The sequence below is a fragment of the Cuculus canorus genome, chromosome 20 (genome assembly GCF_017976375.1).
Source record: "Cuculus canorus isolate bCucCan1 chromosome 20, bCucCan1.pri, whole genome shotgun sequence".
Lineage (NCBI taxonomy): Eukaryota > Metazoa > Chordata > Aves > Cuculiformes > Cuculidae > Cuculus > Cuculus canorus.
The window spans coordinates 6,889,893-6,993,685 of record NC_071420.1 but is presented as its reverse complement, the minus strand read 5'-3'; the positions used below and the strand labels follow the sequence as shown (position 1 = coordinate 6,993,685).

The 103,793-nt window shown below is 55.7% G+C and overlaps 7 protein-coding genes across 9 annotated transcripts; 5 read left to right on the top strand and 2 right to left on the bottom strand.

The window, feature by feature from the left end:
* The first annotated feature begins 1,078 nt into the window (after nt 1-1,078).
* RHBDD2 (rhomboid domain containing 2) lies at nt 1,079-6,785 on the top strand. The gene is made up of 4 exons (XM_054085389.1): nt 1,079-1,242; nt 2,142-2,543; nt 2,912-3,062; nt 5,157-6,785. Exons 1-4 carry the CDS (start codon nt 1,107-1,109, stop codon nt 5,590-5,592), a joined length of 1,125 nt encoding a protein of 374 aa, XP_053941364.1. The 5' UTR covers nt 1,079-1,106; the 3' UTR covers nt 5,593-6,785.
* Nucleotides 6,786-8,704: 1,919 nt separating this feature from the next.
* On the top strand, nt 8,705-36,355 carry LOC104058615 (NADPH--cytochrome P450 reductase). 3 transcript variants are annotated; one of them, XM_054084676.1, is made up of 17 exons: nt 8,705-8,793; nt 10,986-11,121; nt 19,981-20,173; nt 26,591-26,639; nt 27,474-27,602; nt 28,226-28,375; nt 28,988-29,112; nt 29,973-30,062; nt 30,370-30,468; nt 31,112-31,228; nt 31,716-31,834; nt 32,972-33,153; nt 33,315-33,464; nt 34,037-34,304; nt 34,686-34,831; nt 35,028-35,113; nt 35,325-36,355. In XM_054084676.1, the coding sequence occupies exons 3-17, from the start codon at nt 19,995-19,997 to the stop codon at nt 35,467-35,469; spliced, it is 2,034 nt and encodes a 677-aa protein (XP_053940651.1). In that variant the 5' UTR covers nt 8,705-8,793; nt 10,986-11,121; nt 19,981-19,994; the 3' UTR covers nt 35,470-36,355. The 3 variants fall into 3 exon arrangements, with proteins under 3 accessions (XP_053940651.1, XP_053940652.1, XP_053940650.1); XM_054084677.1 differs by lacking the exon at nt 10,986-11,121 and having other exon boundaries at nt 8,711-8,793; XM_054084675.1 differs by lacking the exons at nt 8,705-8,793; nt 10,986-11,121 and adding an exon at nt 15,627-15,776.
* A 13-nt stretch (nt 36,356-36,368) lies between these two features.
* TMEM120A (transmembrane protein 120A) lies at nt 36,369-44,324 on the bottom strand. The gene is made up of 12 exons (XM_054084678.1): nt 44,197-44,324; nt 42,257-42,375; nt 41,631-41,747; nt 41,139-41,198; nt 40,372-40,467; nt 40,013-40,102; nt 39,549-39,614; nt 39,123-39,184; nt 38,909-39,001; nt 38,154-38,218; nt 37,461-37,529; nt 36,369-37,374 (listed from the first exon to the last, which is right to left on the bottom strand). The coding sequence occupies exons 1-12, from the start codon at nt 44,263-44,265 to the stop codon at nt 37,261-37,263; spliced, it is 1,020 nt and encodes a 339-aa protein (XP_053940653.1). The 5' UTR covers nt 44,266-44,324; the 3' UTR covers nt 36,369-37,260.
* A 1,668-nt stretch (nt 44,325-45,992) lies between these two features.
* On the bottom strand, nt 45,993-55,833 carry STYXL1 (serine/threonine/tyrosine interacting like 1). The gene is made up of 8 exons (XM_054084680.1): nt 55,596-55,833; nt 54,439-54,500; nt 53,841-53,967; nt 52,218-52,363; nt 50,683-50,828; nt 49,548-49,642; nt 48,448-48,557; nt 45,993-46,375 (listed from the first exon to the last, which is right to left on the bottom strand). The coding sequence occupies exons 1-8, from the start codon at nt 55,696-55,698 to the stop codon at nt 46,244-46,246; spliced, it is 921 nt and encodes a 306-aa protein (XP_053940655.1). The 5' UTR covers nt 55,699-55,833; the 3' UTR covers nt 45,993-46,243.
* A 7-nt stretch (nt 55,834-55,840) lies between these two features.
* MDH2 (malate dehydrogenase 2) lies at nt 55,841-63,370 on the top strand. The gene is made up of 9 exons (XM_054084679.1): nt 55,841-55,996; nt 57,932-58,100; nt 58,880-58,963; nt 59,554-59,663; nt 60,172-60,297; nt 60,967-61,044; nt 61,399-61,498; nt 61,939-62,090; nt 63,068-63,370. The coding sequence occupies exons 1-9, from the start codon at nt 55,940-55,942 to the stop codon at nt 63,197-63,199; spliced, it is 1,008 nt and encodes a 335-aa protein (XP_053940654.1). The 5' UTR covers nt 55,841-55,939; the 3' UTR covers nt 63,200-63,370.
* A 6,282-nt stretch (nt 63,371-69,652) lies between these two features.
* On the top strand, nt 69,653-97,308 carry SRRM3 (serine/arginine repetitive matrix 3). The gene is made up of 15 exons (XM_054085292.1): nt 69,653-69,774; nt 77,287-77,542; nt 80,562-80,663; nt 84,234-84,368; nt 84,527-84,607; nt 84,994-85,023; nt 85,423-85,491; nt 85,780-85,815; nt 86,533-86,583; nt 86,679-86,783; nt 87,479-87,650; nt 93,010-93,338; nt 94,174-94,401; nt 94,637-94,774; nt 96,890-97,308. Exons 2-15 carry the CDS (start codon nt 77,319-77,321, stop codon nt 97,104-97,106), a joined length of 1,917 nt encoding a protein of 638 aa, XP_053941267.1. The 5' UTR covers nt 69,653-69,774; nt 77,287-77,318; the 3' UTR covers nt 97,107-97,308.
* Nucleotides 97,309-100,343: 3,035 nt separating this feature from the next.
* On the top strand, nt 100,344-102,267 carry HSPB1 (heat shock protein family B (small) member 1). Its single transcript, XM_009560237.2, has 3 exons — nt 100,344-100,814; nt 101,563-101,626; nt 101,962-102,267. Exons 1-3 carry the CDS (start codon nt 100,469-100,471, stop codon nt 102,107-102,109), a joined length of 558 nt encoding a protein of 185 aa, XP_009558532.1. The 5' UTR covers nt 100,344-100,468; the 3' UTR covers nt 102,110-102,267.
* Nucleotides 102,268-103,793: the final 1,526 nt, after the last annotated feature.

Genomic DNA, 103,793 nt, shown 5'->3' with positions numbered 1-103,793 from the left:
GGGGGGATGGGGAGGTGGAAGGGATGAGAGGGGGAGGGGAGGTGGAAGGGATGGAGGAGAGAGGAAGGGGAGGTGGAAAGGATGGAGGGATGGAGGGGGAGAAGGGGAGATGGAGAGGATGGAGGAGGGGAAGGGGAGGTGGAAGGGATGGAGGAGGGGAAGGGGAGCTGGAAGGGATGGAGGAGGGGAAGGGGAGCTGGAAGGGATGGTGGAAGGGATGGAGGAGGAGAAGGGGAGGTGGAAGGGATGGGGAAGGGGCGGAGGAAGGGGAAAAAGGGGCGACAGAGGGACGAAGGGGCGATGGAAGGCGGAGAGGAAAGGGAGGGGATGGGGCAGGGGGAAGAAGGAAGGGGGAGGACGCGAGAAGGGGGAATGGAAGCGGGGGAAGGGGGGAGGAAAGGGATGGGGTAGGATGGGGAGAGGAGAGAAGGGGGCAAGAATGGAAGGGGAGCGGGAGGTGCAGGGGCCGAAAAGGAAAGGGAAGAGGAGGGGAAGCGGAAAGGAGCAAATGGGGGGGAGGGGAATGAAAAAGGGAAGGGGAGATGGAAGGGGACGGTTGGGGCCCCGTGGGGCCGCGGTGCCGGTCCCTACCCGAGGCCATGGCGGCGGCGCGGGAGCGACCGGAGCACCCGCAGCTGGCGCGGACTGCGGGGCGCAGCGGCCAATGGGCGCGGGGGGCGGGGCAAAACCAAGAGACCGCCGCGGGGGGAGGGGGCGGGGCTGAACCAAGACAGCGCGGCTTGGGGGGGGGCCGGACTAAGGTGCCGCGGCAATCAGCAAATGAGTTTAATTAATACCCGCGCAAAGCATGTTGGGCGCCAAGAGGGAACGACGGGGTGATGGAGGTTGGAAACGGGCGCCGCGCAGGCGCGTTGGACTGCGCAGCGTGGCCAGGAATCGATTAAAACGTTAAATGAATCTAAATTAACTAAACCGGTTTAATTAATAAACACGAGTGACGTGTTTAGGGCGCCGAGAGGGAATTCAAACCGCCCCCCCTACTGCCGTGCCCCATGCAGACTAGGCCTTCCGGCGGCCGCCGGAAGTAGCCTGTCTTGCATCGGGAAGTGGGGGGCGTGGGGCCGGAAACGGAAGCGCGGGGCAGCATGGTGGCGCGGGGGAGTTTTCCGCCGGCTGCTACGGCCTTGATGCTGGTGCTGTCGCTCGGCGCCTCCGCTCCCGCCGTGCTGCGGGCAGAGCCCCCCGCCTCGCTGCGGCTTGGCGCCCTCCGCGCGGGGCAAGGTGAGCGGGGCCGCCCACCGGGCGTGCGCGGGCCCCGCCTCAGCTTCGGCCGCCGTGTCCGGGCACTTCTCCAGTCTCTCTCTGGTCCCGCCGCCTCTTCGGGCTTCCCAAGGCCGCCCTGTGCCCCCGCTGCCCCTCCCGAGGCCGGCACCTCAGCCCCCCCGGGTGTCCTGCAGCCCCGTCGCTGGTTCCAGGTGCCGGGCAGAGCCGCGCCGTGCTGCTCGGACCGTGGGGGCTCTGCTTCCCTCGATCCCCCTGGTATTCTTGGGATGATTTTTGCCCCTCGATCCCTCTGTTTCTGCTCTCCACCATGCCGTGATTTCTTCCAGTGTGAGCTCATACTGAATCCAGCCATCTCCTTGCAAGTCTCAGGGCAGCTGGGTTGTACTCGGTTGGGCTCTCAGCTGCCTTTTCCTGCTGTGAGACTGAGCTGATGTGAGGGCGGTGGAGGACTGCCACTGTCCTTAATGAGCACCTAGGAGCACTTCTCGGGGCTCTTCCAGGCACTTGTGAGACACATCAGCCAAAGTTTGGCACTTTGCTCTGTTTATATTTGAGCAGAATTGTATTTAACCGTAACAGTTGCTTTTCTGGCTCCTACCTTCTCTTTTAATGAGACTCAAATACACTCAGACGCTACTGCTTTTTTCCAGGCAGCTTCCCAGGAAGTAGCAGGAGTTGATCTGTGTCTGCAATACCCAAGATAGCAATTGGTTTAACTCCATTTGGTTGTTTACGCCTTGTTTTAAGGACCTCAAGTTCCTTCTCTTCTAAACTAAAAGAGAAATTAAAGCTATTAATTAATCCTGTGGGCTCACTCTCCCTCTGCTCAAGCACCTCATCGTAGTGGGTTAAAACATTTCACTTCTGCTGCCCTTGTAACATGCTGGCATGCTCAGTTTTCAGGTTGGTCACCTACATCTTTGTCTACGAAGACATGGTATCCCTGGCCTGTGGTGCTGTGATCATCTGGTACTTTGCTGGCAGCTTTGAGAGGAACGTCGGCACAGTGAAGCACTGCTTCCTCACCATTGCCTTTGCTATCCTCTCCGCCCTCCTGTACCTCTTACTTGGGAGCATTGTCTCAAGGGTTTCAGAGGTGGAAGATGCCAAAGGGTTCATGCCGGTAGCTTTTGCTACATTGGGAGTGTCCACCACACGCTCACGGATGAAGAGGACTCTGGTTTTTGGGGTCAGAGTCCCAGTAGTGCTGGTGCCATGGTTTATGCTCTGTGGAGCGTGGTTTATCCCCCACTCCTCTCTCCTGTGTAACCTGTGTGGGCTCGTAGTTGGGGAAGCCTGTATCCTTTCTGAGTGCAGAGCCCTGAACCGGAGTGGGATTGCTGGCTCAGGAGGGGGAGGACTTGCTGTGGCTCTCGTTGCTGAGAGGCATTGGCTTTACGGTGTTTTCCGGGGTGCTCGCTCTGCATTAAACTCTCCCTGGCCGTGCTGGTCCTTATCACACCCAGTTCTGCATTTGTTTTTCACTTCATGCTTCCATTTCCCCTGTGGCTTTGGAGAACACAGAGCCAGGAAGGACCGTGGTCTGTGGAGATGGCCCTAGGAGAATTCCCCAGGGAACGTGGTTTGGGGTCAGAGGGGATCGCATGTGGCTGTGTTAGAAACGAGTGTGTTTTGTCTGCAGTCCTTAATGTGCTACTGAGCTCAGATGGTCTTGGCTACTGTTTCCACTTGGATTTTCCAGAGTCAGTGGGCTCTAAGCTGGACCAGGTGTTCCCTTTCAGCCTGCTAAAGCGGATTCCAGGGCTGAGATACGTCCCAGGGTCTCTAGCAGAGAGAAGAGCCTTCGAAAGCAGCAAGTAAGTACAGGGGTTCCTGTGAAAGAGCTTCTGCTCTAGGGAAATGTGGAGGCATTAAATAGGCTTTAAAAGCTGTGTTGTGCTTGCGTCTGTGCCCTGGGTGAGGAGGGGAACATGCTGACCCACTGATGCTTCGTGAGTGATGTGGCTGCAACTTACACTTTACCACACATCAACTCAGTCCAGTCTTTCAGAGAAAGCTGAATTCCAGTGAAAGCCCTCTCATTGCTGCAAGGGCAGTGTGTGCACATGCGAGGGTGTTGCAGCCCGACTGCTGTGAGAAGCGACCTGTGTTCTACCCTAACTTTAAGATTTAGAGCATTTGTTCCTGGCTCCCTGGGGTGCGATCTTTATCTTTGCCACACCTCACCTCCCAGGAATGCTGAGAAGTGAGTCCTGTCCAAATCTCTGTGTGAGCAGAGTGTTGTAAAATGAAGATGTCAGTTACAAAATTCATTGCAGCCTTTTTGATGCATGTTTCCAGTGTCAAGGGAGGATTGTGTCACTGAAAAGAAACCCTGAGGCCTGTGGCTAATGTTCAGGAATGGTTCTAAGTTTGTGTATGACGCAAGCCAGGATAACTCACTTGTATTCTAAATGTCTTGGAAATATAGGTCAAGTTTTTCCTGTTCTAAGATACTGTTTCAGTTTCATAGAAGAAAGATGGTTTCCTAGGAGAGGTTAAATTCTATACAGTTTAAACCGTTGGCTTGCTGTGAGGCATTCTTCAAAGCAAAAGCATTCCCAAGGGTTCACATCTACCCTCAGCTTTGGGAAGCCATACAACAGCCCCTTGTTTGCAGTGGGAGCACAGCCCGGATCCATTAGGGCACTCAAAAGCGTGAGTGCTTGCAGGGAAGATCAGCAGCAGTTGTGGTCTGTTCTTTCCTGCAAGTAGTGCTTTTGGGAGGAGGGATCCGCCCCAGCCTGCTGTATCGGTCCGATGCCACTGCTAATAGCTGCAGTGCACAGTGTCTTGGCTCTGTGTCTAAAACCACTTTCTCTAGGTGCGATGACATAAATAGACTGCTCTGGCTCAAAGGTATTCATGTGAACCATTTGACTGTCTATCAGGGCGTGGGAAGGTGTTTCCAGGGTGCTTCCATTCCTGTGGCTAAATTTGCATGTCTCTGTGCATTAGACACTAGTTCTGTATGTGCTTCTGGGGCTTAGTTGTTATTGGTTTGATTCTTATTCTCAAATAAGAGCTCTTGATGGTTTGGGGTTTTTTTGAGTTTTCCTAAGACTTGCCACCAGATGAGACATTTCTAGGAGGGCCAGGGCTTCGATGTCATGTTTGTATCTGCAAACAAATAAAATGCAACCACAAAACTGAAAACCAAACCCGTGCTGCAAATAAAAGAAGTCCAAGCCCAACTCCTGCAGCATGAGGCAGTCTCTAATTCTTGCTGGGAACCTGGTGGTCCTGCTCTTCATGAAGATTGTGTTGGTCCTTAGCACTCACCCTGGTGCTGTGCATGGGCTGGCAGTGGTCCTGAAGCCCCAGAGGCTTTGGCTTCCAGGTGGATTCCCTCTCTCAATGCATTTTGGTGGAGTGAGTCATGCCTTCTGTTGGCAAAGGCTGTTCCTAGACCTTGCTTCTGAATTATAATAACTTTTATTGTGCTTCTCCTCCTTCCCTTTCCATTCTATTCCCTGGGCCTTTCCTTGCACCAAAGCCCTTTATGGCTCTTTGACAAATAACACTTGGCAGCTGTGGCTTCTCCTGGTTAATGACTTCATAGATGTGTAGTTTGGTGGAAGGCAGGGAGGATGCATACGGAAATTGTAAAGCACAGTGCCATTTTGCTTGCGTATTCCTTGCACAAAGAGACTCAGGGCCCAGACTTGTGCTCATTCCATGGATGTGGAATTGGTGTGAGTTGGAAGTGGGAGCCTCTCCCCTGGGAGGCCACTGAACCCACACTGACTCAAGTGTTGTAAGAAGAACTGCTCTGGTCAGTGAATCTCTGACAATTGCAGTGACCTTTCTGAGCACTGGTCAGGAAGAAATCTGCCCCCAGGGCACTTCCAGGCTAATTGGGCAATGCCAGTTCTAAACAGGGTGTAACCTTCTCTTTTCTTCCTGCCCAGGATTAACCCTATGCCAGGCACCTACCCCACCCAAAGCTATGGCTATTCTTCGTCTCCAGTGCTTCCTGCTTTCCAGATGCAGCACCCCAGTGCCCAGAGCCAAGGGTTTCAACACAGCTGCGTTCCGGGACATGGCCACACTCTGGGACACGAGGGATCTCAGCACGGCCACGCTGCAGGACACAGACTCCCTCCTTCTTCCCCCTGCCAAGCCAGAGTTGCCTTCGGAGAGCGTTACATGCAGGCCCACGCTGGAGCCTCGCCAGGACAGTGCTGCCAGCAGGGCACGTTCTCTCTCCCGCAGCACATGTGCCCAGCTGAGCCACAAACACACACAGGTGTGGGGACCCTGGCTGGGGTTCAGCAAGCATCAGGGTATCCTGCAGCCATGGTGGCTCCTGTTTCAGCTGAGATTTCCAGAGTGCAGCTGTACTGATCCTCCAGGAAGCAGGGAAACTCGTGCTGTGGCAGGATCATTGTGTGATGCTCACAGAGCCGTGCGCTGCTGGTGTCTCTGCTGTACCTGGGGTGGGATTGGTGAGTAGCTCCCATGAAGGCCATTCCCCCACTCCCTGGCATTTCCTTTACAATTGGGTTTTTTTTTTACTTTTTTATATTGTTGGGGTGGGGACTGCAGAGCAGGGTGCGTACAGAGCAGGGGACTGTAGCGCTCGGTGCCTGTGGCTGTAATGGAGGAGTTTCGTTGAGTTGATGGGACTCAAAATTTTTTATTTCCAGCTGTGTAGCTGCCTAACTGAGCCATGTCCAGAAGGAACCTTCTGTCTCTGTGTCTGTAAATCAGCTGAGTGTTTTGTTGTGTTCAAAAAAAAAGTTGCTATGTGCCATGACTGCTCTTGGAGATGGTCCTGTGTTCCTAACATGTCCTGAGAAACCATGACAGCCTCAGGGCTCTTCCGTGCTGTCAGTGAGCCAGGGTTGCAGGCAGCATTGTCAGCTGTGTGCTCCAAAGCACCTATGTGCCTCTTCGTTTTCCCCTCCCTGCAGTGTCTGCAGGTGCCTGGTGTTGACGTACAGCCGCTCACTCCTCCGGCAGCGCCTCTGGGATGGCTGCTGCAGTTCAGTGGGGCCTCACCAGGGCGTGCTTGGGGGAGACGAGAGTGAGCGTGGAGGACTTAGACCTCAGGCATATGGGTAAGCAACTCTGAGGCAGGGAATACCCCTGGCCAGGGAATTCTGGAGGAGGATGCAGCTGTTTGGAAACCAGCCTGGAGTTGATGGAATGCCTGGAGTTGGTGGTCTGCTCCATCTCATCTGTGATCATTTCACTCATCTGTGGGATCACAAATGGTCTTTGCTTCATGGTCCTGTTTTCCTGGCCTGCTAATAGCAGTTGCATTGTTATGTGTTTAGTGTGGGATGAGAGCAGGATAACTTGTTTGGAACTTGAAAGAGAGTTTCTGATGCCAAGAATGAAATGTAGAGATAACACTGAAATGTGGATACTCCACTCTCATTAGAGTGCCTTGATTTTCCTCCTTGTGAGGTCCTTGCCTGTAAACCTTGGAATCAACCGCTCTTTTTTCCAGAAATGTGCGGAAGGGTGTTGTAGGCTAGCAGCAATCACAAATGTTGTTTACCTCCCAATTGTAAACTTGAAATACAGTCTGAAAGGCAAACAACTGTGTTTCCTGGTTTGCTTTCAGGTGGGGAGCAGAGCGTGCCACTCCAGGCGGTGGCCATCCACAGTGGTGGGGACTGTGGGGCTGTTTGAGTCTGGCTGCATGGCTGCCACGGCACCTGCCTGTCACTTGCAGCGTGCTGCTTGGCGGGCAACGGCCTGCAGACGGACACTTGCAAAGGTAAAGAGGGTTTTAGAGTGAAGTTTGTTCCCTGCCTTCCCCAAAGGCATTCATTTCACAGGGAAATACTGCCATATAAATCAGCCAAGGACCTTCTGCCTTTCCAGCAGTGGAGTCCAAGCGACTCCCAGGTCCCCAGGACTGGTGGCAAACCCAGAACTCCTCATCCAGGGAAGGGAAATTGCTGGGAGAGAGGGAAAAGGTCGGGATGAGACATTGCAAATGTGTCTGGAAGCTGAAAGGAGGAATTACCTTTGTAAGAGAGGGAAGTAAAAATCCTGAGCTCACTGGGCTTTGGCATTTGCCTACACAAGCTCACAGCAACACTGGTCTCACGCTGCAATACCAGGGTGTTTCCTTGCAGGGGAGACAAAGAACTGAAGTTCCTAACAAAGGGGGTAGGAAAAGGAAAGGAAAAAAGCCAATAAAGCCCCAGTTCGGCTTGGGCTGGCTGGCTGTGGGAGGCAGGCTGTCCATGAGCGTATTGTTTTGTGCTTCTAGTGCGTTCCCAGTAAATCTGCCACTTCTTTCAAGGTTGGGATGTCTTCTCCCCTGGGTGCGTAGGGAGTGGAAGGCCCCACGGGTTGCCCCTTTTTTCCCTGTGGGTCACGGAAGGGTGATGAGATTCTAGGGACAAGTGCTGGGATCCTGGCCATTCCCCTGCGCTCAGGGCAGTGGCCCTGCCATGGGATGGATGCTCCAGGAGAGATGGTGCTTCTTTCCCTCTGCTCTTCCACACCCACTGTAGGGCAAGAGAAAAGCAGAGAAGGTACACGGGGAAGCAGAACTGGGTCTGAGCTAAATCACCTCCCTGGCTGGGAGTGAGCGGGGTCCTTCAACCTGAGGAGGCCTGGCAGGAGACATGGATGTTGGGTGCGTCCTGGCTGCTGCAATCATTGACCTGTAGCTGTTTGCCCTGTTGGAATCACCCTGGGAGCTTCCGTGGGGTTGATCCCTGAGCTGAGGCGGGCAGCAGTGGTGCCTGAGCAGCTCTGTACACTGGAGCCCTCTGCTTGGGTGCCATCATGAAAGGGGTGTCCCTGCAGGCTTTGCTACCCCAGAGAGATGCTTTTGGGTGGGAGCCCACTCCTTGCACCCCTTCTCATGCCCCTACTGACCCTGGAGTCCCTGCTGACTCCCGATGTGGACTTTGCTCCTTCCTGAGGGTTTTATTGACTCAAGTGAGTGCCCACACGGTGCCAGGTGCAGGGCCATGACCTGGGCTGGGCTGGGGTTGCTCAGAGGGGTTGGGACCAGCTCTGTCCCTGGGCTTGGCGGAGCAAGACCTCCGTGGACACAAAAAGGGGAGAGGAGAGCACCAGCCCCTTGGGATCTGGGCTGAGAGACCTCTCCTGCGGGCACTGTTGGGGCTGTTTGAATCATACAATGAATCACAGAACGGTTTGAGTTGGAAGGAACATCAAAGCCCATCCAGTTCCACCCCCTGCTATGGGCAGGGACACCTCCCACTGGATCAGGGGCTTCGAGCCTGTGGATCCTCGGGTCTGGGTTCAGCCCGGAGCGCTCCGCTGCCAGGGCTGTGCCTGCCGGTTCCGGGGTGCCGGTCCCGCCCTTGACCTCTGGCCCCGCCCCTCCGCGCTGCCCCTTTAAGCCCCGCCGGGCCGGGGCCGCACCACTCATTCAGGCGGGGGGTTTCCGCAGCGGGCGCGCTCTCAGTCTATTGGCTGGAGGCGGGGGCGGAGCGTTTCTTCCCACCCCCCCCCCCCCCCCACCCCTCGTCTGCGCCCCAGTGGTGTGGCCCACGCTACGTGCCGGCTGCGCCGGGGCCGCGGGGCCGCAGCGGCGCGGGACGGGCGGTGCGTGCTGGGCGGGGGTCGGTGCGGGGAGTTTGGGGCGTCTGTGCCAGGCCCCTGTGGCTGAGGGGAGGGGTTCGGGCCGAGCCCCTGTGGCTGACGAGGGGGATCCGGGCCGAGCCCCTGTGGCTGAGGGAGGGGGGTCCGGGCCGAGCCCCTGTGGCTGAGGGGAGGGAGGGTCCGGGCCGAGCCCCTGTGGCTGAGGAGGGGTGTCCGGGCCGAGCGCCTGTGGCTGAGGGGAGGGGAAGGCGGGTAAGCCCGGGCGCCCCCAGGCTCTGGGGGAGGGCCAGGGGTCCGCTGTGTTTGAGGGGAGGCGGGATCCGAGGGTCGCCGTGCCTGGATGAGGGCCAAGCTCAGACACCCGCTGCTTCGTGCTGGGTGTGGGGGGAGCGGCTCCCTCTTGATACGGGGGGCTGTGAGGAGTTACCCTCTGTTTGGGGGGGGTCTGGTGTGAGGGGTTCCCCTGTTATCTGGAGGGAGATAGGGCTGGGCTCCCTGTTGTATGGGGGGACTGGGATGGCCGCAGCCTGCTGCTGTTGGGGCTCTGCTGTGACTGGGTCCCTCTTATTTGGGTGGGGGGAGTGTCCCTTCATGCCTGACCGCTCTGACCACTCTGAGCTGTGGGGCAGGGGGCTCGTAGGGGTCCCTGCTGTGGGACTGAGGAGGGGGGAATGAAGGGGGAGCCCTGCCTGCTCCCCAGGCTCCCTGACGAGCTCTCCGTCGGGCCCTGGGCTGTACCTGGGAGCGGGGTGCTGTGGGGTGCTGTCTGCCCACCCGGCCTCCGCAGCGGGTTGAAAGGGTGCGTGTGCTTGCCCTGTTACAGGAGGAAAGCCTTCAATGAACTTCTCTTTCTGGCACTTCCGCAGAAAGCTATTCCTGCCATCCAACCACTGCTGCTCACTTAGCTGGTTTGCTACTCTTCCACCTATTTCTCTTTTGCGGTGTTGGGACACTGTTTATCTCTGTCTTTTCCTGACGGAATTGATTCAGAGTGTGAAGCTATCCTGTTAGGAAATGTGCTTGTTGAATGAAATAGTGGGAAACCCCCTATTTGGGAATATTAAAAGCTGGAGGGGTTGAAGAATCCTGGATTGTGGTGCTGGGAATTAGTCACCAATGTGGAACTGGTTCTTAAGAAGTTTGGAGGAGTAAGCACAGCTGGCGAGCTTGGAGTGTGCTTTGGTCAAGTGGTGCCTGGACCATGGGTTAGTTTCTGGAGTGTGCAAAGGAACATCAGTGCTTGGTGGAATGCACTCAGGGAAGGGCGATCACTGAGGTTTTCTGCCTCCTCTGGATGCATTTGGAAAACTGACATGGGTTTGTGCTCTTACTGCACTTTTTAAACATCAGAAATGTATCGGATTGAGAAGCTGTAAAGGTACAAGGAAGTACTGAGTCCCTATTTATAAATTCTGGGAGTAAAACTGTTGTTGGGGACACCCCTCCTGCCGTGAGGCTTTGTGCATTGTGCGGACCGCAGAGGGGAGTGGTGGGGTCGAGTTGTGGTGGTGTGGTTAGCGCAGAGCTGTGTCTGCTGGGGTGCCCTGCCACACGCAGCCTTTCACTGGGCAAAAGGGAACGTGTGTTCCTACAGGGTTTGTGTAGCTCTTGGAGGAATTGTGATGGGCCGTTGTGCACATGCAAAGGAAACTTGTGGATTAATGTGCTGCGGGTGAGGAAGTCGATGTTTCGTTGGGGAAGGGCTGGTGAGCCAAGCTCCTCCTGAAGAGCCTGAGGTTGTGCCAGTGCAGCTCCTGGTTTTCCTTCAGATGCATCCTGCAATAGTTGATTGCTCCAAAACACAGAGTGTCTGGGTTCAGAGGGTTCTTGGTGTTGCAGAGGGACGGAATGGTGCCTGAGAACTGTGTTGGCAGAATGCTTTCTTATAAACTGGGGAGGAAGCAGGGAGGATACCGGTGCTATGGAAAATCCCTTGCACAACTGAGCACTTTCTTTTGATTGTCTAGTGCAAAAGCCTTGGAGAGCAAGGTGAAGAGTGGGCAGGAAGGAGAAGGCGGTGTCGCACAGTGGGCTCATTAGTCCTGCTCTAATTGTGATAGAATAAAACCTCCCACTTTGTCATCACTTTGCAGTTGCCTCCTGTTCAATCAGTAATCTCTGGGGTGGTGCCTTCTGGGAGCCAAGGTTGAGCAAGTCCATGCCCTCTACAGCTTTTGTTGTTTCTCCCTAAGCAGCTGGAGGAGTTTGACGAGGCCGTCCGACTGAAGCTCCTGATCTTGTCCTGAGAGAGGCTTTCCCTGTGGCTCACTGCTCATCGTGCTGCAGCTCAGAGGCCCCATCAGCGCTTGCTTGCAGAGCAATTAGTGCAAGGTAACCCTTGTCTTTGAGCACTGCAGGTTGTGGAGCATCAATGGATGCAGCTGGGTTCAGGGAGGTGGGCTGGCAGCGGGACTGGACAGGCTGGGAGCAATGGGTTCTTTGCCCAGCTCACCTGCAGCACAAGTGGCACCTGGAACCATGTCTGGACTGAAATCTCATTTGATCTTTTTTCTGTCCTTTGGCTGTTGTGATGCAGACAAGATAACGTGTTTGCTTATTCCAGAAGGACTAGGGAAAAGGTTTCCCTGCTCAGGTCTGCGCTCTTGCCATCCCCTCTCCATCTCTTCCCCCTGGTATAAAAGAAGGCCACTGGGCAGTCACCTCTGCTAACACTGGACTTTGTTCTGTTCCCTGACGTGGGCTCTCCTACCTCTACAACACAATTCGCAGAACTTGCATAAGTTGCTTTCCCAATGTGATTATTTGATCCGAGTGGAGAGATTGCTTTATATGCACTGTTGTTGCGTGAGTCACCTGGCCTGCAGTGGCAGGGGCGGCTCTGCCAAGGTTGGTTTTATAGAGTCTGAAATTTCATATAGCAGAACAAATAATTACAGGCTACTCATAATCTCTTGCTGCTTCTCCCAGAGTAAACATTTGAGTCTGTTGTACTACTGATCGTCCACGGAATCTAGGAAGAGCGTAAGAGGAGTTTTGTGTCTCCAGTGGCTTCTCTAGGGCTGCAAGGCCAAAGAGTGGTTGAATTTAACCTACTGGTTAAATTTGGTGGCAGATTATTGTAACATCCTTGCTTAGTTATCAGCTGCTTCTGGGCCTCTACTTTTCCTTTACAAGGAATAACGTAGGATTATTGACTAACTTTCCTTTCTGTTGTTGCTATATGGAATAGGAGATGGGAAGGTTCAGAGTTAGAGATGGGGTTGGATTTTCTCCCTGGAAAATCTGGCTCTGGCTGTGGGAGTGCAAGTGTGCCAGGAAGGTTTGGTCACCAGTGTGGGGAGCTGGTAGATCTGCGGCACTGGCAAGTGTGCGGGATCTTGCTGCATGATTGCTTGTGAAATGCATCTATTGACTGGCATTCACGGGTCATCAGTAGCACCTCTCGGTTCTAGCTAACTCCAGGCTTTGGAACAGCACGTTGATAAGATGCCTGCAAGGATTGTGCAAGCCCTGGTTGTGTAACAGGGCTGCGTGCATAACTGCTGGAGGTCGGAGGAGTGGCTCGCGTTAGAAACTGAGCGTAAAACCACATGTCAAGTGTCTTCTGTTTGTGTTGACTGCACGGGAGTGGGAGTGCAGAGTAGGAGAGCTAAGTTTGTGCATCTCGGGATCAGCTTTCAACCTGTGACCCCACTTATTCTCTGCTTGCCTTGTGTCCCTTTTTGGCACAGGGATATCTGCTGTGGGTCTGAGTTGATGTTCTGGGGTCTTGTGGTACACGCGGTTGTGTGTGGCTGCAGAGGGCTCGGCTGGGCAGTCTCTGTGTTTCCTCAGTAGTCAACAGGTGACACCCAGCTCGGATTGCCTTGCCTATAGCAAACAGGAGTTCACGGGGCGACAGCACACCCTTCTAATGGGGCAGCTGGAGTGGAAGCGGGGTCTGGGGCCAAGACAGCTCTTGCTGAGTTACTGCGTGCCCTAAGGACTGTGCGGTAACTCCTCCTTCCCATACAGCAGTGCAGGAGGCAGGGATGTAGTGTCTGAAAGGCTCTTGCATCCTAAGAGGAAAACTACTACCTTATCAATACAAAACATCCCTGTTCCATACAAACAGCACTTGTTTTCTTTAAATCTCCAAACATACTGTTCTAGTTGGGGGTCTTTACAATTCTTAAAGCTTTGCAGGGTGTATTTAACCATGTGCCTCTTCCAGCTGTTACTTGCCAAGGAAACCTCTGAACAAGAACAGCATTGGAAAGTTTTGGTGCCTAAACTCTTCCCAGTGGAAGAGGTCAAAAGCAGTGGCTACCAAACTGGTTGACGATGGTTTCTACTGAGCTTCCCCTCGTGGCAGCATTGGGTTCAACGCTTGCAGAAGAGGCTGCTGAAAAAATACCGCATTCCCCTCTTGATCTTAAAAAGCACCTTCAGCAGGACCTGAACCATGCAAAGTACGTGTGTGGAGGGATTGCTGCTGGGATTTTGCAGCACAGCCCTCTGAGCACTTGGTTTGGCTGAGTGGTGCCCACGGTGGTTGGCCAAACTCCTGCAGCCCTATCCCAGCTTCAGGGACAAGGCTGGAGAGTCAAACTGGTTAGCAGGGGCTTCACTTACCTGCTGCTCTTGGCTTTTGTTTATCCTGTAATCCTGAACGCTTGTTTTTCTGTGCTGGCTCACGTTAAATTGTGTAACGGAAGGCGTTCAGGTGCCTGAGCTGGCGAGATGTTTAGAGGTTGAAATCTGGGCTTTTATCTGGTAAAGGAGGTGTGCAAATCCGATAATTCTGGGTTGCTTTCTTTTAAGGTTTGGCAAGTCTGAATTCATTTCTGTGTTGGATAAAGCTTTAAGTCCTTCAGCTCAGTTCACTGGGCTTACTCAAAGCCCCACCTTGGTGTACCCATAGGGCAGAGTTACCTTCTGCCTCAGTGAAACCGTTCCTCTTGTTTTGTGTTCTCTTCTTTGCTTTTACAGCTGATGTGCTGTCCTTGAATGAGACCTATTGGCTAAAGGAAAAATCCAAGTGTGACAGCGAAAGCTCAAACATGCAGTATTTCAAGCTCCACACTGACTGGTGCGCTGCAATTCATGTCTGTTCCAAGCCTAAAATAGAAGTTCTGCCGATGTCTGCGCCCGGGTGTCAAGGTCTGGTTAGCAGAGACCTTGCACAGTGTGACTGATCTGTTTTCTTTCATCAAAAAACAGCTTTCGAGTGGAGTGTGTGTTTCTCACTCCTGCTTGCGGTGCTGCTACAGCCAAGTGTTCTGTTTCAGTTGGGTTTGCCTGAGTTGCTGGAAGTGCTGAGCAGCCCGGGGAAAGTCACTTCCCCAGTATTATGGGATTCGACTGCTTCCCACCCTTCTTTACAGAGCTGTTGGTGGTTACTGGGAAGCTGTGGGATATGCTGGAATTTTTTTAAATGCATGGGAAGAAAGTGGTGCAGTGAAAGCCAGACCTCGTTGTCGCTGGCGCAAGTCCGCCCTGGAGCACCTCTTGTCGCTGTTGCAGAGAGGAGTGCGCGCCCCTAGCTTGCTGTGTACAGTGGCCGCCCTGCTCCACAGCAAGCACCAGCATGGGTGCTCGAGCTGAGCTGATGGGGCAAGAAACTCATAAGGTTTCTCACCGTGTCCTCCTTCCCCAGCGCAGCCCCACTGGAGTTTCCCCATCGGATGAGCCCACTGAGAGCAGGGAGTCTGTGCAGACCAGACCGAGCACAGCCACTCGTGTGACCAGAGCAAAGGGCTTTTATTGAGAGAAACATGATCTAAGCTGAGCCAAGGGCTGTTGAGGGCAATGTTAAATAAGCGGGGTCTGAGCAACAGCTTCAATGGTCTGCTTTTCTTTTGGAAAGGATCACTTTTCTTGCCAGGTCTGCTTTTACTAAAAAGGAAGGGGAAAAGAGCTCATTTGAGACTCGCTGAGGCCGGTAACTGGCACAGGCTGATGTAAACAGAATTTCTTCTTCGGTTGCATTCACACCAGCAGAGGAATAAGAGAAGGTCTGGACCCCCAAGGGTCTCCTGGCCTACTGCCACACACTGGCATGCAGGAAAGATGTCACTGCATCTCTCTGCTGACAATCCTCCTCTTCCTCCTGGGCTTGGGTCTGTGGGGCTCCTCTCCTGATGCACAGAGGTAATGTCTGACTGGTATCTCTAGTGGGTGGGAGAAGAAGACCCATTGCTGGTGCAAGGCTGCATTCCTGTTTGTAAGTAAGCCTCTTCTTTTTCCGCTGCCACGATGTGCAGAGGATTGGGGGCTTGCTGTGGCTTCCTTTCGGTGCTGCTGTCTGCGCAGTCTTGTTGGGCTTTGCAGATCCCATGGGAATAGGGACCTGTGAGGGCTTCTGACTCGTTTTCCTCTTTTCCTCCCAGGTGTTTTAGTTGAGTTTTAAGTTAATTTCTATTTACAGTCTCCCCTCAGTCCTGACACTGTCTTTTGGGGCTGTGCCATGATGGCAGTGGAAATAACCGATCCCTGGTTTATAACTGTGGGATGCTTATTTTTAAGGTTACTTCTGAGGCTGCATGTGTCCCTGTTCTGTGCTGTGCCACGGTCCTGTGCAGGAACGGGCAGCGTGAGAGAAAGGAGGATTCTTGGGGCAGGCCAGGTGCATGGTGGGGAGTCAGTCTGGTCACACACACCCACCTGTGCTTAGGGAGTTCAGGGTGCTCCTTTGCCACCAGAACAGTGGCTCTGGAGGATCTCGCAGTAATGCTGACATCCCCAGCTGCGCATAGCTTCCAGCACTGGCGATCCTGACAGCTGTGCTTCTGCTTTCTTCACCAGTGAAACGCGTGTGCTGAGTCAGGGACACGAGGGTCGCAGTCATGTGGCTGTGAGAGCAAGTGAAGTGCTCTGCCGAGTCAGTGCTGCCAGCACTGCCCCTTTGTCTGCTTCCCTGCTGGCGTCAGAACTGGAGAAAGCCAGCCTGACACAACCAGTGGCCCTGAGCGTGTGCTTCTGTCAGAGGTGGTGGTGATTGTGCATGGGTTCCTGTTCACAAGCAACCAGAAAGCCATCCTTTGGTAAGTGTCCCTGCTGGATGTGAACAGCTTGGTGTGGAGGAGTTGGGCACTCCAGGGCTTGTGCTGGCAGCGTGATGGGTATCACCGCTGCCAGATGTGTGGCAAGCTTGTTCCTGCTGGTCTGGTTTGGCTTCAGCCTGGTGGTGGTGCTGGCAGTTAGCTGGGACAGCCCAGACCTGGCTGCGGCTGGGGAGGTTCATCTGCCTGCGCCCAGCTGGGTTCCCCTTGGAACCTGGCTATGCTGTGAGGGTCGGGTGGATGGTGACAGATGGCATCGCGTGCGTTTATGTCATTCAGTTGCTCCTGTGACTCAGTTGTCACAGATTTTTGCACGCACATATTGCAAAAGAGCTTTCCCCTGCAGCTCCTGTGTTTATCTGTAGGTGTCCAAAGGGCGCTGCTACTGCCTGATTCCTGTTGGGAAAATTGACTGTGTTGATAAGTGCCGGGGTACGGGAGATGGGGTTGCACCCCTGTGCTGCCCCATGCCAGGGCAGGCAGGGTCCGTAGGGCACAGCAGGACTCACACTTATCGCTGCATGGGTGTACAGGCATCGTGGGGAACCCTCTGCTGTGTGGAGCTGAACCTGTGAGGTTCTTGATGCCACAGGCTGCCATCGACTGGAGCCTGGGCTGGCTTATCAGAGCAGGGAGCAGTGAGCAGCCCAGGGCTGTGCATGTCCAGCACTCTTCCTTCTTCTTTCCCCCTCACGTGAGCAGGGCTGACACTGCGGGTCACTGCGTGCTTGTGGTGGCAAGGGGCTTGGTCACTTGTTTGTGGAGCAAGAGTCACAGGCTGCAGTTCTGCTCTGAGAACGGGAAGCCAAGTTGTCCTGAGATACTTGAAACTTGTCACAAGCATTATATAAACAGAAAAGGCTCAAGGAGCCAGCTTCCCACCAACTCAGCTTCAGAGGTGAGGCTTTTTGGTCAGTACGCGATATTACAGTGTGGCTCCCGCATGCCTTTGGCAGCACTAGGAGATGGTGGAGCAGATGACCCCATCAGCCCTGTGTGAGAGAAGGGGAAGAAGAGATCTCTTTGTGTTGCTGACCATTTGGCTTCTAGGACACCCCCTCATTCAGTCTTGTCTGTTGTAATACTATTTTTATTTATATTTGACTACTTTTAATGCTGTGACATTCCCACTTTTAGTCTACACGGGAATCGTGGTGGATTTGAGGATTCCTGGCACTGACAGTGTCTGATCCTTTACTTCAGAGATGTGAGCACAGGGATTAATTTTTCAGTATGAGCAGGGAGTGCATCTGTCTGGCAGCACAGGGACATGTGGAAGGGGTCCCCAGTGATTTGATTGATTGTGAACTGCTGCACTGCAAGCCAGTTTTCAGGTTTAGAAGCTGAACGCAGGGGCTGGAGAGCTGTGCTGAGATACAGCACTGCTTGATTGCAGCCTTTCAAAATGTTGTGATTTCTCTGTGCGGTGCAGGTGCCTCGCATCTCGCCTGGCACTGATTGCATTCCACCAGGTACCATCTATGTAAACAAGGATCCACAAACTGGAGCTATAACTTAAAAAGAAAAACTGGGAAAAGGAACCTTCTTGTTCTGGGTGAGGTGTGTTGAATAGACCTCCTGAGTTATACAGCCCTTTAAAAAGAGAGGCATGAGGTCTGATTCCACATCTTTTGCCTTTCGCTTGCTACATCTGAGGAAGGTTTTTGTTGAGGGTGGGGACGGTGAGGCGGGAACAGAAAGACAGACCTATAGCTGGTCTATAGGGCGTAGTGTGCAGCACCAGATGGAGCCCATCATGAAATACAGCACAGTTCTTGTGTCTCTGGTTCCATCATGAGAGAATGACACTTTCCTTCTGGAGTTAGAGAGCAAGGTAACCTTAATGCTGTGAAGGCCCGTGAATGATGAGGGGAGATCAAACCCAGACCCTGGTCCGTGTGCCAGATCCAAAAACCTCCAGAAATGATGCCCTTCCCTCTGGCTGATGGTATGGAGAGTGAGCAGGTGGTCCGGCTGCAGCTGGAGGGTTCCCCTTTGAAGCGCTGGAGAGCTCAGAATGGTGAAGGCCAGGAGATAGCACATTTTCCTCCCCCATGTCCAAGCTGCATTCCTGAAGCATCCTTACTGAGGATGCCTCTTCTCAAGACATCACTGCGTGGGAGAGCAGACCACTTCTGGAGTCTTGAAAAAGCAAAACCTTGCAGCTGCTGACGTCCCCGCTGCTCTGGAAGGCCAGAAGTGCTGCTACTTTGAGCACGGCAAGTACGTGTGGCTGGAGACATAGCCCTTGCCTGGCTGATCAGCCCAGGAGCTCATTCCTGTGCGAGGGCAGCTGACAAACATCCCCAGCTGTGCTGTCTGGTGCTGGGAAGGGAATTGCTATGGGGACAGGTTTACAACCTGTATGTGTTCCACGCTGCTCACTGAAGACGTCTTGAGCTTGAAAGTCTCCTCCACTTGTGGTTTGTTACAAGGGATGCTCTGTACAGGGAGCCTTTCCTAGGGCTGGGCTACGAGTCCTGGATTTGGTGATTAGTAGGAAAGGGGGTGCAGCTTCTCCCCAGAACCAGCTCGGTGGGGTCTCCGTCAACCTTGGGCTTTTTATGGCTTCCTCTGAGCGAAGGTTTGTCATGGCTTTGTGTGCCATGGGAAGGGGCTTGTGAGGGCAATAAACTGGCTGCATTTTTCCCCTTGTGCATTTCCTTGGTGTCGGTTGCTGGACCCGCTCCTCACTGATTCACTGGAACCCAAAACGGAGGAGGAGAGGGACCCTGCTGGGAGCTGTGCGCTGTTGGCAGCTAAATTCCAGTTGTGGGGGCTGTAACTGCACAGTTTAGTCTACAGTCGTACAGAAATAACACCTAGCCCTTGCTTGGCTCAGAGATGCAGCGATGGAAAGCCTGTCTACAAGAGAGATCAGGGTGACCTGCCCAATCGAGAGGAATGGGCAATTTGCTTGTCTGCAGTTCCACCGCCTGCCTAGTGCCGTCTTTGGGAATCTGATGGGGAGCTTTGCAGTCGTGTTTTTGTGCCCTTTGTAGTACGGTCACTTGCCAAGTTCTCTGCTGAATTAAACTTCTTGTGGGGCTGCAAGCTAGTAGGGCTATAAAAATGCTTGGGAGCTCATTCGCAGCTGTGGCAGGTTAACTCTCCCCTCGCAGCTCAGCCACGGGACATGTCCCTTCTCTCTTGTGGCACCTCATGGCCCTGAGTCACTTCTCTGGGTACAAGGTCAAATGTCCATGGTCTCCTGGACTGGCAGGATGCCCAAGTACAAGAAGATAGTCACTTTGCCCTTACAAATCAAGATTTGAGTTAATTATCTGTTTGCTTGGACAGAGTGTGTCCTTGTGTGTTGGGAAGATAATCTTGCGATCGGGACTAGGGTCGGGGAAGTTCAGAGCTTTGGCAGAGCAATAGGAGGGAGGGAGGAAGTGGCAGGTGATTCTCAGGGCGAGGACAAGGGTCAAAGGGCTGGTCGGGGACGTGAGGGCCAGGTGCTTGTCCTCATACTACTGTGAACTCTGGGTATGGCCAGGGGTGAGGCAGAGGTCACTTAAATTCTGCCTTGTCAAGCCAGAAGGAGCGATTTAAGGAGATGAAAGTTAAACTGGGGAAGAGAGTGGATGGGACTGGGAAGCCAGAGGCCCAGAAGAGGCGGGCGGTAAATCAGGGGTGTTCATCATTTGTGTTGTAACGACCCAATGTGGAGATGCTCACAGGAATACCACGCCACAGTCATGCTCTGTGTCTGTGAGCACAGCAGTCAGTGTGGGGCATTGCATTGGCTTGTGGAAAGGAGGGAGGAAGCCCCATCTCTGTGGGGCAACTGAGAGAGCGGGATCTTCCCACCTGGGCTCTGTGGTGGGCAAAGGCTTCAGTAAAGGCTGTCCATGAGCCTCTGCTGAGTTGTGCTGGGATGTGAGGAAGAGCTAGGTTGGGCTCCCTGGCCGGAATGCGGGGCTATTCTGAAGTTGCTGGTGGGGGTTGGATCAGCATGGGTGTAATGGGAAGGGAAAAGCTTGGTGAGACAGTGATATACCTTGGGATGCAAAAGGAGCTCACAGTATTGTGGGGCAAAGCCTCTCTCTAAAGAACTGTTGGGCTGCCTTGTGTTCCTAGGACAAAAAATAAGTGGAAAACTGTGTTCTGAAGAGCCCTTAATGTTTTCCTGGTCTCCCATGGCACTGTTTGAGTGCTGGTGTGTTTTTTATCTTGCCTACAGTGCCTCTCACCATCATGGGGGATGCCGGCATGGAACCGAATATCTCCCCTCCCGACAGCGCTGCGCAGCAGGACTCTCTCTTCAGCATGACGGATGTGATTCTCATCTCGCTCATCACTGGGCTTTTTACCTACTGGTTCTTCTTCCGGAAGAAAAAGGAGGAAGTCCCAGACCTCCCCAAAATGCCTCCAGTGTAAGTAACCACTCTTAGGTGGCGTGGGCTCAGTGGGGCTTTTTGGGTCCTTGGAGGCTGCGTGAAAACCTCTAGGAGGTCCCCAGACAAGGGGATTTAGTCCCAAAGTGTGTTTCTCTCCTCTTGTGGTTCTTCTCAGCTCCATGCTCACCTCACAATGCAGAAATCCTGGCGAAGGACCCAGGTTGCAGCTCTGCCTCACCTGACCACAACACCCAGTCAGAAATTTCCTTTCCCAAGCAAGGCAAAAAAGCCCCTGGCTGTGCTTCTAAACTCTTAAGGGTTGCTTTGGCTGTTCTTCATGTTTTCTGATAAAAGTATTGTTTAGATAAATCTGGAGGGGGTTGCTCTTCAGCAGGTTTCCTATCAGAAATCTTATCTCCCCTTAGTATGAAGAGAATAAATAGTCCTGGGGAGCTGGGAGATGAGCAGTTCTTGGGCCTGAGCTGCTTGGCAGCTCTTGTGGAACTTGCTTGGCTTTGATGCCAGGTTATCACCACCGCAGGAGGCTGGATTCGGAGTGGGGGAGGGTCCTTGTTCCACTCTGCCTTCTGCAAGGGGCTTAGGGCCAGGAGCAGGCTGCCTTGGTACAGATCTGGATGCGTTTAGTTCCTTGTCCCAGTCACATTCCAAACTTAGCATCAGTTTTCTGCTGGCTTTTTAGCTCGTTCCTTCTGTTTCCTTCTGAAGCATTGGTAAGAGCAGATGGGTAGAGCCTGGGATGCCAGTCTGCTGTGAAATCCCCGGGGAATGGGAAGAGCAGTGCACAGCTCAGAGCAAACCCTCAGGCAGACTGTGTGCACTGGGGTTGCCAGAGGATGGAAGGAGTTTTCTGGCCGAGAGGGGTTTAAAAGAAAGAAGTGTCCCTGGCTGTGCAGAGCTGTGGCAGAGCCGCAGCATGCGAGGCTGGTAGCAACCTGGTCTGTGCCTGCTTGGCCTTATCTTGGGAATGTGCTTTGTTGAATCGGTCAGTGCTTTCCCTCTCATGCCTGCAGGAGAGGGCTGTGTGTATCGGTGTGTCTGGTTGCCTCTGGAGACTGTAAGGAGGATGGCTGCGTTGCGCCGAGAGCTGAGCTGGCTGGAGAAACGGCCCTATCCATCTGAAATTAGATCCTGACATGGCGCATATCAGTTGGGAGAGCTCCCGTGCTCACTGTCCTTGTGACATTTTCCACCACCACCCATCACGTGCAGCTCTCCCAGAGGCTCTTATGACCTTGCAGAGCAGCCACGCCACAGAGGGGCTTGCAGACCCCCCTTGGGTATGTGTTACCCCTTGCCTGCTGCAGGACCTCGGTATGTGGGCTTCCACCCAAGACTGGCTGGGGTTTTGGTGCTGGGCTGACTCATGGGTGTTTTGCCCGTATTTCCAGTGTGGAGTCTCTGCTGCCTTCTCCCTCTGCATGGGAGCTGGCTGGCAGGGCCACTGTGCAATGGCTCCATCCCAGAGCTGCGAGGAGCAGCCGCTCCTGCCACCGATAGCCAGCAGGAGAGGCGAAGGTGCTGCAGACCTCATCTGACACAACTGTGCTTTGGAAATGTGACCTCCAGGCAGGTGAAGAGCGAGCGGAGGCTTGAAAGGAGCTTTTCCCTGTGCATTAAGCCTAACCCTGATATTGCCTGCTGCAGCCCTGCTCGGTCATTGTCATAAGCTGAGCTGAGGGCAGCCTGCACCCATAAGTCAGGCTGTGACTGGTGGCGCATCCATCCTCTGGGATGGAGGCAGCAGCTTCTGCAGCTTTTGCAGCATCATTTTATGGGACTCTTGGAACCGTGAGGGAAATCAGTGGGGAAAACTTATGCAACCTCAGCTTTCCTTCCCTTCTGCCATCTTTGAATTTGGGGTGGAGTTTCCTTTACAATAAACAGGCAAATCGTCAAGTTACAGGGTCATGCTGTCAGCTGCTGCCCGTGGCTGGCTGGGCGGCAGCTCCATGGGCACACAGAGGCCAGCTTGTCTGCAGACAAGGAAGCTGTCCTGGACCCACGGAGGCAGAGAGCCTTCGGTGGAGCTGTCTCTGGCTGAAGTAGAGAGCCTTGACCTTAAGAGGGGTTGCTTTTCTGCAGCACGTTCCCTGCAGCTCTGCCTTGAGTCACCAGACTGTACTGAACTGCTTTAGTATTGGGTGATGTTTCTGTTATGTCACTCTATCCCCTAACTTCAGCTTCAGCCTCAGGTGACTGGAGGGAGTGGTGATTTGGACACTCCATGGTGGCTGCTTTGTTTACAGCGTGGGAGAGTGCAGACAGAGGGCAGCCACTGAACACACTGTGCAACACCATAGTGCCCTCCTGGTAGTTTCTGGGAGCTGACGATGAGCAGCACCTCGATTGAGCCATGTCAGTCCATCAGGATCTTCAGAGGCATTGCTGCTGCTGCAGCTGCCCTGGATTGTGGTAGAACAGATGCATGTTCAGAGTAGCCCGTTCAGGGTGGCATCTGGGCCAGATTCATTCCGTGTGGCTCTGCCAGCTGGCATGGCCAGGGAAGGGTTGTGATCTTGCCCTAGCGAAGCATCCAGGGCTCAGCCACAACTCAGGTGCTGGCTGATCCTGTACCCTCCCAGCCCAGCAGGGCTGTGCTCCTGCCCAAAGCTCCTGGAGAAGGGGCAGAGCTCAGCACAGGCAGAGGCTGGCTGTGTAACACACGTGTGGGACAGGCTGGGATGACGCCGACTGAGGACTGCTTGCATTTTGACCATTTTCAGAGTTAATTGAAACCATCGGAGCAGCCTTCCTTGCAGCCTGCTTCGCAGATGTTGTTAGGGAGAGTGGCTCTTGATCACCACGCAGCCACGGCCACTCTGCTTCCTTGCAGTGGCATTGCTGGGGAATGCACGAATCTAGTTTTATTCTTTGGTTGCACCTCCCCTGTTTCTCAATCGCAGGTTTCTTTCCCTTTCTGGTGTCCCTGCTCAGGAATCGTGCAGGCTGTCACCCCGCAGAGGGCAGGTGAGACATCAATTGGTACACTGGGTGTCACCCCCTCCCTTTTCCCCCCGGATTTAGCATTGTTTGGGGCAGAAATTGGCTTATCTCTGTTCTGCAGCTATAGATAAATCCTTTCCCTAGTGCTTCTAGGGCTTCCTGTGGCAGGAATCGCTCATGCTCCTCAGCCTGATCAGCTCTCTTTGCTCCTTGTGTGAAACGGAGAGAGGGAAACCATCTCTAATTTAATTTAATAGGATCCTGAAGAGAACAAACTCCTTTGAGCTGCCTCCGTAATGGCACTGCCATAGTTACCCGCAGCACAGCTCATGCACTGTCTGGAATCGTTTCATTCAGCTACAGTGTTGACTATTTTTTTTTTTTTTATAAAAAACGAGAATATCTATAAAAGCAGCTGCGATATAAACAGTTTCCACGGTAACAAGGCTGGGGGAGGGTTTTGTGTCCCATCCCCTTGCTCCACACGGATGGGAGAGGGACGTGGTCTGCGGAGGATCCTGGGAGGTTTCATTCTCCACTCCTAATTCCTTTCTGCCACTGCTGCCAGATGTTGCAATTTCTCAGGACTGTGCGGATCCACTCGGTAACTTCCAGAGCCCTGGCACGAGGATCCACGTGGACAGCATCACTCCTGCTATGACATGTGCTGGGACCTTTTGTGCTGGCTCTCTCCTCCTTAACAAAAGGCTGATGCTTGGCTTTAGTGCCCAGGAGGAGCAGAATGGGAAGGCCTGTGTTCGCGTTGCTCCAGAGCTAAGTTAGATCCGTCCCCTGCACCTCCCCTTGCAGACAGGCACGGCTGCCCTGTGACTCTTTGTCTGCTTCTGCCCTGCCCGACCATGGGCTGCATCTACTCAGCCCCGCGCGAAGAGGCGGCCGTGGCAAGGTGAGTTGCTCTGCCGAAGGGGCAGGTGGGATCGCTCAGACTTGGAGGGTCGCTTCTGCCGCCCCAAAGCCGGATGGAGTGGGATGCCTCTCCCTGCTGGGGCAGGAGGAGGAGAAAAGGGAGAGGCTCTGCTCAGAGGCTGATGGCTCCTGAGGAGACCCTGATGTTCGTGCTTGGTTTTTCTGTGGCATCCAGGCTGCATTCACGTTTCTGGAGGTGCATGTGCTGTTAGGAGAATGGCCACAGGTGGGGGAGCTTTCTGAAGGAGGGGGGTTCGGTTGAGACGGAGACCTCGATGTCCTTGCTGAGCTGTCTATAACTTCCTCCCTTCGCCTTTTTCTGTCCTGAAAGCAAAGTAACGGAGCGCCCTGGGAGTCTCTTGCGCTGTGGGCTCCCACCAAGGGCAGGCAAACTGTACAAGCTAGAGATTTGCTTTGACAATGGAGTTAATCCCCTTTCGACCACCCGTCACTTCTTCTTACTTCCCTTAGTCTTTATCCTGAGCTGTGTAAGCCGTAAGAGTGGTCGTTGCTGGAAATACACTTTCTCTTCTGAGTTTTCCTGGCTGAGCGGTGGAAATGAGTTGTCATTTTGGTCTTCAGTGTCAGTACATTTTTGCAGCTCAGATTTTCAAGCCACCCTGATGAAGCAATTTCAGGGAGTTGTGCAGCCTTTTCTCAAAAGCCAGACTCATTATTTCTGCTGTGTCTGAGCCACAGACTATGCTCCACCACAGCGCTTCAGAGCAGAGTTGCCTCCTTTGAAAACGGACGAGCTCCATGTGCTGCACCCTTTTCTTTTCCAAAGGGAGCTGGCTGAAAGGATCTAACCCCTTTTTTTCCCTCCTTTGAAAGCGTTTTGTTTAGCAGTTGACCCAACAGCTATTTTAATTGGATCTCATTTGCGGACGGCAGCAAACCAAAGAGGTTCACCAGGGAGCCAAAAACAAGCGAGAGCTGAGCTTTGTGAGCAGGCTGGGTGCAGTTCTGCCGAGCCCCGGTCCTGGCAGTGGCACGGGCAGGGTTTGGGGCTGCGCTGAGAGACGCTTGGGATACCTCTGTTCCCACCAGGGGACTCGTGAGGATACAAGGAGGCTGTTAACTGCTGAGAGAGCAAAGTGTGGGGTGTGAAGCAGCTCTGTTCTGGGAGCACAGCTGCCTTGGGGGGCTCTTTTGGGTAGGGCTCACTCGTCTTCAGTGTGGGCTGTGCAGGGCTGTGTTGGTGCTGGGAGCTGCTGGCAGCTGCTGGCCTGGTTACGAAGCTGCTTGATACCTTTAGGTAGAAAGGGTTGTTTGCAGGCTTTACTGAATGCCCCCCACCCTGCCGCTCTGTGTGTGTGCGCTCTGCAAATGTCTCTGCACATCCGCAGAGATCCCTCCCTCTGGGCTGCAGAGTTTAGGAAACTGTTAGTGAGCTCTGCACATTCTCACATGGGCTGCAGCCAAAACCATTTGTTTTTTGCCTGGAGGCTTCTCTCTTCCCACAGGAGACCCAGCCTTGCATTCCTCCATTGTGAAAGAGAAACAGGAACGGGTCCCACGTTCCTCCGACTCGCTGCTGGAGCTCCAGCAGGGTGGGCAGTTAGTGAGCTGCTGGCACTTGTCCGCCTACCTTGAAAAGACCCCAGCACTGAATCTGGCTGTAGCCAGAGCCACCTCTGCTCACGGGCCTCCAGGACTGGGCAGCTTTCACCCTCTGACACTGCAAGCCCATGGCAGTGCTTAGGATAGCAGAGCTCTTCTGACTCCCTGCCATAGTGGAGTGAATCCCTGCCTCAGTATCTCCCGTGCTGCTGTGGTTTGTACTTCCAACCTAGAGAGAGCCGCTTCCATGCAATAATGCAAACATGGTCTGTTCTGTTCATCCGTGCTGGGGACAGAAAGCCTGGTGTGGAATGGAGCTATGTGAGACCACAGTGGGCAGTGGTTGCCTTGCTGGTGGGATCTGAGCAGCAGTGTCTTGGCTCCGCGGGGCTCTCTGTCTCAGGGACTGAGGTCTAGCACACTGTTTGAGATTGGAACAGCTGAGTTTTAGCCCTGTCTGACTTCAGGCTTGGGGAAACTCCCCTAAGGGTTATGGCTCAGGTCCCATGACCTGCCTGTCTACTGTGGTGGGAAGAAGTAGAGATATCTCCATTGCCTTCTCTCCCACCATGGCTTGGCCCCTGAGATTTATTTGGAGGCCTACTCTTGCATCATAGCTCTATGAGATCCTTGTAGCCTGCTCAGCTGTGAAACCCCTCAGAGCAGGTGACAGAGTTGAGGGTTTTACAACACCTAGGGCTGGTGCCTGGGCTTTTTCTGTGGGAGGGTTTACGGATGGAGGTAAGGCAGGGCGTCAGCTAATTCCCCTGTGCTCTGTCTGTCCATGATACATGGCTGCCTGCAGGGGAGAAGCCCTGCAGCTGAGTGGTGGGCATCCCTGGGACATGGAATTGACAGTGGCCGATGGGGACTCTTACTGCTTTGGGCAGCCCCTAAGATCTGCTGTGGTTTGAGAGCCACATTTTCCCTATTTGCTTATTCCTGAACTTAAAGAATGAATGTGCCCATCTGAAAGGAGGCTCTCCTTCTGTCTTTCAGAGCAGCTCCGGTGAGAGACAGCAGCTTCATTGAGAAGATGAAGAAGACAGTAAGTTTGCGCTGGCCACGCGGGGTGTTGGGAAGGTGGGGGAGGGGAGCGCGTGGCCTTCCCGTTTCCTCTGGATGCTGCCTCGCTGCCAGCAGCGGGGACTGGTTTGGATACAGACTCATTGGCTGCAGAGAGTGTCCAGAGGAAGGCAGTGTGGCAGGAACAGCATGCTCAATCTACTCCCAGGAGTTGTTCTTGGAGAAAAAAATAAAATTCGGGGCAGAAAAAAAGTGTAATAGGGATTACGATCAGAAGGGAAATGGCAGAGGCTTTAAAATCATTGGCTGGCAGTTGTTCGTCTGTGTGGTTGATTCCCAGACTGGCTCACTCTGGAATGGGAATTGTTGTACCTATAACTGGCAGCTTTTTGACTCTGCTGAACTGGACGCGAGAGGGAGAAGCAAGGGCTGGATATGTTTTCCGTTTTACTTCAGAGTGTCTGGCTTGCGGCAGAGCAGGAGCTCTGGTGCTTGCGCACTTTCCCAAAGCATCAGCCAGTCTGCTTTCTCATCCAGGGAATTCCCTGTTTCCAGGAGTCACACTGCAGCTTTCAGGTTCAGGATACATCTTGAGCGTTTGTTCCTTGCCTCGGGTTTTGGTCTGACCTGAGTTGCCCCTCTGAGATGGACAGGAGTCCTGTGCCTACTAACAGCTTAGCCTTAGCTCTGCTTAGCTCTGCTGCAGACCCTGTGTGGAGTCCCAAACAAGTTAGAACTTGAATGCGTTTAGGTTGCAGCCCAGCACTCCTGATCCCAGGCATTTCCTCTGTCTGTAACAAGCTGTGCATTCCAAACAAGTAATCGCCATTTAACAGGGATTTCTCTTTCTCCCCAGGGGCGAAACATCGTGGTTTTCTATGGTTCTCAGACGGGCACAGCAGAGGAGTTCGCCAATCGCCTCTCCAAAGATGCTCATCGCTATGGCCTCCGGGGCATGGCAGCTGATCCAGAGGAGTATGACTTGGTAATTTAGCTTGGAACAGCCTCGGATAGGCAACGTCCTTGTAGTATCCCCTGAAAACCAGGAAGGACCTCGCCAAGGGACAATGATCCTTTTTAGTAGTGTCAGTTAGAGGAGAAAAGAAAAGTGGATTGGCCTGAGGTGCAGAGATGTGCTTGGTCCTTGCCAGTCTCTGGATTTAGGGTGAACACTGCAGCATGACTGAAAGAGGAAGGTAGGCCGGAGTGTTTGGGAGTGAAGAGTCATCTGTTGGCAGCATGAAACTTGCTCCATATTCCCTGTGTAGCCAGCGTGAAACCCGTACTGCTGCAGTCTGGCACAGAGGCACTGACACTGTGTTGCTCTCCAGAGTGAACAACGATCCTGATCCCTTAAAGCTTTGCATGGAAAATCCCATTGTATTCTTATGGGGAAGAAGCATTGATTTGCAGGCTAGTGAGGGTAGTTGGCTTTACTTCCCCTGATGTTTTGGGTGGGTTTGGCCTTTTCCAAGCCCTTCTGTAATCAGCCATTTGACATTATATGGTGCTGCTCTGCGCACAAGAGGCATCTAACCTGTAGGAACAGGCTTATCTGATAACCATGTTGTGGGATCCTTGAGGGTTTGCTCTTTCCTTTGGTTGTAGTCGGACCTGAGCCGCCTCTCTGAGATCGACAAGTCCTTAGCGGTGTTCTGCATGGCCACTTATGGCGAGGGTGATCCCACGGACAATGCCCAAGACTTCTATGACTGGCTGCAGGAGGCAGACGCTGACCTCTCGGGTCTCCGCTTCGCAGTAAGTGGCTCAGTTCCTGTTTATGGTGCCGTTGGGCAGGAAAGTCAGAGGCCTTCACGGTGCCTGCACGTGGCTTGGGGAAAGGCACACCAGATCTTCTCCTGCAAATTGAATCACTTGGAGGACTGCATAGCTATTTTTGTGTGCTGAGTAATCGGCTGAGATGCAGACGCCTCACCTAAGCCCTGGCCAGATTCCTTAGGCAGAATAATTGTAAATAAGGAGAAAATCCACTGCTTGGAGGTGTTGAGCCGCTCTCTATAAAGCAGTGAGCGAACACTTGCTGCGTGGTTTGTGAGAGGCAAGGGTGAGCAATTGTTTTCCAGGCAGTCCAAGCTCTTGCTAGTCCCTCAAGGAGACAGCACAGGCAGCTCTGGACATCCCTGAAGCCGGGCTTCAGAGAGGTGGTGGTTTCTGCTGACCAAATGCTCTCCAGTGGTGGGTTCTTACTCGGAATGTCCACAAATAGCTAATGGGGAGCTGGGAGAGGCATGGCTGTCTGCCATGCTTTTTCTTCCACATCCTTTGCCAAGTGCTACTGGCCAGAGATGCTGGTCAGACGGGAAGAATCCATCCCCTGCTTCTCCATGCTTAATCAGTGTTCCCTTCCAGGTCTTTGGGCTGGGGAACAAGACTTACGAGCACTTCAATGCCATGGGAAAGTATGTGGACAAGAGACTGGAAGAGCTTGGTGCCCAACGTATCTTTGAACTTGGGCTCGGAGATGACGATGGCAAGTGAGTAGCTTGGCTTGAAGGTTGATCTGAGCTGGCTAAAGCGTCATTGAAGGGGCCTTAGCAGGGAGTTTGGCTCTGCTACAGAGACAGAAGTGAACTCCATAGAACTGGTGGTGGGAGCTGTCTGTCTGTGCTCTCCCACAAGCAGATCCCTGTAACTTAGAGCATCCTAGGGGATCCTATGCCTGATGGAACTCCACACCAGCTTTAAATGACTGTGGTTTTGTACTTGGGGAGGCTTTGCAGCCTCTGCCCTGCTGCAGCTCCATTGCTAACCCAGCCTGGATGGGCTTGCTCATCCCTGGGGAGAAGACAAACTGACTCCTTGTGAACTATTTGTTTTATGGTGGAAGGCAGCAATTTTTCAACTTGGACAATGTTTTTTTTTCTGTGCTCACCTGAGCACCCTGCTAGTGGTGGCTTAGCCTGGGTGTCACATCAGCCTGTGGCTTTGCCTGTAGGGGCTGCAAGATCTGATGAAAGGGGTGTGCCACGTCAGGGAGGCTCTGAGCCCAGGAAAATAAGCATTGCTATGGTGGAACCTGCCTTTAAGAAGGTGACCTTATGCCAGGAACAGGCAAGGGGGAGCCGAGTTGGTTAAAGAGGAAGACTGAATAACAGACCCAGTGAAGGAAGAGGTGGCTGCAGAAGCAGTCCCCTCCTGTCACTCAGTGGTCTGAAGATGCTCTTCTGGTGATCTGTGGGCTTGGGGAGGTACCAACACTGCCTGTGTCCAAGGGCAAATACCTTTTCCTACAGTGAAGGGAGGATGTCCATAAGGGTCTCAAATGGCTCCTCTGGGAATGTGTCTTTGCTCCCTGTCGGGCAGGGTTATTGAATCTCTCTCTTGCCTTGACTAGCCTGGAAGAAGACTTCATCACCTGGAGAGAGCAGTTCTGGCCAGCAGTGTGTGAGCACTTTGGGGTGGAGGCTACAGGAGAAGAGTCCAGGTGGGCATGGGAGCAGGTTCTTCCAGGTGCTGGAGGGACTGGCCAGCTCTGAGTGGTGGCTGGGGTTTGTTTCCTGTGTGGATGGCTTTGCTGGCTTGTGATCCTCCCAGTGAAACTGATGGTTCCTCTTGGTTTGGGCTTTTCGCGTGGTCTGCCTGATCCCTCATGTCTCTAGAGGGGCGAGGGAGTGGAAGTTACATTTGGTTTTGAACTGCAGCAAATCCAGCAAAGCAGGTGGTGGTTCCAGCTGTTCCTCATGATTTCCTGTTTGATTTTTTTCTCTTTTTCTCTCCTCTCTCCTCACCAGCATCCGCCAGTACGAGCTGGTGGTGCACACAGATGTGAACATGAACAAAGTCTACACCGGGGAAATGGGACGGCTCAAGAGCTATGAGAACCAGAAGCCGTAAGTGCCGAACCTCCCTGGGCAAGGGTGTATATAGGTCAGGCTTTGACTGATGGGTCCTTGATGTTTCTAACAACACCCACTACATGGGCAGTGTCGTTGCTGCAGTGCAGCCATGTGGCAGGTCTCTGCCCAAGAGAAATGGGCTCAGATCTCCACTGGGACTCAGATTCCCCAATTAACAAATCATTAGTGGTGGGACTGTGGCTGTGTTCACACGTGCAGTTTGCCTGGTACATTTGCAGCATCTATCCTGAGGGCACCCAGAGCCTTTCCTTGCCTGGAGTAGCTCGCAGCATTGTTGTGGGGAAATCAGCTGTGTAAATTAATTCCAACCTGAAATATCCCTTTGAGACGGGTCACTCCCTCCAATCTGCTTTTGCATCACTTGTTCTTAATGGAACAGAAGCTGTTGACTACTGGGCTGTGCTCAGAAGGAAAATGATACATTTTGTGTGCCAATGTGGGCAGTAGCAGGATGGTGATTTGGTTTGTGTGTGGTGTGCTTTGAAATGTGAACTGGAACAGCCCTATGCTGCAATCACGGGAGCATGCTCTGGAGGTAGAGGAAATGTGCCTGCCTACAGGCAGCATTGTGAGCCTGCCTGAGGGTAACCCAGAGGGTCCGTGTCTTTCCTTCCAGACCATTTGATGCCAAGAACCCCTTCCTGGCCCGGGTTACAGAGAACCGCAAGCTGAATGAGGGCGGAGAGCGACACCTTATGCACCTGGAGCTAGATATCTCCAATTCCAAAATCAGGTAGTTTCCTATGGGAGGCCGGTCCTGTCTTTGGGCAGGAGCAGGCTGCATCAGGAACAAAGAACACAGATATGGCACTGGCCTCATCCAGCACTCCAGAAGGGGGCCTTGTTTCATCATTATTTAACCCTGCCCCCTTGTGTTCTGTACCACGTATCAGGTACCCCACGTCAGCGCTGTCGCCCAGCTCCTGTGCTGTGCTTGGCTATGCCAGCTGGGTGCTCTGGGTCCCTCCGTACCTGTCCTGGCTGGAGGTCCCTTGTAAACGACCTGGTTCTTAAAACCATCATTCGACAAGGGCTCTTTCTGCTCAGACTGCTGGCTCTGCAGGGCTCCTGGTTGTGCAGGCGCTTTGTAGCAGCTCAGATTTCAGCGTTGTCCACTTCCCCTGGCATCAGCCAGCTTGTCTTCTAGCTGAGCAGCTCAGTCTTGGGGTGGACCAAGAGTCAGTGCTGGTTTTCCATCCGCTCTCCTGCTCTCCTGCCAGGTACGAGTCTGGGGACCATGTGGCCGTGTACCCAGCCAACGACTCCTCTCTGGTCAATCAGATCGGCGAGATCCTGGGCACAGACCTGGACATGATCATGTCTCTAAACAATCTGGACGGTGAGTATGGATCACCCTGAAAGTCAGCAGTTCTTCAGCTATGGCCTCTGTCCTTCCACCAGAGCAGGAGCCAGGTCACCTTCAGGTGCCACAGGGCACCTCCAGGCAAGCAGTCTGCCTGTGGCCTCTGTGAATACCGTGCCATTTTAGCAGCATGGCACAGAGCCCGCTTGCCGAGAGCCAGCTGAAGTGGGTCAGTTGAGAAACACGCTTGGTGTGCCCATTCAACAACAAATTATGTAACCGCATGCTCCTAATTATGGAGCATCAGCCCGCCAGAACATCCCTGTGCTGCAGCAGCCCCGAGCTCCACAGGGGCTGTTGCCTCTGAGATGCTGTTGTTCAGTCCTTGGAGGAGGCGCAGGCCTGAGGGCTGAGCTGCCAGGAGGGAGCACTTGTGCTGATACGAAGAGCTGTTCCTGGGCAGCGTTCCCAGCAGAGCCAGCCTCTGGCAGGAGGGAGATGGCGGCTGCTGTCTTGGTCCTCAAGCAGTGCAGCCTGACCTGAGGTGCCAGAGGTGTTGGCCCAGAAGTCCAAGAGCTGCCTCCTAGTTTCAGGTGGCTTTGCTGCAGTGTTGGAGCTGGCAGACCCCCGTGCGGTGTCCTAGGCTCTCTGGCCTCACACTACCGTTCCTGTCCCTCAGTGCTCCTGAATAGCTCTGGCCTAAGCTGCCGGTGCTTACCTTCCCAAGGGGGCTGTGAGCGCAACTGTCCCTGCCTGGTGGAGGCTGAGGACACATGGGAGGCCAGATCTGAGGGAGATGTGGGTATGTGAGGCCAAATGAGCTGTGGAGAGCAGCCCTCCTGTGTGGCTTGGGAGTTTGCCGGGTGTCTCTGTGCATGGATATCTCAGGGCAGAGAGCGTCACTGGGAAGCACAGGGGAGGTTTGCTCATAAGCTGTGAAACACAGAATAGGCTTCTGGGAGTCATAGCAGCCTGGAGAGGGAGCTGCCCTGGGCAGGAGCGGCTTCAGTGTGGAATGGGGGCTCTGGCCAACGGGCTGCTCTCCTCCCTGAATCCCGGCTCTGTCTCCGGCTCTTATATGCTGCATGTAGCTGCTGGCACAAAATCTCTGATGTAACAATACGTGGTTGCTGATTGTTATTTTTTTTTTCCTGTTCCTCTTTTGTCCTCCAGAGGAATCTAATAAGAAACATCCCTTCCCCTGCCCCACGTCCTACCGCACAGCCCTGACCTACTACCTGGATATCACCAACCCACCCCGCACTAATGTCCTCTACGAGCTAGCCCAGTACGCCACAGACGCCGGCGAGCAGGAGCGCCTCCGCAAAATGGCATCGTCTGCTGCTGAGGGGAAGGTGGGAGCTGTGACCTTCCCAGCAAAGCTTCTGAGTTGAACTGGGTGCTGGGGGATCCCCATAAGGGATCTAGGACTGTTGGGCACTGTGTGCAGAGAGCTGAGAGAGGGTTTGCCAGCTGTGTGAGGAAGTCCTCACATTTGTGCCCTCCTTGCCCACAGGCTCTCTACCTCAGCTGGGTGGTGGAGGCCCGGAGGAACATCCTGGCCATCCTGCAGGACATGCCCTCGCTGCGCCCGCCCATTGACCATTTGTGTGAGCTCCTGCCGCGCCTGCAGGCCCGCTACTACTCCATTGCCTCCTCCTCCAAGGTGAGCGTGCTTCCAGCAGGGACTGTGGCTACCGAGAAGCTGCTTCAGCTGCAGCTCAGCTGTGCCACAGTCCCCTTCAGCTGGGATGGCCACAGGGACTTGCCCTGGTGACACTTTCTGTTCAGGAGACAGCTTTAAGTTATCACCGTGCTTGAGACGAGGGGGTTATTCCAGCTTCTACACGGTCTGCAGAGGGTTCCACACTGCAGCGAGCTGTGCCGTGATGCCACTACCCTCTCTGCAGCCCTACTTCTCTTCACTCATACGCCTTGCTTTTGGGGTTTGGAAGCAAGGTGGTGTGTTAGGGGTTGGTCAAGATTTGCTCTTTGCTTTGTGCCTGAAGCTCTGGTATTGCTGGCAATATCAATGGCAGCGCAGCAGGACACGACAAGTTGAGCAAAAGACAGAAGTCCCCTATGGGGCATGTTTGGGAGGGAGGGTCTGCCAGGGAAGGAACAGCTGTCCCAGCATTAACATTAGCATAAACTTCTCCCCGTCCCTAAGCAGGAGGGACTGAGCTGTGGGGTTGCCGGGCTCCCGCTCTGCGGGACGCTGATATCCCTTCCCTGCAGGTTCACCCCAACGCCATCCATATCTGTGCCGTGACAGTGGAGTATGAGACCAAGACAGGGCGCCTGAACAAAGGGGTGGCCACCAACTGGCTCAAGAACAAGGTGCCTAACGAGAATGGGAGCAACTCCCTGGTGCCCATGTACGTCAGGAAGTCACAGTTCCGCCTGCCCTTCAAACCCAGCACACCCGTTATCATGATCGGCCCAGGCACTGGCATAGCCCCCTTCGTCGGCTTCATCCAGGAGCGTGCCTGGCTGAAGCAGCAAGGTGAGGGCACGGTAGCTGCTGCTGCAGGCAATGCTTGGTGAGGCCTGTCACTGCTCACATCGCTGCTCAAAGCGGAGGCGGCAGATCAGGGTGAACAGCAGCCAAGCGTTTTTGTCCAGCGCGAGGATGCTCTGTCCTCCTCTCTTGGTGGCAGAGGATGTTTGAGGGGACAGATAGACCTGAGCCTTCTCTGACCTCTGCCACTGCAGCTGAGTCAGTCAGACTCATTCCTGGGGATCAGACTCTCGTTCTTCCCCTTTTAAACAGAGGTGGTGACACCACTGTGTCCCCTGGGTTGGCAGGACAGGGGTGGGTGGGGAGGGCAGGGTTTGGAGGGCTGAGGCAGTGGGGGCCTGGCTGATGGGTGCCGTGTGACTGCAGGCAAAGAGGTGGGTGAGACGGTGCTTTACTACGGCTGTCGCCATGAGCGTGAGGACTACCTGTACCGCGAGGAGCTGGCCCGCTTCCGGCAGGAGGGAGTCCTCACCCAGCTCAACGTTGCCTTCTCAAGGGACCAGGCCGAGAAGGTACCGCCCTAGTCCCCAGCTGCTTGCTTGTGCTGCCCACCGTTGCTCCCAGCTGTGCCAGTGGGGGAAGAAAAGGCCCCGAGGGCTGAGGACTGGCAGTCCTAGGAGCACCCAGCTCCTCCACCAGCTTGGTTCCCCTACTTGGCTATGTGAGGGCTCTGCCCCTCTCGCCTCACCCCCACCTTGTTTCTACCAGGTGTATGTTCAGCACTTGCTGAAGAAGAATAAGGAAAATGTCTGGAAGCTGCTTAACGAGGGGAACGCTCATATCTATGTGTGCGGGTAAGTCCATGGGCAGAGAAGGGACTTTGGGAATACGTTCCTATTCTTGGGAAAATGAGCATGACTCGGGTTACCCACTTGTGTGTTACAAGTCCTGGGAGGGTTACGCTGCCCGTATTGTGGGGAGGGTGAGCAAACCATCGGTGTGCGAGTGTGCAGGACCACCAGGCTCTGATGCGTTACCACCTCACTCCCCTCCCCTTGTTTCCAGCGATGCTCGCAACATGGCCCGGGATGTGCAGAACACTTTCTACGACATAGTGGCTGAGTTTGGGAACATGAGCCAGACCCAGGCCGTGGACTATGTAAAGAAACTGATGACGAAGGGCCGGTACTCTCTGGACGTCTGGAGCTAAGAGCGGGGCTGGTGGGGCCGGGGAGAGAACGGGTCCCCAGGCATGCGCCCCGGGAGGTGAAAGTGCCTGCTCGCCCACCGCTGCTGTGGGTGACAGCATCATCCCCAGCCCACGGCTACCCCAGTGTCACTCCCAACCCCTCCTGGGCACAGCAGCTGTCTGTAACCTGTGGAGCGGAAGGGATTGAGAGGGGCAGGGGGGTATTAGCCTAGGCTGTTGTCCAGGAGCTGCGGTGCCTCCGGCATCCCAGGGAGCACCTCATGGCACCAGCGTTTTCCGTGAGGTGAGGGACGCAGCTGATGTGGGGCACAAGGGACGGAGGGGCCAGGGGAACTCTGGTGTCCTTCCCTGAACACGCGGCGTTGCCTTATCCCTCGGGGGCTGGAGCTTACCCTGGCCTGCGGCATGGGCAGCCTGGGGACGGCAGAGGAGCACAGTGATCTGTCCTTGCTTCCTACCCCCGTTTGGCCATCATAGGTGGGGGGCTGCCCCACGCCACCAGCACCCCATGGGCACCCCTGTTCCTTGTCCCTTGCTCCTGCGTGCAGTGGGGAAGGAATGGCTCCTCTCCTTGGGAAGAGACCCGGTCTTGTGGGGCTGAGTCCGCAGGGGCCCTGCTCGCTCCTGGGGCCCTGCAGCCCAGCCCCTCCCTTGTGCTGTCATTTTTTAAATACTGTTTTTATTTTAACATCTTTGTGATTTAATCATGGAAAAAAGCTTTCAGGCTGTCCAATGGCTGTAAATTATTTAAATACATTTGCCCTTGGAATAAAAACACTGTTTCTGTCGTGTGCTTCCTGCCCTCCCTCTGCGTGGGAAGAGGCACGAGGAGCAACTGCCACTGACTGTAGAAGCTGGAGCAGCCCCTGCACCGGGAGCTGAGCCCTGGCAGGGCAGGGGTGGCTCCGGGCTGAGGAGTGCGCTTTTGTTCCCAACACTTTAGCGTTTCCAAGCATTTTCTTAGGATTCTCTTCCCACCGAGGTCCCACTGAGCCCCTGCGGCAGCAAAAGCTCTGCCCTCTGCCTGTGGGGCAGCTCGCAGCACTGTTCTGGCCCCGTTGCACCCCAGGCTGCTTTGGGGGCACTGGGACGTGGCTCTTCCTCCCTCCCCTGCCCGCAGCCAGGTGAGCCAGAGCCGCAGAGCATGGAGCATTCTGAGACCGCCCTGGTGACCTGAGGCAGCTCCTTCCCTTTATTGTCACGTTCCCATGCTCCAGAGGCGCCAGAGTGCTGCTCGCACAGCTCCAGCACGGAGCTGGGTACTGGCTGTTGTGCTGCCATCCCTCCTGTGCCACAGCTCTGTCCCCTCGGTGCAATGCACCCTGTGCACCGCCTGCAGTTGACCCTGGAAGCAGAGGGAGCAGCTGGGGCTGCAATTGCTCTGTGCTGGTGAGGTGTGAGGGCCCCTTTACCTCCACCCTGACCACCCGCATGATATGGAGAGGAGCCCTGAGCACGCCAAGAGGCGGCTGGCAGCCCAGGGCACCGTGCAGCGGGGTGGGAACCCAGGCTCAGCCCAGAACCATCCAGGGAATGTGGTGAGGGCAGAGATGGGGAGCACCAGGCTCACTGGGGCAGGGAGGCTGGCGGAATGGGGGCTACAGGGCCCTCCGGACTCCAGGCGAGTGAGTCAGACACGGATCCAGCACCAGGCTCTTGTGAGCAGACCCTGAGCTGTCCCACGCCCAGGCTTCCAAGGAACGAAGTGAGATGCCAGAGTCCGGATGGCATTGAGGAGGTGGGGATGGAGCCAGTGGGAAGAAACAGTCCTGGCCCCAACACTGCGCCCCTTCAATTCCGCTTTGTGTCTGTCTTCTTGTTCTGAAACTTCTGGTGGACAACGCGGAGGGTGGTGAAGAAGTTCCCCAGGAAGAGAATGAAGAAGGGGAGGCCGCACATGAGGACCTGCAGGAGCCACAGAGCGCGAGTCAGTGGGAGAGTCCTGTCTGGGTCCCCCCTGCCTCAGGGCAGCTGCCTGGGGCCCCCCTTACCTGCCACTCCTTGCACTCGGGGTGCTGGATCATGCGGAAGAGGGTGATGGCGTTGTAGAGCTGCCAGAACTGCAGAAGAGAGGAGGTTTAGGGGAACTCCTGCTTTCATAGGTTCCAAGCTGTGCTGTTTCTCCAGCAGCGCCCTCTGGGCACAAACCTCACATGAGGTCAGCCCTGCCCCAGCTCGTGGCGAAACCACAGCGAGGCTTAGGGCCAGAGAAACCCCAGTGGGACGTTCCCCCTTTCTTGCCACCTTCTGGAGCCCAACAGCCACGAGGAGGCCTCAGAGCAGCTTTTGGCCACCAGCTTAAATGCTCCGGCGGAGGAAGAGGAACTGAACCTTCAGCAGCAGCAGCTTGGAGCTGCAGCTCAGAATGGTTTTGGAAGGGTGCTTGAAGCCAGCACCTCGCTGCACTCTGCACCTCTCCGGGGCACCTGGCAGAGCTACCAGCAACCCTCAGGTCCTGCCACCGGGCTGAGATGTGGAGGCGGTGGCTGCTTTGGAGGAGCAGAAAAGTCTCAGTGCTTGTTCAAAGCATTTCCCGGCCCCTGGCATCCGTATCGAGTGGCCACAGCAGCTGCGGGGACCTGTGCGACACCCAGGCTGCTGAGCATCCCTGGGAATATGGCACAATGCACTCCCACCTGGGCCCTGGCCTCCTGCAGCCCCCACACGGATCAGCACACACTCACCTGCCCAAAGAACAGGAAGGGAAGCAGGAACGTGAGGCCTCTCCACATCCAGGACTGGAAGCCCTCTGCAAAGGATGAAGGTTTGCACAGGGTCGCGGGGGATGTGGCAGCAGGGGGGAGGATGGAGCCTGGCTCCCGAGGGCACGGGCAGGGAGATCCAGTGGCCACCCCGTGCCTGGCTCAGAAGGTCCTGCCAAGCGAAGGCAGCTTCGCCAGAGGCACCTGTACTTGCAGGGAGGACCACGGCAGAGATCGCCTGTGCTAAGCTAACGTGGCCTCCAGAGGAACTGCCCTTGCGAGCACTAGGTGGGGCAGAGGCTGGGGAGGTGGCAGCCCACAAGTATGTGGGGTGCTGGGGGGATGTTTCACAGCTGAAGGAGCTTCCTGGGGAAAGCTTGGATGCTGGGAGCCACATCTCTTGCTACCTTGCATCCTGAGGGAGCCGCTGTGGGCTGGTGGCCCCAGAGGAGGAGGAGGATGGGAGCATCCAGTGTAGGGGATGCTGCCACCCCACAGGAGATCTCAGAGCTTTGGCTTTATTTGTAGCTTTTACCCTTTCTGCTACAGATGAACGACAGTCAAACCAACCTTGAAGCAAGACTGTAATCACTGCCTTTAACAGCGGTGCCAGCTTGCAGTGAGCTGAGCGCTAGTCTGGTGCTGGGAGGAGGCTGTAAGCAGCAATGGCCCTGTGGCAGAGGCCACAGCAAGTCCATCTGGACTGGGATGACCAGAGAGGGAGGAGTCGGGCTTACCGACAGTCAGATCCATGTTGTGCCTCTCGCCCAGCGCTCGGAGCCGGTACAGGCACCCGCTCTGATAGTAGTACTGCAGGAACTGCACAAAGCCTGTGAGGAGTGATGGAAAGAGGCTGAGGAAGCCAGGTGAGCAGAGCCATGAGCAGCTACAGCCGGCTCTCCAGCTGGTCCTGGTCCCAGCCCCTGTCCCAGCACGCGCGGCAGTGCTTACTCTGGTACATGGAGAAGGAGAGGAACTGGTTCCTGAACATCTGGTACATGAGCCCGTCCGGCCTGCAGAGAGACGATGCCGGCTGGGGACACAGGGCTGTGAGGGGACGCAGCCAGCCCTGCTGGCCACATGTCTGGGGTGAGGGCACCGCTGTCTCGCCCCCACTCCCACCACAACAGGATTTGGAGCCCTCCCATAGGACTGCAATGCAGGGGATAGCATTGCCCAGCCCAGGGACGCTGCCTGCCTCACAAAGGTGCCAACAGCTGCTTTTGTTTGGGGTGCTTGTGCCAGGAGAGAGACACGTGGCATCAACTGTTAGACCCCAGCACAGGGAGGACCACGGCCATGGGTGAGGGCAGGGAGGGCCCCTTTGTCTGAGCTGGCCAGGGTCTCTAACCAAGAGTCGAGGGGACACGGACTCACCACGTCAGCATGACACCTGAGAGGAAGGTGGAGACGTAGTGATGGAAAACCCACCAGCCTTTGATTCTGGAAGGCAGACACAGACCAGGGGCGTCAGGTCTTGAGTGTGAACAAGACCCAAACAGACCAGGAGAGCAGCGCCCACCCAGCGCAGCCACCAGCCAGCTCCCATGGCAGAGCGAGGAGCAGGGCTGGTTACAAAACGGCTCTGTGTGAAGCAGGACCCAGCACCTCCGGTCCAGGCAGCACCCAGGACCGAGGCCCTTCCAACCCCTGCTCCACCTTCCCGCACCACCTCCGCACAGGGAGTTCCTCCCGCCCAGTGCAGCTCATCACGAGCCACACACCCTGAGTAGGAGGGAGCTGCTCCCCTGGGGAGTGCAAAGCTGCGCTGTGGGTCCCAACTCCCCTGCTGTGCAGAGAAGGATCAGCTCACTGCACGTACCCCTCCCCGAGCAACTCACTTGGATCCATTGTTGATCAAGATGCTCTCCCGGATGGTGAGGGTGCAGTAGTACCACACCAGGAGGAAGTTAAAGACAGCGTCTGTCACCCTGGTGTCAAACACAGCGGGGTGTAAAGGCAGCATCAGGGACACAAGCACCAACACAGCCATCGCTGCAGAATGCCCACCTCTCTGCTTCTCTACCACCCACCACGGCCACAGTGAGGCTGCAGCAGCCACAAAAGCCACTCCACCTGCAGGGCAGTGGTCACGGCCTTTGTCAGGATCTCCTGTTCAACTCTGGACCTTTCAGAAGGGGACAGGAGGACACAGGGGCCCTGGGAGGATATCTCTGCTTGGCATACAAGCCAGACTCACCTGGAGTTGAGGAGGAACCGACAGGAGAAGGACACAATGAGCAAGATGATGGTGAGGTAGAGCTTGAACTTCTCATACTCATCTTTATACGCAAACCTGTAGCAAAGACAAGGACAGGTTTGGAGCAAGGGGGCTGCTGGAAGTCTCTGTCCTCCCATCCCATCTGGCTGGACAAAACTATGCTCTGTTGGGAGCCTGTGGGATGCTCAGGAACAATCCATCCCCTGAGAGCACACCTGGCTGCTTTCACACAGGTGAGACAACTTCAAGTCACCCCCAACCACAGCAGCACAGTGGTTGGCCCAGAGAGCTGGCGTCTGCTCTGCTCTTCAGGGTGAGGCCTGAGGAATGGAGAGAGGGACACGGGCTCCTGGCTGGGCGCCTCTGGCACTAGCGTCCCAGCTCTTGCAGCCAAGCCAGGCCATTTGTGTTGTCCCAGAGGACGAGGAGGGGGCTCACCCGTGGCTGCACAGGCCTGACTCTGCCTCTCTTGGGAGTCCCTGAGGCAGAGGAAACCCCACACAGCTTTGGGGCAGGAGCCTGTTCAGCTCGCCAGGGTTAACAGTCTCAGCCTGCAGGCAGGAGTGAAAAGGGGAGCTGAGGACTCGGCTGATTCTGGGAAAAGAAGAGAATTTGCTCCAGGTGGGCCAAGCCAGCCACGTGTCTGCACGTGCGGCAGCGCAGCCCGGGAGGAGCTTCTGTGTCCTTGTGCCAAGGGGATCCCGCGCCAGATGAAGCACGCGGTTGCAGCGACGTCAGGGCCGTACTTGGCCTGCTTGCTGAGCAGCGTGACGTTCACGTTCCCGAGCACCAGACTCAGATACAACCTGGGGAGAGAGCAGAGCCGTTAGGATGGGAGCTGGCAGTGCCGCAGCAGGGCTGAGGCCAACCCTCCCCTCCCGTGCACCACGGGCTGGGAGCGAGCCCCCAGCTGTTTTCCACTCAAAGCTGCCAGGCAGCGTGACTGGCACAAGCGCTCTGGCATCTCCTCCCAAGGACAGGGGGACAGGCAGCCAGGCACCCCCTCTCGCCAAGGTTCCCGCCCTCGCCAGGGGTCCCCCTGCACGCAGCCATAGGGTGGGTGAAGGCCCCGCGCAGGCCAGGGAGTGAGGGGAGATGGGGGCAGCGCTGCAGGGGCTCCGCGTCCTCCAGGGAGCCTGAGGGGGCAACGTGGCTATAGCAGCGCCGGGAGTCGGGGACGGTGGGTTTGTGTCTTAGAGGGAGAAGACTGTTTCACCCAGCAATGAGGGGCTGCTTACCCATTCTTCTTTGGCAGGTAGGCCTCCATCTCAAAGAAAACATTCTGCCTCTCTTTTATTAGGCTCTGGGTTTCTTGGATGGACGATTCCTGTTCGGGAGTTGCGTGGGCTTTGCATCTGGGGAGGAAACAGAGAGGCTGGCATCAGGACACCCACTGGAACACAACCGGCACGTGCTGGCACTCCAAATGTGACCATCTCAGACAAGGACACCACAAGGACAGGGAGGATGAGCTGAAAGCAAGTCCACGACTCCATCTGCAGGGTGAGTTCCTCTGCGTCCGGCTGGGACGTTGCTCGAGAAACGGAAGCAGGAATGAGAGTGAGGGGAGGCCAGAGGGGTGTCTCCTCGCCATCCATGACGGACTGAGAGAGCTTTGTGCAGGAGGGGAGCAGCTCAAACTGCCTGCAAAGTCCTTGCAGGCTCTGAACTGCAAAGAAGTTCAAACTGGGGAGAGGAGAGGGAAGGTGAAGCAGATCTGCGCGGTGAGCCCAGCCCTCCACAGCACTTTGCTGCCATGAGGCTGCAGTAAGTTTGCATCAAAGGCAGAGCCGGGAGATGAGTTCCACGGTCCCATCTGCTGCTCGCCCCTCCCACCCTGTGCTGTCGCAGGGCCCCAACTCACTTTTTGAGGGACAAGGACAGCTCCTTCAGCCGCTTTTTCTGCCGTGCGATGGAGCTGGAGATCCCATCCTGGAGCTTGGTCAGCTCCTCGAGTTTCTGTTTGTACAGCTTATGATTATCCTGGGAAGGAGAGAGCGGTGTGTGTCACAGGCTGCCCAGCTGGCCTGGGAACTCTGCGGGCACATCTGTCAATGCAGATGCTAGAATGGTCTCCAGCTTCACCTGCGCAGCACGGGCTGAGACAGGTGTGGTGGAAAACACAAGCAGAAGGCGAGGTGTGTTTTGGGGATGGCCTGCAGCCGTCCCAGCTCCCGTGGGGGCAGAAGCAGCCACTGGAGACATGGAGCCCCATCCCAAGGGAGTTCTGTATGAGTGCAGGCACAGCCCCATGACACAGCCTGGTTCTGCCCTTGCACAGGGAAGTGTGAAAGTCCAGCTGGCAACACGGTCTCGCTCTGAGGATGCTCCCATGGTTGGGAAACCATTGACTGCAGCACAGGGACAGGAAAGTCTTGGGCGTAAACCACTGCTGGGGCGAGGGCCACAGCCACCAGGGAGCTGCTGGGGCAGGACAAGTGGCCCGCTTTGCCTGGAATTTCGTGCAGTGCCTGGCACAGGGTAACCCAGTGGCACCTGGGGAAGGCTGGATGCCATTCTCCACTATATTTAGAAAGGAAGGAGAGCGCATGCGGGATCAATGCTGCTCCTGTCCAGGTCAGCTGGAAAGCAGCCTCACCTCGACCAGGGGCAGCCCAGACACCACCTGCGCCAGGGAGCTGAATGCTGCTCGCACCAACCCTTGGACTAGACCTTGATGCACACATTTTAGCTTCCACAGTTCTTATCAAGCACTTAATCAGCAGATCTCAAGCTGTTCCAGAAGGAGAAAGGTGAAACAGAGGTACAGGAGACAAACGGCTTGTTATCCCTCAGGTGACGAGCAGCGTCAGGGTGGGAGCGGATCCCAGACAGCCAAAGCTCCCATGGCAGTGATTTTATAGAATCGCAGAATAGTTTGGGTCGGAAGGGACCTTAAAGATCATCCAGTTCGACCCCCCTGCCATGGGCAGGGACATCCCACTGGATCAGGCTGCCCAAAGCCCATCCAACCTGGCCTGGAACACCTCCAGGGATGGGGCAGCCACAGCTTCCCTGGGCAACCTGTGCCAGTGCCTCATCACTCTCATAGTGGAGAAATTCTTCCTAATGTCCAGTCTAAATCTGCCCCTCTCCAGTTTATACCCATTCCCTCTCATCCTGTCCCCACAAGCCTTTATGAATTGTCCATCTCCAGCTTTCCTGTAGCCCCTTCAGGTACTGGAAGGTCGCTATAAGATCTCCTCTGCGCCTTCTCTTCTCCAGGCTGAACAAGCCCAACTCTCTCAGCCTGTCCTCGTATGGGAGGTGCTCCAGCCCTCCGATCACCTTTGTAGCCTCCCCTGGACCTGTTCCAACAGCTCCATCTCTTTCTTACATTGAGGATTCCAGAACTGGACAGAGTATTCCAGATGAGGTCTCACGAGAGAGGAATAGAGGGGCAGAACCCCCTCCCTCCCTGCTGGCCACGCTGCTTTTCATTCAGCCCAGGACTCGGTTGGTTTCTGGGCTGTGAGTGCACATTGTGGCTCATGTCGAGCTTCCATCGATCAGCACCCCAAGTCCTTCTCTGCAGAGCTGCTCTCAATCACATCATCCCCCATCGTGTACTGATTCATGCCCCGATTCCTCACGGGGCACTCACAGAAGGGCTGGGGTTGGAAGGTCCCTCAGACCCACCCAGTCCCAGCCCCCGGGACCCCTCTCGCCCCAGCCTGGCCTGGAACACCCGCAGGGCCGGGGTAGCCACCGCTCCTACCGACAGAGATTCCCTCCCGCCGCCCCAAACCCGCTCCCTGCCTGGCCGCGGGGCTGCCGGCGGTAACGGCCCGCGGCGGGCGGTACCTGGATGCGCTGGTAGCCGTCCTGCAGCTCGTCCCACTCCCGCAGGCACTCAGCAGCCGACGCCGCCATGACCGCTGCGAGCGGTACCGCCCGCGCGCTTCCGGGGGGCGGGGCTTGATGCGAAAGGAGGTGGGGTTTGAGGCAAAAGGAGGCGGGGCTTAGAGCCCAGTCCCGCCCCCGCCATGGGCAGGGACACCTCCCACTGGATCAGGGGCTCCAAGCCCCATCCAACCTGGCCTGGAACCCCTCCAGGGATGGGGCAGCCACCACTGCTCTGGGCAACCTGGGCCAGGGCCTCACCACCCTCACAGCAAAACATTTCTCCCCAAGATCTCATTTCAATCTCCCCTCTTGAGGCCTACAAGAAAGCTGGGGGCGGACTGTTCACAAAGGCTTGGAGATCATAGGACAAGGGGAAAGGGATATAAACTGCAGAGGGGCAGATTTAGACTAGACGTAAGGAAGAATTTCTTCTCCATGAGAGTGGTGAGGCACTGGAACAAGTTGCCCAGGGAAGTGAGACCTCATCTGGAGTATTGTATCCAGTTCTGGAATCCTCAATGTAAGAAAGAGATGGAGCTGTTGGAACAGGTCCAGGGGAGGCTACAAAGATGATCGGAGGGCTGAAGCACCTCCCATACGAGGACAGGCTGAGAGAGTTGGGCTTGTTCAGCCTGGAGAAGAGAAGGCTCAGAGGAGATATTATAGCGACCTTCCAGTACCTGAAGGGGCTACAGGAAAGCTGGAGATGGACAATTCATAAAGGCTTGTGGTGATAGGATGAGAGGGAATGGGTATAAACTGGAGAGGGGCAGATTTAGACTGGACATTAGGAAGAATTTCTCCACTATGAGAGTGGTGAGACACTGGCACAGGTTGCCCAGGGAAGTTGTGGCTGCCCCATCCCTGGAGGTGTTCCAGGCCAGGTTGGATGGACCTTGAGCAGCCTGAGCCAGTGGGAGGTGTTCCTGCCCATGGCAGGGGGGTCGAACTGGATGATCTTTAAGGTCTCTTCCAACCCAAACTATTCTGTGATTCTTGCAGCTCAAAACTGTTCTCCTCATCCTCTCCCTGCACTCCCTGATCAAAAGCCCCTCCCCAGCTTTTCTGGAGCCCCTTTTCATACTGGAAGCTACTCTAAAATCTCCCTGCAGCCTTCTCTTCTCCAGGCTGAACAACCTCAGCTGTCTCTTTTCCTTATCAATAAGGAGATGGGGAAACCACCACCCCTTCCCAGGCTCTGGGGCCAGCCCGCAGCCAGCTCTGGCACCTCCTGTTGTAAGCGTCCCAGCAAAGTGGTGAAGGCTCCATCCCTGGCCGCACACACCAGGATTACAAACTAGGGGAATCTACAACGAGAATGCCAGGTAAATCCTGAGCACATGAAGGGAAGCCCGGGAACAGTGCTTGCAATGTTTTACTGTGTAAAGAACTCACAGTATAGTAGGTGTGAGTGCTGAGTTCAAGTGTTGCTTTGCAGGATCAGTGGTCCAAAGTCACCAGAGGTTTGGTTGCGGCATTGGAAGGCAGCAAGTGGAGAGCACAGTCTTGCTGGAAAAATCCAGCCAGTAAATCTGTGAAAGGCCACATCCATGTGTGGGCAGCTAAAAAGGCAAATTACAGCACAGAGACTTCTTCAAGGGGGACACTGTGCGGCTGGAATTCTGTGGGCTGAAAGTTGGTGCGGTCGAACTCTAAATGTACCATCCCAGGCCATGGATCGACGGACCTTTCTAGAGATAACCCTGTACCTGGGGTACCACGCATGCCTGATAGCGTGGTTGTAATCCCCTTTGCTTACAAAAGAGACAAGCTCGGCATAATGGGTCACATCCTGCAGGATTTGCTTTCCCCAAGCCGCCACCTTCTACAGCATAGCTGAGGTCACTTTATGGCTCTGAATCCTGTCCCCAGATAACATGGAGCTGAAGACAAAAGCCTTTCCAGTACATCAAGATCTGTTTTCAGAGTTCCAGGAACTTTCTGCTGACAGGGAGGCTCGCAGAGGGATGTGCCTTTCCCTGCTGGGTGCTCTCTGTGCCACTCATCAGTAATTTGGTTCAGAGATGTCTGTGATTGTGGCCCCAAAGATTTGGGTCTCCCAGGCTGAGAGCTGCTTCACAAAGCCCCGGTGTGGTCTCATGTTTGTTTTGCATTTCAGAATATAGTCCCAAGCTCTCTGTAAAGAGAAGGAAAGCAAAGAAGTGTTGGGAATTCAAACTGAATTTGGGGTATCAACACAAAGCAGCTATGGATGACACAGCTTTGTATCTGCTCCCTGCGTCGGACAGCAAGAACCTGCAGTTCAGACTGCTGCCAAAGCAGGGCCAGGCTGGATGCAAGTGTGAACTTCAGAGCAGGCTCTCCCCACCCTACTCTGTTCCCTGGACGTGAGGACAGCTCAGGCTGCTCTCACTGCCTGGCAGGTATCATGTGTTATTTCACACCAACGGAGCAAAACAACCCTGAGTGTTCTGCCCTAAAAAGCTGCTTCTTCCATGGATGATAAGCAAGGCAGTGAAGTAGCAGCTGTTCACAGGTAAGCAGCAAAGGTTATCGTGTTTCTGTATTGGTGTGACCTGATGTGGCAGAGCAGTTATGACACTCTAGTTATCCCACTGCATTAATTACAGCCAGCTTAATTATTTGTTAGTTGCAACTAATCAGCAAGGAACTCTGCTACACACAGGGTAGATCCATCAGCGTTACTGTACTTTACTCCTGGGGTTTCCAGCAGTGCTCATCGCCCCGCTTTTACAACAGACTGCCCCCTGCACTCTGAGGGTTGCTTAAGCGTAATGAGACCAAAGGTTAGCAAAGAGCACTCCATTGGTTTGCTTTCCTAATCTCAGTGATTCCGCAGGCTCCAAGCCTGATCTTCCAGTATTTACTCCCCTGAGTTCACAGTGTGGATGTCTGTAGCTCCCCTGAACTCATCAGGTCTACTCACATATCTATTACTCATAGAATAAGGGGGGTCATGTCCCCCCCCAGATCTGCCTTTCGTTTGCAATATCCACATCTCTGCCTACACTGGGTGAAGGATCACACAGGAACTGTTGCACTGCTGTTGTCTGCAAGAAACAAGCTTGTCTGCCAGGACAGTCCCCCAGGAAAGCAAAGAGCGGGCAAGTGCCACCAGGCCAGCCGCAGCACACCACTGCCCTGCCAATCTTTCCTTCTTCCTGTCTTGGGCACTTAGGAAAATGCTGAGACCGACTCGCTGATACTAACTGAGAGAAATGCAAGGCTCAGCCTTTGACTTTTGCACTGCTGTTGCAAGCACCTTCAGCAATTTAGTGTGCAAGGGCATGGTTATCAGTGTGCCAGAGCAATCCCGCTCAGCATGAGTAGCAGAGATGAAGCAGCGCCTGCAGCCCCGCTGGCTCGCTTCACCTGAAATTACCTGCTGGCACACAGCGATAGTCGGAGATTTCCTCTTAGGTTGCAAATGTTTGCACAAAATCTATTAAGTGATTAGATACAGGCCCAGCTCCAGTGAAGCCTGGATCAATCCTTTCAAGCTCCTAGAGGATGAACCGCTTTCCAAAGAAGGATAAGATTTTAAAGAGATGCCTTCCAGTTCCCATTGGAACCAGCCTGCTCCATGCTAAGCAGGCACCATGAGATGCAAAGGGACCAAGGGCCGGGCACCTAAGAAGAGGCTGCCAGGCTGTTGGACATCCTCTGTCATCACATGGGTCATTCTCTGACATCACTCATTACTTTTCTTACATCATTCAGACCTCTGGAACAGCATGTTCTGCCCATTTAGCCTATACATCCCCCTGGGGCTAGTATTATCCCATTCCAGATCTGATACAGTACCACCTGTGGGACAGGTTTGCTTCTGGAGAAACATAAGGGATTTGGAAGAAGCCAGTGCTGCTGAGCCCAGTGGTGAATCAGAGCCCTGCAAGCACTAGGTGCTGAATTTCCCAGTAACCGTGTAGTATTAAGTAGCTTCCAGATACTCTCTTTCTCAGATCTAGGGGAGCAGAAATACCAAGTTCTGTAACCACAGCTTTATTTTATAGCCCTGCGGTTGAGTAGGGAAATGCAAGAATGTCAGAGGTGCACCTGAGGCACCTCCTTCATGGTACAAAGACACAGTCTGCTATAACCGAATATGTTACATTATCAGGAGGGTAGCATGCAGGAAAGCACAGCTAATGCCTTTCTCATTACTACAGAAAGAGAAATAAACAACAGATCCAGGCAGAGTCTGCAGGAGATCTGACAGTGCTGTACCTTCAGGGAAAACTGGCAGGAATGCATAAGATAGGCCATGGTCACTGTGCTGCTCCGGCTTATCCCCAGGCTGGAGAACACCAGCACCGCTCCACTATCCAGCTGAGCATCTGAGGAAAGAAACGCCAGTCACAAATTAGCAATCTGGGAAATCAAGCTCTAATTCAGGGGCAGCTGGCAGGCCAGCGGCCTGAGCGACGGGGACCCTCATGAACCCTGACAGCAGCAGATGGGCACTGCCAGCTCCTGTTCCTGTAAACATTTGCCTTTCTTAAAAACTCACTGAGTTAAAACGTGGCTTTGAAGACCAGAACCAAACAACGATGACCAGTCAATGCCTCATTACACATCAGCATCACCTTTGCATCAGATACCTGAAGGAAAGTGCCTTCCATGACCTGTGGTCAGCATTGCATCAGCTGCTAAGTGTGATAAAAGATCAGGACACAGCTGGATGCCATTGCAGGATGGAGCTGCAGGAGCTGTGTCTGCTGTGCTCCTGCAGGCACTGAGCTGCAGAGTGAGGTTCTTCTTGCCCTCTCTGATGTAAGTAGCTGAGGCCAGGTTTACACCATCCAACCTGAGAGCCTCCCTTAGCTCTATGGTGGGTCTGCGCTGAAGATCACAACAATCAGCAGCATCATGTGGTAACTTCTCCAGTGTGTGTCCCACTCTCAATCAAATAAAGTTCTGCTGGTTGAAGATTTGTGCTGGTAAGAGTCAGAGGGTCATATTTAAGAAGAAAGGAATAGGAGAGAATCCTATGAAGCCCTGATAGACATCCTAAAGCAAAACCTTCTCAGACCGAGTGGAAAGCTCAATATTATCAGAGTGAGGTGTTCTTTAAAGGCAGTAGGAACATCAGAGTCAGCTGCCCTGTAAAATCTCCTACCTGTCCATCAGGATGGTTACTAAGGCAGTTAGTTAGTTAGTTAGTTAGTCTGGTATCCATTAGGGTGTGGGCTTGCTTGGGAGTATACTGATCCTGAAAGATTAAGACCCTCCTGTTTGAGCTTCCTGTTTGAGTGCATTGCAGTCACTCCCACCTACTGCCCTAGAGTGAGCAAGGTCTCAGGAATTCTAGACCAGGAACAACTCACCTATGAAATCACAAATAGTGGCAAAGGAAGAAAAAAGATCTGCTTCAAGTGAATCTGGGACAGATATATGGAGGAGCTTGCCTTCTTCTGTAAACCTGGAAGAAGAGCACACAGTGTGACATGGACCAGAGGAGCAGCTTTGAAAAAACATGTTTGCTAGAGGCAAGCTGATAATTTTGTTTGCTGTTACACATGTGAGTTTTTCATCATCATCATCATTAACATTATGATAAGGGATTTGTTATGGTAAGACACCAAGGTGCTTGTAATAGAGAACCTGATTTTCCATCCCGCATGGTATTGGCATTGATGTCTTAACAACCTACAGCTTCCTTTGTCTGGGAACTAAATGAAAACAGGTGAAGTGCAAGCAGGAGTGCCTTCACGGCACACTTGTTGGCAGAACGTGAACACAGCCCCACAGTTCACCTCATATGGCTTTTTGTGACAGCATTCTCCTCCTTCCACAGGCTCGGACAACTCAACTCAGATAATGAATGGTGCAAAACATCAGTGAGAAATGTCTGCAACATGGAAGCACCTCACGCAGAGGGCACTGCAAGATTCCCTACCATGTGGAGATGTTTTAGTGTTTTCCTATGGAGCCAAAGGCCTGAGGGGAGTCTACTAGTAGGCAGACACTGGGGTAGGTAACGGGATTTGTTACTTGCTTGGTTTTGGTCACCACCTGGAGAAACACCACTTAGTTTTCCCTGTGTGAAATGGCATTTCCAGCACGGCCTACTGACTGAGCAGGGACAGATGCATGGAAGGAAGACCAACAATGTGAAACACTGGTGATTTAGCTCTTACCCTGATGCACGTGCAAGATTTTGCTCTAAGAGCTACTCAGAGCTATAGGTTCTTCCCAAAGGATGGTGGTGTGTGATAGACTTCAAATGCCAACGGCCTCCTAGTCCTCCCCTCACCCAATCCACCCATGCCATGGTCAACGGCTGCAGGACAGCATTGCTGCTGTGCTAACTCTGGAACAGACACTGGAAAAATGGATTAAATAGCCCTTGAATCTGCAGAGGTTTCCTTGGAAGTCCACAGCTTCTGGTGCCTTGATGCCTCGCTTTTTTCACAGACATGGACACACTGGTGAAGGTAAACCTTGAATTGTTTCACTTACAGCATTGCAGGCTGCTCAGAGACGTTGACTTGTGCTTTGACCTTCAGATCTTTCTGAATTTGTTGGTCACAGGCCTGCTTGAAATTCCCCATGTATAACTTTGCAGGCAGTATTTCTACAGGGTATGGCTGGAAGTTGTCTAGTTCCTGCCAGAGAGAAACCATAGGCTCCATTTAGAGAACGCATTTGCTCCTTTTAGCTTGGTACACTTAAACTGAAGTCATATGAAGCACTAAACATACACTTAGTCAATGGCCCATGACATATTCTAGAGCAAGAATTCATTCCATCACCCGGTCTTTCCGTATTGGAGTCTTTGCTAGATTTACTGAGAATAATTAGCAGCATTGCTGTCATTGTGGCATTACTTGACACAAATCCTAAGTAAACAGGAGGCAGTATATATTCTTTACATTGTCGGGAGGGACTGCAGCATAACAGGTTCATTTGATGTCCTCCCCAGTTCCTGTTTGTGAGGCAAAATGAAACTATCTGCCACGTGTGGAGCTGCAGGTGCCTCACAATGGCACAGCATGAGTCCGCAGCTGTGTCTGGTGTCTGCAGTGGGAAGGCTGAGGACAAAAATACACACGTAGCTGACAGTGCCTCTACACCTCTCACTCATAGTCAGTGAATGCTGAAGCAGAACAAAGCAGTAGCTTAACAATTTTAATGCCACAGAGAACAACAGCTTGAACTGAGAGACAAGGAGACAGTCTGGGTCCGTGGAGTCTGATGGGGAAGCTCAGCAGTTCGCTACCCTTCATAAAGCCACACAGAAGGAACTGGTTTTCTCCCCTGCTCTGTAGCATCACGGTTAGCACCATGTCATGGGCTGTTTCACGTGACCCAGAAGTGAATAGGAACAACAAGAAGAAAAGATACGATGCAATGAGATGCTCTCTGCTGTCCAGTGCCTTCTGAATCTGCCTTGCTTCAAGTCCTGTCCTAAATGTGAAGGGAAATTGTTTTTCATAAGCTAAACAGATCAGTGTTTGTAGGTGAAACCAAACATTTAGGATAGCAGTGTTCCAGTAGGTGGCTATTTTCTTTCTGGGCCTGTTGAAACAGCCCAGCACTTGCTCTGTGGTCCTTTCCCATGGAAACCTTTACAGACATGAAAGACAGAGCTTGATAGGAACTGTACTTCTGTCTGAAAGCCTTTACTTTGCACCATCCCATATAACCAGGTGTGAGAGGGGAACCTGCGGCTTGTCATCATTTGCCACTGTTTGTTCGGTTATCTGTACTTTTCAGTTTCAGGGTTATCAGAGAAATCTTTCCAGGTTGTTTCTATGAGCAATTTCCATGAGCTTTCTTTTGCTCAACAGAAGAGGGGAAAAAAGCAAAGCATGGCTGTAACAGAATTAGTGGCGAGACTCAGGGCAATCACAGTAACTTCAATTACATGTAATTCCTTTGTTTGAAGTTACTCTGATGTCAGGTTTACAACACTGCTTAACTTGAATTCATTACCCATCATCAGCTGAATATGAATGCTAATGTCTTCTACTTGCAAATTACTCTCTTCTCACCTGAGGCATCCACAAGATCTTCTGAGTCCTCAGGAAATGATAGCAAGCTGAAAAACGCTTGTATCCTCCTGTCAGGACGAGCACAGGATGGCGGGTGAACTGCTCGAGGCTTCTGGCATATTGGACAGCAGTTCCTTCCTCAGCATCTAATGAGATCAGAAAGTCATTTGCCAGGATGCGTTTGAAGTGCCTCCACCGGCACTGGGGTTACCTCTGTCATGCTGATGCTGGCATGAACTCCTTTTTATTTTATCTGACAGAAAGCCTTGTTAAAGGCTAGACTCGTTCTCTAACCGCTGCTGCAGGTGATGCTGCTATTCACCTCTTGTCCTGATCCTTTGTCCCAGTTTCTTTTTTTAGGTCTAGATAAACGGTTTTTCCCCTCTCCATTATTCTTTGGAAAATGCTTTTAATAAGTCCCCACAATACGGGAGTATTAATTTACACCTAATAATCTTGTTTTTAAGGAGGTCCTTTCCTTTAGTCTGCATTAGGCAGAGGGGCAGGTATGCTGAATAAATTCTTCACCCGTGTTTTAAACACTCTCCTCAGAGAAGCAAATTATGTGACACAGCTGCTCCCTCTCCTTCTCTGGAGGGATCCATCCTGCTCACCTCTAGCTATGTCTGCATTACAGATGGATCAGCACCACAGAAACCCACTTCTGATTCCTCACGCCCTCTCTTGCCAATACCTCACCACCCACCACTCCGAACACGCTTCCTGTGTTCATTCCCTTTACAGCCCAGACTTTTTTCTTTTAAAAATGATGTAAATCTTTGCTAGAACTCCTTTATAGAGGCAACAGGAGCCAGAAATCAGGCAGAAGTGGTTCTGCACACAGCATCCTTGTCAAAGGATGTGTGAAAGCCAAACATTTCCATGGTTCAAGGGAGACTGAACAATGACATGGAAAAGTTTCCAGCTCCTCACATTTCTCCAGGAACCCCATCAAGTCAGCACTCCCATTCAAGCCAAGTCTTCTTAAATGTGACCATGTGGAAGTCTTTTGAAACCCTCAAAGGAGGAAGTAGTCATTCTGTGAACGTATGGAACTCACGTCAGCGTTTGCAGTCTCTGAAGCAGCACTGCTCCCTAAAAGGCATTCGCTGAACAAGCCCAACCTCAGTGAAATGTGAAAAAAACCAGAACCCATTCCTCATACGCGAGGAGGAACTTTGGGAGGATCAGTCCTGCCAGGAAGCCTTGGAATAACATCTGGATTCTTGAAGCCTAAGAACATATTGGGAAGAAACATTTCCTTGTGAAAGTGGGGAGGCCTGGGCCCAGGTTGCCCAGAGAAGTCGTGGCTGCCCCATCCCTGGAGGTGTTCAAGGCCAGGTTGGATGGGGCTTGGAGCCCCTGATCCAGTGGGAGATGTCCTTGCCCATGGCAGAAGGTTTGAACTGGATGAAGTTTGAGGTCCCTTCCAACTCAAACCAATCCATGATACTATGATGTGCAACACAGAGAAAACCCAGAGGTGGAGCACGGATGTTAGTTTTTCAAATAAAACTGGGTAAATTTGCATCTCTTCCCATTGGAAGAGCTCATAAAATTAAAGGAGGAATGGGAAGATATGTGTCTTGCGCTGAGGTCTAGTCTGATGGGGGTCACAGGTACCTTTTTCTCTCTCCTCTTCCTCATAGTCACAGCAACCCAGGGAGCTGGTCTCGCAGTCATACACCACGCAGTACCTGACACACCTCAGCTCCTCAGAATCCGGTATCAGATAATGCCCAGTAGGACTCTACCAAAATCACAGAGGAATTCAATCAAGAGCAGAACTCCGCGCTTTTGTGACATTGACACTACTGACCCCTTCCAAGTTACGGCTCTGTTGCTATGCTGGGTTTGGGGCTATGTCTGTATGTGACTCTGACAGAGCCAGTCAGAATCCAGAAATTATGCAAATGCCGCCAGATTGCCTCATTGGCCACAGCGGGACAGATGCCAGCACTGTCCTTTGCAAGACAAGGCTACAATCTGCTTGTACTTGTGCAATATCCTTCCTGATGCACAGCTCCTGCGTCAGTCCCTTGGGCTACGGAAGCCACCTTTGCTCTGTGACCAAATACATCCCTCCAGTGGCAGAAGTGGAACACGGCTGGAACATGCAGGGGGGAGGCTGGGACAATTCCCATGGGTTTTAAGCCAATTTTGGCTTATTGCTAATTGCTAAATCCAGGGACAGTTCACACAAACAATCGTCTCCCTTCACCTGTTTGATCCTGCGTGCTGTAATAATGTGGCTCTCGTCATATTCACGCTGAGTACGGGTGTCTGAAAAAAACCAACCAAGATAATTGCCTTATTTGATGCTTTTAAGGTGGAATTCTGTTCCTAAAGCAGGCAGTGGGAATTCAGGCACCAACATCAACCAGATAAAGAGATTTGGTTTCTCAGAAGCTGAGACTTTGTGGTGGCAGTGATGCTGGCAGCTTTAAGCCTGAACCAAGCGTGTTACCGCAGCGCCCACAGTGCCTATGCTCTGTTTCTGCTCTGCCCTGAGGCATAGCCTGGCACCCGCTCGCTGAGCCTGCTTTGCTCTCCTGACACCCAGCACCTCTGCCTCTGTGCTGCCCCAGAGAGGGAGAACAGGGCATCGGAGACACCCCAGTTCCGCTCCCCAGCGGGCTGACTCCCTCACCAAAATATTTAATAACACTGCAACATCAGGCACCCTTTTAGGGGTAATGACATTGTAGACTCATAGAATCATGGAATGGTTTGGGTTGGAAGGAACCTCAAGGCCCATCCAGTCTCAACCCCTGCCATGGTCAGGGACATCTCCCACTGGATCAGGGGCTCCAAGCCCCATCCAACCTGGCCTTGAACCCCTCCAGGGATGGGGCAGCCACTGCTGCTCTGGGCAACCTGGGCCAGGGCCTCCCCAGCAAAACATTTCTCCCCAAGATCTTATCGCAGTCTCCCCTCTTGCAGCTCAAAACTGTTCCCCTCATCCTATCCCTGCGCATCTTGATCCAGAGCCCCTCCCCGGCTTTCCTGGAGCCCCTTTCAGCACTGGAAGTTGCTCTAAGTCTCCCCACAGCCTTCTCTTCTCCAGACTGAACAATCCCCAGCCTGTCCTCCTAGAGGAGGTGCTCCAGCCCTTGGATCATCTCCATGGCCCCCTCTGGACTCGCTCCAACAGATCCACGTCCTCCTCATATTTGGGATGCCAGCACTGGAGCAGAGCAGAGCAGAGCTCTGCTGGTTCCACTCTTGGGACGCAGCCCAGGACACGGTTCTGAGCCGTGAGCGCACACTGCCCACCGCTAAAGCCTCTGGGAGCGGGTGGGTGAGTGCCCCTGGGGCCGATAGCGGCCGGAGCAGCGCGGGCTGCCGGCCCCGCCTCGGGCTGCCCAGGCCGCTCACCCAGCAGGCAGAGGTAGCCGGGCTCCGCCAGCCGCGGGAGCCGCCGCTGCTGGTTGAGGATGTTGTAGAGGTGCCGGGGCTCGCAGAGCTCCACGCCCGCCATGCAGGCCGCGCGGCTGCCAGGGACGGACGCCGCTGGTTGCTAGGGGTGACGTCACCCAAATCTCGCGAGGCTTGGCGGCACGGGGTAAAGGGGGAGCGACGGGAAATCTCGCGAGACTTGGGGATGAGGGGGCGGAGGGAATTCCGCGATATTTGTGGGCGGAAGTCTCGCGAGAGCTGTCGGCGCTGGGGGGGCGCGGCGTGTGGAGGTCGTTGGAGTCACCGGAGCCGCCGAGCACGCCATGCTGTCCCGCCTCGCCCGGCCCGCGCTCAGCCGCGGCATCGCCACCTCCGCCGCGGTACCGCCCGGCCTGGGGAGGAGGGCCTTGGGGTGGGCACGGGGCCGCGGGGGCTGGAGGGGCTCGCGGGGATGTGGGCCTTGCGGGGCCTATGGTTTCGTGGGGGGCTTGTGAGGCGGCCGTGAGGCTTTGAGGGGACAGAGAAGGCTGAGGGGAGGTGGCTTTAGAATCATAGAATCAGGTTGGAAGGGACCCGCTGGATCATCGAGTCCAACTATTCCTAACACTCCCTAAACCATGCCCCTCAGCACCTCATCCACCCATCCCTTAAACATCTCCAGGGAAGGTGACTCAACCACTTCCCTGGGCAGCCTGTTCCAGTGGAGATTGTCCAGCCTGTGGCCTTGTGGAGATTGGGGGGCCCTGTGGGGCCTGTTGGTCTGGGGAGTGATCTGTAGGGTGCAAAGGGGCTGTCGGCCTGTGAGCCTGTGAGGGATGAGGAGGCTGTGGGGGAGGTGAGGGGCTGAGATGGTGCCCTGTCTTTCTTTGGTCTCCTTCTCAGCCAAGAGCCCTTCTCAGTTTGTTCTGGGTGAGCATCTCTTCCCAATTGTAACGGGTGCTTAGGGCTGTTTGCTTCTGCTTTTCTCTGCTAAAATACACCCATGCCCCCAGAGTTGTGGCTGGGGCTGGGCGTGGCAGTGATCCCCCCTGCTGACACCCAGTGCAGGTGATGGTGACAGTGCCAGGAGAGGCTGGTGCTGCTGCAGGGTGGGCAGCGAGAGATCGAGCTCCGCTGTCCAACGGGAAGTTCCCAGTGGGCTGTGATAAAGTGGTTATCTCAGCTGTAAAGATAAGCTTTACAAGAGAAGTTTGCGTAATTATTTTGATAGGAATTGTGCTTACTGACAATAAGATTTTGACCTCGTGGTATCAACTCAGCCACCACCAGTGCAAGGGATAGCAGGGAGTAGTGCTCGACTTTGCTTCCCCGTGGAGAGCTGTGCGCTAAATTACATCAGCTGCAGTAGCAGGAAAACTGAGCAGAGCTTAGGATAATCACGCTTGTGGGTAGGTTATTTCTTGTCATAACATAATTACTAAGCTGTTCAGGCAGGGACTTGGAGCCTTTACAGCTTTATCTACTAAGACAGTGTGATAGAGAATGTCCTTATCAGCGGTAATTGTATTACCACGTTCCATCTTTGCAGTAGCCCCCTGGTTCTCCGTCACTTGGCAGTGTTGCATTTTAAAAATGCTCTGGATATTTAAAGCAGCTTTCCTCTCATCAAGCGACACTTCCCCCACAAAAAGGAGTGCAGGCATTTTCTAGAGAAATCACTGTCTTCCAGAGAGCACGTTAGAGCAAAACTGGAGGGTTCACCAGGGTGACAAAGGAAGCATCTGCTTTTCTTGCTTCTTAGCCACAGTTGATCATTGCTGGAAATTGCAGTTGGTGTTCTCGGAACTTTAATGTTGAAGCAGCTACAGGTGCTGGTTTGAATTTATTTCAGGGATACACATTTTCCTCATATATACAATGGTTATTACAGTTATTGAATTCCATTAAAGGTATTGATTTTCCAGACGGGGAGACGTGTGCGTTTGATATGATGAAAACTAGAGAAACTGTACACCAGATTGTTGTTGGTCAGACCTAGATTCCCAGGGTAGCAGGTATCAGTCTCAGGCAGGCATTTCCATCCGAAGGAGGACAATCCTTTTGGTTCCTTTGCCTCACCTTGCTTCCCTTTTGAGCCTTGGGTTGCAGAAGAACGTTTTCCTCTAACTTGTCCTACCACAAAACCTCAGGGATCTTTGGGAGGCTACAGTGGTGATTGCTTTCCATGAGCTTAGGCAATTGAGTTTGTATTGTACTTGATAAGGAAATTGAGAAACAGAACTAAAAGTAAAGAAAGAGTGGTGAAACCCCCAAGGTCGCTGCTGCGGTAACTACTGAAATGCCTCTTCCATGTGTTTGTCATGTTTTCTCTCCAGCACAATGCCAAGGTAGCAGTGCTGGGTGCCTCAGGGGGCATCGGCCAGCCTCTCTCCCTTCTCCTGAAGAACAGCCCGCTGGTGAGCAGGCTCAGCCTCTACGATATCGCTCACACTCCTGGCGTTGCAGCCGACCTCAGCCACATTGAGACACGAGCAAATGTTAAAGGTACTGTGAGCTGCTGTGAACAATCTGTGTGCTGGAGGGGTTCTCTGGGTGTCTGACACTCGGAGATGTCTGTTACTGTGCTGGAGAAGGAGAGTTTCATATGATCCTGAAGCCTAGGATCAATTTAAGTAGCTCTTTCTCAAGCAGTGCATGAATAATTGAGGTTTAGCTGATTAGATTGATATGTGTGGAGCTGAGAATGGCCAGAGTTGCGCCGTGGAAGGGGAATTCCTAATAATTGGCAGGAAGGGTTTAGTAAAATCGTGTTGGAGAAAAGCCCAAGTGTTGAGTTTAAAAGTTTGACTACAAATAGACTTAAGGCTCTCTGGGAGTCCAGATTTATTCTATATGCTGCTTTTCTGAAGGGACAGCTGTTAAGTTCTGATGAAATCAGGGAAAACTTAACCTGCTGATTTGGATTTTATTTGAAGATGGCTGAAAGGTTACATTTTACTTGCAAGTGTCTTTGTGGGATTCCTTGGGGACATTGACTGTAGTGCCAAGCTGGGATTTTGGGGAGTAAGGATAAATGACAGGAGGAGCTTAGGGTTTTCAAAACAGGTGGATATCAGGTTCCTGCCACTCTCATTCCCTAAGTCTTGAAGAAAGGAAAAAAAACATCAAATAAGGTCCATCTAAAGCTGTATTCCTTTGCCTTTCAGCATAAGTCTGAATCAAAGGCTAAATTAAACAAAGGAATTGGGTGCTTCTAGGCATAATTTTGTACTTCAGTGTTAGATAACAGGCAAAGCATAATGCCCAAATGTCTTCCATTTCAGGCTTCCTGGGACCTGAGCAGCTGCCGGAATGTCTGAAGGGCTGTGATGTTGTAGTGATTCCTGCAGGAGTCCCCAGAAAACCAGGTATGTTCTGTGTTGAAAAACCCTGGGGTTTGTTGAGGTGGGTCTCTGCAGGACTGTTGATCACACAGAGCTGTGTCTGGTGCCTTATGGCAATGTTGGCTCGGGAGGTGAGGGGTCTGGGAATGACAGACCTAGAGCTGGTTGGGTATCGGTGCCTCATTGCCCTGTAAAACAGGCAGGAATGACTCCTAGAATTCTATGCAGGGGTGGGGTCAAAGCCTTCTCATGCAAACAGTCCTGAAGCTCCCACAGTGTATCAGTGTTTTCAGCTGCAGCTGTGGAGGTGCTGCCGGAGGGGAGAGAATTCACCTCAGGAGCAGTTGTACTGCTCTTAAGTGTCATTGGGTTGGGTCAGTGTGGTTGTACCGTTCCTAGGAAAAGCATGTTCTGACAGTGGGGCTGGGCAGGAGTGTTTTCTTAGCAAGAAGAGCTGCCTTTGGAGCCAATTCACTACTGGAGAGTTTTCTTTTGATAGAAGAGCTGAAGTTGACATCTCTCTATCCAGAGCAGGATGGTTTTTGATTGAGCTGCTTGCCTGTGAATTGAGTAGACTGTGGATAACTTAAAATATTGCATTGGGTGTGTTTTAGGTATGACCCGTGATGACCTCTTCAACACCAATGCCAGCATTGTTGCTACTTTGACATCCGCCTGTGCGAAGCACTGTCCTGAAGCCATGATCTGTATCATCTCTAACCCAGTAAGCATTGTCTGGAGACATTGAAAATGCAGAGAGATGATGCAGACCGAGAATCCTAATCTGAGCTCCTGTTAGTTTTGGCCAGTGTCTTTAAGATCTGCAGGGTGCTTACAGAAAAGAACTAAGAGCCTGGTTCTACTCAGCTATTTCTATTGGGCTGTATTTAAGTCAGAAGAAACTAGGATATAAAGGTGCTTAACGTCTCAGCATTGTGTGCCTGCAGTTACAGCACATGCTGGAGCATCAGCTGGAAGAGAATCTTGGTTCCCTAAGGGAGGAGCCTTTGTAATGTGAATGTAAATATTTATTGTCTTAATGGTTATTTAAAATAGAAGATTTTTATTCCAGCCCGACTCTGAATTGCTCTTCAATTTAGGAATTAAAATAATTGGCTGCGGTTGACTTCAGGTTGGACGTATGCTTGAGTTGTTCATTGGCCTGTTCAGCTCATGTGTCGGCTTCATTATTACCCTGGTTTTAATGAATGCTTGCCTATTCCTGTTTATAGGTCAATTCAACCATCCCGATAACTTCAGAGGTCTTCAAGAAGCATGGTGTGTATAATCCCAAGAGGATCTTTGGTGTTACAACGCTGGACATCGTCAGGGCGAATACCTTTGTGGCTGAACTGAAGGTAGGTCAGAGTGACGGGTGCTGGGGAGGGATAATGGTGCATTTTGTTCATTAGGGCTGTCAAAAATGCTTTTAAAATCACTGCCCAAAGCCAAAAGAGCTCAGATTTCTGTGGAGCGAAGAGAGGGAGGCAATGATTCCCTGTTTCCATTTTCTAGAGGAGCCTGGGGATGGGGTTTCTTACAAAATGTTGTTCTAGAGACGCTGACCTTTCCTTTCATAGCTGTCTGCTGTGAGTGAGCTACATGTTCACCTTAATTCTGTTGGCATTTTCACCCATGCTGGTGCAACTGGAGGAGGGGATTGAACTGTGGCGTGTGTGCAAGTTACTGCCGGTGCTGTGTGTTACAGGATATCGTGCAAAGTACCAGGAACTGTAGTGGGTTACTGCTCTTAATAGCCCTGGCAGAGTCCCTGCTTGTGCTGCTGTTGATCTCAGCTTGCATGAGTAATGTCCTGTGGCTGTCCAAAGTTATTGGAGTAGCCTGGAGTTCAGTGCTATAGATCCAGCTTTGTCCTTAGAGTGTTGCTGCCTCCGAAACTTGTGCCCTGTGTAGCGCTGGGTTAGAGATGTGTCCGGGTACCTAGGGCAGAAAATGAAGCATGGTGGTTTTAGATGTTTTTCTTGTCCGTGTGCTTCAGAAGCTGTGAAGTTCTTTGTTTCCCTTAGGGATTAGATCCAGCTCGAGTAAGTGTTCCGGTTATTGGTGGCCATGCTGGGAAGACGATCATCCCTCTGATCTCTCAGGTGAGTTGTAGTTACTGCGGTGTGTGGCGTTCCCATCAGTACGTTAGAGCTGGTGTATGTCAGGGGCCTTGTTCTGCTGTCCAGCTGTGGTTTGCCCGTGAGTGAACGAGGTATGGCAGCGCATCTCCACTGTCTGTGCAGTAACCAGCAGCCTCGGTGAACACTTGCACCTGGTCAGTTTGTCCTTTGAGCTGGTCAGTTTGTCGTGCTATCTGTGAGCTGAGGCATCTGGTTTTCCCCATTGAGAACTGCTGGTAACAACTGTAACGGTACAAGAAGCATCGTGTGGTTGGCCTTGTGCTGGATCTGTAGGGGTCCTGGTATTTGATAGTCACTTCTTTTTTTCCTATCTAGTGCACACCAAAAGTGGACTTCCCTCAGGATCAGCTGGAAAAGCTTACAGGGAGAATTCAAGAAGCTGGCACTGAAGTTGTTAAAGCTAAAGCAGGAGCAGGTTGGTTCTTGACTACAGCTTCCACGTAATCCTTTTTGGCCAGCTGAACGAATGCAGTCATCTTCAGTTTATCTTACGACTGCGGTGCAGAATTAGGAACTGCTGATTGCAAATGTAGCTGCTCTGCCATGTCAGCGACTGCCTGAACCGTGGTACTAGAAGCAGTTTGGTATGTAGGTAAGATTAAACATTATCTGGTCCCATGCCATATATGGCTTTAAAAAGAACGTTCTCTGTCAAATGAAGCTGTTTCTTCCTATACATCTGGTCAGCTAAATAGCACATAGCCAGGCAAAAGCTGCTGCTTTATCCAAGTGGCTGTTAAGGCTGAAGTTGGTATCACAGCAGCTCTGTAAACATATCGACATGGAAGCCTTTGATGCTGAAGAAAGTATCAAATCTTAGTGTGATCTGTTCTAAAAGTGATTTATCTTCTACAGGATCTGCCACCTTGTCCATGGCCTACGCTGGCGCCCGGTTTGTGTTCTCTCTGGTGGATGCCATGAATGGAAAGGAAGGGGTTATTGAATGTGCCTTTGTTCGATCGGAGGAGACAGAGAGTCCATATTTCTCTACACCACTGCTACTGGGAGTATGTGCTTTAAATGATGCAAACAGCAGCTATAGCTTTAGTCTTTTCCAACCTGGTGAATCTATAATTCTATGATTTATTTGGTGATTTCAATTGAGTAATGCTGGGTGTCGCTGCTGTTAACAGCTGAGAGTTCCTGAATATTGGGGTGTGGTACTTGGGTAGGTACGTCCTGCTTGACAGGGAGGCTGCTGAGTGACCAGAGACTCAGACTGGTCATAAGAGGTCATGCTTGCCTTGAGTCGGTGCCTGTTTGCAAAGGGCTTTCACACAATCAACCAGCATCAGCAATCCTGTCTCCGGCTTGATCCGCTGCAAGCAAATCCCTCAGAAATTGAGGCACACGGGGAGCTACAGCACGGATTAGGATTAGCGGATTGCTTTCAGGGCCTCTACTGAGCTCTGAAGGAAGTGTTCCTTTTGTCACTTCCCCTGGGGGTGGAGTGAAAGACAAAGATGCTGCCGCTGGGATGCAAAGGGTGGTGTATGCTGCCTTACGTGCAGGCTGGTGGGGGAACAGAGCTGAGGGATGTTGAGTGGAAAGGGTTTGGACATAGGCATGAGATCTCCGAAACCAAGGATTGCAACTCTGAAGCAGTTTCAGACTGCAAGCTAGTGGCAAGTGGAGGACTTGCACCGAGGAGACAGATTCTCTTGCCAGATGCTGGGTTTGAAGATGGAGAAAGGCATGAAGGAGCAGTTGGTATCAGTCTGCTCTTGAAGGAGCTGGGGGGCTGGCTTCAAGCTTCTCACCACAATGTGGACAGGGAAGGGGAAGTTTGTGAAGGCTGTGGAAGTTGATATGGATGGTGAGAGGCTCCTGAGCCTTGCCAGGAAACACGGGGTTGGTGGAGTACAGATGACAAGAGGTCCTGGGCTAGGTCTCCATCTCAGCTGGATAATACTTAATCAGACCTGTTAAGTTACTCCCTAGGTCATTCGATGAATGGCTAATCCTTAAATCCTCTTTCCCTCAGAAAAATGGAATTGAGAAGAACCTAGGTATTGGCAAGATCTCTCCCTTTGAAGAGAAGATGGTAGCCGAGGCCATGGCTGAGCTGAAGGCTTCCATTAAGAAAGGAGAGGAATTTGCAAAGAACTTCAAGTGAAGAGTTGATGACTGAGAGGAATGACAACTTCCTTAATTTATTAAGGCATCATGTCACTTTATGACTTCTGAGTCCAAGCTCGTGCTTTGGTTGAAGTCAGTCTGTATCAGCTTAATGATTGTTGCCAGTGCAGTCTAATAGTCAATAAAACGGCCTCATTTTTTCAGCGTACCCTCTGAAACTGTCCTGGAGTGCTGCTTTTTGGAGGGTCTCAGAAAGGTGATTGTTTCGTGGGGGATGTGGTCTCTTAGAGTGGGTGAAATGATTGCTCGGCTCTACTGCTGCTCGTGTTTTGGCTTGGGCGCAGCAGCTGGGAATCCAGGCATGATCAAATAAGATCAGGTGGGATGAAGAAGCTTGTGGAAGGGATTACAGAGTGAAGGGATCCAAGCAGCGGATTTTCAGTTCATGTTGCCTCTGTGTGCTACCTTGTGCTGCCGTGATCTCTTACGTAAATTGGTTTTAGAAGAGTCAGTAGAAGCGTGGTGGCTGTAGCGTCAGTCCTGCTCCAAGAAAGTAATTTAAATGCTAAGAGTGACTTCTTCTGAGTTAAGAACAAAAGCCTTGATTTAGCATCTACATAAATTGCTTTTACATTCATCCTCGTGTGGATATAAAAATAAACGTCTGCAGGGAATGGTGGTGACGAGTTCTGTTGCTGCCTTCTTTGAAGGTGAGCTCTAATGAAGGAAGCTATTAATTTCTCTTCCCCCATGCTCTGTGGGCTGCTTACCCTACCCTTTGAATCCCTCTGATCCATGTAGGTTGACTTCGAAGCTGAGCAGGCTTTGCTGAGTTAAAGGGAATGCTGAAGCCCAGTGTGTCGGAGGAACTGAGGGGGGTGTTGGTTGGGGCAAGAGAACCTGGTGTGGAAGCTGCCAGGGAAGACACCCAGTGGTAGGAGGTGCTGTTTGGTCGCTGCCTTTGTTCTCCCTCCTGCTTCTTGCATTCTAACTCTCTCCTGAGCTACCTGAACTGGGGTTTTGTGCTTTAAATAGTTTGTCACTCTGAACTGGATCATGAAGTTGTGACACAGTTAAAGATGCCTTGATAGTAACGTGCTTGGCTCTTCCTCTGCCCTATGTCAGCAGCAGGGACGGCAGGCGTGGTTCTTGTCATTGCTCTGCAAAATCCAGCGTGGGGAAGCTTAGTTCCCTGACAGAAATAGGAACGGAATGGAAGCGTTGGCAGTCATTACTCAGCAGGCTTGGAACAAAGTAATTATTAGGCAGCATTAATAGAATTAAAGATTAGAGAATTAAGGATGGTGTTGGAGGAGGCAGCGGAGGAGGTCGGGGAGGAGGAACGACTGCCCAGGCCTGGTGTGTGTAGCTTGGCTATTGCGTCCCAAATCGGAAAGGGGAGGTGTGTGGCAGCCCCTTCAGTTTGTACCCCAAAACGGGCAGCAGAGGTTATTTAACACCAGGGTGCATGTCCTGCCAGAGCTGCGCTCTGCTCCCCAGCGTGTGTGCCCAGGGCATCGCAGCACGAAGCCGCCAGGCTGTGGCTGTGGGGAAAGCCATCCCTTACAACAGGAGGGAAGCAATACTCCCTTGTTCCAGTCCTGCTATTTTAAATGCAGCAGACAGAGCAGGTCTCTGGGGGCTGGAGATCTTTAGAACTTGGGGCTTATTAGTGTGGCTTAGGTGTTTCTCTCTTGTGTCAGCAATCCAAATTCAGCACAGACTGGGGAGCTCCTAGACGAGCAGAATGCTTTGCTTACACCAGTAGGGATGTGGGGAGAGGGTGGGTAAGTGGAGATGAAGTGGAAAAGGATTATTTCCCAGCACCTGCTGACATGTATTGTTTGGGCTCCCTTTCACATCCCTTTAATGATGGTCATGTCTGTTTCCTTTCGGCACTGTTTGGGTTTGTTCCCCCCAGTCCTGTGTCTTGTGCTTGGAGCTGAAACTGTTTGTTGTGCCTGGAAACCTGCTCTCGTTTTGGGTACAGAAATGCGATGGCCATCTCATGGCTCTCTGTGGTGAAGGACCAGGACGATGTGAGATGAAAGTGAGAAGTGAACTTGTGTAGGTGCCTTCCACTTGGCCAAAGGTGCTGTCTCCCTGTCCCAGTGCTGCTGTAGTGGATGACTTCATTGCTATGAAAACTGAAGGTGGTTTGCAGAAGTGAGTGTGAGACATCCCACCCCTTCCCTTCCCTCTGAACAGTTTCCCAGAGGAGGACAGGAACCGGGCCGTCCCCCTCCTCTGGAGAAGCAGGAATTAGCTGGGTGTACCTTGATAAGCCAATGCTTTGCCCTGGAAGACTTTTCCTGGCGCTATCTCTCTAATGAGACACACGACCTTCATCCTCCATCCTGCAGGCTGCTGCGGCGTGGCTGCCTTGCTGAGTCACGGCGCCAGCTCCGGTGCCGGCAGCATTTGATCCTTACCTGGAGAGTAACCAGGCTGCTGTGACCGGGTCTGAGTGGAGGCGAAAGCCTGCCCTGCTCACCGCTCTTGGTTTTCACCTGCTTGCTGAGCAGGCTTTTGTCTCCATGGTCTTTGAGCACCTGACACCGTTGGTTGCAGCACGATTTGTGCCACCCCCTCGGGCTTCTCGACTCCGTGCTGGAGCCCAGGTGTCAGGGGGCAGAGGAGTGTGTGTGAAGAGCAATAAATAACGATGCTCCAGATGGCTGGATGTCAGGTCACTCCATCCCGCCAGCCGCTCCCCTGCTGCTGGGGCGACGCAGTGACGTGCAGAGAGGAGAAAATGAGGAGAAAAGCAAATGGTGAATATTATGGCTTGGGTCTTCCCTTGTGGTTGGCTTTGGTGTCAGTGGGGGCTACATATGAGAGTGGGATGCAAGCAGGCAGCCACGTGTCCCTCATTCCTGGGAAAATGGTTTTTCCCTTCCCAGGAGTGCGCCAGGCGATGGGAGCTGGCAGCAGTCTCTGAGCGGGGCCGGTAGCCCCGCAGTGGGCACGAGCCCGGGGACCATCACTGGTATTTTGGTGACAGAAGAAGTATGAGCAGGGGAAACAACAGGAAGGCATTTGGTGCATCCACTGCCTTGCTGGAGCTGGCTGCCTTCCTGCTCCAGGAAAGAAGCAAAGCTGGAGGGGCTGGCAGTGCCTCGCAAAGCTGCTGGTGTCCAGCAACCCTCCCTGCTGCTCTGCCTGTGTTCGCTGGGGCTGGTGGATCACAGCAGGCTTTGTGTGGCCAATCCCTATTCGGAGGCTTCGTGTTTTGTTCTGTGGGCACAGTGTGTTCCTCGCCAACTGGCAGAGCCAGCTCCCGCCTGGTTCCATGGGATGGATCCGGCACCCCCTACACGTGGCTGTGCAGGGTCCTTCTGGTGGCTCCTGCTCATGGGCAGGTCAGCCCTGGTGGGGCTGCGAGACCTTCCTGTGGCAAAGAGCCCAGGCTGGGCTCTGTGCACCATGCAGAGCATCCTCTGCCCACGGACAAGGTGGGGGCATGGGGAGAGGAAAGGGAAATGGCACGCCGAGGTGGGGGCGCACAGCCAGGCACGTGGGCATGTCTCCCTGCAGCCGCTCGGCTTCCCCTGTCCCTTGCTGGGCGATGGCAGGAGGTTTTGCTGTGAGCAGGAGGATCAGACGCCATCTGATCTGCAGGATGGACTGTGCAGCGGCCTCTCCTCTCCTGCCTGGCCCCCTTCGCTCTCCACCTTTGCCTTCGCTGCTCGTGATCTACCAAAATGCCCGTGAGCTCTCGCCTCCCTCACAGGTGCCTCAAAGCAGAGCTGGAGCGTGGCGCGAGGGCTTGTTTGCATTTATAGGGAAACCCTTTAATAAAGGAGAGCAGAGGGACTGCTCTTTCCCTGGCGCTGGGAGCAGATGGCGGGGTAGCGCAGCGCGATTAATATGCAGGGACTCCTGCCGGAGAGCGGGGATGCGACTGCCCTCGCGGAGGTCAGTGCACCCGAGCTGAGCGCTGCCACCACTCTGCCCGTGCCTGGCACCCGCGGGGCTCCCTGGGGACACGGCACTGGGCGCTGGGGACACGAGGGAGGAGGTGGGAGCTGGTTCTGGGGAGGGGTGCAGCAGGGTATGCGTGGCTGGCAGCGGGGCTCTGCTCCTCCTGCGAGGGCAGCCCTTTAGGTTTGTCACAGCAAAGGCTGGTGCTGGTGATGACCAACCCCTCCAAGATCCCTTCAGGCTCGTTTTGTCCTTCCATACTCGTTTCTCCTTCGAGTTGGGAGGTGTCAAGGCAGCAATGGCAGGTCCTGAATGATCAGAGGGAAGCAGGTGCCAGGAAAGGGGGGGCTCCTTGCCGCGGCACAGCGAGGATGCAATATGCTTCCCAGGGCTTCAAAGAATGGGAAATGCACAGGGAAGAAAAACCCCTGTGCAGGGCTGGGAGGCTTTGGGAGCCCTGGGGCAGCAGGAGAAGGCCCAGCAACCCCCGAAGCACCAAGTGGGGCCAAACCCAGACTGATGAGAGCCTTGAGCCACGATCGACTGGCCCAACGTCACCGTGGTGCACGCGGGGCTGCACAGATACCTGGTCCCCATTCCACCCTGGGCTCTCGCAGGGTGACGGTGCTCCCTGCCTTTGCATTGCCCCCCCCTTTTGCGTTGCCCCCCCCTCCTTTTGCCGGTGTTTCGTCTTCTTCCCACTCATGCGGGGTTGCTGAGCATCAAGAAGCTCAGCGCTGGTCTTTGATCAGGGGCTCTTGCCTGCGCCGCACTCCCTGCGTGGCAGAGCCCCTCCCGGACGCCCTTTCTTCTGCGTCAGGAGGCGGCTGCGGAGATGTCGAACCTCAGTGAGAATCCTTGCAATTAGGCCTGTTCTGCTGCCTGACTTGTTTGATCTCCTTTAATTATTTATCACTTTTTTTTTTCTTTCCCCTTCCCAAATCCTCCTTCTTTCAAGTCATTATTTCTCCCCTCTCCCCCAGCTGTGCCTGGCTCTGCCTGTTTGCTCACAATTACAGTCCCTCTCCCCACTCTTTCCATCCCTCCCTTTGTTCTCCTCCAGCTCATCCCCTCACACTCTCCCGCTGCCCCCCCAGCCTCTGCCTGCCTGGCAGATTTCTCTTGCAGCTCCTCTCCATTTTTCTCTCCCGCATGGTTGTTGCCGTTCTCCCTCCTTCTCCAGGCACGGTTCTGGCTGTGTTTGCCGCTGGTGCCGGCTCTCCGGCCGGGCTGCTCTCCCAGCACTCCGTGTGGACCCTTTGCGATGACCTGGCTCCCGTGGGACTGATGATCCCCATGGGAGATACTGGGTGGGGTGGGATATAAGATGGGATTGGACACGGGATGGGGTATGGGATGGGTTACAGGGTGGGATACAAAATGGGACATAGGATGAGATATGGGATGATATATAACATGGGATTTTTACCTGAAGGGGCTACAGGAAAGCTGGAGAGGGGCTATTCATAAAGGCTTATGGTAATAGGACGAGGGGCAATGGGTATAAACTGGAGAGGGGCAGATTTAGACTGGACAGTAGGAAGAAATTCTTCACCGTGAGAGTGGTGAGACACTGGCACAGGTTGCCCAGGGAAGGTGTGGCTGCCCCATCCCTGGAGGTGTTCCAGGCCAGGTTGGATGGGCCTTGGAGCCCCTGATCCAGTGGGAGGTGTCCCTGCCCATGGCAGGGGGTTGGAACTGGATGATTTTTAAGGTCCCTTCCAACCCAAACTATTCTATGATTCTATGGGATGGGATACAGGGTGGGGTACAGCTCAGGGGATTTTCTGGCAGTTGCACCCCCAGGCATGAGCCACTTCGCTGGGGCAGGACTCTCTCTGTTGGTGCTGGACCCCACGGTGAAGCTTTGGCATCATGTGAGTGGCTTTTGGGAGGATTGGGGAGCTTGAGGGTGAAGACAGGCTTTGAGGTGTGGGGAGGAAGGTGGGGGTCACGGGGGAGAGTTATGAGGTGCTGGGGAGACAGGGGGCTCTGTGGGACCCCAAGGTCGAGGGATGGGATGCTAGGGAGAGGCAGCTCTGCTGTGTGATGCAGGATGCTGAAGGGGATGCGGGATGCTGGGGAGCGGTACGAGATGCTCGGGGGGGGGGGGTGAGGTCCTGGAAGTACTGGATTCTGTGGGAAAATGCCTGGGTGGGTACCAGATACTGTTTGTGCGTGTGTGATGCTGTGGGTACCGGATGTCGGGACAGTGAGGGATGCTGGGGGTGTCCCGGATGCCAGGAGAGGTGCGGGATTCTGTGTCTCAGATGCAGGGGTAGTTGCGGGATGCTGTGGGTCTCGGATGCGGGGGTAGTTGCGGGATGCTGTGGGTCCCGGATGCGGGGGCGGTGCGGGATGCCGAGGGTAAAGGATGCGGGGGTAGGTGTGGGATGCTGTGGGTCCCGGATGCGGAGGCGGTGCGGGATGCCGGGGGTGCCGGATGCGGGGGTAGGTGCAGGATGCCGGGGGCGGTGCGGGATGCTGTGGGTCCCGGATGCGGGGGCGGTGCGGGATGCCGGGGGTACCGGATGCGGAGGCGCTGCGACACGGCCTCCGCGCGGCAGGGGGCGCTGTGACGGCGGGCGCTGTCGCGGCGGTCGGTACCGCGGAGCTGTCCAGCACTTCAGGAGGGGCCGCGCCGCGCCGGGAGGGGCCGGGCCCGCGGGGTCGGCGGCGCCGGGAGAGGTGAGTGGGGGGGGACCTGAGGGGGGGGGCGCTGCGGGGCGAAGGGGACCCGGGGGGCGGGGTGGGGGGGCAGAGGGGACCCGGGGTCCGGGGCTGTGGGGGAACAGGGACCCCCGAGGGACCGGGATGGAGAGGTGAGGGGTGCAGGGACTGGGGACCCCGGGGGGGGCAGGGGTGGGGGCCCGCGGTGCCCATGGTGGGGGCCGAGAACCCGTCTGGGATGGGGGTGAAGGGGGTGTTGTGCTCCTGGACCCCCGAGAAACGGGAGGAGAGTGGGGGGGGCTGGGATGCTGCCAGGGAATGGGGCACTAGGAACCCCTCCGGGGTGGCGAGGACAGGAGAGGGGGGTGTTCCCTGGGGCCAGGGGGGCTGAGAGCCCCTCCAGGCTGGGGGGGGGGACGACAGAGACAGGGGGGCTGGAGACCCCTCTAGGATGGAGGTGAGGGGCTTGGGGTGCTCCTGGACCCCCCGCTGTCCAGGACGGAGGTTGTGGGACCGGGGTGGGGAAAGAGGGGTGGAGGGACTGAGAACCCCTCCACGAGGGGTGTGAAGGGGTTGTGGTGCTCCTGGGATCCCCAAAGGGATGGGGTGGGCAGGACTGGGGTGTTGTGGCTGGGGTGAGAGGTGGTGGGGGCTCCCCCGGGGTCTGATGCTCCTGGGGGGGGTGAGGAGCCTGCAGGTGAGATGCTTCTTGGGATGCAGGGGGTCCCTCCGGGGATGTGGATGTGTTGGGTGCTCCTCGGTGCCGGGGGGCTCATCACTCTCCCCTGTGCTGTGGGGAGATGGGATGGGATGGGATGAGATAGGATGGGATGGGATAGGATGGGAGCAGTGAGTGACCCCCTGGCTGTGGGGTTTTGGTTCTCACTGCAGGGCTGGAGGTGGCAATGAGCCCCCCACAAATGCTGGTGCCTCGTGGGGTGCAGGTGGAGACAGGGCCAAGATCGTGGCTCCAAAGCCCCTCGCTCTGCCGTGACACACCCCAGGCCGTGCTGGGGAGGGGGTCCTGCAGCTCTGAATTCAGCTGATGGGATTTCAGATTCTGTGTGTGTTGAGTAGGGGAAGGAGAGTAGCAACGCCGGGGGAGCCTGAGCGGTGCCTTGGTTTTGGGGATGGTTTTGTGCTTCTCCTCCCCAGATCTGAGGGTTTGGCCCTGTGGATGCCCGGGCTGTGCTGCATGGGGGGCTGGCGGCGCAGGGGATTTCAGATATATGGGTTCATTGATTCCCTCTGGAGCAGAGGACAATTCCAGCTGTGGGTGTTTCCTGGCTCACCTGGTGTGGGGGGCATCACCTGGGGGCCGCAGCGGCTCGGGGGGTCGGGTTGGTGGCAGATGCCGAGTGTGGTCTACGGGATGCGGGTGCTTGTGCCCCAGCTGCTCTCCCTGGCATGTGGGTTTGGCTCTGGCAGGAGCACGGGGACACCCCCAGCGGGAGGACTCTGGGGACAGGAGCGCATGGTGCTTGTGTCCAAACACACAGCATCCTCGCTGCGTGGCCAGTGTGGCCTCCTGCTATGCTACCCCTTGCATCCCCCCTTGCATCCCCCCTTGCTTCCCCCTTGCTTCCCCCTTGCTTCCTACCTGTCCTACCTGCTTCCTCCCTGTAATTCATCTGCTTCCCCCCTGCATCCCCTCTGCATCCTCCTTGCTTCCCCTTCCATCCTGCTTGCTTCATCTCTGCATCCCTCCTTCCTCCTCGCTGCATTTTGCCTGTCTCCCCCTGCCCACGGATTCATCCCGGCCCCACGTGCGGGGATCTTGGATCGCAGACTTGGTTGGTTTTGTGCTGGTGCCAAGTGGTGTTTCCCCTCCCAGGCAAAGGGTCTTCTGCCCAGGGGGTCCCGATGCGGGTGGGCTCATGGCAGTGGGCGCTGGGGCTGCAGCGGAGAGCAGTGGGTGCCCACCCCACGCTTTTGGGCAGGGGGTGCCTGCGGGGTGCAAGTCACCCTGGGGGTTCAGTCCCAGTTGTTGGGGTTTTCTGGTGGTGGGGGTCCCTAAAGCACTTATTCCTCCTCCTCCCAGCTCCCGTTTTCCTAGCCAGGTGGCCCGTGGCTTATATAATGTGCTCAAACCCCGGAATAGCTCCTCCCGTTACACAACCGCCCAGCAGCCGTGGAGGGGGGGTCCCCTGCGCTGGCCGTGACCCCCCTGGGACCCGCAGCACCCGATGCCAGGGTCACTGTCCAGGATTGTGTCCCCGTTGGGGAAGGTGACCCCATTGTCACCATCATCCCTCCATGTGCTCAATAATTGCTTTTATTATTATAATCCCCTCCCCCTCCAAAAAAAAAGTGATGATGGGCCACAGGGTGGCCGGTGCCTCCTCCTGGCTCCTTGGCCAGCAAAGAGGTGTCCCCAAGGATGGCAAACTCGGGGGGCTGCCTGTTTCCTGCCTTTGTCCTTGCCCGGAGACACCGTTATTAAGCCCCCCCCCAGGATGGTGAAGGTCTGGCGGGTCAGCGAGTGCCCCAGCCCTGCCTGCGGGGCTGCCTGCAGGTCTGGGGCTACCAGAGAGCCACTGCTGGTGGTCACCGTGGCCACAAATAGCCAGGGGGTCCCGTGGGGGTACCCATCACCTGTGTCCTTTCTGCTCAGCGTGGGGATGTTGCTGCTGTCGCTTGGATGTTTCTCCTCCTCTCCCTCATCTCTGGCTTGGGATTGGGATGGCCATAGGGATCCCTGGAGGATGCCCCCCCCCATCACGGTGTGACCTCCCCTTGTCAGCTGGGAGCGGGGCTGGCTCGGTTTCCCCAGCAGCCCCAGGGGTTCAGGCTTGGGGGGCTTTGATCATGGCATTTTTGGGACAGAAGCGCAGCCTGGCTCCTCATCCTACATCTGGCCCTTTACCCTGGAGCAGGTGGTGGATCTCTGCCTCCTGCACCCCCCTGTGGTGCCTGTCCAGTGGGGGACACTGGTGTGTCCCCCTCCCCATCCCCATCCCTGCATCCCCAAGCTGGGAAGGATCCCGGTTGCTTAGCAACTGTTTAGCTTCTCCACCGGTCTCCTCATCTATTAAAAATCTCTGTCTGCCTCAGCCCAGAGGTGGGTTCTCACGAGCTGCAGCGCTCCCTCGCCCAGCTCCTGCCCCCCAGCCTGCAGCCCCGTATCCTCTATTAATTCCTTTAAACTCTGCAAAGCATCACATTTGGTCATGCAGCTCGAGCGAGGGATGCTTTGGGTCTGGGATAGGGAAAATGGGGATGAAGGGGCTGGGATGGGTGTAACAACCCCTTCCCGCTGCCACTTCCAAGGATCCCTGCCAGGTCAGCACTGGAGGCCGCGTTAACCGGCCCCAAACGGGTTGTGCTGTAAAAGCCAATTTTTGCCTTTTTTTTCCTGCTCCTCAGAGGTCTGACTCATGGTTTTTGGCACTCGGGGGTGGTGAAAGGCAGCTCCGGAGAAGGTCAGCCCAATTAACAGCAGCAGCCTTGGGCTTTTCGTCCCTGTAGTTCTGCCCAGGTGTTCAGAGGAGCCTGGCTGTGACGTTCCAGCACGTTTTGGGTGGCCAAAAGAAGTCCCAGCTCTTCCCATGGCACAGATCAGGAGCAGCAGAAGCCGGGGCTGTAACCTCTTTGGGGTTCTGGTCTGAGTGAGTGATGGTGCGCCCTGGTGAGACCCCCCAGCAGGGGATCTGCGAGGACCACCCCTCTCACTCTCCCCGCTGGGGCCACAGGGTCCCATCCTGCATCTGCGTTGTCCGCTGCTCACTGGGCTGAGCTCTGGCACACTCAGTGCAGGAGTGGTCCAGGAGCCGCCGTCCTGGGCTTGCTGCCTGCATCCCGTGCCCGCTTCCCCGGCGTGCGGATGCTCGCCGTCACCCTGGCTGGTGCAGCTGGATGTGGCGAGAATTAATTGAGCGCTGGCCGGAGGCGGCTTTAATTAGCGCCGACGCAGGGGGGAGGATGCCCAGGCACTGCTGCTGCCTTTTTCTGTCGAGGGGAAGATGCCGGGAGAGCATCCAGACGCTGCCAGCCCCCTGCTGCCAGCCCCGCTCCCACCGGGAGAGCGGCTTCATCCGCAGTACAGCGTGGCAGGCCCTGCGGCGGCAGCGGGCAGGAGCGCCAGCGGTCGCCTCTGGCACAGCCCTGCGCCTGAGGTGCTGCGGGCACCGCCTGGAGCCAGGCATCCGCGGCGGGATTTGGGCAGAGTCGCTGGGAAAGGGTTTGTGTCTGTGCTGAAAAACCAAAGGGCAAAAGCAGTTGGGTGAAATAACTGTGTTTGCTCATTTTCCTTGTGTTCTTCTTCCCCTCCAAGCTTCCCTTCAAAGCCCAGGCTGGCTTGAAATTGGAGAGGGGGAGATTTAGACTGGATGTCAGGGGGAAATTCTTGATGACGAGGGTGGGGAGGCCCTGGCCCAGGTTGCCCAGAGCAGTGGTGGCTGCCCCATTCCTGGAGGTGTTCAAGGCCAGGTTGGATGGGGCTTGGAGCCCCTGATCCAGTGGGAGGTGTCCCTGCCCATGGTGGAACTGGATGGGCTTTGAGGTCCCTTCCAACTCAAAACATTCCATGATTCTATGCTTCCATGACATCCCTGGGGCTGGGACATGGGGACAGCCGCATCCCACGGCCACCCCACCTGATGCTCAGGGGTCCCAGCCCACAGGGAGAGAGGAAGCTTGGCTGGAAACCCAAGTCTGGTAGGATGGCGAGGCTGGTCCTCCACCCCAGCCTGGTGGGACCTGGGGCACAGCACTGTGTGTTTGTGGTTCTGTCTGTCCTGGCTTCCACCGGGCCCAGGTCCTGTGCCCTGAGTGCGATTCAGCATGGCTGAAAGGGGAGGGAGGGAGCCAGAGGGCTGCGCTTGGGGTGGGACAGGGGTGGATTTGGAGGGTTGGGATGAGGAGGATGGAGTATAGGGCTGAGGATGGATGATGGAGATGGAAGATGAGAAGGATGAAGAATAGAGGTGAGGATGATGGGGAATAGGGATGAAGGTGGAAGTTGGAAATGAAAAATAAGGATGGAGATGGAGGATGTGGATGAGGAGGATAATGAAGAATAGAGAAGAGGATGGAGGTTGGAGATGGAGAATAGGAGTGAGGATGGAAGATGGAGATGGAGAATGGGGATGAGGCAGCTCTGAACATTTCCAAAAGCTCTAATCCCAGCAGCAGAAAGTGCCTGCAAACTGCAAAGCTGTTTTGATCTCCCTAGTCCCCACGGCGGCACGTGGAGCACAGTGGGGAAGATCAGGATCCCGAAACACGTGGATGAATGGCTCAGCAAAACGAGAAAAGAGGGATTGACTTGGGAGTTTCCTCAGTAGCTCTGGCCAGTGATGCTGTGGGGTTTGGGCCCTCCTGGGACGTGGCTGGTGGGGACGGATGGCACCGTCTGTCCCCAGCTGTATTTAGGAGTCCATGGGGACATGGAATGGAACTCATCCCAAGACACCTTCTCTCTCTCCTGCTGAGGCAGCTGGGCAGCAGCTGCCAGTGCTTGAGGATTTGTGGGTAATTACTGCAGATAATGAAATATTTAACCATCGTCTTTATTATCGGTGGGGAGCACTGAGGCCGGTGGGAAGCCGCTGGGGCAGGGCTGCGCTGCCTTCGCTGGTGGGTTTGGCGCAGGGTTGGGTGCTGGCGTGAGCAGCGGAGCTGAGAGATCCCTGCGTGGCAGTGATGGATGGGAATTGTGGTGGTGATGGACATCCTGTGCAGAACAGCTACCCCTGTGCAGGGCACCACCGGGAACAGGGACCTAACCTGGGGTACGAAGGCTCCTTCTGCACCCTTGCCTTGTCCCATTGTCCCCAGGGAGGCAGGACTGGCTCCATCTCCCACCCAGGGCTTTTCCCTGTGGCCCAGCTTTGCTGCTGGCAGCTGGAGGGGCTGCGGGTGGGTTTTCTCCTTTGTCTCCCCTGTGCTGAGGCTGAGGCAGAGCAGGTAGCGTCAGCTCTCCGTGGGCATTGCTCATGGCTGAGGGGACACTGGGACACGGCGCAGTGTCCATTCCCGGGCTGGCTCTGCTGTCTAGCCCTGAGTGCGAGGGGGAGTATCTTCACCCACATCATTTTACGGAGATGGGGAGTGTTTCCTGGTGGGATCTGCATGCCTTCCCCACCACACAGCCCGTACCCACAGGTACCCGTCCTGCTGCCGTTCTCTCTCACATGCTCCTCTGTCTGCCTGCCCGTGTGCATGTCTCACACGCTCCCAAGGCTCCTCAGCAATGAATTTACCTACTGCTGGGCTCAGGATGAAATGAATTCCCTCTGGGGAGCAACAAGCGGAGGCTGTGGAAAGCATCCTTCCTCCTCTCCTTTCCTGAGCTCCTCGATCGGTGAAGGTTTCCCACGGGGAACCTTCCCCCCATTCACAAATTCCCTTCCCAGGTTTTAGTTTCATGCTCTGATGGGAGAAAGAAGCCCCCAGACCAGGTTACTCCACAGCATCTCCCCCTTCTCTGGCCTGAGGCCACCTTGGGATGGGGGTCAGGGTTCCCCCAGCTGGGAGGGCTGAGCAGTGTGGCTTCTCGCTGCAGGGTGTCACGAGGCTTGAAATGTGGGTGCTGCCCTGCCCGCTGCAGGCGAGAGGTGACCAAGGACCCTCCGGGTGCTCCAGCAGGGTCAAGCACCCAAGGGGTGCAGAGCCTCGGCTTCTGCTCCACTGCTGCCCTCTTTTCCGTGCCTCTACAGAAATAAAGGCTGCTGGCGCCTCCGCACATGGTGATAGTGGGGGAAGAGGGGAAAAAAAGGCCATGTAATTAAGCAGTCGGCTGCTGTCCTCACCAGGCAGGCTTGTCAGGAGATAAATGAGTGCATGGGGCAGGTGGTGGCAGTGGGAAAGCCAGGGCTGTCCCTTGGGGATGCTGCGGTAGGAGATGCCTTCCTGCTGGGCTGGGTCCCCACCACCCCAGGGCTCTGAGGCTTTTTGTCACTTCAAACAGCAGAGAAACATCCTCAAAGCCTCTCATGGGCTGCGTTCCCACTCTGGTTCCATCCCACTTGGCATGGCCCTGGAAAGGTGTGGCGTCCTGCTGGACTGGCGAGCCCTCCCTAGGCTCGATGTGGCATGGGCCAGTGCACGGTCCGTCTGTCCTGCCCTCACACTCACACTTGGAGACCTCTCCTTCCTCGAGCCAGCGTTCAGCCCCGTGCCCCTCGCGCAGCGTGTCAGACACACCCCGTGGGGCCCAAAGGGACCCCTTCCCTCCCATCCTGCTGCCACCGCACAGCTCCGAATGCCACAGACCTGTGCCGTTCCAGGGTATCCCTGGTACAAGGCTGGTGCAGAGCATCCTCCTCCCTTTTCCATGATCCAGTCCCTGCAGCATGGCCATGGGAACAGCCCCAGCCTTGCTTTGTGGGTGGGAAATCCAAGGTAAGGGGCAGGAAGGGCACTGGGAGAAGACCCAGCTCTCCCAGTTGCTGTCCCCATCGACCTGAGTGCTCACACCTCTTTTGAGATGAATTTTACCGTCAGGTCCTGGTGGGATCCTCTCCCTGGGGCAGGAGCAGAGGGAAACCGGGGTGAGTACTGACCCCCGACTCTTTCCCTCCCTCCCAGGTGCTGCTGGCAGTGAGGCTGCCCTCGCCGACATGGCTCTCTACAACAACGGGGCCGATGTGCCTTCGCCTCAGGAAGCTTCCAATGGTTTCTCGCAGCCCGGTGCCTCGGGCACGTGGCACAAGGGCGAGGAGGAGGTACGGATGGTGGAGCCCAGCCTGGTGAAGAAGGCTCACCGGGAAATCCTGGACCATGAACGCAAGCGGCGGGTGGAGCTGAAGTGTATGGAGCTGCAGGAGATGATGGAGGAGCAGGGGTGAGTGGCGGGGGACTGGGGCTGGGCTGGAGGTGGACCCCATGCCTAAGGATCCTTTTGACCTACTTGCACCTTGTTTCCCTTTTTCTCCTCTCTAAAACATACCTGGATGTGCAAATGTCCCCAGCTGGAAGTAAATCCACTTTTGGGCAAATCAGACAGCTTTGGGATGGACTGGTGGGTTGGTTTGTGAAGCTGAATGCCTCCCAGAAAGGCAGACCTAGGAGGGCATCCACACACACGTGGGAGCCTCACTCCAGCCCCTCTGCTTCGAGACCTGGGCTCCCAGATCATCGTGCCAGGCAGGAAAGAGGCAGCCACTGGCACTGCCTGGCCCACACCTCACATGCCTGCGGTAGGAAATGGTCCTTCTCTCTGTCTTAAGCTAGGGAGATGCAGGACACCTGGGGTTTAGCCCTGGGTGAGGCTGCCGCAGTGCTCCAGTGCATCCTGCCCCCCAGTTTTGGGGTGAGACGATATCCCCTGTCCCGCTGTGCGCCACAAGGTGCTTCCCAGCCTTTGCTCTCCCTCAGGGAAGCAGAAGACCAGGGGAAAAACCAAGGAGCTGGAGAGCATCCCTGCCTGGGTAGGCTGGGAGGGCCAAGGGGGAGACCCCCATCCCCCCTGGCCCCATGGCTGCATGCCCCACGGCTCTGACCCCAACATCCTGGTGCCCCCAACAGCTCACTGAAACCCGATGGATGGGGCAGGTTCTTTGGTGCACACAGGTAGATGGGACCGGTATCAGCTGGGGAGAAGGGAAATGGATTGAGGGAAGGCTTTGCCAAGGCTTTCATTAAGAGCGTGAGCGTGACCTAGAATTAAATTGTCTCACACAGACTGGAATAATGATTGTGCCTAATTTGTCGTTATGGAAATAAATAAGGCTGACCTGGCGCCTTGGGGAGCTCGGAGCCTCCTGTCGGGTTCCCGTGCCCTGCCCGGGATCTCGCTACCAGCAGTGTCATTACTGCAGCGGGTAATCGCAACGCTGCCATCGGAATTGTTGGTATTGCTGTAATTGCCTTTGCTATTATTAAGGCTATTAATAACGATGATGATGGTGATACACCAAAATGATAATATAATTACAGTAATAATCTTAGCCAACCTGGTTAATCCCCCGCCTGCTTTACCCCTCCCCACAGGGGCTCTCCCGGGTTGGGGTACGCAGGAAGCATGTTGCACCCTGAGTTTTCTGCCTGGGCTGGGGGCTGCATCCTTGTCCTGGCTTCGGGCGAGTTGTGGGCAAGGACAGGACCCCCAGCATGGATGGGTGTGACGGCAGAGGAGGCTCTGGGGATTGAAGGACTCCCCTGTTTCCTTAACCAGACATGGCTCCTCCTGCCTGCGTAGCCGCTCTCTCCAGGCTGCCGGCGTCGTTATTCCCTGCCGACACCGTTATTCCTTGACTGCAGGCTGGATTTCTTGTCCAGAAAAGAAGCATCAGCATATTTTTCTTTCTTTCTTTCCTGGACCTATTCTGTGTTAATTGCAACCCCAAATCCCTGCAGCGAGTTCCACGCAGGGCCGGGGCTTGTGGGGTGCTCCTGCCTCCGCGGCGGGGTCACTGGGTGCAGGGGGGCTTTGCCTTGGCTTTGCATCTTGCGGCTTTGCTCGTGGCCCTGCGTGGTGGCCCATCTGTCACCTCCTGCTTGGCCTGGCATCCCCTCTCCGAATGCGTCGGCCGCATTCGTAATGTGCTGCAGCAAATGTTGGTGCGCTGGGGCGGACATCTTCCTGCTGCTCCGCTCGTGGCCACGCTGCGGCCGGCGGCTCGGTCCTCGTGAGGTTGGCCATGCTGGCCGCTGGCAGCATTGCCACTGCAGGAGCGGGGCAGAGCGGCATCTGGGGGTGCTGCCCTTGATTCGGGGCCCAGGCAGGGTGCTAGGTGAGGGCAATGAGCCAGGCTGTCTCTGTGCCTCTGCACAGGAGTCCTGGCCACCTGGGGAATTAATGAGAGCCTCTCAGTGCAAAGAAGCTCGTTAATATTAATTCCCTTCTCCTTGCTGTTCCACGCTGCAGGGGGTGCTGCAGTGTGCTCCTCCGTGCCCAGGCACCCAAGGGTGCCCAGGGGTACCCATAGCGCTGCGAGGGACATCGCTGTCATCACAGGCTCTGGGAGGTGCCACCCTCAGGGACCGCAGGGCTCGGCCAGGCTGGGACACCCAGTTTTCTGGGTGATGCTGACGGGACCTAAGGGCAAAGATGGGCTGCGAACAGCCCTGTGGAGGGTGAGGATGAGGATGCACATAGGGTCTGATCCCTTCTCTCCCAGGGCGGTGGTGACATGAGGTCGCCCTCTTTTGCCCTGTCCCCAGGGATGATGCCGAAAGCCCCGAGGGTCTCTGCATCCCTCTGGATGGTTTGGCGTAAGGGGGATGCTCAGGTGCCCTTGTGCAGCCACGGGATGCAGCACAGGATTGCCTGCCAGGGCTGTCACCCGTCCTTCCTCGGGGACGCCGTGGGGCCGGCTGGAGCACCGTGGTTTGCCGCGGCTGTTCTCAGATGCCAGGGACAAAGTGATTAGTGTCTTTCATTAATAACCCTGCAGTGGCCTGAGTCAGCGCTTGGCATTAGCGCAGAGCTGGCTCGGCTGCCAGGGCCCCGGCGCAGCGCAGGGACGAACAGGAGAGGCTCGTGGTGGGACGGAGTTGCCAGGCATGAACTTGGCATTCACCGGCTGCGATGCTGGCACTGCCAGGGGGGTTGGTGGGGATGTACCAAAAAAACCTGGTGCAGTGGAGAAGAATGCCAGCCTTATGGTCATCTTCTTTCACCCCTTTCTGATGTCCCTTCCTCTGCCAAGCACAGGAGAGATGAGGGTGTGGAGGGTGGTGGCAGGAGACTAAGCAGAGGGACCTGCTCTTCTCCATACCCTGATGCCTGTCACCATGTCACCTCTTCTGAACACCCCCTTGGGCCACGTGGTGCTTCTGAGGTATGGAGGTCCTCAGCAGGACCCTGAGGAGCCCATGCTCCATCCATGACAGCCCTGACCACATCTTTGCCCATCCAGGTACTCCGAAGAAGAGATCCGACAGAAAGTGGGGACCTTTCGGCAAATGCTGATGGAGAAGGAAGGTGTACTCACCAGGGAGGACCAGTACGGGCGCCAAATGTAAGTGAGGCAGCTCCCACTCAGCCTGTCTGTGCATCCTGCCTGTCTCATATTCCAGAGAGGCACATCCTAGATGGCCTCCAAGTGTCAGTGGGTGGGTGGATTGTTGTGGAGTGTGGGTATATAGGGATGGTTGGATAGGTGGATGGACATAGAGGGTATATAGGGATGGATGGATGGATGGATGGTTGATTGTATGTTTGGTTGGATGGATGGATGGTTGGTTGGTTGGTTGGTTGGTTGGTTGGAGGCTGAGTTTGCCTCTCTGAGGCAGTGTCCAACTTCTGGAGAGGTTAGAGGTTATCCTGCACTGGTCTTTTGGAGACCTCAGGTGCTGTGTGGAGAGGCCAGCAATGCGTTTGTTGCCAATGATGAAACTGAAGTGCAGCAAGTCTCGATGCTTGCCTCATCCCACCAGCCAGAGGCAGAGAACAAGCCACAGGTTTGTTCTGACTCACTACTGCCTGCCCCTGCCTCTTTTGATCACCTCTCCTGCTCTCTGGGGGGCTGATATCACAGCTTCTGCCTCCAGCCAGGTGAAGGCACTGGTTTCTGGTCCTTGCTCTTAACTCCATAATGCAGAATAGTCCCCCTGTCTCTGGTGTGAGGTAACTCAGCTTGGCTAGTGATGGTCCATCAGGTTGACTTCTGTTGTGCAACCTTAGAAATGTCAGTGTTTGCAGTAATAATCATTAATAATAGTAATGATTTGTGTTGCAAGGGAACCAGGCTAGATAGGCAGGGCTCAACCCTGCTTCTCGCCTAGGTAGACCCAGAGCCTGTGCCCCCATCAGGCTGGTGGGATCCCAGGGAGCCCCACGGAAGGAGCTTCTCAAGGGCCTCTGCCTCCTGATTGCCCCTGGTGCTGCCTGGTCCCTGGGGGCTGCTCCTGCTCTGGGGGTTCGGGGGCTCAGGGTAGGTGTCTAAAGCAGCCCAGCTCCTGCCAGGGCTGTGCCATACGCTCCTCCTGCCACGTGCAGGATGGTCCCCAGCACTGCGAGGATCTGCCCTGGCTAAACAATGATTTATCCATGCGATGCTTAATGGCCCAGACAGCATGGCTGGCCCAGCACACTCCATCCACCAGCCTGGAAACCAGGTCACTTGGGACAGGAATAGATGCTGCAGGTTCACTGAATATTAATGCTTCGTTAGAGTCAGGAAATCAGGGCGAGGGGGAGGAAGAGGAGCCACGGCGGCGGGGAGAACCTTCATCCCACTGCTCCACCCGTGCGGTGGGCACCAAGCGACATGGCTCGGCTGGAGCCTGGGATGGAGCGCACAGCTCTGGGGCAGCCTGAGGCATCCAGGGTCCTCCTCCAGGCAGGAAAAACCAAGGCACAAGGAAAAACAACCTGTCCAGGTCACGGAGTGTCAAGCTTGGGGTGTTAACAAGTGGCCTTTGTCCATGAGGGCACGAGTCATCTCCAGGGCATCTTCCCAGGCAGGTTCGTTAGGGCCGGCACTGTAATGAGCACATGGAGAAGCCAAAGAGGCGTTAAGGTTACCTAAGCAGCCGGAGCTGTCACCTTTGCGAGCTTGCTTTTGCAATATGAAGGGTAATCATTAAAGATTAGCCCAGGGCTATAAATAATAGTGCTGAGCTGGATGGAGTGGCCTCAGGGTGAAGGATGGCTCAGGAGAGGGCAAAGCCAGAGGCGTCTAGAGGAGGCTGATGGCAGCCAGGTCCAGAGAGGTGGTTCCTCACGCAGGGAGGACCTGAGCTGCCAAAGTCCCTGCCAATGGATGTACTGGGTGTAAAAGGTCTGTGCTGGTTGAAGAAGCTGGATGAGAGAGTTAAACAAACTCTAAATAAAGAGCTCTGGCCCTTGCGGTGGCTGAGAGAGCTCTTGGCAAAACATCTCATGGGCTGGTGTTCTGCTCCAGCACCTCTCTGGGCTTGTACAGCTTGATCTTGGGCTGCCAGGACTGAGTCTGAACCAGCTGCTCTGGTTCCAAAGTGGATGCAAATGCTCAGCTTCCTCTGCGGGACTCACCAGGGGAAACCGAGGCACCGAGCAGAGCCACAACCATCCGAGTTCCTGCCCTGCATGCTTCCAGCTCCTGTGGCTGTGTGCGCAGCCCAGCAATGCAGCCTGGTCCCCAGGGAGAGGCTGCCTGAGGGACAGACTGGTGGCACTGGAGACCAAGGCGAGAGCGTGGCGGATAATTGGGGCAGCACAGCCTGTCTTGAGCGGCCAAGCACAGCCAATGGGAGATGCTGGCAGCAGGCTCTGGCGTGAGGCACTGCCCGCTCACGGAGCTGAGGCCAACAGGGAATTATCCCTGCACGCTCTCTCCTTTCTTCTTCTCTCCCCGAAGCCACGAAGCCACACGGGTGGGTTGAAAGCTGTTCCTGCCCTTGGGGCATGGCCAAAGCACCTGGAGAGGACCCAGAAAGCCATGGCTATGATGCAAAGGGGAGCCTGGGACCCGCTTGAGCATCCGTGTGCGGTCAGGGGAGGATGCCTCACTTGTAGTTTTGGTCCACATCATTTTAATTGGGTTGATCAGCCCAGGGCATAGGTGCCAACACTTGTGGCTCCTGGCTCTGCTATCTGGGGCTGGGAATGCCCCTTTGCTCGACCAGGGGTGCTGTTGGGCTTCTCCATCGGCATCCCCTGCTGCACGCCTCAGGGCTGGGAAGGGCGGAGAAGCCCACATGAGGTTTCTGAGAGCAAATCTTCCTTGGGATGCCAGTGCCCGGGCTGGTGCGATGCCAGGCACAGCCCCATCCACTATGGTTCCCTCCAGATCATCTGGACAGCTGCGTCCATCCTGGGATGAGATGTCCCATGTCCCTCAAGGACAGACAAGAGGCCCCTGGGGGTTGATCCTACTCCTAGGGAAGATGGCAGAGAAGCACCAAAGAGGTGGGGGACTCACAAATCCCTGCTGCCTATCTGGTCCAGCTGCCAGGCCCCTGCCCAGCCCTGCCCGCAACCCTGGTCGTCAATGGCAACCTCCTGCCGGTTTCCATGGCAGCGGGAAAAATGAATTCTGATGAAGAGGCTCAGGAGAGAGAGAAGGACCTGGTGGCTCTAGGCCTGTTGTCCCCCTGCCCCATCTTGGGTGGCATGGGGGACATGACCCATCACCTGCCTAAAGCTCTGGAGACAAGCTGGCAGCACGCTGGGGCACCGGCTTCACAGCCTGAGTTGTCCTGGGCAGCTCCACAATCCACAGAGTGCTGAAGCTCCTGCCGGCTCCTCTCACCCCAGTCTAGGCTGAGCCCACACCCTGCTCAGTCCCAGCCCCTGGGTGATGCCACAAGGCGCTCCAAATGATGCCAGGGCTGTGCTCTGAGGGGAGGTGGTGGCCTGAGCCTGGGCTGTCCCTGTGCCAGGGATGGAGCCCCAGGAAGATCTTGAGAAGATCCGTTCTGTGAGGCTGTGCTGCATGTGGACCTCAAGTGATGTGACCAAGGTCCCCTGGGGATGCTGTGGTGGAGGAGACGTCCCTCAGCTCCTGCAGCCACACTGGGGCTGCCCCAGGCGTCCTCCCAGCTGCTCTGCTGGGAGATGGGGAACAAGGAGCCCCCAGTTAATCCTGAGCCTCCTCCTTTGGCAGCGTGATAGAAAACCACCATGGAGCAGACGGGGAGGAGTACGCAGTGGAGTACCCCGACTATGGCGAGGGCTGCGTGCTGCAGTGCGACTGCTCGGCCGAATGCTACCGCGAGGACGGCGGCCACCGCGAGTACAGGTCTGGCCAGAACCACAACTGGGGTGTTGGGGAGCTGGTGTGCAGGGGTGACAGGACATCTCCCTGCCTGCCACGTCCCCAGTGAGGGGCACAGGGATCAGGACACACACGAGTGGCTGTCCCTTGTCCCCTCAACCTTGTCTGCCTTCTCCTCACAGGCTGAAAAGACGCTCGAGCAGCTCCACCTCTCCTCCACCCAAGAAGAAAAAGAAAAAGAAATCGGGTCACCGCCGGAGTCGGTGAGTCCCCGTGCCCCAGTGTGCTGTCCCCTCTTCTCCCAGCCCAGCCTGTCGCCAGGCTCCGGTGGTGTGAGTCCCCCCACTTTGAGGGCAGCGCAGCCCCAGTTGTGCCTTCTCCAGAGGGGCAATGCAGCTGCACGCACCGATGGTGCAACGCGCACATGTGCAGCATTGTGGGACGCGCTCCCTCCGCACCCACATGCACTGGTGGCACTGGTCATGGTCCGTGCTGGGAAGGAGCCAGCTGCTCCTGGCACAGCACCGGGCAGGATCCGGCCCTCTGAAGGGTCTGGCTCCATCTGCCTGCTGGCCCATGCCCTGGCTAATGCTGGCTGGGCAGGACACTGTCCCTAATATTCCTTTCTTCTCTGCCTTCCCCATGGCAGCAAAAAGAGGAAACCCGGCTCGGAGCGCAGGTAAGTCCCCCTTGGGCTGGCTGGGCTGTGTGGTCCCTGCTGGGCATGCAAGGCCACCGGGCATGGGCTGACCTCTGCCACCCACTGTCACCCCTGAAATCCCAGTGGGAATTGGCTGCCCTGCTGGAAGCTGCAAAGCCCACAAGGTGGCAATGGGACACAGCAGGATCCAGGTGTGCTGGCATCAAAGGCATCAAAGCTCTTCTGCCAAAGGCCCCTCTCAGTCTCCCACCCCAAACCCCCCCAGGACAGAACTTCCATAGGATGTTCATGCATCCGTAGGTGCTCCAGGGGAGGCAGGGTGCTGGGGACAGCAGGATGGGATCCCCTGGGCCACCAGGATGGGGCTGGGGAGTCACTTGCTCCCCCCTCAAGAGCACTCACTTCCACCCCCGCCAGCTGCGACAGCTCCTCACCCATCCGCAAGGAGAAGAAAAAGAAGACTGGAAAGAAACACAGACGCGACAGGTAGGACAGACCCCATGTTGGGTTGTGAACAGGGGGCTGGTTGGGGACAGAAGGGCTGGTTGGCGCTGCCCAGGCCCTCAGACTGGGGTGGGATGGAGGGATGGACAGAGGTGGATGTTGATGGCTCTGCACAGGGCAATAGGGTCCCCACAGCAGCTGTCACCCCATCCAGCAGCCCATCTCAGGGCCACCCCTTGCCCTTGTCCCCATCCCCTAGGGCTGCCCAGCTTTCAGTCCCTGTTGGCCGGCTCAGCCTCTCCTTCATCCCTACCTCCTCTTCATCCTCAGGTCTGAGTCTGGGTCCCGGAAGAAGAGAAGACACAGGTAAGAGTAGTGACTGCTGGGAGCCTCCCCACTGCCACCAGCGCTGGCTGCCAGCCTTCCCCATCAGCCCCCTGTCCCCTGCCCTCCAGCTGCCCCTGTCCCCTCTACCCATGGCTGTGGTGGGTGTGAGTGTGCGCTGCCATCACCCACTGTCTGTCCATCTATCCTTCTGTCCCTCAGCCAGCGAGCGTCCCCCTCACCCCACGGCCAGACACTGCCGGGCATCCCCAGCCCTTGGAGGTGGCACAAGGCCACTCTGGGGGCTGCGGGGTCCCACATGGCCCCAAACGTCCCCTGGGGGAGAAGGGGTGACGCTGGGCCAGAACAAACCCTGGCAGTTGCTCTGCTCTGCTGGTGCTCCCTGCCAGCGCTGCTATTTTAGGGTGAAAGAAGCCATAAACAGGCAAAAGATGCCTGGCCTGGCAGAGGGGTGACACAGGGCAAGTCACAGGGTGACAATGGCCCCGAGCCCTGCGGGTGCTGAGCAGAGCTGGTCCCCACCTTCCAACCGCTGCCTCCTCCCGCTCAGCCTTGCCAGCCGGCATGCGACCCCTGCGGGCCCCCCAAAGCCAACCGGGCCCCGCGCTGTGGTTTGAAGCTCGGCAGGGCCCAGCTTCGGGCAGGTTTTCCCCATCGCCCTTCCTGTAGCCTCAGGGGCTCTGGAGGGGGCCAGAGAAGCCCCCCAGGTGCTACCCCAGCTCCCATCTCTGCCTACAGGTCCCGTAGCCCCAAGAACAAACGGAAAGAGAAAAACAAGGAACGCAAGAGGTGAGGGGCCGGGATGGTGGGGGGAGCGGGGCTGTGTGCTCCCCATGTGTCCCTGGCGGTGGCTCAGCCTCAGCCCCTGGCCACCCTCTCTGCAGGTCCCGCAGCGAGTCCCCGGCCTGGCGCTCGCACCGGCGCAGCTCCTGCAGCTCGCACAGCGCCTCGCTCTCCTCTGACGACAGCGGCTCCAAGTCCCCCAGCAGGTAGGAGCAGCCCCGGACCCCCTTAGCCATTGGCCCACGATGGGGACCCTTGGGAAGGAGGTGTCCCCAGGATGGCGACCCTGGAGGGAATGGGGATGTTGAGGGTTTGTTGGAGAAGAGGAGGCTCCAGGGGGACCTTAGAGCGGCTTCCAGTACAGAAAGGGGCTCCAGGAAAGCTGGGCCTATTGCTAAAGGATAGGGGGAAATGGTTTTAAACTGAAAAAACCCAGGAGATTTAGACCAGATAGAAGGAAGAAACATTCTCCTGTGAGGGTGGGGAGGCCCTGGCCCAGGTTGCCCTGAGAAGCTGTGGCTGCCCCATCCCTGGAGGTGTTCAAGGCCAGGTTGGATGGGGCTTGGAGCCCCTGATCCAGTGGGAGGAGTCCCTGCCCATGGCAGGGGTTGGACTGGATGTAATTGAAAGTTTCCTTCCAACCCAAACCATTCCATGATGCTATAGAGGGATACGGGACAGTGCCCAGGCAGTGTTTTGATTTTGAACTAGAGAAAACATAAAACACCAATTTTTTGCCCCATTTCTTGCACTAACAGAGCGTGACTGACCATCTCAGCTTGGGCTCGTGGCCAGTAGCCCTGTGGGAGCCGGGCGAAGGGTGATGCCCTGCCGGGCTCTGGGCTTTGGGGATGGGGTTTTGGGTGGAGGATGCCGGCGGCTGATGGTGCCGTCCCTACAGGCTAAGCCCCAAGCGCCAGCAGGATGGCCCCAAGGGCAGCAGCGCCCGCTCCAGCCGCAGCCCATCCTCACCCTCACCCTGCCGCTCGGCCTCGCCACACCAGAACGGGCACAAGGGCAGCACCCAGAACGGCCGCCACAGCCACGGCGCCCCGCTGCCGGAGCCCTCGGATGTACGTAGGCTTTTCTTGGATCACTTCGCTTTCCTCCCCTCCTCCCTCCACAGGAACCCCCACCCGGCTCTCCTCTCCTTTCCTTCCCCACTCGCTCGGCTCCCCCCTCGCCCAGCCGGGGCGCACGGGGGCGATGCGGGGTGCAGGCTGCAGCCCCCTCCAGCACCCATCGACCTTCCGCTGGGTGCCAGCCCATCGCCTCGGGCCACCCAACAGGTCATCTCCCCCCAAAGCCACCTCGCTCTGCAGATGCCACCCTGGGGAAGATGGTTTTGTGACCTGCCAGGGTCACCACCAGGCTCGGCATCTCCCTGGGGGTGGATTGAGCCCAGACAGCCAAGAAACGGGTAAAGCTGGAAAATTCTCATTTCCCCACCAGCCCCCACTCTCCCCAGCACCAAGGTGCCAGCACCGGCGCTCAGATCTCCGGCGCCCAGTCTAGGGACTGGTGTCTAGCCAGGGCAGAGTCTGGAGGGGATTTGGTGCTGGGTGCTCAGGTTTTAGGTCTCCTGTGGTGGGTGACACTGGGGCTGTGTCCTTGGCTCTGCCTCGGCACCCTGGGGGTCCTGGTGAGGCCTCAGGGGCTGCTCCTGCCCCGAGCTGAGCAAAGCCTCACCCAACAGGACCAGGGGCCCATCCCCAGTTTAACCAGCGCTGGAGTGGCGAGGAGCCCTCGGGGGCTGAGGCAGGGCTGAGAGAAGGCAACGTGCTTGGGGACCCCATTACTGGGGGGCACACCGGTCCCTGCTCGACCCAGGGCACCTAATTCCCACAGATGAGGTGCTGTGGGGACGCTCCTGGGCTTGCAGCTCCCAACACTGACACCCCAGCGCTTGCGGGGCCAGGAATTTCCCCCCTCATAGTCACATCCTCCTCGCCCTCCCCAGCCCAGCACCCAGCACCCTGCCCACCTCTTGGGGCACCTCTCTGCTTTCTTCTTCCCTGTGCCTCCGGCTGGGGCGTGGGGTGTCGCCCCGCTCTCCCCTGCCCACCCCCAGCAGCGCCCAGGCTGCCGAGCAACCTTGGCTCCCCGGCACCAGCGGGACTTCTCTCCGACAACTTTCTCTCTCTTTCTCTCTCTTTCTCTCTCTCTTCTTTCTCTCTTTGGTTTCTATTTTTTTTTTTTTCTTTTTAATCCCATCTGTGTTTTTCTTTAGCCTCCCATTTGACAAAACCCAAACGGTAATATACACTTCCATTTCTTGCTCAGCAGAAGCAGGGACGAGGGGGAGGGAAGGGCAATGAAACGTGCTTTTTTTTCCCCCCACCCCTCCTTGTTTTAGTTTCTTTTCTCATGATTTCTTTTCTTCCCCTTGTGATGTACAGAAATGCAAACAATATTTACCTCTCTTCCCCGCCCTCTTTGTCGTCGTGTTGTTCTAGAATTTTTTGCTTTTGTGTGTGTTAATGTGGAGAAGGAAAACAAAGACCAAAAAAAGCAGATGTGTATTCTAAATATTTACGACTGCTGAACATTGTACTTCCATTTCCTATATTTTGAATGAGGAATTTAAAAGGGAAGAGAACCAAGCGGCTCCACACCGCAAAGGCAGCGGGTTTGCTCCATAGCTGCGGAGCTGATTGCCCTTTCCCCCCCCATGGATTGGCTGCTGCCCCACTGCCTCGGGTCCTGCCGTGGGGCTGGGTTTCCTCTGTGGCTGCAGGATGAGGCCATTGGGTGTGGGGTTATCCAACCCTTGCAGTCATCCTGCTCTAAGGTACCCACATCCTGCATCCCGGTGAGGCAGGCACTGAGCATCCTCGGTACCTGGCCTCCCCCCACCTCCTCCAGGCCCCTCAAAGTGTCCCCCAGCACCTCAGAGCCACTGAGAAGAGTGGATTCCCTGAGCGCTGCGTGGCATTCCCTTCCCTTTTAAATACCCAGCCCTGTCTCCATCTATTCTGCTTCCCCAGCCTTCCTCCTGGCCTCTCCTCCTCCTCCTCCTCCTCTCCCACACGCACCCTCCAGCCCCTCTTTCTCTCCGGTTTTCTTTGGGCCGACACAGCCCAGCTGCCCTCGCCGTGTCCCGCCTCCATCCATCCATCGCTTCCCTGCATGGTACCCGGGACTTTGCCATGGGATAGAGTGAATTTTTATGACCACGATGCAGCCGGGTGGCAGACACAGCCAGCACCCCCTGCACCGCCCGCCTGGCGGCCGCAACCTTACCCTTAAAAAGAGAAAAATTAAAGGAAAAAAACCCACTAACGAGACCAATTTTACAAATCATTTAAGAAATCGATCTAAGCAGAGCAAACGGGATTAGCCGAGGGGTCTGGAGCGCCGTACTAAAGAGTCCTTGTCTTTTTCCCATTCTGCCCTCCAAATGTGGAGATTATTGTTTTCTTTTTTTTATTCTCGCATTCCTGTCCCTGCCAATCGCGAAGGTAGGTATCGCGTCCACCTCTGCACGTTCACTTCTGCAGATGAGCCTGTTGAAAAGCACCGTAGCTTGATTTAATGTTCTTTTCTCTTTCTTTCTCTTTCTTTCTCGCTCTCCTCTGTCTCTCTTTCATTTTGTCTCTTTTTGGTGGCTCTATATGATTTTTTTTCTCTGTATGGTTTCCCGGGTAGCTGCAAAGCCATGCTCTTCTCTTAAGTTCTTGATTTCTATTTTTTTTTCTTTTTTTTTTTGCCCTGTCCACGTACTATTTTTTTTCTTTCTTCCCCCCTTTTCTCTCCCCCATCTCCTCGTGCCGTCGGTAGAATGCATTTCTGTGTCTTTCAGCCCTTTGACTTTGTGTTCGTTTCCACCCAGGGGCCGAGCACGGCTGCTCCTTTCAGTCCCCCCGTTAGGGCTGGGTAACGAAGGCGAGCGGAGTTAGCGAGCGATAGGTGCAGTGGGAGCAGCGGCGGATCCTGGGCGCAGGGGGGGTCAGGCTGGAGGGACAAGGAATGTGAGCTCTGGGGAGAGGTTATGGGGCCAGCCCCTCCTTGGGGTTGGATAAAAACCCCAGTCCAGGGAAAACAGTGGAGCCGCAACAGGGAAAGGTTGGAATCTTCCTCCGTGGGAAGAGGCATCGTGGTCCTGAGGGGCAGGGGACAGCGTCCCAGCTCTGGCCATCCCAAGCCCGCCAGCCCCTAGCCTATGTTTTCCCTTTTGGGCCGGACTTTTGCCAATGTGGATTTATTTGGGATGCTTTTACCTGCACTGCCTTCCTGCATGCCTGGGCAGGAGAACCCCCTGCCCCAGGGACTGGGTGGGAACCCTGCATCCTGCGGTGTGGCCCAAATGCTGCCCTGGGAAAGAAGAAAACCTCTCTTTCTTCTTCTTCCTCTTCTTCTTCTTCATCTTCTCCACTTTTATTTTTCTCTGCCCGGGCGTGGAGCTGCGCATGGGCTCAGCTCAACCTCCTCCTTCCAGGGTCCCCTTGGAGGGGTCCATGTCCCCCAGCAGGGCTGCCCATCACCACCAGCCTCCCCCCTCTGCAGCAGCAGATGGTTAATAAAAAGGCCCCCGGTCTCCCCATTTTGCCTCCAGTTTCCTGGGGGCGGTTGGCTTGTCCGTAGGAACAGGGAGGTGATGCTGCCCGTGGGGTGTGGAGGGAATTGTGTGACACCCGCCACCCGACTCGGGATGCTCGGAGATATGGTTTCCTCACATCCCTTTTGCAGCATCTTCGTGATGGTCCCCAGGTTCCCACCCCAGCGCCTGCCTCACTTCTCTTTTGGGGAAGAAAAGTGGCATTTAGGATATAGCAGGGTGGACAGAAAGAGCCTTATCCTCCAGGATTACCCAACCGGGTGTGTTTGGGGCAGGTGGGGAATTGGGGTCACCAGCCCCCAGCTCTGCCTCAGGCATGGTGACAATCCTGGAGCACCTCAGTCCCCTGAACAATGTGATACCCCCTCTGCTGGGCTCAGCGCTGCCCTGTGCAGGATTTACCCCTCCAGGGATGCTCAGGGCTCCGGCCGGTCCAAGGAGACCCCAGGATTCCCCTGAGCCGGGGCTTGCCAGCTTGGTCATGGCTGGTGGCACAGGAGCCGTTTTCACCCATCTTTTTGGTTTAGTGATGTTAGCAAAGACGGGGAAAAATCCCAGGCAGCGGCTGGGGCTCGGAGGAGCTCGGATATTTGGGAACCACTGGGTGCCGGACCCCAGGGCTGGGCAACCCCCTCCAGCTCTTGGTGAGAGCCTGGCATGGGGCTGTGGCCACGGCAGCGGCGCAGGGTGTCCCCGTAGCAGCAGTGAGCTGGTTTGTTTTATTTCTCCTCTCTCTGGCTCTGTCTCTGTCTCTCCTCCTGCTCTCGCTCTTTCTTTCTCTCTTGCATTTTTGTGAATCTAATGATGCACTTATATTGCCCCGCTTTTCCCTTCTCTTCATACCTTACCTACTAAAGGAGGAAATGCCACTTTTTTGGTAAGTGGATGTTAACCAAGAGGGACTTAAAAAAAAAAAAAAAGCATATAATGGAAAAAAAAAAAAAATGGAAGCAGAAAGCAAAGTCTGTGTTGAGTGCTGAGGAGGACTTAGCAGTTCCCTGCAGAGTCACAGCTAACAGCTCAATGCCTGTCCCAGGAAGAGAGCAGAGCCATTCGTTATCTCAGTAACGAGGACATTTGTGAAGTTTTGCTTTGGTTTATTTTATTTGATTTTTTTAATTTTATTTGATTTGGATGGTTTTTCTTCTTTCTTTTTGGTTTCTTTTTGCCTCCTCACCCCTGGCCCCCCACCTCCCTGCCTTGCCCTCCATTGTCGCTCTGTGCCGTCCTCCTCGTTTCTTGAGTTGGTCGAAGCCGAAAGCCGTACAATCGATAACAACAACACCCGAACATCTCTCTCTGTGCATGCCTCTGTGTGAGCAGACCCCTCACCTCCCACCCTCTTTGGTTCCACCCCTTCCCCTGGCTCAGTCTGATTTACTCTCCCCGATCCCCACCCTCCCTCCTCTCATCTTTTCTTTTTCCCCCCTCATTTTCCCTTCTTCGTTTGGGTTTTTTCCCCCTTTTCCTTCCCCTCCCTGGTTGGGGTGGGCGGGCGCCAGGGTTTGCTTTATCCCCGCTCCAGGTGTTTCGGGAGGGGGTCGTTTCTTTCCCTCCCCGACAACTTGGGGGGGCGTTCTTGAATATTTTTTTTTTCCCGCTCCCATCCCACCCCTTCCTTTGGGTTCTTTTCATTTTGTTTATACTTTCTTTGACGTTCTGCATGCGGAGGTTTGCATGACCCACGTTGTTGAGGGCGAGAGGAAGGTGCAGGGTAGCGTCTGTGTAGCCTGCCTTATGCGATGTGCGTTGACGTTGTGAACCGCGCCCCCGGCCCGGTGCCCACCGGTAAAATCCCATTTCTCCTTCTTTCTTCTCTTCTTCCCCACCCTCCGCCTTCCCCTCCTCTCTCTTTCTCTCCCCACCCTTGCCAGAGGCAGACCTCGGCGTCCCCCTCTCTGCGGGCTCATGGCAGGACAGAGCCATCGTCCCCCCGTGTCCGGGGACTCCGACACGGTGCCCGCAGTCCCCGGTCGCCTACGCCGGAGCGGGCCAAGCACGGTCACCGGCATCGCTCCCGCAGTGCTTCGCCGCCGCCCCGTCACCGCGGCCAGAGCAAGGGGCGGCCCCCGGCCCCCCGCGAGCCCCCGCCGCCAACGCTCAGCCCCGCCGGCTACAGCAGCGACTCGGAGGGCTCGGTGGGCTCCCAGCCCTACCACCCACCGCTCGGCCCCGACAGGAACCACGGTGCCCACGGCAAGAAGTAAGGAGGTCCCCAGGATGGGTCCTGGGAGCTGGAATCTGACATTTGGGGGGCAGCAACGTGTGGACACCGTGTTTGCATCCAAACACAGCTCTGGGGGCCAAGATGCTTGAGGGATGGAGATGGGGATGGGGACAGGGATGGGGACAAGGAAGGAGATGGAGATGGAGATGATGGAGATGGAGATGATGGAGATGGAGATGATGGAGATGGAGATGGGGAAGAGAATGGAGATGGAGAGGGGAAGGGGATAGGAATGAGAATGGGGACAGGGATGGGGACAAGGAAGAAGATGGGGATGATGGAGATGGAGATGATGGAGATGGAGATGATGGGGAAGGGAATGGAGATGGAGAAGAGGAAGGGGATAGGAATGAGAATGGGGACAAGGAAGGGAATGGAGACAGAGTTGGAGATGGAGATGGAGATAGGGAAGGGGATAGGAATACGAATGGGGACAGGGATGGGGACGGGGATGAGGACAGGCACAGGAATGGAGTGGAGGAGGTGGAGAAGGGGATGGGAATGGGGCAGGGACGGGATGAGGAAGAGCTGCAGTGGGTTGATGCTGGTGCACTACAGGAATGGTGATCTGCGTGAGGGATTATCCCAGCATGAAGGGTGGTGTCTGTGTGGGACTGCAGCATCCCACCGGACACAGGATCCCCAGCAGGCGAGAACCCCATGCTTTATAATCAAGGATGCAGCCCAGCCAAAACCTGGGGTCATGTAGGTGCACCCGCTGCTCTCCCATGGGAACCCGGGGTCCCCGCACCCCCAGGGCTGTCCCGCCAGCGGGCGAGGTGCGAGGGGGTGCTGGGCTCTGCCTTTGCAGGGTGAAGGAGAGGCACCATCGGGGTCGGCCCAACAGCAGCTCGGAGTCATCAGCCAAGCACTCCCGGCACGCCTCGGAGCGGAGGAAGAGTCCTTCGCCCAGCCCAGGCCAGCGCAGCAGCTCCTGGAGCTCCAGCGGCTCCCTCTCCAAGTCCCGCTCCCGCTCCCGGGAGAAAAGAACGGGGCGCAGCCGCTCCCGCTCACCCTCACTGAAAAAACCTGCCAGCAGGTCAGCGCTGGGGGCACCTTGGCATGGGGGGACGGTACAGCAATGGGTCAGACAGCACCCACCTCTCCGGTGGTCCCACGACCCGGGGAGCGTGTTTAGGGCATTGCTGGCCCTGGTGGCACGGGAACACCAGCCCAGGGAGGGGGGCACTCCCATGGGGCTGCTGTGCATGGATCATCCTTGCATCCCATCCCAGCCCTCACCCCTGACGCTGCTCCTTCTTCTCGGGTCACAGGGAGAAAGACAGTGAGCCCCGAACACGCCACGGTGACCCCGATCCCGCCCGCGCACGGCGCCGCTCCAGGAGCTACTCCCCCATCAGGAAGAGGAGACGCGACTCCCCCAGCTTCATGGAGCCCAGAAGGATCACGAGGTGGGTCCTGGCGTGTGGTGAAGCCTCTACTGTGGCTGCGGGAATGGCCCGGACTGAGGTCTGCCAACAGCCAGTCCCAAAGCAGGAGTGTGGGAGGGAGGGACAGATGGATGGATGGATGGATGGATGGATGGATGGATGGATGGATGGAAGGATGGAAGGGTGGATGGATTGAGGGACAGAATGATGGATGCATGGATGGATAGGTGGATAGACAGATAGATAGACAGGTGGACAGAGGGATGGGTGGGCGGATGGGTGGAGGGATGGATGGAAGGATGGAGGGGTGGATGGATTGAGGGACAGAATGATGGATGCATGGATGGATAGGTGGATAGACAGACAGGTGGACAGAGGGATGGGTGGGCAGATGGCTGGATGAATGGGTGGAAGGGTGGACAGATGGATTGATGGATAGGTGGATGGATAAATGGACAAATGGACACAAGGATGGGTGGATGGATGGACAAAGGGGTGGATGGATGGACATAGGGAAGGATGGATGGATGGATGGATGGATGGATGAATGAATGGACTACCAAATGGGTGAGCAGCTCTGTGGATGGATAGATAACCCTGAGGAAGACCGGCTGGGCGAATCAGCTGGCCCAGGACATAAGGATTACCAGCCTGCCTCCAAGATTACAACTTTCTGATCTCTTCCCATTTTGAGGCATAAAACTGGAAATTGGTTTCAATCCATGTGTGCATATTCCAGCGGCCACGAGCGTGTGTCTCCCCTGCCCTCCAAGAGTCAGTTCTCCTCCTTGAGATCCTATTGACTCAGGCTGCCGGGCTGTAGGACAGGCAGTATTTAGCGCCAGACGGAACACCGTGTGCATATATAGCACCTCGTTAGCATGCAGCGCTGGCGGCAGCGCCGGTGGCAAGCTGCGATTACTGCGTTCCTGACCTATTTGTCTCTCCTGCTATCAGCGAGGAGATCAGGGCGGAGGGGCCAGATTTTCAGAAGTGAAGAGGGGTTTTGTTTAGCTTGGGCTGGACTGAAGTTGTAAGGAGTGGGGACAGGAGAAATGCTGCTCAGCCCATGGGTTATTGCTCCCTGCAGCCCCTCGCCGTGGGTGCCTGTAAAGGATGAGGGCTGGGGAAGCTGCTGCCAGCTCAGGGCAAGGATTCCCAGCGCAGGTGCCACCAGCTGGTTTTCATCCCTCCTGCTCACAGAGCAGGGTTTAGCAGGATGACCCCAGGGAGGTGGCAGGGCCCAGCTGGGGGTCACAGCCATGGCCTCTGCTGCGGCCGTCCCCCACCCTGTGCCCATCCCCGGGATGGATGAGGACGCAGACCTGGCCGAGCTCGAGCAAAGCTGTTTCTGCAAGGCCTGGAGGGGGCTGTGGGGAGCCAGGGCAGAGCCCCGAAAATACGCCTGCCCCACAGCCAACTGAGAAGCTCCAGGGCCTTTCTTTGCCCTCCTGCCCTGTCCCTGTCATCCCCACCGCTCTGGGGTCCATCACCATGTGGTCCTGCCTCAGTGATGCCAACCTCTCCTTTTCCATTTCATCCCAAGGTCCCTCTCGGAGAGCATCGCCGCCAGCCTGGCTCCCAGGGTAACCTCCCTCCTTCCTCCTCTTCCTCCCGGACCCCTCTGTCTCCTCACACCCCAGGATGGTTCGGCACTCAGCCACCTGCGGGCTGTCTCTTTCTTCGGTCCCACTAACTCCGGTCCTCCTGCACCGGCTCCAGTCGTCGCTGCCCCCCGTATTTCCCCATCCACACACCTCCCTGCTCCCCACATCCCTCCTCATCCTCAGGTGCCGGTGGGCTGTGGTTCTCCTCTTGCTAATCCTAAACATCTCTTTTTCAGCAGCTTTCAGTCTTTGGTGTCTGGGAAACACAACAGGCACATTAACCTGCTCACTTTCTGCCCTCGCCGCTGGCTAATCCAGGACTAACACCCCGGGGGAGCTGGGGAGGAGGAAGGGGATGGAGGGGGGATGATGCTGGGCGGCCGCATCCTGACACCGGGTAGTTGGTCCAAGCCTGGCCAGCCTGTGGGGATGCTTGGCCGCCCTTTGGGGATACTCAGGGAGCCGGTGCCAGTCCCCCTCCCTGAGCTGCCACCGGAGTCCTGACTCAGTTTCCCTTTTCCATTTGCAGTGCTCGCAAGCGTCCCATTCCCTACTACCGCCCCAGCCCCTCGTCCTCCAGCTCGCTGAGCACCTACTCCTACAGCCGCAGCCGCAGCCGCAGCTACGACAGCTACAGCAGCAGCCGCAGCCGCAGCCGGACTCGCAGCCCCCACAGCCGCTCCCGCAGCCCCAGCCGCAGCCCCAGCTACAACAGCTGCAGCAGCTCTGAGAGCGCCGGCTTCTGAGCCCCCTGGCACCCTGCCGCGCTCCCCGCTGCACCCCGGGGGGACAGGGACCACCAGGGTGGTGGAGAAGAGCCGGGAGCTGCCAAGGATGCACCTGGCGGCAGGGAAAAGCGTGGGCCGCAGACTCGAATGGGTCCTCGCGTTGCCCTGGGCGGGGGGGATCCTGCTCCCCAGGGAGTTTTGGGGCTCAGGAGGGGGGTGGGAGGGGTCACTTTTTATTTCTGCAAGCGCCGGGGTGGGATGGGGTGGGCGAGTACAGAGCGAGGGAACAAATAGCTCAGCAGAGACCTTGGGGATGGGGTCCCCCCAGGAGCCCCCTGTGCTTTTTGGGGTTGATTTGAGTTTTTTTAGCACACGTGTATCCTTGTGAAGGGGCTGCTGCGGCCCCGGCTCGGCTGAGGGCGCGGTGCCAGGCGGAGGGGAGCCCCAGCTTTCCCCTGGCAGAGGAGTCTCTGTGTCCCCACGGTCTCCCAGGGGACGGGGGCACCGCCAACTGTTTTGGGGACCCTCCCGGACCCAAGCACACGCCGAGCCATGGATGAACAAAACCCAGCAACACCCCACAAACCTTTTCCCAAGCGGGGAGGTGTAGGGTGATGGGCACCCCTGTGGATTAATGCTGCTCATCCCAGCTCCGGCGCCGGCCCTGGCACACATCCATCCCACCCAGTTTTGGGGGAACCGAGCTGTCACCCCCAGGAAGGAGGGAGCTGCGAGACTGAGGGCTGGGCTGAGTATTCTCTACCCCAGGGTCTGCCATCCTCTGTCCTTGGCAAGTTGTCCCCACCTTTGGGCTTGCAGCCCCTGCGCTGGGGCCAAGCAGCAGCTTTTTAACCTTGATCACGGAACGAGAGGTGGGAGGATCTGCGGCTCCGCCGGCAGCCCCACTTCTGCAGGACTTTGCTGATTTTCCAAAACCAACTCCCCCGGGCACCGAGGACGCCCTGCAGGGCTGTTGGCGTTTAATCCCCGCGGGCTCCGCGCTTTCCGGCCGGCTGGAGCAGGACCATGGGGCTGAGCCTCCAGCGTGGGATTAACCCGCTGCCCCGCGCCAAAAGCCAGGCTTTGGCAGTCCCGCTCGGCGCTGGTTATCAGCCAACTGGGATCGGAGGATCCTTTGGACTCCAGGTCGGCTGGTGATGCGACAGCCTTGTTAGCGGGCGACCTCATGACCCGGAGGTCCCAGGAGGGCAGAGGCGTGAGCAGACAAGGTCGTCTCCCAAACCCAACCATCGAGGAGCCAGGCTGAGGGTTCCCCAGCCCTTGGGGATCCCAGTCTCCCCCTGCTCCGCCGACAGAGCCACCGGTCGCTGCTGGCAAGCGGGGCCGTTAGCGATGTGGTGAACAGGTAAGGAGGGGACGTGCTGGCTCCATGGCTCCACTTGTCCCCACGTGCCAGCCCTGGGCAGGGCGGCAGCTGTGGACATGTCCGTGGCAGGAGGAGACAAAGGGTCCCAGACCCCCAAGCCTGGGGAGGAGAAGGGCACAAGTACTCCTGAATCCCTACGAACCCCTGAGCAAAGCGCTCTGAAAACCACCCCAGCCCTCCAGCCATTGTCGGGGCAGCCCCTGCGCCCCCTCGCCCTCGGGGAAGCTCGGGCAGCGGGAGCACCGACACCCTGCTGGAGGGGATAAAGGGGTCCCCTGAGAGCAGCCCAACTCAAGCCACCAGCGAGGGGCTGTTTTGCCAGTGCAGCTCCCGAAAGCCTGAGACCCGGCTGCAGCGCCGGCACGGACAAGCCAGCACATCAGGGAAAATGTCCAGTCTTCCTCTTTTACAGCCTCTGTCTCCTGCCGCGGAGGGAGCCAACTGGAACAAATACTCTGTAGAAATACTTCAGTATTTTCCTCTCGCGCGTGCGCTCTCTCTTTTTCTGGGTTGTGAGTACAGCTGTAGAGTCAGTGAGCTGGTTCAATTATAATAAAATATACAGTATATATTGTAAATGACTCTGCTGGGCACAGAGCTGTTTCTTCGCAGCAGGGTTGACCTCCCTCTGCGCAGGCTTGGTCTTGTCCAGCTCTTGTAGACCCATCACCCATCCTCCTCTTCCCCTGCCCTCTGTTTCCAGCCCCACCCTTCTCTCTCCTCTTCTCTCCTCCTCGGTGTATCGGCCCCTGGCTGCGTGCTGGGCACCGCTCCTGTGATTCCCCAGAGCATCCTGCTGCAGGCTGCGGGAAACCCTCCATGGAGGCCCCGCTGCTGGGGAAGGGGGGGCATCCTTCCTCACTCCCTGCAGCCCTCCTGGCTCCCTGCATCCTTCTCTGCATCCCTCCCATTTGCCTGCAACGCCCCCATCCCTCCCATCTTTCCCAGCATCCTTCCTTCCATCCCTCCCTTCATTCTTCCCTGCATCCCTACCTGCATCCCTCCCTGCATCATTTTCAGCATCCTTCCCTGCATCCCTCCCAGCCCTCCCTGCATCCTTCCCTGCATCCCCCTCTGCATCCCTCCCATCCCTGCCTGCATCCATCCATCTTTCCCCTTCCCTTGCACCTCTCCTTGCCTCTCCTCCCTCGCTGCACACCTCCATTTCCCACATCCATCCCCTCACCTCTGCAGTCCCTGCAGCTCCTCAGCCCCCCCAATTCCCTGGATGCTCTGTCGCCTTCAGCCCTTTCCCCCGTGTGGTTCCAGAGACAGCGCTGGGCTCTGCCCCACACCAGGGGGGCTGGCAGGGGCTGGGGGGTGCTGGCACCCACTGCTGGGCTCACCGGGCTGGGAAAACAGCTCTTCCCTGCAATCGGGAGCCCGGGATTCGGCCCCAGATAGGGACCTTTTCCTGAGTGTCACTGGAGACACAGGTTTGGGCGTGAGGGCAAAGGGAAGGGGCCACGCGACCCCAGAGGGTTCTCTCAGCCCCTACTGGACTCCATGATTCCCACCAGGTCCTGCGAGCTCCCACCAGCCCTTACTGGTCCCACTGGGCCCCCATCAGCCCCACGTGATGCCGAGCGCGGGGTCTCCAGAAGGTTCTGGCCGGTGGGTGACGCAGCGGCTCCCGCACTGACTCATCCTCCCTTGCGAGGCTCTGGCCCAACCCCAGCCCCTCTCCGCGCATCCCTGGGATGGTTTTACGGGAAGCGATGCGGCTGGGAGCAGCTCCAAGGGCCATCCATCACCCTCAACGAGCCAAACCTCCTGCAGCGCTGGGAGACAGCCCTGGCAGGGGGGGCCCAGGGCGCTGCCAGCCCCGTCCCCGCGCCGCTGCGCAGCCGCCACAGCCCCAGCAAAAGTTTCTCGTCCCTTCCCCGGGCCCTGCCGTGATTTCCATTAATAGCCAGCTGAGCTGCCCAGCTAAAAATAACCACCGGGCCCCTTCATAAGCGCCGCCGGCCGCCCCGCAGCAGCTCCGCGCACCATGGCCGAGCGCCGCGTCCCCTTCACCTTCCTGCGCAGCCCCAGCTGGGACCCCTTCCGCGACTGGTACCATGGCAGCCGCCTCTTCGACCAGTCCTTCGGGATGCCCCACATCCCAGAGGATTGGTACAAGTGGCCCAGCGGTAGCGCTTGGCCGGGATATTTCCGCCTCCTCCCTCGGGAAAGTGCACTGATGCCGTACGGGCAGGCGCTGAGCCGCCAGCTCAGCAGCGGCATCTCCGAGATCCGCCAGACCGCCGACAGCTGGAAGGTCACCTTGGACGTCAACCACTTTGCACCCGAAGAGCTAGTGGTCAAAACCAAGGACAACATCGTGGAGATAACGGGTGGGTGCTGCGGAGGGGGCTGTGGGGACCCCCCCCAGTGTCTGGCTGGGGTGGCCATCCCGGCGCTTGCCGGGTGGGAAAAGGGTGGAAAGGTAAAACAGAGCAGAATAAGTGATGGGAAACAAAGGAAGGAAAGGCAGAAGAAGGAGATGGAGGAGAGGAGAGGGAAAGGGAAGGGAAAAATCAAGGCGAGAGGAAGGTCTAGCAGTGGGAGCGCAGTTTTGGGGTACATTCATGTTACAGATGTTACAGATATACAGATATACAGGGGTGCAGATATACCCCCCCCAGACTCATATATTGACCCCTTGCTGCTGGTCCAGTTGGGATGCAGGGAGGGACCCTCCAGCTGCAAACAACCGAAGGGTCTTGGGGGGTCATGAGCCCCATGTCTCCCCCCAGCCCCGTGTCCCCCTGCAGCACCCTTGCAGCTCAGCCTGGGCGGCTGTGACGAAGCCCAGGCGCCACAGCTCGGAGCCAGCCCCAGCGAGGTCCCGGACGGTGGGATTCGGGTGCAGCCCCAGGGCAGGGTGCTGGGGAGCCGGAATGGAGGGTGGTGGGGGCAGCGGGTGTGTCCCGCAGCCACCGTCAGCTCCTGGCATCGCACTTTGTTCCCTTTGAATATGGGGGGTGCTCTCAGAGGGCCCCTGGGTCCCCCCAGTTCCTCCAGGCTGATTTAAGGCAAAGAAAAACCAGGACAGGCAGGATCAGCCCCTCCCAACTATCCCTGGGTTTCTTTTCGTTCCAGGCAAACACGAGGAGAAGCAGGATGAGCACGGCTTCATCTCCAGGTGCTTCACCCGAAAATACACGTGAGTACCAGGGAGGGGTGGAGATGGGATCCTGGCAGCACCTCCAGTGTCTTTGGGGACCTTTGCCCACACAGCTATCCCCTCCAGTGCCCACTGGCCAAACTGGGGATGCCACTGGCCAAACTGGAGATGCGAATCACCTGGACTGGGAGTGGGGGGAGGCGGCAATTTCATAGAATCATAGCCTTATAAAATCACTAGGTTGGAAAAGACCTTTGAGATCATTGAGTCCAAGCGTACCCATCGGGGCTGAGCCTCTCTCTGCGGCCACAGCCATGCACCCGCTGGGGCGCAGCGATGGGTGCCGCAGCCCTGACCCCCTTCTCCCCACGCAGCCTCCCTCCCGGCGTTGAAGCCACGGCCGTGCGCTCCTCACTCTCTCCGGATGGGATGCTGACGGTGGAGGCACCTCTGCCCAAGCCGGCCATCCAGTCCGCCGAGATCACCATCCCCGTCACCGTCGAGAGCCAAGCCAAGAAGTAGGCGGCAGTGAGGAGGAGGAGAAGCCACCGTCGCCCCTCATCCTGCACCCTACCCGCTCACAGACCCTTTTTATTGTTTATTTTGTACTCGCCCACTCACCGAGTGCCTTCAATAAATGAACCGGCAGAAACAGCCAGAATAAAGAGTGGTGAAAGAAACTTGTCGCCATGCGCTGTGTCTGTGCCCTGGGAGCCGTGGCACCGGTGCCACTGTGCTGGGTGGAAACTGCACCATGAGCACCGGCTCTCTGCTCCGGCAGGGCTGGACCAGGACACTGGGATAGAGATGCGAGGGCCAGCGTGGCCAGTGGGACGGCCACCGAGCCCTGCTCAACAGCCTGGGGTGAGCAACCCAGGGCTCAGCATCCTGGGTTTAATATCCCAAGTCTTCACACCTTGAGTCTCCTTATCCTGGATATCTCACATCCTTGGTCTCCTACATCTCAGCTCTCCACATCCCACCCTCCAGCATCCCATGTCTTGACAGCCCAGCTCTCCAGAATCTCTGGTCTGCACATGCCGGATCTCCATATCATGGCTCTTCAACAACCTCAACATCCGGGTTTTCCACATCCCAGGTTTCTTACATCCCAGAAATTATGTGTCTCAACATCCCAGGTCTCCAATGTGTCTGACAGCCCAGGGCTCTGACATGCCTAGTCTCCAGAATTCCGGGTTCCCCACATCCCAGGCTTCTCGGATCCCAGCTCTCACCACCCCTGCCCCCCACAACTCTGGCTCTCAGCACCCTGGCTCGGAACACTTTGGGTCTTGGCACCAACCTGGGTCTCTGTGTCCCTGGCAAACAAGCACACACCAGGATCACAGGGAGCCAAGGGCAAATGAGAGCTCCATGGCCAGGAATCACCCCCGTCCCACAGCGGAGCCCCCTCAGCCCTCCGTTCCCTTCAACCGCTCGCGCTGGCTCGGGGCTCAGCTCAGGAGCTGGAGGTGATGGGCAGTTGTGGTCCCAGTGCTGCTCGGCCCCAGTTGGCCCCTCGCCCCCCTGTGCCCCCTACATGGTGAGCCCGCGGCTGCGATGTTCCCACTCCGGCAAATCCCACTAATCCCCCCCTGAGTCATCCCAGAGGCAGACGGTGACCGGGCAGGAATCCCACGCCGCGAGCTGGGGGCTCCACGTGCCCCCCAGCCCCTGGTGCCATGGGTCAGGCAGGACTCGGGTGCCAGCGTGGGGCTGGGATCGACGTCGCTGCTGGGGTCACGCGTGTGCCCCCCGCTTGTGTGCGGCATTTTGGGGATGGGTGGCCATGGCAACCAGAGCGATGGAGATGGTTGCCATGGCGAGCGCAGCGCTGGCAGCCCAGGGGAGGTGTAAATGCCACCCCCTGCCCTGCGGCACATGGAGCGGGGTGCGAGGGATTCAGCCACTCTCCTGTCCGCAGGGGCATCACCCACCAGGCTCAGCATCGGGGGGTGCAAAGTGCCTGCACCCCCTGCCTGAGCTCCTCTGCCAGCGCCCGTGCTGCCCCACATGGCATCGCCCCACGCCAGGGAGGGGCTGATCCTGCCTGTCCTGGTTTTCTTTGCCTTAAATCAGCCTGGAAGAACTGGGGGGATCCAGGGATCCTCTGGGAGCACCCCCCAAATTCAGGGTCAGCAAAGTGCGATGCCAGGAGCTGACGGTTGCTGAGGGACCCACCCGTTGCCCCCACCGCCCTAATTCT

Excerpts from the sequence above, each read along its gene's own strand:
- RHBDD2 (XM_054085389.1), top strand. The coding sequence starts at position 1,107 with ATGGTGGCGCGGGGGAGTTTTCCGCCGGCTGCTACGGCCTTGATGCTG. Across the intron at positions 1,243-2,141 it reads CGCCCTCCGCGCGGGGCAAG|TTTTCAGGTTGGTCACCTAC; the intron begins GTGAGCGGGGCC and ends TGGCATGCTCAG. Across the intron at positions 2,544-2,911 it reads GCTCGTAGTTGGGGAAGCCT|ATGGTCTTGGCTACTGTTTC; the intron begins GTATCCTTTCTG and ends TACTGAGCTCAG.
- LOC104058615 (XM_054084675.1), top strand. The coding sequence starts at position 15,737 with ATGGGTTCCTGTTCACAAGCAACCAGAAAGCCATCCTTTG. Across the intron at positions 34,305-34,685 it reads TGCCTGGCTGAAGCAGCAAG|GCAAAGAGGTGGGTGAGACG; the intron begins GTGAGGGCACGG and ends GTGTGACTGCAG. Across the intron at positions 34,832-35,027 it reads CAAGGGACCAGGCCGAGAAG|GTGTATGTTCAGCACTTGCT; the intron begins GTACCGCCCTAG and ends TGTTTCTACCAG.
- TMEM120A (XM_054084678.1), bottom strand. The coding sequence starts at position 44,265 with ATGGCGGCGTCGGCTGCTGAGTGCCTGCGGGAGTGGGACGAGCTGCAG. Across the intron at positions 40,103-40,371 it reads CGGTTCCTCCTCAACTCCAG|GGTGACAGACGCTGTCTTTA; the intron begins GTGAGTCTGGCT and ends GTTTGACACCAG. Across the intron at positions 37,530-38,153 it reads CCTTCCTGTTCTTTGGGCAG|TTCTGGCAGCTCTACAACGC; the intron begins GTGAGTGTGTGC and ends TCTCTTCTGCAG.
- STYXL1 (XM_054084680.1), bottom strand. The coding sequence starts at position 55,698 with ATGGCGGGCGTGGAGCTCTGCGAGCCCCGGCACCTCTACAACATCCTC. Across the intron at positions 54,501-55,595 it reads CGGCTACCTCTGCCTGCTGG|ACACCCGTACTCAGCGTGAA; the intron begins GTGAGCGGCCTG and ends GGTTTTTTTCAG. Across the intron at positions 46,376-48,447 it reads CCTGCCAGTTTTCCCTGAAG|AGAGCTTGGGACTATATTCT; the intron begins GTACAGCACTGT and ends TTCTCTTTACAG.
- MDH2 (XM_054084679.1), top strand. The coding sequence starts at position 55,940 with ATGCTGTCCCGCCTCGCCCGGCCCGCGCTCAGCCGCGGCATCGCCACC. Across the intron at positions 59,664-60,171 it reads TCTGTATCATCTCTAACCCA|GTCAATTCAACCATCCCGAT; the intron begins GTAAGCATTGTC and ends TCCTGTTTATAG. Across the intron at positions 61,045-61,398 it reads TCATCCCTCTGATCTCTCAG|TGCACACCAAAAGTGGACTT; the intron begins GTGAGTTGTAGT and ends TTTCCTATCTAG.
- SRRM3 (XM_054085292.1), top strand. The coding sequence starts at position 77,319 with ATGGCTCTCTACAACAACGGGGCCGATGTGCCTTCGCCTCAGGAAGCT. Across the intron at positions 80,664-84,233 it reads GACCAGTACGGGCGCCAAAT|CGTGATAGAAAACCACCATG; the intron begins GTAAGTGAGGCA and ends CTCCTTTGGCAG. Across the intron at positions 94,775-96,889 it reads GAGCCCAGAAGGATCACGAG|TGCTCGCAAGCGTCCCATTC; the intron begins GTGGGTCCTGGC and ends TTCCATTTGCAG.
- HSPB1 (XM_009560237.2), top strand. The coding sequence starts at position 100,469 with ATGGCCGAGCGCCGCGTCCCCTTCACCTTCCTGCGCAGCCCCAGCTGG. Across the intron at positions 100,815-101,562 it reads CAACATCGTGGAGATAACGG|GCAAACACGAGGAGAAGCAG; the intron begins GTGGGTGCTGCG and ends TTTTCGTTCCAG. Across the intron at positions 101,627-101,961 it reads TGCTTCACCCGAAAATACAC|CCTCCCTCCCGGCGTTGAAG; the intron begins GTGAGTACCAGG and ends CTCCCCACGCAG.